The sequence below is a fragment of the Pinus tabuliformis genome, chromosome 8 (assembly GCF_031772625.1).
Source record: "Pinus tabuliformis cultivar Carrire ecotype Pingquan chromosome 8, CPIR1, whole genome shotgun sequence".
NCBI lineage: Eukaryota > Viridiplantae > Streptophyta > Pinopsida > Pinales > Pinaceae > Pinus > Pinus tabuliformis.
The window spans coordinates 1,651,125,845-1,651,270,023 of NC_142294.1; the positions used below are offsets into that span (position 1 = coordinate 1,651,125,845).

At 37.9% G+C, this 144,179-nt stretch overlaps 2 protein-coding genes across 8 annotated transcripts; one reads left to right on the plus strand and one right to left on the minus strand.

The window, feature by feature from the left end:
* Positions 1 to 10,188: 10,188 nt before the first annotated feature.
* On the minus strand, positions 10,189 to 90,298 carry LOC149242511 (uncharacterized). 2 transcript variants are annotated; one of them, XM_089367696.1, is made up of 3 exons: positions 87,668 to 90,298; positions 87,555 to 87,579; positions 10,189 to 10,568 (listed from the first exon to the last, which is right to left on the minus strand). In XM_089367696.1, exon 1 carries the CDS (start codon positions 90,088 to 90,090, stop codon positions 88,018 to 88,020), a length of 2,073 nt encoding a protein of 690 aa, XP_089223822.1. In that variant the 5' UTR covers positions 90,091 to 90,298; the 3' UTR covers positions 10,189 to 10,568; positions 87,555 to 87,579; positions 87,668 to 88,017. The 2 variants fall into 2 exon arrangements, with proteins under 2 accessions (XP_089223822.1, XP_089223821.1); XM_089367695.1 differs by having other exon boundaries at positions 87,475 to 87,579.
* A 1,876-nt stretch (positions 90,299 to 92,174) lies between these two features.
* Positions 92,175 to 95,756, plus strand: LOC149242512 (ENHANCER OF AG-4 protein 2-like). Of its 6 annotated transcripts, none has more exons than XR_016246641.1 (6): positions 92,175 to 93,187; positions 93,476 to 93,791; positions 93,906 to 94,053; positions 94,188 to 94,375; positions 95,390 to 95,524; positions 95,658 to 95,756. XR_016246641.1 is itself a non-coding variant. In XM_089374266.1 (4 exons), the coding sequence occupies exons 3-4, from the start codon at positions 94,016 to 94,018 to the stop codon at positions 94,312 to 94,314; spliced, it is 165 nt and encodes a 54-aa protein (XP_089230392.1). In that variant the 5' UTR covers positions 92,175 to 93,187; positions 93,476 to 93,791; positions 93,877 to 94,015; the 3' UTR covers positions 94,315 to 94,328. The 6 variants fall into 6 exon arrangements, 2 of the variants coding, with proteins under 2 accessions (XP_089230392.1, XP_089230391.1); XR_016246642.1 differs by having other exon boundaries at positions 93,476 to 93,571; positions 93,713 to 93,791; positions 95,390 to 95,751; XR_016246640.1 differs by having other exon boundaries at positions 92,175 to 93,791; positions 95,390 to 95,751.
* Positions 95,757 to 144,179: the final 48,423 nt, after the last annotated feature.

A 144,179-nucleotide genomic window follows, 5' to 3' on the forward strand; every position in this document is an offset into this window, starting at 1 on the left:
CAATTCAACGATAATATTGATGGAGTAGTGTATTTTGCTGATAAGTCTCAAATCAAACCATTGGGGATTGGTTCTATTCAGTTAAAAATTCATGGACTTTTTTATTATACTTCGAATGATGTTCTTTACATTCCTCAATTCCAAAGAAATTTATTATCTCGTGTACAAATAAGACAATAAGGACATTCCATCCACATATTTGATGGTAAAGTGGAAATTCAAAGACAGCCGACAATAAAACTGTAATGACTGGTGTAGAAGAAGATAAATTGTTGAAATTGAAAGGTGTGTCGTCTTTTACATTGAACACTAATTATTTGGTTCAGAAAAATGATACTTTGTCATCTTCTTTATTGTGGAATGCACGCTTTGGTCATATTAATTATGAAAATATTAGAATTATAAGATAGTAGGGGATTAAAGGACTTCCAACAGTTCCCAAAAAATTGACCCCATGTAATGCTTGCATATTGGGCAAGCATCACAAACAATCTTTTCAGAATTCTACTTCTCGAGCTACAAGAAAATTAAGTCTCATACACTCTGATTTATGTGGGCCTATGCCTATACCAACTGCAAATGACAATAAATACACACTGACTTTTATTGATGATTATTCAAGGATGTGTTGGGTTTATTTGCTTAAGGAAAAATTACAAGTTTTTGATATGTTTAAAAAATTTCATCTCTTGATTACAAATAAAGCTCAACTAAATATTGGTACTATAAGAACTGATAATGGAGGAGAATATACTTCACATGTCTTTGAAAATATTTGCAAGAGAATGGCATCAAACACCAGACCACAATACCATATAATCCATAACAAAACGGTGTTGCAGAACAAATGAACAGAACATTGCTTAAAATGGTAAGGTCAATGATGTTTTTTAAGAATGTAAAATTGATGTTCTGGGGAGACGCAGCGCTCTGCGCAACATATATTAGAAATCGGTGCCCATCCTTTGTCATTAACAACAAAACTCCTTACGAAATGTGTTAGAATTGTCTTCCTGTTGTTAAACATTTCGAAGTTTTCGGTTCTCAATGTTATGCTTTGATTCCTAGACAACAGAGGACTAAGTTGAGTGAACGGAGCAAAAAATGTATTTTTTAGGGTATTCAATGACTTTTAAGGCATAGCGATTATATGATGAAGAGAAAAAGAAATTTATTTTGTCAAGAGATGTAATTTTTCTTGAATCTGATAAAGATTCCCTCATTGTTGATAGACAACTTAATCAGATAGAAAAGTTTGTGCCTCAAGAGTTTTATTATGAATCAGATAATATACTTCCACATCCTGAAGGGGGGATACCTATATTAGATCAGTTTGTGGAGTTTCCTTCTCTCAATGATGATAATTCTACTATTGATGAGAAATTGGTTGATGCAAGTGTTTCTACAGACATGACAGGGAAAAAAACAGCAACAGAGTTGACAGGGACAGAAATGGCAAGAACTGAGACAAATGAAGAATATGAGAAACTTCCTACACAACCTTTGCGAAGATCATCTCGTATTCGAACATTTCTGAAGAAATATGATGGGTTTAAGACTGGAAGTTCCTTAGGTAACTATTTGCATTGTGAATTTAACTTTTTTGTGGATTGTGAACCTATTTGTTTTGAAGAAGCTAATAGTTATGATCAGTGGAAAGATGCAATGCAAAAGGAATATGATGCTCTCATAAAAAATGGAACATGGAGGCTGGTGGATCCTCTTGTTGGCATCCAACCTATTGGTTGCAAATGGATTTATAAAACTAAGTATAAAGCTGATGGTTCACTAGACAAACACAAGGCAAGACTTGTAGCAAAGGGATATGCATAGAAAGAGGGTATTGACTACACAGAGACATTTGCTCCTACGACTAAATGGGGCACTATTAGATCTTTGTTTGCTATTGCAGCTCAGAAAGAATGGAAAATTCATGATATGGATGTCAAAACTGCTTTTTTAAATGGAGATTTGAAAGAAGATGTTTACATGTTTCAGCGAGAAGGTTTTTCCATTAAAGGGAAAGAACAAAAGGTTTGCAAACTAATGAAGTCTTTGTATGGCTTGAAACAAGCGCCACGAGCATGGTATGAGAAACTAACTAAACATCTTCTAAAGTTAAATTATAAACATTTTGACCTAGATGATGCAACTCTTTTCATTAAGAAAGTTGGAAGATTAGTTGTATATCTAGTTGTATATGTTGATGATTTGATGATCACAGGAAACAATGATGAATATATACCATCTATTAAGAAGGAGTTGAAAAAGGTTTTTGATATGACAGATTTAGGTTTACTTCATTATTATCTTGGAATTGAAGTTGATCAAAAACCACAACATATTTTCATCTCTCAGAAGAAGTATGTTGGTAAGTTATTGAACAAATATAGTATGATGGATTGTAATCATGTTGCTACACCAATGGAGCAGAATTTGAAACTTACTTCAAAAGAAGGAAAATCATTTGAAGATCAAACAAAGTATAGGCAACTTGTTGGAAGTTTGATTTATTTATCTATTACTGTCCTGATATAACATTTGTTGTAGGAATACTTTCCAGATTTTATGCATCATCCTTGTGAGGGGCATTGGATAGCAGCAAAAAGAGTAATGAAATATTTAAAAGGAACCCAAACTTATGGCATCAAATATACCAAAGTTTTAGACTTCCATCTTGTTGGTTATTCAGATTCTGATTTTGATGGAGATAAAGAGAATGGAGTCTCTACTTTTGGCTATTTGATGAATCTTGGATCAACAGCCATCAGTTGGAGATCACGCAAGCAATTTGTTCCTGCTGATTCTACCACTGAAGCTGAATATGTTGTAGCAGCTCAAGCCACTAAGGAAATCATTTGGCTTCAAAAAATACTTGAAGATTTGCAGGAGAAACAAAAAGCTTCAACCCCTTTATTTGTTGAAAACTCTTCTACAATTCAATTGGCTAAGAATCCAAAGTTTCATGATCGAACCAAACATATCAACACCAAGTATCATTTGATTTGATATCATGTAGAGGCCAAAACAATTCATCTAACACATTGTCCAACATCATAACAAATTGCAGATATCTTTACTAAAGCATTGGGGCATGAAAAGTTCGATAAATTTAGATCTTTACTTGTTATGTCAGATGTCCCTTCAGATTAAGGGTGGAATGTTGTAATCCTTCAGGATTTATGTATAGTTATGGATTTAGTTATAAATTAGATATTTCTAGAACTGTTTCAGTTATATTTTTCAAGTATAAATGCAACTTTCATTGAATGAATTAATGCATAGATTCCAGCATTTGAATCAATGGAATTCTCCATACTTCTTATCAATTTGGGCATTAAATGGAGCACTGAAGACAATCATAACTAAAACTAGAACATTTTAATGTTGTCTCTTTAGGGCTCAAATTCCACAAAAAAATTGTACTAAATGGGGGCAATCAAGACACTCTTTGCTTGGATGCAACTAAGCAACATTTATGTCACCTCTTTTCCCCTTTTAACTCAGAAATATATAGCCTGGTCTACATGGAAAATTCAATTTTTAAATGGCCATCTTGACTATCCAAGTAATAAAAGGTGAAATATGTAAAGCACCTTCCAGAAAAATTGTTGAAAGAATCAACACATCAACAAGCCAGATGGGATGACGGTCTTGCTTGATTATTTCGCTGAGTGTTGCCATCGATTTTGTATTGAAACAATCGAAAAATTACTTCGACGAGAAGAATTTATGAAGGGGATGGGGATTTTGGTTCAATCTATCTGGAAAAAATTCCAGATGTTGTGGCGGTTAAGAAACTGTAACAACATAATTATAGAAAATCCAATCAGTGATGTGCATTGCATGGCATTTTGCCACATTTCTGTTGTATTTGTGTGCGTTGTGCAACATTTTTGTAGCATAATAATTTGATTGGTGGTGGTCCCCACAAGGCATAGCATGTTATATCCTTTGCATCTTCATTGTCATTGTGCGGAAGTTCAACTCATTGTGTGGAGGTTCAATTTATTTTGCAGAACCTGTGCACAATGAGTTAAACTTCCGCATAATAGTCCTTCACACAATGAACTTCCACACAATGGAAATGCGGATGCAAAGGACATAACCTCATATGTCTTGTGGGGACCACCACCAATCAAATTATTATGCCTTTGTCTCGCCCATCGATGTGCTTTAAAATATTTCCTTAAAGTATTATGCTTGGAACTATGAATTATCTCTAGAAACATTAATTTTTTTCATTAAATTGTTGTTGACTCCTCCATTGGTGCTTGTTTTACTTTTTGAGTTTATGATTATTGATTTCAATTTATTATTTTATTATCTAACCCCTTCAAAGATCTGAACTAAACTATTTTCATTGGTTTTACTACAACGACAATTTAATATGTACTAAAATTGACAAAACACTTAGTGACTTGATAACCCCTCAACTACTATGGGTAATACAAGAGGTGGCTTGTCGTGTCACTACTTCTATGTGGTAATTGAGTGAAGTAAATGGGCATGTTAGATGGGTGATATTGGAAAGGTTTATTATGGGCCAATATCACCATGAGTCAATAGACAAAGCAATCCAGTTCCTACCCCATCTAGTAAGATTTATGAGCAAAGTATAAATTAAATGCATAGAATTTTCCCACCATATTCTAATTAATATGGAATGTAAGTGGGAAATGTGTTGCAACACCTTCACAACCATGAAAGCACTTGTGGATTCTAGCCTAGAGTGTCTGCAGAGGACATTGTGTGGAGGTAGCGGTGCGGAGGTGGTTGTGCGGAGCAAGCATGTGCAGAGACGGAAATGCAGACACTGCTTAATTAGCGGTAGAGGCGGGGACTATGTTGCATCGCAACTATTCCCCTTGTTTAAATTTTAAATCTAAGTAATGTACTATGATGGTGAAAATAATATCAATGTGGTGTGAAGGAATGTGTGCACATATGAACACATGCACATTCCTAGTTCCTAATTCTACGGGTTCATTGCTCTTCAAACCTTCACACACACTTATCAACTCATATTTTTGAAAAATGTGTGCATGTTATGAAGTTGAGTGTGCATGCGCTCAAGGGATTGCATGTGTTCTGTGTAGAACCATGAACACACTTAAGAATGCAAATGTGTTCTTAAGTAGGTGCATGTGCATGTTCCATTACCAGGATCTTTCAATGCTTTACCCTTTATCTTTAGGTGAAATATAATGTCCAAGTTCATTCATACACGCATCTACTTTGAATAACTGGCTCTATGGGAGTCCTTGGAGTCAGTCTAAGCCCCACTAAGGGTAGCTAGCTGGAGCCCTTGGGCAATGATAAAGAATTACTTGTTACATGATTGTAACTTTTAAACCTTTGAAGTGACCAAAGAGAGGACTAAAAAGAACCCAAAGATTTTGGTCAGGAACTCTTGCCCAAAAACCATAGACATGTGGGGCCTAATTGCCCCCTCCTACATACATACAACATGTGGGACTAATTGTGCAAAGAATATAACACATACTCAACCCTATGACATATACCTTCTACTCAAAGCCACTAGTGGTGTTGATATTTTTCCTTTAATAATCCACATCACAGATAGTGGTCCTAATGATGACATTCAAGATTCTCCAATAGTTAGCTACCCAAAAAACCTTTAATATTATGATGAACACACTCATTTGATATGGTGCCTAACACACATCAAGCACATTTGTCCATTGCCTCATATTATGTGATAATACACAATGTATTTGAGATGAAAGTAGGGAACCTAGTTGAATTAGATAATAAATCATGATGCCTATAAGTTATGTCCTTTTCCTTGACTCACCTTGTGATCATCATTGATAATATCCTAGTCAAGGGTTGTCACTCTTGGGTAGAAGAGTACTACTATGGAACTTTGATAAGGCTAATGTGGCCATCTCCCTTTCCATATAACATTCCCCATATGTCCCTTCTTTGTAATGTTGAAAGAAGTTTTCATCGATGTGAAAGGTTGTCCAAATAAAAGAGAAGGTAATATTAAAATAACACAATTTGAAATATTGTTTTTGGATTTTTTATGTAACATTTTGAAGCTTTGGCATTATCAGTTGTGATTTTAACAAGTAATATTTTGATGAATGGTATAGGATAATTTTGTTTAAAGAAAAAGGATGAGAACTTTGTTGAACTAAAATATATGGCATTATTTTGGTATTTTATTCAGTCCTAATATTGACCTCAATATGGTCACCAAGTTACTCCATCATGTCTATGAAAGAGTTACTCCACTGCAATGAGTCCCCTAGGAGTGGGTTTTATCTTGACTTCATCACAATCTATGTACTCACACCCCTCTTCTTTGTAACCAACTTGGAAACCTGAGAACTCTTGCATGTTATTTATGAACCTTATTACTTGTTTGTCATCATTGAAAACATTCTAATGCTCCATGTTGTTAGGTAGCGATGGCCTAAATATTATTTCCATTTTTATCTTTTCTTTTGTCAAATCCTCTGTAAGCTTAAGTGTAGATGCAACAACTGCCAACTCATTTGTTTTACTATTTTTGTCTCTATGTAATGCTTCGATGTTCAAGGCATCAAAATATTCCCTGATGTCCCACATAACATTTATATACCTTTTAAGCCTTTCACTCTTACATGCAAATTGATTTTTCACTTGAATAATTAAATCAAAATCACCCTTAATGCTCAACAACTTAATCTTCAAGTCTTTAGCTATTTCTAAGCCCAATAATAGTGCCTCATATTCAGCCACATTATTTGTGGCATCAAACTCCAACCTATACGCAAACTTAAAAATGTGCCCAAGGGGAGACACAAGAAAAATTCCCGCACTTTTTTCCATACTTTGAATGGGTTCCATCAAAATGCATATGCCAAATTCCATTACCTTTATTCTCCTCAATTTTATATTCCATAGGGGCCATGAGTTAGATAACATTGCATAAATACCCTATTCATCTAACTCATAGACTATTTCATTGTTAGGCTCCTTGGGGTTTTCAACATGGTATTTCCTTTCCAATTCTCTATCAAGCCTAACCATGGTGTTATCAATGTTAGGAATGGTAGCATATGTTAAGTCCATTTGAATGCTACCACCCAAATCAACTGCCCATTTCCTTAATATAAGCACGTCCCATGCATTTGGCACATCTATCACAAAAATGTCCATGGTGATCATGATATCTGGGTAAGCTAACAAATGAACTTATGAGTCCTTGATTAACCCATACACTTCAATTTCCTTAGATTCCATAGCACATATGTTATGATAGGGCCTAGCAATTCTCAAATTCAGTTGCTCCATCACCTTCTTGGTCATAACATTTAACGATGCACATGACTCCAACATAAAATTATGCAAAAGATATCCATTTACCAATAAAGTATTGAAATTGGTTGATGTTGTTCATTTCCTTTTCCTATATCCATACTTCGTAGTACTATTGGGGCATCTTCATTCTTATCCTTAGAAAATTTCTCCACATCCTTCCCATGAGGAGCTTCAATGGCTTTCAACAACTTGGATTCCTAAGAAGGGATTTTGAGAAGTTATGTTACTGGAACCAAAACCTTTGCATTGTTAATCCATCCACCCAAGTTAACATTAAAATTTGAGGGGTAAAGACTCTAGGAGTACTTAGTTGCATTTTGCCTTTATCTTTGTTTCTTCTTCGATAGGTCACCCCTTTGTCCCTAACCATCTCAAGAATCTAATCTAGTGTAGGCTTCTCACCAAAAAGCTTGGTCACCAGCTTATCACTCTTATCAAAAGTATTATTTATATTATAATTAGATGATACACCTTTTTCATGTTGACTCTTCCCGATAGGCTCAATCCAATTTTCCATGGAAATATTGAGCATTTTTCTTACCACATTGATTTTCTCATTAGTTCCCGCCATGCCACTTTCAATAATCCTTCTAATGGGACAAGTGGATTCATCATCGAATTCATCACAAGGCCTACAATGAGTAGCTTGATCCACTAAGTTGGTAGACCTAAATGACGTTTAGGTGGCCTATGGTCTTGTGGAGAACCCTTCTTTTGCCACCTAATATTTGGCTTTGATTGAAATATTCCCGCTTGTGACCTCTCCATAGCCACCAATCTATTTTGGATAACATCCAATTGGTTGGCATGGTTGATCTCCATTGTCTTAATCAATTGAGAAAGCTATTTAATTGGGTCACTTGCTACCTATTTATCAAATTCCTTGCCTTTGGAAGGGTTTCCTCTTGTAAAACTATGAATATCTGACTTTCTTGAAGCTTATCTATACTTTTCTATCTTTTCAACCATACTTTGAGCCTCCCTTAAATTAGTAGGTTCATTTCCTCGTGACTCATATGAGATATCAATGTTAAATACATCAACATAAGATATGAGAATGGACTTTTGTGGAGGTTTAATATCCTGCAGCAAACTTTTGACTATATCATTAAACCTCGTGTTGAACTCTTCCATAATTTCATTTTCGTTTTGATTCCATTTAAAGCAGCGAAAAGGTGGTGATCTTCCTTCTTATCACCCCACATAGTGTTGAAGGCACTTATAATCTCTGAAAGGCTTGTGAAGTTGTTATAATTATACTCTAGGAACCAATCCAAGGTGTATTCTTATAAGAACAACACAAACAACTTCATTTTCATGTCTTCATGGTTGTGCTTGTTGCACCACTTGCTCACACAGAGGTTGAATTCCTTAAGTGGATCTTCACACTTATTGCATTGTTACCCTGAAAAGAGGGAAGCTTTTCTATGGTTTTCTCAAGAAACACATGAGGATATCCTTTGATGTTAGCAAAATTTATGGGTTTGTACAAATCCATCTCTCCTACTTGACTATTATCAACTTCAAAAAGGGAATGGGATCAGAAATTGCTTACTTTCTAAGATTAGAAAGAAGTTTACTAGAAGAGAGTTTGTTTAACCCCCTTCTATAAACCCTTTCAAGTTCAGGAATGAGATGAAGCAAACTACTTGTGTTTCTCCTATTATAATACTTACAATATTTTGAGAGGGTGGAGTCTCCACTTGGACACAAATCAACTTCTAATTACGAACCATGCATAAAACAAAGCATAAAAAAAGTCAAGAAAAAAGAAGTCATGTTTCGTATTTAAAATATTTATCCTCGGTAATGGCACCAAAAATGTTGCCACCAAAATCCACACCTGAGATATCGTGGAGAAAATATTTAACTCCACTTGGTGTGGACTTAGTGGCAAGTTTCGAGTTGAGTTGTTGCCACTCAAATATAAACTCCTTCGTCTAGGCTAGCTCTAAGTGAATCAAAGGGGGGGTGGACCCTATAAAAATAACTATAACCAAGATACATCCATTTTTCAACATATAAAGTGTAGCAAATGAATTCAAAGAATATACATCAATTCCATGGGCATAATGAGCATAATTATTTACAAGTAGAGATATTGCAACAATGAACATGATGAAGCAAATGGAAACCAGTGCCAAATGTAAAGTACTTGCAAATATAAATATTCCAAGTAAAAGAAATGACTTTGAAAATAAGTGCTTGGAGATAAATACTCAAAAGATAATTGCCCAAAAGGAAAATGCCTTAGAAGTAAAGATAAATACATGAATAACAAAGTACTTGACAAGAAAATGCCTTGGAAAGATAAATGATTAACTTTGGAAATAAAGGCAACTGATCAAGTGTAAGATTCCTAGAATAAAAATATGATGTTATGTGCTCTTGTTTCATTTTATGTTAAATTAGATTGCCACTTAAGATTAAGTTAATTAGTTGCAAGATTGAAACAAGTTTCAATTCAACTCCTTCCTCAGGCCTTATCCTCATCGGGGGCTTGATCTCATAATAAGAAGACTTAGGGGAAGAAAGGTCCCTAATTTACTACTTCAATAACAAACTCGGCGTTGATTACCTTATACAAAAATGAAACTAGCTAAATTACTTAATGAAATGAAAATGGAATTAGATGTATGAAATAATGGAACTAGCTTGCATAAGAAAACTAGATTTCCCAACAACTCTAATGTGATTTTTCTATTCTACTTTAGTTTAACAAGAAAATAGAATCATTCAAGCACACACAAGACACCTCCCCAAATGGGGAAGGGGGGATGCTTACGGGAAAAATCTCCTAACTCCCAAGAAAAATTATACTTCTTTATTAAATCTCTTATAGAGAGAGAGAGAGAGAGAGAGAGAGAGAGAGAGATGTTACAATGAATCCCTTTTTGCAAAAAATGGATTCGGAAAATGACTTGAAGACAGCTCACAATGAATTCCTTTGGTGAATCAAAGGGATGAAATGCTCTTTCCAAAAGTTACAAATTAAGAATAATTTGAGAAGTTATAATGGACCCTTTAGCAAACCAAAGGGTGAAGAGAATCTCTTTCGAAATTACAATAGGTCCCTTCGAAAAATCAAGGGAATAATTAGGCCTTCTTGGTGAAGTTACAATATCAAGGCCTGCTAATTTTTACAAGTAGTGGTTCAATAGTAGCCTTTTAGTTCTCTTATCTTCAGATATGGGCACAACCAACCACCATTCCTCCTTTGTACATCTATGGCCCTGCAATAAATTAAAAAACCAAGCAAAGTAAAATATGTCAATATCAACTTTGGAACATCCGCAACAGTTAGTACAAAAATCAGTCCAAAATATCTAAATGAAATATTGATTAATCAAAGGAATTTGCTACTCTAAAACAACCAAGAAGACCTAAGTTTAATAAAAATTTCTTGGTTGATTTGTGACTATTAGGACAACCACAAATATAATCCTTTAGCTTGTTAAATTCAACAATAATGCTCCAAAAGTAAACCTAAGAAATTTAGAGAGGTTTTTATGATATTTGAGCAAGGAGTGAGAGGTTTGTTGGAAAAGACTTCAAAAGTTTTGGAAGAAGAACTTGGCGAAAGTTGGGAACGCTCCTTATATGCTTGAAGATGGGCACTCCAACCAAGGAGGGACCGAAGTCCTCAAGCCTTGAGGAAACTACAAATTCTTGAAGATCTTGCCAATAGATTAGTTAAGATAGGTGAAGCTTGCACATGGAAATTGAAAGGCATGACATTCAACCAAGAAACACATGTGGATTTCAATTCCAAAGTACAAAATTACCAAAAAGACAAGCAAGCCAACATTATTTTCCTTTTCCTTTAGGCAACAATGCCCCTATCAAAGCCTATAATAACTAATTTAAAGCAATTCATAGAATCAATACAAAGTTATCTCATGAGAGATCAAAGAAACCACATAAGTCATACACCATCTAGCCTCCAAAGCCTTTTTATTAATGATATAACAAGTACATAATCTAGCAGTGGTTCCCTAAGCTCTCAAGCTTCAATATTGGAGAACAATCATCCCATGGGGTTTATTTATACAAGTTGAGGGAGAAAATCCCAATGAAAAACTAATAAACAAATGGCCAAGGGTGAAGATCCCAAGGTTGGGTAAAAATTCCAAGTGGCAATAGGATTGCCTATAGGTGCCCTTTGAACCATTTTGTGTACTCCTCTTTTGGCAGTGTACAACGTCCAAGTGTAAGAGCATATGGGATGGAGTGGACAAATCAAGAGAGGGTTGTGCATGGCCCTTCCATCTACCCAACCTAACTCAAACCAACTCCAAGCTACTTGGCCAGCAAACAAGTGTCTACAACTGTCACAAAATGTTGATGCGTGGTGTCTCCACTCTGGGCTTTCTGGGTCTGTTAACTAGGTAGCGTTGATCCCTTGTGAAGGCAAGTGTTAAGGAGAAGAATTTAAAGAGGAGTTGATCCTAAATTAACTGCCACATACTCTCAACTAAATCAATTCCATGCCCCAATATATTCCAACAATGGCCACATGTAGTCCGTGGTCCAATAGGTACATTCATAAGCATCTTACAAGAAATCAAAAATAAATAAATAAAGTGTTTTAAAATAAGTCTCAAGGTTTATAGTTGTGAAATTCAATCTCTAGTAATTCATTTTTCCACAAAAACAATTGTTATAAATCTTTATTTTGATTTCTACATTCTCGAGACACTTATTGTTAATAATCATCACATGCTTTCCTTTGATTCTACACACACACACACATATATTTGTTTCATGTTTGTATAATTTACCCACCAAAATATATAAATGTTCACAACTCTGAGGCTTATGAATGTATATAATAGGAAAAGGTTGCATCATATAATAACTGGTATGCCAAAGAACGTTTTTTCCATCTTTTACTTTGTATATTAACAAGGCTGCATAACAAGCATTCCCTGCCTCTTAATTTAGATATGGCTAAATTAAAGTAAAGAGAAAAAATAATGAAGAAAACCAAATTCATTTGATTCACTTTTTGCATGAAACCATTAAAAAATAGATAAATAAATAATTGTCAGAATCTTTTGGATGTGGATTGTGTAGAAAGATTTTGACAATATGAATAACTATGCAAATCTCCAGTCATAAATAAATAATGTTTTTAAATAAATCTTGACAACTAAAAAATAAATTGTTATTTTTATTGGATTATACAAATATATGTAGTAAATTTTAATTGTAGTTAATTTTTTTTATTGTATTGAATTTGAAAAAAAATCATTTAAAAAAAAAGTTGAAAATATAATTTAAATTTAAATTTTGGATTTTTCCACATACATTTTTAATTATTTTTATTTAAAATTTGATTAAAAAATTATCAAAATTGTAAATTTGGTGTTAGTCTTTATTTGTTGTATTGTTTAATAATATATTTATTTAAAAACATTATTTATTTATGAATGGAGATTGGCATAATTATTCATAATTATAAATTTGGTTTTATTTATAGCCCTACTTGTTCGTTCTTTTTTTTTTTCAATCAGAGGGGCTAATTCCCTTTAAAAACATTATAAGCTCTCTTTTTTTTACATATATAGAACAAATGCGTATTAGAATGACAACCATCACATCAAGACTATAATTACCACCACCATGACTAACATGCGCTGCAGCCAGCCTGCAGGACTCGAAACGGGCGGAGGGCGCACGACCGTCATAGTCCTACTTGTTCGTTAACATGAACTAAGATGTAAAAAGCAAAATGATCTCGATAATCCTTTCACCCTCTACAACAATAATGATCTCAATTTGACTGTTACCAATTTCAATTTATTACTCCCAGCCCTATTTGGAAGCATGGTGATGGAAAAGTGGCAAGTATATATTTGGCAGTTGGTAGCCTATCATTCTCCTTTCTCAAATCTACCTCCAACAATAATAACTGGTGGAATGTAATTTTCCTTTGTCAAAGGTACCTCAAACATGAACCGCTAAGCTCTGTGAGAAACAGTCACGATATTTTTAGTGGGCACAATAGTAATAAAGAGGTCTCACAGCGGTTTTCGAGAACAGCTTCCGCTCGTTTTCATTTCACTGCGACTCGGACATTCCGTTTTTATTCTAAAGCAGGGTTTTAATGTGGGGTCTTTACGATAGTTCTTGCGGATCCGTGCAAGGTTTTTATCCATTTTTTTATTTTTTATTAATATTAAAATAAAATAATATTAAATGGTTAGTTATACATTAAAATAGTTAAAACTTTTATGTAAATTCATGTCTTTTAACTCAATAATAGTATAATTAATTATTAATTTAATTATCATTTAAATTAACTTAATTTTTGAATTAAATATAGTTATGCTCCGGGTCTTGTTCAATTAACGGTTTCCCAGTTAAATTTAGCCGTTAGTCAATATAGTGGTTTCCTGGTTTAAAATTATAGCCGTTGGATGTTCTGTTTTGAGTATTTAAACATGCAACGCTGTATCTGATTCTTCAACTTGTCCTGACAATGAACCACACTAGTTGGTTCAAAAAGCGTCGACAAATGAAATATCATGTGATTTACGCCAAAAAATCTCTCATAAACTTGATATGGATCACAAAAGTCTCAATTCAACAAATTTAATTTCATAATGCTAAACTTTGAATAGATTTTAATTTTTTTTGGTCAAAAAAAATTAATAGCAAGTATAATAATCATACACGGATAATAATCAACACGTTTGTGAAACAACTCCTGAAAACAAACAGAATAACAAAAACATTAAATCATGATTTTAAAAATAACATTTACCAATTCTGAGAAAAGTTTTTCATTTTTAAAGCTCCAAGTGCAGAAAATTGCATGCATTTAAAATGGATATTTCAATGGATTCCTTTAAAGTTGAATTTTTTGAGTGTTTGATCTGGCTTTTAGTATAGACCTGCGAAGGAGAGAATATGGCAGTTGTCTTTAAAATAGAAATTGGTTCTGTTGTTTAATCCAATTCAGAGTTTCAAAAAATCCGTTGGAAAGAATATGAAAGCTGGTGTTTCACAGTTCTGGAAGACACATCATTCAAAAACCATAACTGATGTGTCACCAATTTTTCAAAGCCAGATTACTGATACATAAAAAAGCATGAAGACGTCAATGTTGGACAATACAAAGTTAAAAGATTGCCTTGCCCCATACAAAACATGAAGCTATTCAATGCATCAGTAAGTATGTTGATGTCAACAACTGGGTTGCATATTCAATGCTTCAGTAAGCATGTTGATGTCGACAACTGGGTTGCATTGACTAAAGACTTGAGCAATAGAACATGAGGACGTCAATGTTGGACAATACAAAGTTAAAAGATTGCCTTGCCCCATAGAAAACACGAAGCTATTCAATGCTTCAGTAAGTATGTTGATGTCAACAACTGGGTTGCATATTCAATGCTTCAGTAAGCATGTTGATGTCGACAACTGGGTTGCATTGACTAAAGACTTCAGCAATAGAACTTGAAAAATATAGGTATGAGCTAAGGGACTACATAAAATATTGCAGAAATTGAAAGGCAAGTCGAGCCCTAGTAATTTCAAGGTGCATTCGATAATGTATAATAAATAAAATAATAGCAATTAGATTATACATATTGATAGCTTAAAAGGATGTTGACAAGTAACTAGAGGTGAACTTACAAAGCTTGGGTACAAAATGGAATCTGTTGCAGGGTCATTGATGTCAATGTACAAAAATCAAAGTCCTAGAGTGCAACTAAAGGACAAAGTATAATCCCTAAAGGTTGGTTCAAATGGTTGAATAATCATTCACTCTATGCATGTTGTTAATAGGGAAGCCATTGGTTACAAGTTCAAATTCAGCAATGGTTGAATAATCATTCACTCTATGCATGTTGTTAATAGGGAAGCCATTGGTTACAAGTTCAAATTCAGTCAAGTCCCTTTGGGTTACAACCTGTTTTATTTTCAGAAGATAAAATACACTATCTTTTATATATAAAAAAGAGTACATATACATAGATCTTAGTCCTTTCTGATCATCTGGAGTCTTGCATAAAAACAGACCTTTCATCACTATCACTTGCAATGGCAAAATGGATCCAATAGCCAAAAAAATGCCTACCACTTACATTATGTCAAAATAGATCTATGCAAAAATATTAAGCAGTTTGTAGTCCTAAACAGTCCTTCAAAAAAGCATATTATCTCTCATATAGTCAAAATCTAAAATCAAAACAGTTAGGAAATGTGAAAAACGCCAGAATCAGCCTTGTAGTCTTGTTTGTATGAGGCATAGTGGATGACTCCAGGTGTTGCAATCACACCTCTTTTGGAAAGCAAATCTGCAATGATGTTTTACCACCTACTATTGTCACCGGCAGTTGAGCCACCTTCCATCTGGATATTTTAATTTTTAGGAAAGAGGGAGGGGATCCCATAGGTTTTCCTTGGAACAAAAAAATAAAGAACCTGTTGGCTGTTACCACAAAACCTCACACCCAACAATGAAAATTCCTAACACCAAGATGGAGACATGTGAAACTAGGTGGTCGGTCATTGTCACCTCGCCAACACTCCTCTATGCTACAGGCTAAGGCATACCTAATTCAAGGGGGACTTTCCTATGGTTGCTTGGCTCACTTCTTGTAATATGAGTAGGAGTAAAGGAAGCCTAACAACATGAACAAAAGAAATGCAAAAGTTTTAAAAGTTGTGGATGATGGATGAAAGGGATCTAGTGCCTTATTGGTTGAGATATGGATTCATAGATGCAACCTAAGAACTTAAGAAGGAATTCTTCTATAAATTAGCAAGCAAGGTATAACAAGATGAGAAGGGGAGAACATCACAATGAGAGATCCATAACCAAACTAAGATCTAAGAATGTATTCTACTAGGGATTAGCGCGAAGGGGATAGCAAGATGAAAAGGCAAGGACCTCACAATAAGAACTCCATAAACAAACTAAGTGTAAAAGTAGCCATGCATTCACTCACCATAGGATTTGAAGAGTTTTAAACATCTTTATCTCTTGGAAAACAAGGCAAGCTCTCACTCACAGTTCTCCTCTTCAAGACAGACACTCATAGACTTGGATTTGAGATTTTCAACCTTGCAGCGGTTGAGGGACCAGAGGATCGAACAGCTCTGATGCTAAATGGAATTGACAAACTCAGTGATTATCAGCAAGTTATATATTTTATTAATTAATGAATGAATTGATATTTTACAAACTGGGAGGCCCAAGCTTAAATACAGCCCTACGTGCCTCTTAGTGAATGGGCATGATCTTTGATCATGCCCTATGCCCTAATTAAACTAATAGTTTACAGAATAATTTTTATATAACATTCACAGAGTCTCAGTTTTTAGTTATTCTTTCTCTTTCACAAGCTATATGTCACAACAAGGTAACCTTATTGCATGTCGCAAACTTCGATTCTTTCCATACAGAGTAACATTCTTCAAGTTTGATACTTGCAACTTTGTTTTAATCCTTTCAATCATTTCTTCCAAAATTCAAGTCAGTTTCATTGGTGTTGGATAGACCTTATTCTATGTAGAGGAAGAGTAATACGACTGCTTTATTTGTGCCTTAGAGAAGTGCTCCAAAAACGGTCCTGCTACTGCTTCTTACATTAATCAGTCTGCTTTTTATAAGTTCTCGGTTTATAATTCTAGAGGTAATCTTCAACATATTTTAGCTCTTAGTATATGAGCCCTTCACTCAGTACTGTCTACTCCTCCTTTATTCCAGATTCTCCAATTCTTATGTATGTTATCATAAGGGTTACTGCTATATAAAGAGGTGACTGCATATATCATGGTGAATTCCATATAGATCATTGTCAAGTCAATCCATAGATCATTGTCATACTCGTAAGATAAGTCGTATCATTGTCATGACATGGAAAAATAACTTGCACAATTGTCATATCTTAGAAGAGAGTTAGTATTGTTGTCATGCCTTGGAGGAGAATTCATATCATTGTCATAACTCACATTACACTTCAGAAGGATATTCGCATTAGCCTTAGGAGGATACAGAAGAACATCGAAGATAACTCAAATCATTGTTGTATCTTTCTGGTATCATCGTATGAATCATGGTAAGAACTTGCTTAGAAGAAGTTTTGGATTTCTGTCAAATAATAGAGGAAACAGGTCGGACTACAGTCATGCATCACATACATAGAGTACATAACGCATATCACTGTAATGCCAAGAATTTCACATCACTATTCTATCACATCTTCACATTACTGTGGAACAAAATCGCATCAAATCACAAACTTCAAAATTCACCAAACCACAGAACTTTGCATCATTGGTATGACTTGGATCACAGTAGAATCATAGAGGGATAACCTCAAAAGGAGAGCTCGAACTTCAAAAAAAGAGAACCACAAAACTTGTATTATTTTCTTCAGAAACCATTACAAAAGGAACAATGAACTGCCTTAGAGAATTTCACATCACTATTCTATCACATCTTCACATCACTGTGGAACAAAATCACATCAAATCACAAATTTTGAATTTCACCAAACCACAGAACTTTGCATCATTGGTATGACTTGGATCACAGTAGAATCATAAAGGGATAACCTCAAAAGGAGAGCTCGAACTTCATCAGGATTCAGAAGAGAACCACAAAACTTGTATTATTTTCTTCAGAAACCATTACAAAAGGAACAACGAACTGCCTCAGAGATATGCCTACAAGAGTGATCTTCAAACCGTCTTTCCATCACCTTAGCTCTAATACCATGTTGAAAAATCAATGCTTTTGTATATTAGATAGATTTTTGTTTCATGATAATTGCTTGTGAATATTTGTTGGCTTCTTATTACTTTTTGTTATCTTCTTTTCATCAAACAGTTATCAAAAACATAAACATGAAGATCACAAAAAACAATGAACACAAGATATAGGCTCCAAGCCACGGCAAAACCCCACGAGGGGAAAACCCAACCAACTTCTCTTCTAATAGAATCAGATCAAAGTGAGACACCCAAGACCCAAGACCAAGACCAAGACCTCCACAAGTGCACCAAGTCATCCCTCCATTCACTGTCATGTTTTATCTTCAATATGATCGGCTTCATCTATCACAAGCTTGTCTTTTAGATTCCATGTCCCAGAGAGATACTCAACCTTCTTGTAGCTTGTATTATGCAGACCTTATAGCCCTCTTGTATCTTGCATATTACAATCATTATAGTGCTTCTCCGCATATCATCTTAGAAGTGGTTCCAGTAACTTGCATTATTATTACAAAAATCCTTCCTCGAGAACTCGCATAATTTCCAAGTCATATGTCACAGAAAATTCGCAACCTTTTCAAATTCTTATGCCACAGAAACCTTACATATTTTTCCACAAAAAACTCACACATCTTGCTTCAAGAAGCTCACATATCTTACTTCAGGAAGCTCGCATATCTTGCCTCACAGCAACAACGAATTGCATGTCAAAATGAAGGAGAACAGGTGCCAATATATAGTAGTTCGTCTATGCGAAGGGTCACATCCCTTGGGCAAGCCAACTTGTCCATCTAGAGGGCCAACTTGGTCTTGTGGGGACAGTTTGACTCTTTTGACTCAACAAAAAATTTATTTTCTTTTTCTTTCAAAGAGTCCAAATGGACTTTGAATCAAATACATTTTATTCTGACTCAAATGACCGTAAGAGCATGAAGAACATGCTTTGACTAGGATAATAATAATCAAGATAATAATATATTTTTCTTCTTTTGATTTTTACATAATGATACAAGAACAAGAACAATTATGAAAACCGAACCTAGTTACATTTTCTAACACTTTAATGAAGTGATGGGGCAACTATAGGCCTAAGGAACCAAGGTGATGGCCATAATGACAAGGGGCAGAGCTCATGCTCGGCTTTTGCACACGTGCGATTATTAATGTCTCAGCCATCTTTTACATTTTGTGATTCTCTTTTTCTTTTGTTTCTTGCTTGCAGCCATGATATGGTTTTAACTTTCTTTTAGCTGCATCAACCTCTAGGGCAACGTTTCCAGGCCTGAACCAAATATGTGGACAAGGGGAGAGGGGGCGGTGTGCCAGCGCCTTGTGGACTCGGAGAAGGGAAATAGTGAATAGGGCTCATAATGTGTGGGGGGAAGTGATAAATATGGAACAGGAAAATAGGACCATGCTACCAAAATCTAAGTTTCCTAAGTATTGCCCTTCCTAAAGCCATAGCCAATAGAGGAGATCCCACAAGACTAGGGTTGAAGATTAACCTGCCATTTAATGTGAGGGAACAAAACCATAGTCAAATCCCTTCCTTCTTCCAAGTCACCCTATAATCCATGACAAAATGCCCAAATGAAAAACAAGCATAAGCACCTGATTGTACAATGAAAAACATACCTTTTGGGTCGGATTGCCCACCTTCTAACATGTGCTCTTGACAAATGGGCGAGGAAACATACAACTGATGCAAGTGGTGGAGGTAAAGTGGCACATCACATCGACTACAAGGTGGTTGTCAAGGGTTGTTGGTCGTCGGCTGCAAGAAGATGAACATAAAAAATGCTCTCATAGGGGTACACACTTTTGGTGGGTAACATGCACAAATCCTATAGATGCCCTGTTTGAAAACATGAAAGACATTTGAAGGCCGCATTTTCATAATCTAAATTCTAGATCCATCGGAAAGATATATGATTCAACAAAACACAATCTGGTATACTGAAATCTATTTCCACACATCAACGAGCAAAAGTAAATAATCCTTATTATAAGCATTCACTATCCATATTTATGAACTTGCCCAAAGTATTCCCTATGTCTGCAATGAACTTTTGATACTAGAAAGAAAGAGGAAGATGTGGCAACCTAAGCCAAATTGGCATTTTTGTTACAATGATGTTAGAGGGATCAAACTCTAGAAACCGCAGAATGAGGAAGAGCCCCACTCTTCGTCAAAACCATGGCCCATCTGCTAGACATTTGTCATAATCTTCCTAGGAATCAAACTGTACAATGAAAAATCCTTTGGAACATAAATAAATATCACAATATTTTGTCCACGTTGTAAAGATCCATTGACGCAATGCTTCTAACTTTGGCCAGAATCCATTGACTCAGCAGATGACAACCCTGTTGAGAAATCTAGGGTAGTGATGATTAGGAGATTTATATTCTTGATAATTGCTTGTGATATGATTTTACTTCTTGTATTATAATCTTCTCTTCCTTATATTATCAATGTGTTCTTTTCAACAAGACAATTACCAAATAAACAATAGAAAACACGAGACAGGTATGTAGGCTTGTCGGCCAGGGCCAAAACCTCTCACTCTTTGAGAGGAAAACCCAATCAGAAATTATTCTTATATATCTTCAATTGACGAATACCAAGACCATGACAAAGACCCTTGACTCTAGAATCCTCCAAGACCGTTGTCACTAACCTTGATGTTCTTCCTCTTCCCTTACTCGGCTTCCTCCTTCTCTTGAACTGCTCTTCTTGGCTTCCTCTAGAGAATCTCAGTCTCTATTCTTCCACACTACTCTTCTTGACTCTCTCTAGATAATCTTGGTCTCTACTGCTCTTCTCGGCTTACCCAAAGAAACTCAGTCTCCTCGGTTAGCCCTAGATCAGAAACCCTAGAATAGAGTTTCTCCTTGGCTTCCTTATTGCAAGATCTATGCCCAAACAAGGTCCCAGTAACAAGCTCTACTTCGATCTACTCATGATGCCTTCGATCCTTCTTCGTTCACACATGGGAGAGTATATGACCCAAGACAAGAACCCCAAAAGAATATTCGTTATCCCTTCTTCGCACTTTTCTTCTAGGCTCTTCTTCGCACTTCTCTTGACCGAATTGCTTTCTCCTGAGTGAGGCCGAGTGTGGCTATGTATACACACTATCTCATGTCCCTTAGGCTGACATGATCATTAGGAGGAAGGTCGACATCATCTAGTAAGTTCTCCATCGGTTGTAGGCCGACTTGAAGAGGATAAGTGACAAGGTCTTGGAGGAATACATTTCATAGACAAATGTGACTCTATACAATGTGTAACATGACTTCATTACATGAAAATAACTATTTTATTCTTTTATGACTATATGACAATATTCATAAAGGCTCTCAATGGGAGCCTTGACTCAAAAATAAAATCTCTTGCTCATGAAACCCTTGATGCAAGCATTACAATATTTTATTTTTCTTCTTTACATCTCTTTACATAAAATCACAATCACATGTCATTATGAAGACCGAACCTAGTTAAACTTTTCAACAAAGCTTAGCTTGTAAGAATGTGAAGGGATGCTTTACCTCTGCATTGTTTATTTCCAAAGCAGGTGTTTCCTCCATCTTCTTTACAATGTACAGTCCTAGAAGAGCTTGAGACTGGACTATTGAGATGGGCTCTTTACCAAGCACAGCATCCTTGTATGAGGCTGAAGTACAACGCCCTTTGGAACCCATTGCTCCTTTGTGCAGTACCAAGGCTAAAAACATAAACGAAATCCCAGAAATGTTGTATTCACTAGTGTTGCACATATCGCGATTTTAAAGCCAAATTGTCCCACGTCGGAATTTATCATGATATTTTGCTTATTTTGAATATATCACAATAAGTACTAAAATTTTCGCGAGACAGTGAAATTATCGCCCTGTTGCTCATTTTTGTCATTTAAAGCGTCTGAGTCGGATTTTTTTGGTCATTTTGTGTTTTTATGTTGTTGAGATTGGGCTCTCAAAGGAGAAGCCAAGCTGTGACCATTTTTCAACTATCAAACAAGGGTAATTTCATAGTTTTATTTGCCATTAGCTGAGTATTTGTGGAGTGAAGTGCTGAAAATTGTAACTAGGTTCGGTCTTCATTTAATGTATTTGAGTCATCATGAAATGTACTTGTCAAAAGAATAAAGAAAAGAATTTTTATTATTGTAACAATGACTTATTAAAGCATGGGTTTCATGCTTGGGTCATCATTATATTAGTCAAAGTCCCCATTGTGGACTTCTAGGATTTATTCTAAGTTTATAGAGTCATTGTATATTCAAAGAGACCTTTCTTGGGCTTTTGAATCATGTAAAAAGGTTTAGCATTGACTCAAATATAATTTATGTATCCTCCACACCAAGTCGGCCTAAGGACATCAATTCGACATCCCTTGAAGCCTATAAATAGAAGCAAGTCGAATTCATTTGGAGCATCTCATCTCAAGCAAGTTCGATATCTCTAAGGAAGTCGGAGAAGTGCGAAGTGGGTCTAAGGAAGAAAAAGGAAGTGCGAGTTGGGTGGAGTCTAAAGAGAATAAGAAAAACGAAATTTTGGTGCCTCTCTCTCTGTTTCATGCCCTAGTTTGGGAGAACGAAGTTTTCAAAGTTTCGTTGATGCCGGAAGTTGCCTGATGTTGGAAATTGCTTGATGTCAGAAGTTGTCTGATGTCGGAAACTGCTTGATGCTGAAACCTGCCTGATGTCAGAAACTGCATGATGTCGGAAGTTGCTACATAGTCGAAGTTGCTGGAAAAGAGGTCGAAGATCTAGGAGGCTGACTTGGTGTGGAGGGAAGGTTTGGTCTTTCTCTAGGGTGAAGGGTCTCAAAGAATACTATTGAAAGGAAGAGAATTTTGACTGGGTTTTCCCCTTGAAGGGGTTTTTTCCCTGGCATAGTGCCTATATCTGGTGTCCATTGTTTTATGTGCTTTCGCTTTGATAATTGCTTAATGAAATTAAAAAAAGAAGATATAAAGAAAACTTAATAGGTCAAGAACATCACAAGTACTTATCAAGTATAAGAAAATCTTTTTGCCTTTCTAATTTTCTAACATGGAGATCTACTCCAATATACCATTTCCATATTTCCATGTATGTAAAAAAAATTGCCTTCTTTTCTTTGTTTTCAAATATTTAGCATAGGGTATCCAATGCTCATTAGATATACCTCTTTTTCTCTCTTTGAATGGAGGATTTAATACTTATGTAGCTAGGGTATTTTAATTGGAGCATTTTTCATGTTTTTTCAATTTTGTGGATTTGTATTCTATTTTAGAATTTCTAAGTTCCCCTCCTTTAAGTTTACAAATTGAATCAGTGCTCTAGACTCTAGAGTATGCACATTTCAAGAATCAAAATGCCAAAGCCATTAGATCCAATGTCGGAGTATGGTCTACCTTGAGGGTCATAATAGAATGAGGTTGAATTGCAAGTTATGTGGTATGGAAATGTTTGGTGGAATTAGTTGTTTGAAATACCACCTTGCCAAAATACCAAGGAATGAAGTGGATCTTTGCCTAGCATCCACCCCAAAAATTATCCATATTGCAAACCAATCCATTTTTCAAATGCATAAGAAGAGAGATAAAAAGAAAGAAGCATGGTTTGAGCTTGCAAATAGATCCACATGCTTCTTAGGAGTGGGGGAAAGCCAATCCTCAGGCTCACACTTTGCACTTTTTGGCCCCTCAACCTCCTCACCTTTCTTTTTGCCAAGATTTGTGCCTATGGGGCAACCTTTTATTCAGTGAATGGTGAAATCGAAGGAAAAGGAAGACACTGACAAAATTGTGGCGAAATGCTTTCTATGGAGTAACATACCATTCAACATTGCCAAGAACAACCCATTCTACCATTCCATGTTTGAAGTTGCTACCATAGTTGCTCTAAGCTACAAAGGCCTTCTTATAGTGACTTGAGAGGGCATCTCCTTCAAGGGGATGTTGACCACTAAAGTCACATTAAAAGACTCCATGATCAAAGTACACTTAGAGCATTCCAACATCACCAGATCATTGAAAATTCCAGACGTCATCAGGGCTTTTAAGCCCCTTTCTACTTCTTCTCATCATTATGTTTGCAAATTCCGCATCCCTATGGGGGCATTATAAAAATGATGCTAGTATGAAAAAAAGAGTCATGTAATAGGCCTAGGTAGCTCAGGACTTTACTAGCAAGTGAGTTCACTTTAGGGAGTTTTTTTCCTTGGCTAATTACTTTTGTTTTTAACACTGAATAATTAGTTGACTTTTTCTCCCAGATATACCCCAAAGTTGGAGTGTGGATTGATGGTAAAGTCTTAGGTGAATTCTAGTGTCTAGAGTTAATGTATATTATCATAATAGATCATCTCTAAAGTTTCACGGAATTTGGATAAGTCTAGGTGTCAATTTTTTAAAGATCTCGCATGATGGGATTTTTAATAAAAAAAATTATGTAAGATGTAATAAGTGTTGTTTACAGAAGTTTTAGGGGGTATGAGTACTCAAAATTAGACCTCTACACCTCAACTTTCTACTAAGACACAGTTTTAGGGTCAAAAAGTGACTGTTTAACTCTCAAAACCCATTTTTCCATGTTTTGGCAAAAACTAGCAAATAATTAACTGGAAAATAATAAGTGGGAGAAAATAAAATCTCTCCAAGTGAAGATGCTCAAAAATGAGGTGGAAATTCACAAAAATTAAAAGCCAAGTCAAAAAATGATGAAGATTCCATTTACCAAGGAAGCTACCCACTAAAGAAAAAATTCAATGGTCCAAGGCAACAGTTAATGTCGTAGCAAAATCACGTTTTTGAGGGAGTGGTCCAAAGTTTGTTGATTGGAATGGGATTTGATCGAGGAAAAATAAGGAGAATATTTCTAAAGTGGTCCAAACGACTCTAGCATTAACCCAATCTCCATTAACCGAAAACATCTCTCTCTCCTCAAGATTTGCACAGGGCTTTTCAAGGGTTTTGATTTGCTCGGACAAAATCTAGACGTTTCTCCTTGGGATCAAGCCGTCTAGCCTTGGGACATTGCCACTTGAACGTTAGAGATGAATTATATCATTGGGATCTACTCCAAATTTTTCTATAAAGTGGGCCTTTGAGCTCCTCATTGTAAGCATTCTGATGTAATGCTTAGATGTTACTGGGCTAGTGGCTCTATCAAATCTTGAAATCTATTTGCTCGTGATATAATAAAAATACTTTGGGGTTTATTCTATGCGGTGTTATCCTTCTTTTCAGGTATAATTGTTTCAAATTGTGCTTAATGCTCTTTTGGTGCTAATCGATTTTGTTAGTTCACTTGTCAAGTTATTGGATTAATTTATGCAAGTTATTTTGTATTAATTTTGGATTGGAGGACCACTCTAGGTCTAAGAGCACTAGTAGGTTTTTGGTTGAACCTCTAGCCTCCTTCTTCAATGTGTAGTCCAATCCCTTGTGAATCTAACAATTTTCTTTCAAGTGTGTAGAGATCTTTTTGTTTTGAACCAGACCTTGAGTGTGGAGTAAATTCTTGGCTAAACAAACCCACTCTCAAGGAAGCAAAAGGAGCAAGGACCCACATTGAGTTATTTCTTCAAAGATCTGATCTAAAGATTGAGAAGGGAGTCTCTACCCATATTTCTAAGATATTTCATTTTCTAAATTAAGATTTAATCATTTTATGCAATTTTTAGTGACAAATCTAGCTTTTAGAGCTTAGTTAGAGTGTTAATCCCTTATTACTTGCACAAGAGCGGAGATGTCCTCATAATCTTGTGTCTAGCACTTGTATTTTTTTATTGTACATGCTTATTATCTTGTGATCCGATTTCTCTTGCGCCGTAACTAATCATTCTCCTGGTGACTTGCGCAGTTCTTGAAAAAGGCTTCAGATTAGGGTTTTGAAGACGTTTCTTGAAAGATCCATATTTGGAGGCTTGAAGATCAAGGAATATATAAATTTTGAGACCTATTCCTTTTTAGATCCGTGGATAAACCCCCCTCTCTCTCTTGCGCAAGTTCTCCCTAAAGAATTTTGACGTTGGGCCTCAGAGCCAGATCTCTTCGTAGGATAAGCGAGTTCCTCATTAAGGAACTCTTTCATTGTAATTTTGTAAGAAAGCATTGTAAATATTTTTCATTTCCATCTTGAATTTTGAGGAAGGGTATTTTCTCTTTGAAACCCTTGATGTGAACTCTCCTCAAGAATTAAGACCCTGTCTTCTCTACAAGAGGGTTTCTCTTTAATTAATAAAATAAATTTTATTCTTGAGGGAGCTTGGGGTTTTTCCCTTGGCATCCCAATCTCCTCATTTGGAAGGAGGATTTTTGGGTGGTTAGTAACCAACTTTTTGCATCTGCTTTGCTAGATTAGTTTGTTGTTCATTTCATCATTCTAATTGTTCACTCACATTGCTAGATCTAATATTTAACTTGCATTTTTTCATTAGACTAGTTAGCACATTGAAGTATATTAATTTTCATAGCTGATTTACTAGCTTAGATTTGATTTATTTATTTCTGATATAGCTCATATTATTGTTGGTATAACCTTGGTTGATAGACTTCTAGGAAATCTTCCTTAACTGCCATTCAATCTCCCGAAATTTGTGTTTGGGGAAAGGTAAAACGCATGACCTCGCAATTCTCTTGTGTGGCTAAGTCCCTTGTAGGAACGAAGGCATGTGGGTTGTCTTGAAGAACTAAGTGGGTATCGTTAATGAAGCCTTGGCTTCCTCACTTAGCCTTCTTGCAACCACCTCAAGTCCTTACCAAGTTAAAGGAATTGAGAGTAAGCAACACCCTAGAATAGGCATTAATAAAATCAACCAAGATCACCTTACTTCACACACTCACCTACAACTTTGATTTATCTTGTATGTAATTGGTTATCATTTATGCTCTTTCTCAAATACATTCAAGTTCGATTTTAAGCATCTACATTTACTTTATGCACTTGTCCATTAACATGCTCGTATTAAATCTCATTTGATGTCATTGTATCATATTTGAGCAATCTCACTTTCAAGTACAAGCATTATTCACTTGCAAGCTCCATTTTCATTCGGTTGTTCATCTTTCAAAGCTGTACATAATTTTTTTTGTTATTGTGTTTCATCTTGACTAACACTTGTTTTGCAGCTTCCCCATTATATTTGTCATAACTTGAAATTATGTTTTATTGCAAGTATTGTGATTTCATTTTGAGCATATATTTCTTGCAAGTATATTATTATTGGCACTGGTCTACTCACAAATACTTTCCTTGCAGGATATATCTTGTTGAATCTAATTGATCTATCTACATTATTGATGTTTATATGCTCATAGTTATTTGTACTTACTAATCAATTTCACTTCAAGTTATCTCTCAAGCTATTTGAATGGTGAATGTTTAATTGGTCTACTATCTCCCTCCTAGAACTTGTTAGATTTGACCAGCTTTTCTTAGAAATATTCCATAGGGACCACCCCCTTGGCTTAATCTAGAAGAGAGCCTAATCAGAGAGAGTTGGGAATAGGTGACAACCCCTTCTCTAAGCGTTGCCACAAAGTACACACCTTGTGGAGTTGAGGATTTTTCCCACATTCTTAGGTGTGTAATCTGTGGACGACAAGGGAAAGGGTTGATTGCACAAGGAGATTGGATGAGCTAAAAGAATCATGGGAGATCATGAGATGCACTGCTATGTCAAATGGTTGGACAAATGGGAAGGACAGGTCCATTCTAAATTTCTTGGTTAATTGTCCCAAGGGGACAATGTTTATCAAATCTATTGATGCATCTGCATATGTTAAAGATGCACAGTTATTATGTGAGTTATTAGATAAATTCATCCAGGAGATAGGTCCGCAATATGTTATCCAGGTCATTATGGACTGTTCTGTTAACTATATTGATGTTGGCAAGTTGTCCATGGAGAGGTATCAAATCTTATATTGGACTCCTTCTGCCATCCATTGCATTGATTTGATGCTAGAGGACATGGGAAAAATTCCTTTGATCAAGGAAATTGTTGAGTCGGCTCGAAGTGTTACAAAATATATTTACAGTCATACAATTGTTCTAACACTCATGAGATAGTTCACAGGGAGCAAGGAGTTGGTTCATCTTACTATCACACGTTTTGCAACTAGCTTCATTTATCTTCAATCTCTTTGCAATTCAAGGTTGGAGTTGCAAAGGATGTTTCTCTTAAATGGGTGGAATGCTTGTGTCTATAGCACTAAAGTGAATGGGAAGGCCATAGCCCAACTTGTGAGACATAACCAGAGTTTTTGAAAGGGAGTGGAGGAGTTGTGTGCATCAATGAACCTTTATTAAAGGTTCTTTGCTTAGTTGATGGTGAAAAGCTCGCAATGGTTTACTTGTATGACGCCATGGATTGGGCCAAGGAAGTTATCCATCGATAGTATGACAAGGGGGAAGAGGGATTCACTAGGCGAGATGGGATATGGGGTGTGATTGATGAGCGGTGGAACAACACTCTCCATCATCTAATTCATGCAGTAGGGCTCTACCTCAACCCTGCATTCTCTTATGCATGCGGATTTAGGTTTGATGTAGAGGTTATGGATGGATTTTACCAATGTATTTAGAAGATGGTGTTGACTTCCATTAAACGCAAAGAGATTTCCAAACTTGAGGTATATAAGTTGAGTTCTGAGACAATTGGGTATGATATTGCAATCCAAGACAGGATGTCAATTTTAGTTAACAATGGCATGTTCTATGCTCAGCACAATTACTCCAATGTCCTTTTAGCAGCCCAATGACAATTTCCAATTTAGTTTTCCATTAGCAATCATATTGACAGTAACTATAGATAGAACATGAATAATAGGATGCAAAAAACAAGCCAAGACAAGAGAACACTAGATTTGGCGAATGCTAGGGAAAAACTCCAAGATGGTGAAAACCCTTTGATCAATTCTTCTTATAATTATATCAAATGGTCAGCAGAGAGACTACAAAAGTCAAAATTGACTTGCCACATCACAGTGAAAACAACCCTGTCAAATCTGCAGTCAACAAGAGTCAAATTGTGCCCTAACCAAAAAGTCAACATTGGTCAACGCAGCAGCAACCAATCCTTTATGCAACTCGATCAAACCCAGTCAAACTCGGCCTTCTTTGCTAGTCAAATTCATCCCAAAACAGTCATGAAAACAATGGTCAAACTTGGTCAAACTCTGCAGTTAGGCCTGTGATCAACCTAGTGATTGGTCTACGTCAAAGTCAACAGGATGCCTCGATTCCTGTGCCAATGAATGTGGTTTGCCAAAAACGAAATACTAACCCAAAAATCACAGTCAAATGTGGTCAAAACACCTTTGGTAAAACCTACAACAGACTCTGAAATTTCGGCCCTATAATTCGTCCTGCAATCAGTGTTTTTAAAACCGGAACCGGTGACCGGACCGGTCCACCTAATGAACCGGTTTACCGACCGGAACCGGTCTAACCGGGACTGGTTTGGTCTAAACGAACCGGTTTTTAAAAAATACATTAAATAATTAATTTTTAATGAAACAAAACTATTTTTAAGATGTAAAACCATGATTCCAAGCCAATAGAGACAAAATATGCAAAGTTTGCTCATTTATATACCATGCAAAGGTGAATATATCAAAATGGCACCGAGTGCAATACATATCATCGACCGAAGTGAAAAGCTTCAAATGATGCTAGCACTGTAACATATGAGAATATGGCAGTATTGTGCCATAAGTGTTTTACACCTTGCTACACAAAAGACTCAATGATCAACTTGATGTTAGTTCATGAATTATCACAAGAGTGTAGATAATTGCTTCAGGTTTTGTGTAGATCTGAGAAAAGGTTAACTATACCACACATAACTTTTTGTCAAGGATCAAATAGCTACATAAGTGAGCTTTTTCAACGATGCCAAGTATTGATGAACCTTAACCTCTAGATAGTGCTCAACATTGTTGCTTCTAGGTTTGTTAGGCTTTGAATTGACTTATATATTGCCTTATCAATGACTGCGAGTCGTTCTCAGGATTATTCAAGACCAATGCCACAACAATTAAGCTTCAGAGAATCTAGCAATCAAAAGACTCATAGATATGTCACAAAAACAATAAAACAGAGTCAACGAATCCCCTTCTGATTTACATTAAAAATCTTCAACTGACACTATCACTGCAAGAAATCCGAGCTCAAGACATTTCCTCAAGACGCCAAACACATGTCACAAAAATTGTCTTTCAACAAGCAAAATTTTCGAAGGTATGACAAGGGAATAGACTGTAATATGTGCTTCTTCAAGCCACCTGCGATACCCTTGTCAACCATTTTAAAAGAAAATAGCCCAATGCAAAATACAATCTCCAAGAAGATAGACGAGATCAAGGTTTGTTGAGATGTATGGTTATTGGAAACCCTAACTACAGTCACAGTTTAGTTTTGAATACGTCACAGGTCTTCACAAGATAGATGAATTGAGGTAACGTCCAAAAATTATTACAGTGAGCAATCTTGTTTTATGGTAAGGTTAACGTTCTTTTGAAGTGAGGCTGAGGAGACTTTGTGGATTAACTTCAGCTAAGCCCTAACCAAATCTCAGAGCCAAAGACAAAAAGAAACTCGCATCCACAGGAGACCATAAACCGGCGGGCTGTCCATAAACCAGCCAGTTTAGGACGGAACCGGCCGGTTTGCTACAAACCGACCGGTTCCGCCCTAAACCGGCCGGTTTTGACCGGTTAGGGCAGTTTTTTGGGCAAATGAGGTGGCTAACCAAGTTTTATAGGCCGGTTCGGACCGGCCAGGCATCCAACCAGCTGGTTAGACCGGTTACCGGTTTTTGTGGCCGGTTTTTAAAACTATGCCTGCAATTCATCCTTTTGCTGCCACACGTGTGAGGAAAAGAGATGCCTAATAAGCTATACGAACCATTCAAATGAGGAGAGAGAAGAGTGTGTGAGATGAGATGATGCCAAATGAGGTTGGAGGTCTCTCTTATTTATACAAATCGTTGAGGGTGAAGTGAAATGTCTCTTGGGATTCATGAGCCTACATGATGATGTTGTTGACCTTGACAATTTGCACAAGAGAGGGCATAAATTCAAAAACACATTTATGCTTATCCAAATTTGATGATCTTTGGGTCGATTTTGGTCCTCTCGAAAAGAGGAATTCAATGCAATAATCATCTCCATCAAATGAGTTGTCCAAAGTGGAATTTGGCCCTAGTTTCCAATTCTAACACTCGCTCTCAACTAAGGAGAATTCCACCTGCCAATCCATCATGCCATCATATACCATCTTCGCATCGCATTTCAACTCTGTTAAACAATGATGTAATAATGAAGAATAATTTATCGAGAGTGAGTCATAAGACCTTGCCACTCTCCACTGACAAAAGTCAGTCCAGGGGTAGAACCCCAATCGGATTTGATCCCAGATCAAGTTGTTGAACACCATGCATCCTAGACATAGGGAGTACGGCAGTACACGATGAGTCCATCCGCAGTGTTATGGTCCCTATCCTCTTTTCCCAACTCATTGGCCAGATGAGAGGTACATCCCATGAGTCTCAGACTACATGGGTAGGATCTATGCCGGGGGATCCGCAGGAAAAGGTGAACCACTCATCCTGCTCATATGCCATAGGAGAAGATGAACCACTCATCCTATGCATATATCATCAATCATAGGGGAATGTGAGCCACTCACCCTACACACACGTAAACCATCATGAGGTATCACAAGGGAAGGTGAACCACTCACCCTGTACACAACGTACTTATAGGGGAAAGTGAACGACTCACCCTATGGTTGTCGATAGCTCCAAGAAGTAACCCAAGCCCCCAGGAGCTCCCAAAGCTCAATGTCCAACTCAAGTGGGATGCTCATGGGAGGGTCTTTCCACGACTCCAAGTCTCTCTCGGAAGGTCAAGAATTTGACCTTCCCCAAGCGCTTCGTGAGGATGTCAGCAACCTGCTCATCAGTCTTGATGTGTGGGAGCCTTATTTCTCCTCATTGTACCATATCCCGAATAAAGTGGTACCTGATATCAATATGCTTGGAGCGGTCATGGAACATGGGGTTCTCTAAAAGGTGAATCCCACTCTAGTTGTCGCAATAGATCACGGTGGTATCCAACACGTGCTCAAATAGCTCACTAAAGAGCTTCCTCAGCTAGAAAGCTTCACAATAGGCCATACGAGCAGTAATATATTCGGCCTTGGCATTGCTTAAAGCAATCGCTTTCTGCTACCTCCTCATCCATGAAATTGTAGTAGACCCTAATGAGAAGCAACATCCTGTCGTGCTCTTTTTATCTACCACATTGCTAGCCCAGTCAGCATTTGAATATCCATGTATCCTCAATTTCCCAGCAGTGTGTCCCATCCCATAGTTGATTATGCCACGGAGATATTTCAAGAGATTCTTAGCAGCAATACAATAAACATGATGAGGCTCAACCATAAACTAACTCAAATTATTCACAGCGAAGCATATGTCAGGTGAGGAGTTTACCAAGAACATGAGGGCCCCCACAAGTTGTTGATACTCGAAAGGGTTTGCCAATTCGAGCCCAGCAACACTTCCACATAGTTTCTTGAAATTGAGTTCCGTCACAGTAGACATAGACTTGCAATCCACTATCCCACATCTCTCTAGCAGCTTCACAATGTATTTTCCTTGAGAAAGTAAAATCTCGCCTGACTTTTGCCAGACCTCCAGGCCTAGGAAGCAATGCATCAGACCTAGGTCTTTCATCTCAAACACAAAAGTCAACTCGCTCTTGCATTGATAAATGAGAGGGTTTGCACCTGTCAGAAAGAGATCATCGCCATAACGGACTAAAATAAGAGAGATGTCCTTTTCAACCTTGAAGTATAGGTTACGATCAACACAGCTCCTTGTAAATCCTATCTTCACGAGATAACTGTCAATATTTTCGTACCAAGCCCTAGGAGCTTGCTTCAACCCATAGAGAGCTTTCTTCAACTTGCATACGTGTGTCCTTTGATCTTGTACTTTGAACCCCTGAGGTTGTTCCAAGTAGACTTCCTCCTTAAGCTAGCCATGCAAGAAAGCAGTCTTGACATCCATTTGATGTAAGCTCCATCCTTGGTTGGAAAGGGGAGCAATAATAGATCGGATAGGGTATATCGAGAAACCGCTGCAAATATCTCGTCATACTCCACTCCTTCCTTTTGAGAGAAGCCTCAAGAAATGAACCTGGCCTTATATTTTTCAGCACTCTAATCAACTCCATGTTTGATTTTGTAAAGCCATTTGGAGGTGACCACAAACTTGTCCTTGGGTCTAGGCACCATATCCCAGACATCATTCTTCATGATAGATTCATATTTCTCATTCATCGCATCCTTCCATACTTGTTGTTTTACAGCTTCTTTGAGTGTACATGATTCAACTTGAACAATAGTACTCATGGCAACCAAGTACCCTTGATACCTGTTTGGCTTCTTACTTTCGTGAAACATCCCTCTTGGAGCAGTATGTCTTTCAGCATCTTCAAGAGTATCTTTGAGCCATAGTGGTCTCTTCCTAGAGAAAGAGGGATCGTCGAGAGGTGGATCAATATGATCCATTGGACCATCAACATCGGGCATAGGCTCATCTGTCGAAATTTCATCACATTTTTTGGCAGTGTTGACCACTGAAGTGTACCCAAAGATATTTTGAAGATTCCATGCCCAAGGATGTATCAAAAGCTTCATGCATCATCAGAGTTCACTATATCATCTTCAACTCTACTACTCTACTTCTTCTCATCTTCTTATGTTGTACTCAAATTCCACAAGCCCTGCGGGGACGATGTCAAAGTGATACTAGTATAATGAGTCGAGTCATGTAACAGGCGTGGGTGGCCTAAGACATTGCCATCAAGTGAGTTTACTCTGGGAGGTTTTTTTCACTTGGTTAATTATCATTTTCTTCCAAAAATTTAATAATTAATTGAGGTTTTTCCTCCAAGCATAACCCCAAATCCGGAGTGCGGCTTGATGGTGAGGCCTTAGGTGAGTCCTACGGTCTAGGGTCATTGTATATTACCATATTAGATTACACAAAAAATTACGTGGAACTTGATTAGGTCTAGGGGTCATTTTTTAAATTATTAAAATTTCTGACTAGAAATTTTTTTATAAAAATTGTAACAAGTGATGTCTAGAGAATTTGTTGGTGGTCTGAGTGGTCAAAATTGGACCTCTCCTCCTCAAATTTCTACTAAGACACACTTTGAGGGGTGAAAAACCATTTATAGACCCTCAAAACCCATTTTTTCATAAGTTTAGTGGGAAAATGAAAAATAAATAACCCAAAAAGAAAAAAATTGGAGAAAAATAATAAAAACCCACATGCCAAAATGATGTGGAAATGACTTGGAAATTAATCTCAAGTCAAAGATGAGTCAAAGGGCCAAGTGTGAGAGTGAGTTGGCACATGAATTAATGCACATCGGGAAAATGAATTTGTGGGCCAAATTTGGGGCTCGATATTCCTATGTTGCAAATTCAATTCAATGCATGAATGAGTTAAGAAGATTTGGGAAACATTTGGTGGAGAAACTTTAAGGAATATGTCTCCAAAATTTACACTTGTATGTGCACCTCTACTTCACATGCACAGCTAGTTCAACATTAACACACAACACTTCCTAGCAGATAACGCAGGGAAGATTTGAGTTTGATTTGTGGAAGGTGTCATCACAGGAGTTTATGGCAGTTGTTGGCTTGGGAAATTCGTGGGATTTCTTCCCCTTTCCACCTACATTAACCCACACATGGCACAGCAAGAGAGAAACTCGAATTTTGACACACAGACAAGGAGAAAACGATGTCTACAGTCTAGATTTCGACCTCTACACTTGGCAATCTGTCTCTACACTAGCAAATTCGAATTTTCCTTATGATCTCCCTCTCACCACTTGGCATTTAGCTCCCACATTGGGATTTTCTCCATTATTGTATAAATTGAGCAATTGGGCTCTCATTTGGTAATCATTCTTACGAGCTATTGTGCTTGGGAAAGCTCTGCTCTTACGTACACTCGTTCTCAATTGCAATAAAAGAATTTGGGGTTCATTCATGAGTTGTTGTTCCATGAGAGTACAATGATTAGCTCACTATTGGTATAATCCCCTTTTCTCACGCTTTGATTCATTTTTATTTCCATATGCTCTTGTAGATTTGTTAATGTAAAGCTATCTTGCATTGGCAATTGATTTAGGAGTATGCTTTACGTGTGGAAATCTCTAGTTATTTTCCAATAAATTTCTAGAGTTTTCTTATCATTGCTATTTTGCTAAATCTATATGGGATTAATGTTTGATTGAAGTTTTGTAGAGGAAAATCTTATCGGATCAAAAATAAAGCGTGAGGGGAAGTGAGAGAACAACCCACTCTTGACACATTCTCCAAGAAGCTCTCATTGGTTCTTTGAATTCCATAGTTCATCTTACAAAGTGATTTTTTGTAGGGAATTTCTTTGACATAGCTTGTATACAAGTAAATACTTCATACTTTAAATCTCTTTAAAAAATTATGCTTTCATTGATATATTTATCTATTTAAGAGCATTGATTTGGTTTTATATGTTATTTTGTATCATACTTACATGCTCTTTTACACTAATTTTGTCTTAGTTTTGCAGCCCATAGTTGGAGTTTTGACACAAGTGCTTTGAGAATAGATTATTGAACTCTAACTAGTTTTCTTATAAGACCTCTCAAGCATCCAAGATTTGTTTCAAAGAGGTTGTGGACACTAGAAGGAGTTGCAAATAAGGATAAGTTGTGGGCCTTTGTGGAGATTGTAATTTTCAGATTTTAGCAAGTCTTCATGGCCCTTGAGGTTGCTATTGTTGGAGGGATATTATAGCTATTTGCCTATTTCTAGCTTCAAACTTTGTACTATTTCCCTTCATCTTTTGGGCAGCCTTCTAAGAGGCTTTAACTCCATTGTAATATCATAATAATAAATCTTTTTTTCTTGTAGGAGTTTGGGTTTACCCAAGGCATCCTTTCTCCTCTTTTAAAAGGAGGATTTTGTGTGGATGGATTAATTTTACATTTTTTCTAACTTTCATTTTTAGCTCATTTTAGATATTTTAAAATTCACACAACCTCAGGATCACATTTCAATTTCTAAGTTAAATTTTGCTACAAGTTTCACTTGATTCTTTTCATTTCATTCTTGCTTTGAAGTACAAGTTGATATTTTGTTTTAGAGCAACTCATTTCTTACATGCAAGTATTTGGAGTTATGTGGCAAGTTTAATTTAGTTTCTTATCAATTTTCTTTCTTTGGGATACAATTGCCTCACTATATGCTCATTTGTTATTTTGCTCACTTACTTTCCAAGCATACTTTACATGCAAGCATTGTAGTCTTGACTCCATATCATTTAAATATTGCTTAAGTTTATTGTTTATTGGCATATCATTCACTTGGAGCAATTTACAATTTCATTTTCTTATGAAGCTTATGTTTATGTGTCTTGAACAATTTTGAAGTTATATCATTGTGAGCATCTCCCATTTACTTGAGGCAATTCCTCTTTTGCAAAGCAATCTTACTTGCATCACTTTAATTCATTTTCAAGCTGATTTCATTTTCCAATTGAAGTTACATTTTCAATTTACTTTGAGCACTATCTCATTTACATTATATTCAAGCATTGCAAATCTCTCTTGGGAAATTACTTGCATAGCATTTAAGCATTTTAGCATAGTTTGCATTTTGACTTAATTAACCTCCAAGCATAAGCTTGGTTTATAGGTATCACAGGGAAAAGACTTTCTTGGAAAATTCTTTCAATTGGTACGAAGTAAAGTAAAGAGTGTGTGACCCTGCAGTTATGAAGGTGGCATGTCCCCTTGTAAGAACGAAGACACACACTGGCTCGTAAGACTGAGGGGAAGGGTATCGTTAACGACACCTCAGTGTCCTCAGCCCCTCCTTCTTATAGTCACCCCAATTTTTACCCTTTGGCAAGAGTTCAAAAGGAATATCTCTCACTTAGAGTAGACATTTAACTTAAAATTAACCCATATAATTGCATCTAACCTTACTCAAGTGCATTTCATTTTAATTCACTTTACTTTTCAAATTATTTTACTTGCAATTTACTTATATGCTTGTCATGGTGAAAATGCCTTGAATTGATTATTTTGTAATATCTCATTGGGAAAGTACCATGTCTTTGTTGATTTCTAGTCTCAAATTTTGCAGGGAGGCTTAGACACATGTATTCCAAAAAACCCAGAAATCATTTTGGGAAATCCACCCAGAAACAATTGTATTAAAATAATTAATTATTTTTAATGGGACCCTAAGTCTAAACTTAGGAAAATAAAATAAGGGTATTAATATAAATTGTAGGTGTAACTTCTAAAAGAACACGAGGATCAAGTAGAAATGATCTTAGTCATTGATTAATTTCTAATTTGAGTCGTTGAATGTCAATGAGGAGATTATTTAAGGAGGCTTGAGGGTCACTTGGAAAAACACAGAGAGAGTTCAGAGAATCGATTTTCTGAAGCAGAGCAGAGGAGTTGTCGGGAGAATTTCGATAGTGAATTGTTGCAATGAGGGGCAGGGATAGTTGGATTGGAGTATCTTCTCCAGGACCCAGGATACGCAGCAGAGAGAGGCAGAGAGACACCAAAAGGGTTGACGCTACGCCAGAAGGGCCCACACAGAGCTTGGCATTGAGCCAAAAGGGCTCACGCAGAGACAGTGTAGTCATCCAGAGCAGAAGTCCGAGTTTTGCAGAGGAGCTGACATTTCTTAACCGGGAAGGCTGGAAACTGCTCCAAAAGGAAAGACGTTTCCCAGTTGAGCTGACGCAGAGCCTTTTTAGGTTGACGTAGGGCCAACGCAGAGATGGCCGGCGACAGTTGGTTCAGTTGCCCAAACAGTCGGAAATTGCCGGGTAGAGTGAGGTAACCTCACTAAGTTTTTCTGCCAATTTATTTTCTTTGTAACTGGATTGTCAGAAGGGCATCCAAAGTTGTATTCAGAAACTACTACTTAATAATATAAAACCCTCAGTGTTGTTGCACCGGTTTTCCCGCATTGGGTTTTTCCAGGGACATTTGACCAAAACATATTGTCACTTGTGTGGATTTTTCTCTATTGTTTTATTCTTGTTTTGGGCAAATTAATTAAGTGAAGGTTGCAGTTGTATTAGCTTTGATATTTGTTGTAGGAAAGAATAAATAATTTGTTTCAATAATTAACAAATGGGAGAAGTTTAATCAGATGTTGCAGTAGTAGATTCAGGTAGGATTCTTGAATTTTCACATGGTATCAGAGCTGCAGGTGGAACAAGAAGAGCAGTGTCAGAGAACCCAACAATGAGCAAAAGAGGGAGATCGAAAAGTTGCAGGAGGCAGCAGTTCGAAACCCCAGAGGGTTTGCGCAGTTCTAGCCGGAGGGTTGAAATTTAGAGGCAGCCTTTCTCCGAGTGAGTCGACGAAGAGAAGGGCTTCTAGATCGAGTTTTTACCGTGGCTGAAGGAGCAACACTAAAACCTCAGCGTGAGGAGAAGCTGGTGGGATGCAGTCCTTTCTGCAGGCCATTTTGCTAGGTAGAAAGACATCAGAAGAGAAGGAAGAATCATAGAGAGGGAATTCTTCCTCAGTAGACTTCCCGCCAAGAAGCTTGTTTCCTCATTGGCTGAGCAGCAACAATGAGAAGCAGAGAGGAGGCTATTCGACATTTGGATTGGCAGAGATGGAAACCACATCTCCAGGAGGGAAGTGGGGAGATTTAGAGTTGTAGTTTGATAGAGCTACAGATGGGTAGGATCCTTGAGGAGCCCACCTCTTAAATCAATACCTTGCTACAGGAGCCTAGTTTTGTGGGAGCAGGATGGACTAGTGTCGGATGATGCCAAGGAGTGTCAGAGAGACAGTTACAGTGGCTAGGAGCGTCAGAGACTGCACAACGCCGAGCAAAGTTGGCAGCAGTGTAGATGGCATAGAGCAGAGGTCAGCAACAGCACAGTAGATTTAGAGGGTCAGCGCAAAGACTAGTAGCATTCATGTGGCGTCATACTGAACAAGGTTAGTTTAGTAATTTGGTATGTTTTTCTGTTGTTGATGTAGTAGCAGCAACAGTTTGCAGTGTAGTGGCAGTTGGTAGTGGCAATGCCAATAGTAGCATGGGTGCAGAATTTCAGAGGGAGATGCAATACGAATGCAGTGTTGATAGTGGTAGGGTCAGCAGAAGTACAGATGCAGCATTTGCGCAGAGGTTACATCAGTAGAGCCAAGGGAAATGTTACAGAACAGTGTGATGCTTCAGTTGGAGGCATTACTAGAGCACATTCCTCGCTAAGAGGGAGTGTTGATTTCTAGTAGCATCAGACGTGCTCTAAGTCTCAAATTTTGCGGGGAGGCTTAAACACATGTATTCCAAAGAACCCAGAAATCATTTTGGGAAATTTAACCCAAAAACAGTTGTATTAAAATAATTAATTATTTTTAATGAAACCCTAAGTCTAAACATAGGAAAATAAAATAATTAAAGCGTATTAATATAAACTATGGGTGTAACTTCTAGAAGAAGACGAGGATCAAACATAAATGATCTTAGCCATTGATTAGCTTCTAATCTAAGTGGTTGAATGTCAATGAGGAGATTATTTAAGGAGGCTTGAGAGTCACTTGGAAAAACACAAAGAGAGAGTTCAGAGAATTGATTTTCTGAAGCAGAGCAAAGGAGCTGCCAGGATAAATTCGATAATGAGTTTTTGTAGTGAGGGGCAGGAATAGTTGGGTTGGAGTATCTTCTCCAAGACCCAGGATACGCAGCAGAGAGAGGCAGAGAGACACCATAAGGGTTGATGTTGGGTCAGAGGGACCAACGCAAAGCTTAACGCTAAGCCAGAAGGGCTCACGCAGAAATAACGCAGTCATCCAAAGCAGAAGTCCAAGTTTTGTAGAGGAGCTGACATTTCTAAGCCAAGAGGGTTGGAAACTGCTCTAAAAGGAAAGATGTTTCCCAGTTGAGATGACGCTAAGCCTTTTTAGGCTGACGTAGGGCCAGCATGGAGATAGACGAGGACAATTGGTTCAGCTGGAATTACCAGGTAGAGTGAGGTAATCTCACTAATTTTTTTTGCGAGTTTATTTTCTTTGTAACTGGATTGTCGAAAAGGCATCCAGAGTTGTATTTAGCAGTGTTGTTAAAATCGCGATAAAATCGCGATTTTATCGGAAAATCGCGATTTTTTCGCAAATCCGATTTTATCGCGATTTTTATCGATAAAAATCGGCACTTTTTTTTATAGGCGATTTTTTCGAAAAAATCGCGAGTTTTTCAAAAAATCGCGATTTTTTCGAAAAAATCGCGATTTTTACCGAAAAAATCGCCAGAGGCGCGGGCAGCGGGGGTTTTATATGGAAAATCGATTTTTATTTTAATTCATTGAGCAGTCCGCGCGGAGGAGGAGGAGGAGGAGGAGAAGAAGTGAGGGAGAGGGTTGCCGTCGGATTTGGGAGCGAATCCAAGCGATTTTAGGAGGAATCCAAGCCAAGATCACCAATTTGTCCATAAACCAGGTATGTAGATTAATTTTTTTTTGTTTTGCTTCTATAAAAACTTTGTTTTTCATTGTTTTTAAAGAATTTTTGGAAATTTTTCATTGATTTGGGATGGGTTATTTGTTATGACTATGAGAACCAATTTTTTATTTTTATTTTCTCATTTTCTTTAAACATTGTTTATTTTTTTTTATTTTTCATTGTTTTTTTGCATTTGCCATTGGCATTTGGTTGGGTAACTTGGGTTTAGAAATTGGGATTTTGGAAATAATTAACTTGTAATTTTGCAAATGCTAAATTGTAATTTGTATTATGTAATCCTAAATTCCTATTTCCTAATCCTTATTTTTAATTTTTTCCATAGGTTTGCAAATTCAAAATTCAAAAACAAACATGCCAAGGAAATTGGATCCTTTCTGGGAATATGGTGACCCTAAAACTCCGAATGATAGACAAAACTTGTATTGCAAGTTGTGTGGAAAGGAGATATTCGGGGGGGTGTACAGGTTGAAGTTCCACCTTGCAAAAATCCCTGGACGTGATGTGGTGCCCTGTCCTAATACAAATGCTGAAATTATCCGAAAAGCCATGAGAGCATTGGGAGAATTAGAGCACTCTAAAGAGGCCAAAGAAGAACTCAAAAGGCAACTAAAAAGGTCAGCTGAAGGAAGTGGGCCAAGTGGCACTGGTTCTACTGCAGCGTCAGTCAATCCGGTAGCTGCATCATCATTTTTTGTTCCTCGAACCACACCTGGTGCACAACCAACTATCAGTTCAATGATGAAAAGAACTGAAAAAGAACAAGCTGACAAGTTGATGACAAAATTTCTCCTCTGGAGTGATATTCCTTTCAGCATTGTAAGGAATAATCCATTTTTCCAACCTACTGTTGATGCTATTGCCAGTGTTGGCTCGGGGTACAAAATCCCTTCTCTTCATGATTTCAGAGGCCGTCTTCTTCAAGATGAAAAGCGTGACTGCACCCAAAGATTGGAGGATTTTAGGGAATCCTGGGCACAAACAGGATGCACTGTTATGTCAGATGGTTGGACTGACCAAAAGGGGAGAACCCTTATAAACTTCTTGGTTAGTTGTCCCAGGGGGACTATGTTTATCAAATCTATTGATGCAACTCATCAAATCAAAGATGCAAAAAATTTATGTGATTTGCTGGATGTGTTTATTTTGGAGGTGGGTGCAGAAAATGTTGTCCAAGTCATAACGGACAACGCTGCAAATTATGTTGCTGCTGGTAGAATGCTTATGGACAGGCATCCTACTTTATTTTGGACACCTTGTGCTGCCCATTGTATTGATTTGATGTTAGAGGACATAGGGAAAATTCCCTTTGTCAAAGAGACTGTTGACTCATCAAAAACCATCACAAAATTTATTTACAATCACACATCTGTGCTTAGCTTGATGAGAAAATGCACCAACAACAAAGAGTTGGTGCGCCCCGCCATTACACGGTTTGCGACGAGTTTCATATCTCTTCAATCCCTCTTGAAATCTATGTGGGATTTGAAGAGAATGTTTGTTTCAGAGGAGTGGCGTTCTTTGCCAATGAGCCGCAAACCAGAAGGAGAGGCCGTCTGCAGACTTGTTTCATACCAAGAAGACTTCTGGGCGGGAGTGCAGGAGGTGTGCGCTGTCACTGAACCTTTGGTAAAGGTTCTTCGGTTGGTAGATGGTGAGAAGCCCGCAATGGGCTATTTGTATGAAGCCATGGATAGGGCCAAAGAAGCCATTCGGTCCTACTATGATGACAAGGGAGATGATGGGTTCCAGAGACAACTCCTTCTATGGAACGTCATTGATGAGCGATGGAACAACACACTCCATCGTCCCATTCATGCTGCTGGACTTTTCCTGAACCCTGCATTTTCTTATGCATGTGGGTTTGATTTTGATGCTGAAATCATGGATGGATTATTAACCTGTGTCCAGAAGATGGTGAGAACTCCAGAACAACGTATGGAGATCTCTAAACAAATTGAGACGTATAAGATGTCAGGTGGCACATTTGGCTTTGATATGGCTATCTTTGATAGGACGGCCAAAATGCCAGGTATTTTTTAGTTTGTAACTTTGTTTCAAATTTCATTGTCTCTTCAAATTCCATTTTTTTCTTATGTTTATTTGTAATTTTGTTGTAGCCGCATGGTGGAAGATGTATGGTGGCAGAGTACCCCTTTTGCAAAAGCTTGCCATACGCATCCTCAGCCAAACATGCAGCTCCTCGGGATGTGAGCGCAATTGGAGTGTATTTGAAAAAATACACAACAAGAAGCGCAATAGGTTAACAACTTAACACTTAAACATTTAAAATATTGCAAATTTCCAAATAAATTTTTGAATTCATTAAACAATATTTTTTTTTATAATATTAATTATTAATTATTATTTCATGAACTTTGTACAGGTTGGAGTCCCGTAGACTTAATGACATGGTCTATGTCTACTACAATCTTCGATTGTGGGTGAGGCAACTAGACAAGACACCTGATATGGAAGCCATCTCATTGGATGAGATTGACACCACTGCTGAATGGAGGGTTGAGACCGAGAGGCCTCTCATGGATCCCACTGAGGATTGGTTAGTGCAGGATGAGGGGGAGGGGGAGGAGGAGGAGCAGGAGCAGGAGCAGGAGCAGGAGGAGGAGGAGTTGGAGGAGCAGGAGGAGGAGGTGACACCGCCTACCCGGGCTACCACTAGAGGACGTGGTCTCTGTCTACCTACAGTAGCTGCTACTTCTACAGCTACTTCTTCAGCTTCTAGAGCACGTCAGACTCCACTGCCATTTCCACCACCACAGGCACCAGCATCTTCATCTAGGGGGAAAGAGAAAGCTGTGCCATATTCTCGCAAGAGGGGCAGAGGAAATCAATAGGATCAGACTTTCATTTTATTGTATATGACATTATGACATGATGAGATACATTATCATATTTTTTGTTGATATTTTGAGGCTGAGTTGGACTTGGGACTCAGGACTTACTATTCAGGACATGATTCAATGTTATGTGTGATTTTAGCGCTAGAAATGATATTAAACATCTTATATATTAGTTTTTTTATCATATTTATGTGTCAATGTATTTATTTTATGTTGTAGATGGTTTAGATATTAAAAAAATTGAAAAAAAATGAAAAAAAATGAATATTTTTGTGCCAAACGATTTTTTCCCGATTTTTCCGATTTTTTCCCGATTTTAACGATTTTTTCCGCTTTTTTCCCGGCGCCGATTAAATCCCGATCGCGCTTTTAACAACATTGGTATTTAGAAACTACTGCTTAATAATATAAAACCCTCAAAATTGTTGCAGTGGTTTTCCCGCATTGGGTTTTTCTGGGGACATTTGTCCAAAAAATATTGCGTCACTTGTGTGGATTTTTCTTTATTGTTCTGTTGACCACTACGTGTCAATGACCCACAGCAATACACCCCTTTTTTTACAAAAGGGATAGTGCCTAATCGATGTGTTTGTGTCGTCCAGTTATCATCATCAGCTTGATCATCATCCTATAATGTAAACCCAGTTTGCATGTGTATAATGTAAATAATCTCAGCAGATTCGTGTCGTGTATGTAATTACCTAGGTAAACCTACTTTTCTAGTGACAATCTATATTTCGAGAGGTTTTTTGTCTCACCGATCCATTCTCAGATGGTCGGCAGAGTTTTCCTTCAACCTTACCCCAAAGTCGGAATGGATTTTGTCATTGGGATCTTAGGGAAGTCCTAGTGTTCTAGATTGAGTCTATGTAAAAGCGATTTGGGAATAATCCTAACTATTTCGTTAGGTTATTTTATTACAAATTGCTTGGTCTGCAAGATTATATTTGTGTCGCAGAACTGGGTAGTCTGTGAGGGTCTTTCGCAAATAGGTTTTCCCCCTTGAAATAGAAAAAATGTAAAAATCATGATGTAAAATGTCATGAGCGTTAGAAAAATAATTTATCCCCTTATAGATTAATTAATTAAATTTTCTGGCCAAAATTAATTAAAATCCTAGGCCAAAATTTTGATTAATTCTAGGTCCTAAATAAATTTAAATTCTCCAAAGGCAAAATTCGTTGGTCCTTAAAAAATTAAAGTTTAAGAGATCCAAGGACTAAGGTAAATTAATTATTTTGCTAAATTTTAAGCCTTTAGTCCTTGGGGTTAAGTCAAAGTCAAAATGTTGAGGAAATTAATTCAAAAAAATAATTTTTGAATTAATTAAAATGCATTTAATTGAAAATTTCGAATTTCCTCAATAATTTAAAATTTCGACAGATAAGATTAAAAGAAATTTTAATCTTCATCAACGGTCGAGATTGCTTTGACAATGATCACTCAAACTAGCTGTTGAAAGATTTATCTTTAAATAAGAGGTCATTTGTCAGTCAATTCATCTGATCTCTGGATTGTGTACTAAGCTCTCAAACTCTCTTGTATACTTTTTTGAATTAATGCAAAAGTCTTTGGGGTTTCAACATGCTGTCATGTATTTATGGTAACATTGTTTTAATTTCTGCTTATTATTATGTGAAAACTATCAATCAATAGCTCTCTTAAAATAATCCGAATACAAGTATCTTATTCAGTTTGTTGGATCTAAGGTAGCAATTTTAATTTTAATTCAAGTAGCAGGTATCTCTATTTCTTCATAATTTTATTGTTGTTCTATTTCTCTACTTGATTTGATGGTTGATCTAGTGTTTGCAGAAGATCTCTCAAGTTCTCATTGAGCGTTAGAGGATAGTCATCGATTGGACCAGCCAACTCAACACATTTTCTGAAGAGCCTACTTCATATAAGCCTCAAGATTTATCTAACGATAAATTTTTTTGTGCAGGGTGTACCTCTCTAAAATTTCAAAAAAATTTAAATATTTTGTGGAAATTTTGATAGATCTGGCTATTAAGAGCCTTAAATTATCAGATCTAGGAGCGGAGTTGGACTCATGCTCCTCAGATCTGATAGATCTGTAAATTGTTTGTATAGCTCTGTATTTCATTTGTATAGTTCTGTTATTTACTTGTGTAGATCTGAAATTTTTGTAACATAATTTTGAATTTTAACACTTGGGTTTTTGGGATTTTCTCATTTTTGTATATATTGAGTATTAGGTTTTTCTCTTTTCACTTGTGCATGAATAAATCTGAGAAATCAGCCAAGAAAATTTTCAGATCTAAGCTAGATCTAGACCCTGGAGGGCAAGATTTGGGCTCAAAGATTGTTTGCAGGAATAAATATGAGAAATCAGCGAAGAAAATCTTCAGATCTGAGCTAAATCTAGATCCTAAAGGGCAAGATTTGGGCTCAAAGATTGTTTGCAAGAATAGATCTGAGAAGTCAGCTAAGTAAATCTTCAGATCTAAGATTTTTTCAAGCAGATTTTGAGGTTTTGAGACAGATCTAAGCCCTGGAGGGCAATATCTTATCCCAAATATTTTTGCAAGGCCAGCCATTAAAGATATTGCAATAAATCTGAAGATCTTAAGCAAAATATTTTTTCAGAACAAGGGTTTCAAGTTTTGGGGCTCCTAAGCCCAAATATGCCTTCTCCTAGCCCAACACTAGTTCTACTGGGCCTAGTGCTAGCTCTCATTGGCCCTAGATTCCCCTTGCTCCATTTCTTAGTTGAATATTTGATTTTTTGAAGCTAATCATTAGTGGGTTTTTGCAGAAAATTTTGTAAAAATTTGTGTTTCAGGTATTGAAATTTTTTTGGCAACTTGGGCAAGTGATCTTCAAGGCCTAGGGCCTAAAGGTTTGATATCTAAACCATATTTTTCCTCACTCTTTGCTACAGAATTCATATATTTTTCTGATAGTGGGGAAAAACACATCTAAATGGCTTGAAATTAGCTAAAAAATTTGTTAAATACATTAATAAGTCATTTATGTTTGATGTGTATCAAAAATTTGGCCTAGATCTATATTTTGGATGACCGTTATCTCTGAATAATTCTTTTTCTGAAGTCTGAAATATAACAGTGGCAAAATTTCATGTGGGTTAGCCTAAAATCAGTTCCTAAGTTGTCTAATACATTAAGGAATTAATTTTTTGAGTTGGGCATTCATCATTAGGCTTATTTCATGTTTTAATTGTTGGCCGTAATAAGTATATCAGATATGATATAATTCTGGAAATCACATCTTAGCAAGCTGAATTTTTTTGATAATTCATGTGGGCAAGTTTGGAAAAATTTCGGTAAATTTTTGGCATAAATATATCATTGATAGCTTACTGTTTTCATTGTCATATTGCTGCTATTATAAAGTTTTTATTACTGCTGTCCTAAAAACTAATTTCTAAAAATTAAGTACTTTTTCATGGAATTGTGATAAAATGCATATCTTTTGTTTCATAAACTGAGTATTTTTTTAGCATCTGTTGACATTGATTGCAAAGAAGTTTTTGTTCTCTTTGAGCTATAATTGTATCCAAAAAAATATTTTGAAATAAGCTTGTGGTTTAATTGTGATATTTTCAGAAGTTTATTTTTTAAGTCTTCATCCATAAAGCAAACATTTCATTTGGGTAATTGAGGGTCTTTGCGACACAAGTGTTTTCCCTTCCTCAATTCTAACTTCATTCCATCATCTAATGCATTCGCATATAAGTTAACTTTGCATAAATAAAATTCACTTCCAAGCATAATCTTGGTCGATAGACAGATAGATATCCATCAGTCTTTTCCTAAGAAGCATGTTTTAATAATACTTAAAACGGTGACCTTACAGTCATCAAAGCCACAGCTCTCTGCAGCGCCGAAGGCACTGGGTATGTTAGAAGTTCAGGAGAGGTATCGTTAATCACACCTTAGTGTGCTTCTCCTTATCTTCTCTCTGCCAATTACTACGAAATCAAGCTCAACACAGAAAGGGTTGAAGGATTCACAATTTAAGTAGGCATTTAACTAAAATTAACCAATATTCTTGCATCTCACATTAGTTTTTAGGATCTACATTTTATATAAGATAGTCACTCATCTAAGCAGCAGTTGTTAATCGATTACTTGGTCTTCATTTCCCTAGCAAGATCGTTGACTCCATAAGACACTGTTATCAATCGTTTAAAATCTAATCAAATCCTAAGTCTTGCTAAATCTTAATCAAGTACTTGATCGCCTCACTGTGTCCCCCGAACTGGTTGGTTCCTAACTAGTTCTTCTTCATTCCATTTTTTCATAGGGTCTACCCCCCTTAGCCTACTGTAGGGAGACAACTTAAATGGAGAGATTGGAGATCAGGGTGTCAGCCCCCGATTTGAGTGTTGTCGCGGTGCCTAGACACTCTATTCGACAACATTTTTTGGCGTCGTTGCTGGGGATATTTTATTCTCGGCGTTTCAACGACATTCGTCGTCATCCTTCTCGTTTCTCATCTTTTCATTTGAACCGTCAACGACAACATTTTTTGGCGTTGTTGCCGGGGATATTTTATTCTCGACGTTTCAACAACATTCCCTCATCATTCTTTCATCTTTCTATCATTCATTTTAGTCAGCAACGCCAACATTTTTTGGCGTCGTAGTCGGGGATAGATTTTTTTCTATCCTTGGTTTCTTCGACATCGTTTTAATCATCTCATATTTTCTGTCATTCATTAGCCGATCAAGCAACACAACATTTCCTAGCGTCATTTGATATTTTCATCGCCCTATCTTTCGTCATCCCATTAATCGTTTCATCTACACCTTTAGCACCTCGACATTTCGGTTTGTTTCTTGTTTGGGTGGCGACTCCACTTCTTCCCTTTATTATTTCTCATACAAGAAGCCCTCCCTTATATCTGGTTGGTTGTTGTCTTTTGGATCCTAGAGTTAGATTCATGTTCAAGTGGCGACTCCACTTGTTTCATTTCTTACAATAATTTCTACTAGAAGCTCGCTTCTTTTGGATTTCTTGATTTTCTTAAGAAGGGGTCTCTCTCTATCATCCATTTGATCCCTCATTATTCCTTCAAGCAATTCATCATGGATGATTCGTTTACCTCGTGTCATTTTACTGATTTTCTCCATAATATTCCAAAAGTGGCCATTCATAAATTGCCTTTGTTCTCGGGTGGTGATTCAGTGGTTGTTAGAAAGCATCTATGCAGGTTTACTCATACAATACTCAGATATTGTAGTTTTCCCCAATATTATCATGAAGATGTTAAAATGCGTCTATTTGCCTTTTCTTTAGAGGGTGATGCTTTGAATTGGTTTAATAATTGTCATAAAGATTCTTTTGCTGCTTTACAAGACATCGTCAATGCTTTTACAGATAGATATGGTTATCAAGGTAGCTCGCCTTGTGCCCCTAAAATTATGCAGCAGAATGAAAGTGATCTTGTAAAGGATCCAACTGTCAATGAAAGATTTCAAGACAATTCTCCATATTAGAATGTGCCATCCACTTGTACCATTGCAAGACAAATCCATGAAAGTGGAAAAGCAGGAACAAGTTATCAAATCAGTGTCGACAATGAAAAGGAAAATGATAAGAAAATTATTGAAGAACTAAAGCAGTTGGTTAAAGACATGCAATTCAATCAAACGCAGCTGGTAAAAAATATGGAACTTAATCAAGAGAAATTTGTGACTAATTACGTCAAAGATATGAGAACGTTATACACTCAACTGGAAAAACGTGATGAGGAGATGGAAATCATGAAAATTAAACACTTCGATCACGTAACCACCGTAGTAGAAAAGTGTGCTCAGAATATGGAGGATATGAGGACAGACATGCAGAAGGAAATGGAAACCATGAAAGCTAATCATGGCAAAGAAATTAATACTATGCAAAGCAAGTTACTAACTATGGATGAAGAAATGACCATCGAGAGATTCGATTATAATAATCAGTTAGCTACCATACAAGCAAATCATAAGAAAGATAAACTATATGCAAAATTGTTTCATGGACATGAAAGCAAAGAATGAAAAAGTAATAAAAGATGTGGATGCTGGTCAGATATGTCTTCAGAATAAGTTATTGACCATGGAGGAAAACCATGCCAAGGAAGTCAATGCTATGAAGGTTGAACACTCTAGCCAAATGGATGCCATAACAATACAGGTACAGAAATTTCAACACCGGTCAGAGAATGAAAGAAACAAGGAGATGTCAACAGATCAGAAGCCTCCTTATCTGCTGCAACAAGCTCCATCTTATTATGAGGAGGTCATTTGTTCCATTGAAAAGTGGTTAATTGAAGGTGACCTGGATAAAATTGAAATTGATAAGAATCAGGTTGACGCTCACATGGTTAATTCAGTAGTCATAGAAGATCAAGTTATAACTCATGACACCTGTGACACTAACCCATCATTCTTGACAGAGCAGATGCGGAATGAAGAAAGACATGTCACGCATATCTTACATACTTCATCTGAGAGATTTGAAGCAGAATGTTCCACGTCATCAGTAATACAACCTGCCACAAAGAAAAGACGCAAGAGAAAGAGAATGAGAAAGCGATTTGATGCATCAGATGGCCGTGAGCAGCGTGATTTTCAGATAGGAAAAGGTCCTACTGTATGCAGGATTGGACATGGCACATCCGAGAAACAGCTGACAAATTTGCCTGAAAACAGGCAAATGCTCAGTATGCACTATATTGAATGCATCTGATGCCATGGGGCATCTTTGTATTGTATTTCTAATCTTATGCCCTGTTATTTCAGTATTTCATTTTGTAGTTAGATTTGCGTTTTCATGTTGTTAGACTAGTTAATAAATGAAGAACTTATATTTTTCCTGTGCTTAATGTTACATGATGATTTTTGGTTGGACGCTACTTATGTTATGTTGTGTGGATGCAAAATCTGGATTCTCACATTCTTCCAATGCAACAACATGTCCCCAAATAAAGCCGGATGTTGACCACTACGTGTCAACGACCCATAGTAGTACACCCCCTTTTTTCACAAAAGGTATAGTGTCTGACCAATGTGTTCGTGTCTTCCAACTATCATCATCAACTTGATCATCATCTTATAATGTAAACTCAGTCTGCATGTGTATAATGTAAATAATCTCAGCAAATCCGTGTCGTGTATGTAATTACCTAGGTAAACCTACTTTTCTGGTGTCGATCTACATTCCGGGAGGTTTTTTGTCTCACCGATCCATTATTGAATAGTCGGAACAGTTTTCCTTCAACCTTACCCCAAAGCCGAAATGGATTTTGTCATTGGGATCTTAGGAAAGTCCTAGTGTTCTAGATCGAGTCTATGTAAAAGCGATTTGAGAATAATCCTAACTTTTGATTAGGTTATTTTATTACAAATTGTTTGGTCTGCTAGATTATATTTGTGTCGCAGAACTAGGTAGTCTGTGAGGGTCTTTCGCAAATAGGTTTTCCCCCTTGAAATATAAAAAAATGTAAAAATTATGATGTAAAGTGTCTTGAGGGTTAGAAAAATAATTTATTCCCTCATAGGTTAATTAATTAAATTTTCTGACCAAAATTAATTAAAATCCTAAGCCAGAAATTTGATTAATTCTAGGTCCTAGGTAAATTTAAATTCTCCAAAGGCAAAATCGTTGGTCCTTAAAAATTTAAAGTTTAAGAGGTCCAGGGACTAAAGTAAATTAATTATTTTGCTAAATTTTAAGCCTTTGGTCTCTGGGGTTGAGTCAAAATCAATATTTTGAGGAAATTAATTCAAAAATTTAGTTTTTGAATTAATTAAAATAGATTTAATTGAAAATTTCGAATTTCCTCAATAATTTAAAATTTCGACGAATGAGATTAAAAGAAATTTTAATCCTCATCAACGGTCAAGATTGCTTTGACGAGGATCACTCGAACTAGCCGTTGGAAGATTTATCTTTAAATAGGAGGTTATTTGTTAGTCAGTTCATCCGATCTCTGGATCATGTACTAAGCTCTCTTGTATACTTTTTTGAATTAATGCAAAAGTCTTTGGAGTTTCAACACACTATAGTGGTCCTTTTCATGAATTTATGGTAACATTGTTTTAATTTCTGTTTATTATTATGTGAAAACTATCAATCAATAGCTCTCTTAGAATAATCTAAATACAGGTACCTTATTCAGTTTGTTGGATCTAGGGTAACATTTTTATTTTGATTGAAGTAGCAAGTATCTCTATTTCTTCATAATTTTATTGTTGTTCTATTTCTCTACTTGATTTGATGGTTGATATAGTGTTTGCAGAGGATCTCTCAAGTTCTCATTGAGCGTTTGGGGATAGTCCTCGGTTGGACCAGCGAACTTTCAACACATATTTTTTGAAGAGCCTACTTCATATAAGACTCGGGATTTATCTAACGATAATTTTTTTTCTGCAGGGTGTTTTTGGGCTAGTACCTCTCTAAAATTTAAAAAACTTTTAAATATTTTGTGGAAATTTTGATAGATCTGGCTATTAAGAGCCTTAGATTATCAGATTTAGGAGCGGAGTTGGACTCATACTTCTCAGATCTGATTGATTTGTAAATTATTTGTATAGATCTGTATTTTATTTGTATAGATCTGTTATTTACTTATGTAGATCTCAAAAATTTTGTAACATAATTTTGAATTTTAACACTTGAGATTTTGGAATTTCTCTATATTTGTACATATTGGGTATTGGGTTTTTCTCTTTTCACTTGTGCAAGAATAGATCTGAGAAATCAGCCAAGAAAATTTTCAAATCTGAGTTAGATCTAGACCCTGGAAAACAAGATCTAGACTCAAAGATTGTTTGCAGGAATAGAACTAAGAAGTCAGCGAAGTGAATCTTCAGATCTGAGATTTTTTCAAGCAAATTTGGGGGTTTTGAGACAGATCTAGGCCCTTGAAGGCAATATCTTATCCCAAATATTTTTGCAAGGCCATCCATTAAAGATTTTGCAATAAATCTGAAGATCTGAAGCAAAATAAATATTTTTCAGAACAAGGGTTTCAAGTGTTGGGGCTCCTAAGCCCATATCTGCCTTCTCCTAGCCCAACACTAGCTCTATTGAGCCCAGTGCTAGCTCTCATTGGCCCTAGATTTACCTTGCTCCATTTCTAATTTGAATATTTGATTTTCTGAAGCTAATCATTGGTGGGTTTTTGCAGAAAATTTGGTAAAAATTTGTGTTTCATGTATTGAAATTTTTGTTGACATCTTGAGCAAGTGGTCTTTAAGGCCTAGGGCCTAAGGGTTTGATATCTAAACCATCTTTTTCCTCACTCTTTGCTATAGAAGTCATATACCTTTCTTATAGTGGTGAAAAACACATCTAAATGTCTTGAAATTAATTTAAAAAAATTGCTAAATACATTAATAAGTCATTTATGTTTGATGTGTATCAAAAATTTGGCCTAGATTTACATTTTGGTTGACTGTTATCTCTGAATAATTCTATTTCTGAAGTCTGAAATATAACAGTGGCAAAATTTCATGTGGGTTAGCCTAAAACCAGTTCCTAAGTTGTCTAATACATTAAAGAATTAATTTCTTGAGTTGGACATTCATCATTAGACTTATTTCATGTTTTAATTGTTGATTGTAATAAGTATATCAGATCTGATATAATTCTGGAAATCACATCATAACATGCTGAAATTTTTTGACAATTCATGCGGGCAAGTTTAGATAAATTTCGGTAAATTTTTGGCATAAAGATATCATTGATAGCTTACTGTTTTCATTGTCATATTGCTTTTGTCATAAAGTTTTTCTTACTACTGTCCTAAAAACTAATTTCTGAAAATTAAGTACTTTGTCATGGAATGGTGATAAAATGCATATCTTTTGTTTCATAAACTGAGTATTTTTTTAGCCTCTGTTGACATTGATTGCAAAGAAGCTTTTGTTCTCTTGGAGCTATAATTGTATCAAAAAAAGATTTGAAATAAGCTTGTGGTTTAATTGTGATATTTTCAGAAGTTTATTTTTTAAGTCTTCATCCATAAATCAAACATTTCATTTGGGTAATTGAGCGTTTTTGCGATACAAGTGTCTTCCCTTCCTCATGTCTAAGTTCATTCCATCATCTAATGCATTCGTATATAAGTTAACTTTGCATAAATAAAATTCACTTCCAAACATAATCTTGGTAGATAGACAAATAGATATCCATCCGTCTTTTCTTGAGAACCCTGTTTTAATAATACTTAAAACAATGACCTTGCAGTCATCAAAGCCACAGCTTTCTGCAGTGCCGGAGGCACTAGGTATGTTAGAAATTCATGAGAGGTATCGTTAATCACACCTTAGTGTGCTTCTCCTTATCTTCTCTCTGCCAATTACTACGAAATCAGCCTCAACACAGAAAGGGTTGTAGGATTCACAATTTAAGTAGGCATTTAACTACAATTAACCAAGATTCCTGCATTTCACATTAGTTTTTAGGATCTACATTTCATATAAGATAGTCACTCATCTAAGCAGCAGTTGCTAATCGATTATTTGATCTTCATTTCCCTAGCAAGATCATTGACTCCATAAGGCCCTGGTATCAATCGTTTAAAATCTAATCAAATCCTAAGTCTTGCTAAATCTTAATCAACTACTTGATCGCCTCACTGTGTCTCCCGAACTGGTTGGTTCCCAACTAGTTATTTTTCATTCCATTTTTACGTAGGGTCTACCCCCCTTAGCCTGTTGTAGGGAGACAGCTTAAACGGAGAGATTGGGGATCAAGGTGTCAGCCCCCGATCTAAGCATTGTCGCGGTGCCTAGACACTCTGTGAGAGAACATGTTCTATTCTTATTTTGAGCAAATTAATTAATTAAGTGAGGGTTGCAGTTGTATTAGCTTCAATATTTTCTGTAGGAAACAGTAAATAATTTGTTTCATTAATTAATAGATAGGAGAATTTTAATCAATTGTTGCAGTAGTATATTCGGGTGGGATTCTCGAGCTTTCAGAGTCTTTCATTTTGCAATTGTAAGTAAAGTTTTAGCTTATTTCATTTTTGCAAGTTATTTTATGTTGCTTCTTTGCATGCTTTAGAATCGTGAATGGTTATATTTTGAAAGCATTTTCTTTAAGAGAAATTTTATATGTTGCAAGTTGATATCCTTTTTCTAACATCCATTTGATTTGTAGGATTACTTGGTGTTTCACTTTGAAACATTTCATTTTTCAAAGAGAGAGTTATTTATTTTGAAGCAATATTGAAAGCACTGGTTTTATATGCTTATCTTTGATTTATGTGTTGATGGTTATTGAGAATATATTTCATTTTATATTGCTTATCATATTGAATCTTGCTCATAATCTCAAAGTAATCTAATTGACTTTAATATCTCCTAGAAACCTCATATTATTTTTCACTTAGATTTTCACGTAGGGACCACCCCCCTTAGCTTACCTAGGAGAGAGCATAGATGGAGAGAGTTGGGAATAGGTGACAACCCCATCTCTTGATTTTGCCACCAACCACACCTTGTGGGGTTGAGGGATTTTCTCACTGACTTAAGTGTGTGTGTGTAAAGCGGCAACAACATCATCGTCCTTCGTTGGGATAGGGACATCTTTGGTTTTCCCAAGGGCAATATCTTCATCAAAGGTGACATCACAAGTTGCAACTTACTTCCACATCTCTTTGACCAGGCACATAGATTCTATATTCTTTCGAATTTTCACTATAGCCAACGAATATACCTTTCTTCCCAGATGCTTCCAATTTGATTCTTTTCTCTTTAGGCACATGAAAGTATACGAGACAACCAAAAATTCTAAAATGATAAACATCAGGTTTCTTACCAGTGAAAACTTCCTCAGGTTTCTTGAAATCCAATGTTTGATGCAGGCTCCTATTTTGAACATATATGGTAGTGTTGGCAGCTTCTCCCCATAAGAACTTTGGTAGACTTCGATCATGGAGCATGGCACAAGTGGCTTCCATGATTGTTTGATTCCCTCTTTCAGCAATGTCATTATGCTCAGGAGTGTATGAAACAGTTGTCTCCCTCTTAATGCCAGCCTCTCTGCAAAAGTCATTGAATTCATTTAATTCATATTCGGTTCCATTGTTAATCCTCAATATCTTGATCTTTTTCCCTGTTTGACTTTCCACCAATGCTTTGGAAGAATGGAACCATTTGAACACTTCATCCTTCATTTTCAAGAAATAAATCCATGTTTTATGAGATTAATCATCCACAAAGATTGCATAATATGAATATCCTCCCAACGATGTTACGAGCAACATACCAAACAAGTCAGAATGGACCAATTGAAAAATATCGGTTGTCTTGCTCTCATTAGAAGGGAATGATCCCTTTGTAAGTTTTCCATCTGCACAACCCTCGCAAACACCTTCATGATTCATGTTGAACTCGGGCATACATGTGACCATCTTCCTTACCAATGTAAGTGGACAAGTCTCCGGTGCCATATCTCAGATTGAAGTGAAATATCACTTGCCAAAGCTCCCAAAGGACTTCCATCAACTTGATAGAGAACATCAACCCTAAATCCAAGAGTAAATGCATCCTTAGAGTTTCTTTGTCAAATATGTACCTTTCCATCCACACATGTTACCTTAAGGCCTTTATCTTCCATTGCAGAAATGGTCACCTGGTTCTTCTTCAAATTGGGCACATACAATACTTCTTGTAGATGAATGTGTCAGGCCAAGAGGTAACTCCTCAAATGAATTATGTTTATTCATTAAGATTACTCGTGGTTATATACATGAGGGAATGACTCTTGGGCTTCACCTCCCGATGACTCTTCATTTTCCATTTTTACTATTTACATTATTTACAAGTGTTCACCCAATCCCAATGATTAGGTGTCAACATTCCCCCCCTTAAGCTAAAGGGATGTTGGTGAGTCCAAACATCATTCTGAATCTTTCAAGCTTTTCTCTTCCAAGAGCTTTGGTGAACATGTCTGCAATCTCCTCATTAATGGAACAATGGCATAGATGGATTGTCTTGACTTCAACATGATGGCGAATCAGATGGTATTTTGTATTGATGTGCTTCGTTCGATCATGGAACTTTGGTTTCTTGGCCAAATTCATTGCAAAGGTGCTGTCAATCATGAGTGGAGTTGAATGTACTTGATTTAACTGCAAATCTTCCAAGATTTTCCTGAGCCACACAATTTCTTTTTTTGCCTCAGCTACTGTGTGATCTCCAGGACACAGCTCCTGATCCAAGACTCATAGCATAACCTGAAGTAGATACCCTAATTTCTTTGTCTCCATCGAAGTCTAAGTCAGAGTATCCAATCAAGCTGAAGTCGCCCACTTGTGTATACTTGAGTCCAAGGTCTTGGGTTCCCTGCAAGTACTTTAGAACTCTTTTTGCAACAAACCAATGTCCCTCACAAGGTTTTTGGATAAACCTGGAGAGGATTCCAATAGCAAACGAAATGTCTGGTCTGGTAGTAGTCAGATAGTTGAGACTTCCTACAAGTTGTCTATACTTTGTTGCATCCTCAAATTATTTTCCTTCAATGGATGTGAGCTTTAAGTTTTGTTCCATTGGAGTAGTCAGAGGATTGCACTCAGCCATGCCAAAAATGTTCAACAGATCTCCAATGTACTTCTTTTGAGAGAGGAATATAGACTTCGGATGTTGAGTTACTTCAATACCAAGATAGTAGTGAACATAGCCCAAGTCAGTCATTTCAAAACCTTTCTTCAATTCCTTCTTTATGAATGTAATGTAGCTCTCATTGTTCCCTGTCATCAAAAGATTAACTACATATACCACAAGATATACAATTGTTTTGCCAGCTTTCTTGACAAACAAAGTTGCATCATCAAGATCATAATGTTTGAAGTTGAGTTTCAAAAGATGCTCTGTTAACTTTTCATACCAGGCTCACAGTGCTTGTTTGAGGCCATACAAGGATTTCACAAGTTTGCATACTTTATGTTCATTTCCCTTCACAACAAATCCTTCTGGCTGGGACATAAAAACATTTTCTTTCAAATCTCCATTCAAGAAAGCAATTTTTACGTCCATTTAATGGACTTTCCAGTCGTTCTAAGTTACCAAGGCAAAGAGTGTATGGATGGTAGCCCATTTTGTTGTGGGGGCAAAAGTCTCCTCATAATCGACCCCTTCCTTCTGTGCAAAACCTTTTGCCACAAGCCTGGCTTTGTGCCTGTCAAGTGAGCCATCATCTTTATACTTGTTCTTGTAGACCCACTTGCAGCCAATTGGTTTGGGTCCCAATGGAGGATCAACCAGCTTCCAACTGCCATTCTTTATCAAGGCATCATACTGCTTTGCATCGCTTCTTTCCATCCATCATGAGAAGTGGCTTCTTTGAATGAAGTTGGTTCAAAACCTGTAGACAAATTCAATTCACAATCATAAGAAACATCCATATCAACAAGTGAATCAAAATCCTCTACATCACCTCCATTTTGCCTAGTTGAATTTTTTGTTCCTGTCTTTCCAACCTCATCAGGATGAACACTTTCAAGAGTCTTTGTCAGCCACTTTGGGGGACCTTTCTGAGATGGTCCAAGTTGCTCAGTTGATTGAATTGGGACTGAATCAAAATTAAGTCTCCCAATTCTGTCAATCACATCACTCAAAGTATCATCAGTGGTTGGAGTTTCATGTGGGGGAGAGAGTGCTTCAAAAGAAGATTCCACAGATTGATCCAATATAGGAATCCCCCCTTCAAGACGTGGAATCTGATTATCAAATTCTTGAAATGACTTTGCATGCCCGAATCTATCCAAACGATCAAGTTGTCGCTCAATAACATTGTCAGCTTTGGAAGATTCAAGAAAGATTACATCTCTAGATACAACAAACTTTTTATTAACTTCATCATAGAGACGGTATGTTTTGGAGGTATTTGAATACCCCGAGAAGATACACTTACGACTCCTTGCACCAAGTTTGTTTCTATGTACCTTTGGTATCAAGGCATAACAGGTGGAACCAAAGACCCTAAGATGCTTTACCGAAGGAATGTGGCCATACCACATTTCATAAGGAGTCTTGTTTCTAATAGCATTAGATGGACATGAATTGCATTAGCCCAAAACATCAATTTTACATTCTTGAAAAACATCATTGAACGTACCATATTTAAGATTGTTCTATTCATTCTTTAAGTTACTCCGTTCTGTTGGGGATTATAAGGCACAGTTGATTGATGTTTGATCCCATGCTAGTAAAGATAGTTTTCAAATTCTGTTGAAGTGTATTCTTTTCCATTATCAGTGCGAATAGAGCCAATATGCGATTGTGCATAATTTTCAATCCATGTATGAAAGTTCTTGAATGTTTGAAAAGCATCAGATATGTTCTTCAATAAATAAACCCAACACATTCTGGTGTAGTCATCAATAAATGTCATCGTATATTTATTTCCATTTGTAGAAGGAACAGGCATTGGACCGCATAAATCTGAATGAATGAGTTCAAGTTTTCTATGTGCTCTGGGATGTGAATCGTTAAAAACTGTTTGCTATGCTTTCCTAGAATGCAAGCATCACATTGCTTAAGTTTCCTAGGAATTGTAGGCAAACCAGTAACACCATTTTTCTTCAACAAGCGAAGGTGGTCACAGTTCAAGTGTCCAAATCTAGCATGCCATAATAGACTTGATGGAAATGTACCTTCATCATAATGAGAATTGTATGAGAAATTTTGTGCACGAGCAAAAGTACCTTGCAACTTGAGAAGTCTTTCTTTTTCTATCCCCGTCATGACAAGTGAGTGATCTGATCCTTTTCTCACCTCAACCTTGCCATCAAACATATGAATGGAGTGTCCTTGCTAGCGGATGTGGACCAAGGACAGCAAGTTTCTCCTCAGTTATGGGAGATATAAAACATCATGCAGAAGAAAGTCTGAAAGACCAGGCAATTTGAGCCTGATTGTGCCAGGCCTTGATGGCTTGAGTTTTGATTTGTCTGCAAAGTATACTGCTCCATTAACATTGTCATTAAATTCTTCAAAAAAATATTTTCTAAAAGTCATGTGGCAAGTTGCTCCTAAATCAAGCAACCAATCAATTTTCCAAGACACAAGTGAAGCATTAAACAAGTCTTCAATTACTCTAATATTACAATGTGCCACAACATAGTGAGCGGATTCAGGTGCTTTGTCTTTCTCTTTGTCATTGGTTTTACCTTTGGCTTGATTTCTTTCCCACTCAATTTTGTCCCAAGCCAACTTGCATGTGGATGTATCATGTGATCCATCTCTATTGCAACGTATGCAATGAACATCAGGTTTTCTCCTTGAGAGTGTCTGCCCCCTCTCCCTCTGAAATTTCTTCTTCCTCTTCCTCTTCGACCACCTCTTCCTCTGGAAAAATCTTGAGCATGATTCTTCCCTCTATGTGCAAGACACACAGCTTCTTCAAAAAACTAAGGAATTGTCTTTTTCCCAAAAGCTTTCTCTCTCTCAGCAAATTTATTCACAAGGGAGTCAAAGGTGATTTCTTTGAGGTTTCCATTTGCTTGCAATGACTCAAGATAATTTGAATAAGTGGGATAAAGTGCCTTGACAAAAGCTATCAGAGGAATGTCTAGTTCAACATTAGTGACTTTGATATCATGCATAATAGATTTTACTTCTGATGCTAGAGCAAGAGGATCATCATTTTGTAATTCAAGACTGAACAATTTAATCATCAATTGGACAACTTCAAGCGCAAAGTGTGAGTCATAGAGTTCCTTCAACTTCTGTAAGGCTTCAAAAGCATTTGAAAATGGTGAAATATGGCGACTCACCTCTTCATTTACAAATGTTGCAATCAAGGCATATGCCTTGTTGTTCTTGTTTTCCCAAATGGTGAATTCCTTGTCTGAGGTAGGCTTTGCAGGTTCATTATCTCCTTCTCCTACACAAACTCCTTTCCACAGCTCATTGAAAATGAGAGTGTGTTTGATCTTCTGAGACCATTCAAGATAGTTCTCCTTCCCGGTGAGAACCACTCCCACAATAGATATTAATGAATGCATTTTAAAGACTGTGTACTGTGTAAAAAATATACTCTGCTACCAATATATAAAAAAATTGCACTCCTAGGGAAAAAAATCAATTCTGGTGTAAAATAATAAAAAATCACTCTGATATGTAGAACAGAGGTAATACTTGGGGAAGGTTGATGTGGGGAGGGTATTATATGGGGGAAGATACCAAGGAAGCGATGGGAGCGAATAATATACGAGTCCAGCGGTATGGTGGTATTTTGGTATGAAAATGTATGGAATAAACTCTATGAATCTTCAAACTGGAACACCAACATTGTTTCACTCTATCAAGTTTACATTCAGTCTCAAAATATGATTGTCGATCCCTGTTGAACATGCAACGCCGAAAATGGATAAAAAATTGCACTAGTTTAAAAAGACTTGAAAGAATAATTCACACTTCTTCTGCATCTTATAGGTCGTGAACTGTCAAACCTGGAGGCAGAAACCGGGCGTTATATGATACATAACCGAGCGGAGTATGGGAGAAATTGATGGTGTGTGTGAAGTATACTGCAACACGACCAACGTTCAATGTAATATGAAACCAATGGCAGGTGGAGCATATTACCCTGCGTATTACGAGCGTATTGGAGCGTATTACCCAGCGTATGGCAGGTGGAGGTGGGGTCGCGTATGCATAGGGGAGTCGACTAGTTTAGGAGGAATTGTGCATAGGAGGATACGATGGGAACCACGATGGTATGGATGAGTGGTTGCGCAGTGGGGAGGGGTGTGAGGAGCCGAACGCATGAGCGTGGAGTGTATTAGCATATGGAGCTGAACGCGAGACTGTGGACTAGAGCGGTGGCCCAAACGCAAGACTGTGGAGAGATTGGGAATCAGTTGTTTGGAGTGATTAGAGTGGAGCATACAACGTTTGCAACGGAGTGTTGGATACCAATGGTGTTATGAATATGGTGAACCGGGAGCACGATGTATGGGGTGTTATGCCTGGGGGAAACGGTTGGTATGAGTGGCAACATACCAGTCGAAGGAGCATCCAGAGAGCAAAGTATTGGGACCAACAGGCCAACTGTGCGTAGGGAGCCACCAATCAAAAAACACCTGAATTATTAACGACACCATTCAATAAAACTAACGCAGAGGACAGAGAGCATAGGAATGAAGAATATGGCAGACTGCAAAAATGGGGAAGACTGCAGAAATGGCAGAAGGGAGTTAAAGGGCAGGAAAGCTAAAAGTAGAGTTGGTTCTAATACCATGTCAAGCCAAGAGGTAACTCCTCAAATATATTATGTTTATTCATTAAGATTACTCATGGTTATATACATGAGGAAGTGACTCTTGCGCTTCACCTCCCGATGACTCTTCATTTTCCATTATTTACTATTTACATTATTTACAAGTGTTCACCCAATCCCAATGATTAGGTGTCAACAGAGTGGTTTGACCTTGATTCAAGTGAAGAGTGGCAATACCTATTCCTTTCACGAGGAAGGTGGCATTATCTCCAAGTATGATCTTTAGATTAGTCTTCTTTTCAACCAATTTTGAGAGGGTCTCCTTGTACCAACAAAGTGCCTTGAGGCTCCACTATCAATAAACCAATGATCCAACGTATCTAGAGGAGAGGCAATAGATAGAGTGGAAATAAGATCAAACTTATCTTGTTTTTCTACAACAGTACTTTCATCATACCTAGCATTCATTTTCCTTTTGAGAGGCCGACCATTTCCATTTCAAGTAGCGGGAGCATTCCTCTTGTCTTTGTTGTTGAACCTAATGTTTCTTTGATTGCCATTGCCTTTGAAATTGTTGTTGTTGTTGTTGTCATCATTCCTTGGAGTATTCTTCTTGTGAGGACACTCTCTAGCATAGTGGTCAAACCTATTGCAATTGTAGCACCTTCCTTTTCTTCCTTCCTTCCTTAAATCCCTTCTTGAATCTTTGACCCTGTCTCCTTGGACTAACATTATTCTTCCTTTTTGCATGAGCAAAGAAGGCAATAGGTTCATTTCCATTGGAAGGCTTGTCTCTCTCCATCATCCTTGTCTCCTCTTGAGTGCATCTAGCAAATAACTGATCAAAACCAAGTATCCTATCATTGTTGAGAATAGTGGTGACAAATATATCCCAAGGTCTTGAAAGACCTCCAAGAGAAATGAGAGTGATCTCCCTATCAGCAACAACTTCTCTAATAGATAGTAGGTCATTCTTGATTTGTGTTATTCTCATGAAGTAGGATTGGATAGACTCCCCTTTATCCATATTGATATCCTTCAACTTGTTTTTGAGAAAGAGGATTTGATTTGCATTGTTCAATTTGAACATCCCAACCAGCTTATCATACATCGCCTTAGATGTTCCCCAAGTTATAAATATAGGCAACCAAATGCTTTTGAATGGAGTCAATGATAATTTTTTAGGTTTGACCTCACCTTTCTTATAGAACAGTCGGTGCATTTGAAGGAGGCTCTGCCACTTTCCCCTGCACATAGTCCATTGCATCATGCTCTTCCAGAATCCAAAGTCATCCCCCATGCATGATAGTCAAATTTGTCATTGAGCTTGTCCTCGGTCTTAAAGTAGGATGTAGAAGCCATGGAGACTTATCCAATAGTAGATCCCTCTTAGTGATTGTTTTTCTTTCCCTTGCTTGGGCTTTGTCTTCACCTGGGCTCTGATACCATGTCAATTTTAGTTAACAATGGTATATGTTCTATGCTTAGCGCAATTACTTCAATGTCTTTTTAGCAGCCCAATGACAATTTCCAATTTAGTTTTCCATTAGCAATCACATTAACCATAAATTACATTGACAATAACTGTAGACCTGGGCTCTGATACCATCTCAATTTTAGTTAACAATGGTATATGTTCTATGCTTAGCACAATTACTTCAATGTCTTTTTAGCAGCCCAATGACAATTTCCAATTTAGTTTTCCATTAGCAATCACATTAACCATAAATTACATTGACAGTAATTGTAGATAAAACATGAACAATAGAATGCAAAAGACAATCCAAGACAAGAGAACACCAAATTTGGCGAATGCCAGGGAAAAACCCCAAGATGGGGAAAACCCTTTAATCAATTCTTCTTATTATTAATATATTATCTCAAATGGTCAGCGGAGAGAGAGAGTACAAAAGTCAAAATTGACTTGCCAAATCACAGTCAAAACAACCCTGTCAAATCTGCAGTCAACAGCAATCAAATTGTGCCCTAACCAGAAAGTCAACATTGGTCAATGCAGCAACAAACAGTGCTCTATGTAGCTTGGTCAAACCTAGTCAAACTCGGCCTTCCTTGTTGGTCAAAGTCAACACAAACAGTCATGAAAACGGTGGTCAAACTTGGTCAAACTTTGTGGTCAGGTCTGCGGTCAACCTTGCAATTGGTTTGCGATCAAAGTCAACCGAATACCTCAGTTCCTCTACCAATAAATGTTGCCTACCAAAAACGAAATTTTGACCCAAAAATCACAGTCAAATGTGGTCAAAACACCCCTAGTCAAACCTACAATAGACTCTGAATATTTGGCCCTATAATTCGTCCTTTTGTTGCCACACGTGTGAGGAAAAGAGATGCCCAATAAGTTGTATGAACCAATCAGATGAGGAGAAAGAAGAATGTGTGAGATGAGATGATGTCAAATGAGGTTGGAGGTCTCCCTTATTTATACAAATCGTTGAGGATGAAGTGACATGTCTCTTGGGCTTCATGAGCCTACATGATGATGTGGTTGACCTTGATAATTTGCACACGAGGGGGCATAAATTCAAAAACACATTTATGCCTATCCAAATTTAATGATCGTTAGGTCAATTTTGGTCCTCTCAAAAAGAGGAATTCAATGCAATAATCATCTCCATCAAATGAGTTGTCCAAAGTGGAATTTGACCCTGGTTGCCAATTTTAACACGACCATCAGGATGCCAGGTAAGCTAAAAGTAAAATTTATTTCAATTTTCAAACTTTCAAATTTCAATGTGTTTCTTGTCTTAACACGACCATTAGGATGCTAGGTAAGCTAAAAGTAAAATTTATTTCAATTTTCAAACTTTCAAATTTCAATGTGTTTCTTGTCTATGACTATCTTTGATTCTATTTGAATTTTTGACATTTGTTACTTAATGGAAAATTGAAATATAAGTCATTCTTTTTCCTTGGAAATTCGAATCCTTTCCATTTATTTGTTGTAGATGTTTAGCAGGCAAGCTATGGTAGAAGAGTCCCAAAGTTGCAAAAACTTGCCATTTGAGTATTAAGTCAAACTTGCAGCTCTTCAAGGTGTGAGCGCAATTGGAGTTGCTTTGGAAATATACACTCCAAGAAGCACAATAGTCATAGATTAGAAATTTTTAAATTTAAATTTGAATTTTTATAAGTTCATTAATTTAATTTATGGCATATGCCCGTGGGAAATCATCTTGATTCCTCTAATGATTAAGCACAAAATGCCCCTCATGCAGGTTACATGTCCATCGCCTCAATGACATAGTCTATGTCTACTATAATCTCAGGTTACAGGTCATGCAAATAAACAAAGTACCTGATACAGATGCCATTTCATTGGAGGCACTTGACACCATGAGTCCATGGAGGGTGGAGACCGAGAAGCCTATCATGGAGGAGGCACCTAAGTGGTTGGAGCAAGAGGTTGAGGAGGAGGAGGATGCTCCACTTGTAGGAGAGACGAATTTGGAGCAATGGGAGGATATTGAGAGTGTGCCATAGCCAATGCTACCACAACCACCTCCACCAAGACTGCCAATTAGGGGAAGAGGCAAAAGACATCCCACTTCATCTTCCACATTATCCCCAAGAGTTTCACCCTTCCACCTAAGGTTCAGGCTCAGCACCTCCACCTACTACTTCTAAAGGAAGAATGACATCGATGACCTTTGCTCGTAAAATGGGTAGAGGGAATCGTTGAAACTTGATATTTTAGTGCATCATGATTAGCCTTATAGGTTTGTCGTATCTAGATGCCTCATGAGATACACTTTTTTGTTTTGATGTGATTTTATTTTATCTTATTAAGACTTGTGACTCAGGGGAGTCAAGGAAAATATCATATTTCAATATCGAGGGTTTGATGTACCACTTGACATCTTATACATTTTATATAGTATTTTTACCTTCATATTTATGTGACAATATGTTTGATGTCTATGTTGCTTTAGAGGTTTAAAATTTGAAAAAAAAAATATTATTTTTGTATTTTTTTAAGTTTCCCAATAATTTCCCCGATGTTGCCAATAATTAAAATTTTGGACCCCCATCAATAAATTGTCGATAAGAATAAATGTAACATTGGTTTTCACTTAGTTGGCAAGAGTCCAACAGTTGTTTTCCTTGATAGATAAGCCATTGAAGACTATAGGAATTCCAATATGATGTTCTAAAATTTGTTTTAAATCCTTCACCTTGACTTCTACATGAACCCAAAACGGTATAGATTCCACTAAGGGTTTCAACAAAAATTTGAAACCCTTGCATGGATTTCGAGCTTTTTGTGCCATCCATCGCCCCCATGGAAAGGGGGTTTGAAGGGATCTTCTGCAAATCTACTTCTTTTGGGTGGATCTACATATAATGAGGAGACATGACTTTGTAGGAAAAAGAAAAGCTCATAGATCTACACATATGAGCCTAAAAATCCAAAGAGAGGGAGATGGGCCCTCAAAAACCCAACCAAAGGCTCAAAATAATAAAAGGCATGCTTTTCCACAAAATTCCCGAAAATCACCCAGATTTGACCAGATCTTGTAATGGGCCTCAAACACAAAAAGGATCGTTCAACCTCCTTGCCTCCAACAAGAACCAAATTGAGAAAACAGTTGCTTGAGGGGGGCATATCACGTAACCATGCATAACTCAGGCCAACCCAAGAAAGCCCTTCAAAGAGAAACAATTTTTTCCTACAACCTAATGCCGACCTTAAAAGATGAAGGGGCTCACGCCTGAGACCCAAATCACTCCGACCAAACCTTGCATCGAGGGCCAAATAGCCACAAGGCGTCTCCACAATAACCCTAGCTCCAGTCTCCACCATCTTTTTTCAGATTTGTGTCCTCACATACACACACACACATATAACTTCGTTTGCTAAAATTACTTCTAGGCTCCACAATATCAGCGCACCTTTTTTTAGATTATGTTTTATTATATTCTCCTTTCTCTTCTAGGGGTAACAGAGGATTTCCAATATTGTCACTATCCATACTTCTTATGCCCTATTCACATTGCAATTGAAAATCACACTGGGAAACGCTTTGGCCTTGTCCAAGGTAAGCTAGCTTGCTATCCATCCAAAGATAAAACTCCCACAAACAAATTGTTGAACAGGAGACATTCACACATCATGTAGACTAAATAACCCAGGCACCTAAAAAGCAAGTCTTCTCACAGCTTCTGAAATTGCAAGTTGGGAAACAAGGTTGCAACTATCTTTCAGTGGTTCTATTGTTCTGCAATCAATCAAAAGTTTACTCCCCTTGATTGCTTGTTCAATCTCTTTCATACTCTTAACAAGGCAAGCCTTCAGTGAGTTTTGATGGTTGATAAGAACAAATCAAAGGAAGACTTTCATTTTCACCCTCACTAGTCAAGAGAAATTGAACATTTGAAAAAAGTAATTTGTGATTGCCATACTCAAAGGAAGTTGCCCATTGGCTTTGTTGGACTCCCTAGTAAGGATATGAAATATTGTCTCAAGTTGTGGATAGCAAATCACATTGCCCAAATATGGTGCAATTATTTCACTTACTATGTGTGTTGTTGAAAAATTGAAAGCACAAAGCCTTGACAAGACTCGCACACTTGAATTTGAAAAGAAAGGATGTAAAGGAGGAGCAAGCAATGGAATCAATGGATCATGAGAAACACTAGGGGTAAAAGCCACAAGCAAATCATTGTTTTCCTTTTTCTTGGTATGAATTGTTGAAACAGCTAAATGAAACAATGATGAGTTGAAAGGAAAGGAAACAAGCTGGCCCACAACTAAAGCAACATCTGAAGTGCAAATGTGCCAAATTCCTGTAATGATAAAGCCCGGAATGAATTAATAAAACAATCATACTTCTCAAAGGATTGATTACATATTGCCTCAGAGCTCAAGAACTCCTCCTAATACCACCTCAACAAGCAACATTGCCTCATGCAGATGACCACCTTGTCCTCTACACAATGTAAGTCAGTAACATCTGTTGAAATTTGTTTGCAAACTATAATTTTGGATCATGATAATTACTTGTGACTGTTATATATGTTTTCATTTATCATTACTTCATTCAATTAGGCCATCAAGAAATTATACAAGTACAATACACGAAATGGACATGAAACACCAGAAATTAGGCCACTGACCAGGACAAAACCCTCAAGGGGAAAACCTAGCAATCCTTTCCTTATAGAATCTTTAGTCAATAGGAGAAATCCAAGTCATAAACGAACTAACCAATAGACCAAATACCAAGTCAGCCCTCTCAATACGTCATAATGCTTTTCCTTTAGTGTTGAAAATAGCAACAAGAAATGTTGTAAATAGCATTGCTATAGATAGCATTTCAAGTACCAGTGTTGAAAATAGCGACAAGGAATGCTAAAAATAAAAATGTTAAAAATAGCATTGCAATAGATAGCATTTCAGGATATATTCCAATTTTAATTTGTCCTTGAATTAAAATTGAGAATTAAAATTCGAATTTAGTCTCACTAGTTGTTTGAGAAATAATTAATTAATTCGTCTTGAGTTAATTAGTTGGAGAAATTCAAACATGAAGTCTTTGTGAAGACATGCAACAACTATCCCTTTGATTGAGGAAGTTATCCCTTAATTAAGGAGATAAGGATAAGTTGTATTTGAGTTGTAATTATTTAGCTCAGTTAGTTGAGTTAAATCCAATTAAATTAGTTCCAAACAGTTGGAGGAACTAATTGTGAGTTCAGTGAGTTAATGCATGCACGCATGCAACTAGTGTTCTCCAGATAACTGAATATTCTCTCATAAATAACCAATGCATGTCAGTTCAGACAAAGGCCCAGTTGAGATTAAAGGCAGGGACAATGTACTATCAGTTGCAAGAATTTTCCTATAAGAAAATCTCTTGCATGCAGAAGGAATTCATTCCTTCAGGATTGCGCAGTTACTACAGAGGTCAGAGCAGTGTGTGAGGTGAGAATCACACAGGTTACAACTGGAGGACCCAGGAGAAACTGCGCAAGGAAATAGGAGGCTTGGAGGGCAGAGGAGAAGGCATATGTGTTGTCTATTCTGTCTATGAGCAATAGTGAGGGATTGTACTGAGAGCTGGATAGCTTGAGAGCTAAAGCTTTGTGTAATCCTGGGATATTTCCACTTGTATGATAATACAGATAGCGAGGTTTTTAGCTGAGACTTTCCCCAAAGTATTCTTTTGTGTTTCATGTGTATTGATTCTTCTTCTGGTTATATGTGTCCAGCTCTGATTCAGCTCGATCTTTAAGCTTCCACAAGTTTGATGGTAGAAGTAGATTATAGTATTTTGCTTTGGTATATTGTATTATCGAGTTAATCTACAGTCAGATTTTCTACATAGATCTCAGAGGTAGACTTGTAGAGAATTTGCAGGAAATTCTACATTTAGAACTTTGTCATCTACAAAAAAGCCTCAAAACTTTGCATAAGAGTTTCAAACCTTGAACTTCGACCTGCCTCATAAACCTGTTCCAAACTAAATATGATGGATGTATGCCCAGATAGTCTCCATTTTTTGGCCTCCAAGAACCCATCTTCTTCTTCGTTTTGGATTAGATATGATTGTGTGTGATCATGTCCAATTAAGAGATGTGAATGGGCTATATATATAGTCTTCTCCATAAGCGAATGGGTGCCACATGTAGCTGAGCCGACTTGAGGGGTCAGAGGGCTCACTTGGCATCTTGGTGAGACAAATGACACTTGACAAATTTCAAAATTTATTACTTTTACAAAGGTCACAAAGAACATGTCATTTTACATTTACTTTTGACCAAAATAAAACATGAAGAACATGTTAGAAAATAATAATAATTTTTTCTTCTTGTGTTTTTACATAAAATACATATTGATACGAATACAATAACAATTATGAAGACCAAACCTTCTTGCAATTTCAACAACATCTAGCTCCAAGTTGGGGACATGACCTCCCCACAGGATTGCACAAGAATCCCAGAATCTCGTCTACAAACACAATGTCCGTATTCATGGGTATTTTCCTTCCTTTATGCTTAATGACCATAGAAAACAAAGCTATATCAAATTCAAGCAGTGTTGCGGGGGAGCGCTCCCCCCCCCCTCGCTCTCGCTCCCAATCCGCGCTCCGGGCGGGAGCGGGTCGGGAGCGTGCTCCCGATAAAAAAATTTGCGCTCCCTGCCAATTTAGGGATCGACATCGAGAGCGTCGCTCCCGGAGCGAATATTTAACACTCGGGAGCGATCACTCCCGATCGTTCCCGGAGCGAATATTTAACACTCGGGAGCGATCACTCCCGAGCATTAAATATTCACTCCGGGAGCGAATCGACGGGCGCCGGGAGCGATTCGGGCAAAAAAAAGGCCGCGGACGCGAAAAAAAAAAAAAAAAAAAAAAAAAGTTTTAAAAGCCCAATGGGGCAAACAAAAATTTCATTATCACTTAAATGAGAGCAAGAGCAAAGGAGCGAGGAGAAGCGAGGAGCAAGTACCGAGGAGTAAGGAGCAAGCCTGCAGAGAGGTAAGTAACTTAGTAATTTAGTTAGTTTAGTTAGTTTAATTTAGTTAGGTAGTAATTTAGGTAGTTTAATTTAGTTTATTAACTAGATTTAGTAAAAAAATTATGAATCTAAATTAAATTAATAGATTAAAATTAGTAAATTAATTAATTTAAATAAATTAAAGTAATTTGCAGATTCAAAAGCCTACAAATATCAAACATCATGGACCTGGCTATATTTCTTGGGATTTTCCTCTTCTTGGTCCCTTTTATGGTTATTATGGTGCTGGAGAGTAGGAAACGGAGAGGCCAAAATGAAGAGGGGGATGAAGAAGCTAGAGAAAGTGGATTTGATGAAAATCCCAGTGAGGAGGAGCTAGAGGAGGGTGAACATGACTCTCAAAAAACTAAACAAGACCAAAACCCATTGTGGAAATATGTTAACAGGCCTGAAGCAGGGAAAGGGGGTGGAACCACTAAATTTCATTGCCCCCATTGCAACAATGATTACACAGGTTCATACACCCGTGCCAGAAAACACCTCTGCGAGAAAAGGCCATGGGATGGAGACAAACAAATAGGAATCAAAACTTGTCCAGCGGTGTCAGCAGTGGATAGAGCCAAATACATAAGGGAAGAGGAGGAAGCCCAATACAAATCAAAAGAATCAAGGGGTTTCTTTGAACCAAGCTCACAATCACAAGCACAAAGAACTCCTTCAGCATCCCCCCCAAGGTAGTGGATATGGAGGCACAGGGTCATCAGGTTTAAGGTGTAGAACCATATCAGATTTCCTTGATGAGGGGTGTAGGAATGATGTGGATTCAAAGGTTTACAGGTTTCTCTATGCATGTGGGATACCATTCAATGTTCTTCGCTCACCTTATTGGCACGAAATGGTTTCTGCCATAAATGATGCCCCTAAAGGATACAAGAGCCCTGGGCATGACAAGGCAAGAACCGTTGGACTTGATCATGAAAAAGCAAAAATATCACATTCTTTGAATAGAATGACAAGTTCTTGGACTGACCATGGGGTGTCCATTGTATTTGATGGATGGACAAATGTAAAAGGCAAGCCATTGATAAGTGTTCTTGCTGTGTCTGTTAGTGGTGCCATCTTTCTAACTGCACATGATTACTCAGACAAGTTCAGGACCGGCATCAACATTGCAGAATCATTACTTGAAACAATTGACCGTATTGGGCCATACAATGTCATCCAAGTCATCACTAATAATGCTCCTAATTGTAAGGCAGCGGGAACAATTATTGAGGATAAATACCCCAACATATTTTGGTCTGGATGTTTGGTTCACACATTGAACCTTCTGATGCATGATGTTGTCAAGAACAAAAATGCACAATACCAATGGATTGGTGATTTGTACAAGAAAGGCAAACAAATGATAAAATTTATTACAAATCATAGCAATACACATGGCCTTTTCCGCAATCACTCGAGATTGGAGTTGTTGAAGATTGTGAAGACCAGATTTGGTAGCTATTACCTCACCTTCAGGCGCCTTTTGAAGGTAAGAGAGTCATTGGCTAGCATGGTATCAAGTCCACATTGGCAGGTATTAAAGGAAAGGGCTACAAATGCAACTGACAAGCAAGGTTTTGAACTGGTGGAGGAGGCCGCTCTTGATGGTCAGTTTTGGACAAGTGTGAGGCAAGTGTTGGATTTCACCAAGCCCATTTATCAGATGATTCCGTTTGCAGATACAAACAAACCAGTGATTGGCGAGGTGCATGAGCATATGGATACCATGTTGGGGCAAATAAAAGATATTGTTCATAACAGAGATCCCGACTTGTACAAAATGATTCACAATTTTGTGTGTGTATGGTGGAATAAACTTAATCTTCCACTACATTGCTTGGTGTATATCCTTACGCCAAAATACTACTCTACATCTTGGTTGGGCCAACCTGCACCAGGGGGTGGGATTAGGACCAAACCCCATTTAAATGCAGAGGTAACTAGTGGATATTTGCAAGCATTGGAAAAGTTGATACCTGATAGGGAGGAATATGCAGTTGTGCGCCTTGAAATAGGCAAATACTTCAATGGCACTGGTTTGTTTGGTACCTTCCATGCAATGGAAGACAAAGACAGATTTGATGCTCTCACATGGTGGGAAACATATGGCGGCCATGGACTTTTGCCAAAATTGGCAAAAAAAGTTCTATCACGGGTTGTGAATACTTCTTCTGCAGAGAGGTGTTGGAGCACCTACAGCTTCATACACAATGTGAAAAGAAACAGACTCAATGAAAACCGAGCAGAAAGCTTGGTTTATGTGCACTACAACTTGAGGTTGTTGATTCATTACTGTGATCGGGCTTATGAGGATCCCACATATAGAATTTGGGATAATCACCCAGAGGGTGACAATTTGGAGGATGGTATAGTGCATCTTGAAGAACTGGAAGAGGAACTTATAAGGGATGAAGATGAAGCAGCTGCAGCTGCAGCAGCCATGCCACCTCCACCTCCACCATCCAGTAGCAGTGCTCAAGGTCCGAGTCTTGTTCCTTTGCTGTCGCCACCTCCATCTACACCCTCACGTGGAGGGCATGTGCCTTCTAGTTCTGGTCGTCGGTCTGTGCGGGAGACTCCTAGAAGACCACCACAACCTGCTTATACTCCTGGAGACTCTCGTGGCAAGGGCCACATGTAGATTTACAGTTTACTTGTCTTTTCTAGTTTCTATTAGTTTTCATAACTGTTGAGTCTTGAGTCCTTGACTCTTGACTCTTGACTCTTTCATATCATAATGATATTTTTTGTAAATAATATATGACTGTGACAATGAAACTTTGAAGTTTGAAGTTGGCAATTATAACTCATTGGTAATGATTGTGAATTATGAATATGATGCTTCGTGAAAGACTAAAGTTGTTTCATTTCATTTCATATTCATGTTTCATTTTATAACATTTTATTTCATGTTAACAGTTAGAAGTTAGGACTTAGAAATATCTAAGATATTACTTCTTGTAATGGTTAAACTTAGCTTACAAGTACAACTTTGGTGATCAATGATGATAAATGTTATATATTGAATTTTCAATTTTGAAAGCTTGAAGTTGAAACTTTAAGATTGAATTTGATGAATCATGATTCACGAGACTCAATATGTTGCAGTTGTAATATGTATTTTACTAACTTGTGGACATGGTTGATGAAGATTATAATTTCTAGATGATTGATGTGATATGGTTCAATGATCAATCTATGTTTTTTTATGTTTTTTATATCTAATTCATCATTCTACATGTTTTTGTTGACATATATATATATATCAAAAATTAAAAAATATATATATATATTTTTAAAAAATCGCTCCCGGATTCGCTCCCAAACCAGGAGCTTCTGAAAATGGTCGCTCCCACTCCCGTTTTCGCTCCTGCTCCCGCTCCCAAGTAACACTGAATTCAAGGTACTTATACACTGAGACTCCCATCATTCTTAAATTGTCCATTCTCTCTTCAGTGATGCATTCATGGTGTATGCAATTGTAAATTTGTAACCACTGTGGTCAAAAACAAAACCACCAACTCCACAAGTCTGATGTTTTGGATTAGTGCCATTTGCAAAATGAGAGGCATATTCAGCACTCATGGTGTTTTCTATAAAAATGCTACAATCCAAATGGTGCAACATTTTGCATTGCTTTGCCATGATTTGCCTATTAGTGGTATGCATGGAAAAACTTTTAGTCTATACTGCATAAAGCAGATCGTTCACCACAACCAAGTTATCAAACATTAGTAATTCACCAAAGCATAACATGCAGGGTCTTCCCTGGGTTTTATCATGATGCGGTTTTGTTGAGAAACTGTAGCTTCAGTCGGTATTTTCATCAATAAAATCAAAGAAGATAAATTTGAATTCATATTTTTGGTTTATGACCCCATAAGTGTTCAAGTCTGCCCCTCCAAGATCAAGTTGGCCTGCCCCAAGGGAAACACCCCTTCGCGTGGACAAACAACTATATATTGAGCCGATTTGCTCTCCTTCAAGGCAAATTTTTGGATCATCTTGTCTGAGGCTAATACGAGCTGTCTGAAGCTAATACAAGCTGTCTGAGGCTCCTAATATCTGTGGAACATATGCAAAATCTGAGGAATATTATCTGTGGAACATATGCGAAGTCTGAGGCAGATTGTCCATGGAACCAGTGCAGAGTTGTGGCATTATAGCCCTGTGGAGTAGTGCAGGTTTGTGGAATTATAGCTTTGTGGAACAGTGCAGATCTGTGGCATTATAGCACTGTGAAACAGTTCGGACCAAAGGCACTATATTTCTATGGAACCATGCAAACCTATGGCTCATTATCTTTGTAACATATGCGAGGCTTGTGGCACGTATCTCTGTGGATATGCAAAGGTTGTTAGAGTGTTGACTTGGCACATGTGGGTGGTCATCTTGATGGTCAGTACTTGTCTATGTAATCTTGTCAAAGATATGTTATTTTGATGTACAAATTGGATTGAATTGGACATTCTCTCATAAGGAAAGCTTGTTGGGTTTTCCCCCTTGGAGTGGGATTTTCCCAGGGTAATTTTTGGTGTCTCTTGTTCATTGTCTCACCATGATCTTTACTACTCTATGGATCTTAATGTTAATGGTTGAAATTTTCATGTATAACTGCTTAATGATTGAAATGTTTGAAAAAAAAATCAAATTGTATCATTGGAAGTAGTTATCAGTTTGAAAATTGCTCTAGTGTCGTACGCTACTAGAAAAATCAACATAGTATCAGACCTAAGGTGAAAAGAGAAGCCCTAGTTCAAGAAACACTGCATATGAAGTGGAGTTATCCCCCTGCTCCCCCCCACTCTGTTCAGGCTGAAGGTTTATTGTCACAGTTAAACTCTGAAGCCCTAAAATCTCAGAACCTCAGAGATCAAGAAGATTGCAAAAGGTCGGAATACTATGAGGTCAAACATCATCTTAGGAGATCTGTTATAGAAGTTTTATCTATGACTCAAGTCTTAAAGCTTCGAGCCACAAGACCTCTACAATGATTGAGTAGCATGAGGAGATTCAAAGAGCTCAAGACCGTATCCAAAAAGTCTGCCCTGAATTCTTGTTTTGGTCACTGTTTTTAAAGGCAATTTTGAGGACATAAAAATATGTGCAAGCCTCTGTGGCTAGAATAAAAAATCTTAGAAATGTTATACCTCAGATTGACCTTTGTATAAGGGACCAAGATATCCATAGCCAGCTCGATTTGATTGTTGTGGTTATCAAAAGGACAGAATCATTAAAGAACACAGATTGGTAAGTTCTGAACGTAGAAAGTGCTTTTTCCAAGGACGAATGATCTTGAAGTGACCGAGGCTGTGCATCTAGAGACTCTCTTATCTTTAATGATCTCTCCTTGTTATGTCTAATAAAAGACCAACCAATTAGAAGATGTTAATACTCATTACCAAGGAAGAACTCTTCTCAGAAACCGAAGTTACTTGGTCTACTAGAAGAATGAAAAAGTCTTAAGTGGAAAGGAATCAATTGTTTCAGTCATAAACAAAGCCAGCGAAGTTTGATTGCACTCCCAGATCTCTAAGTTTGAAAAATCTACAAGTCATCTTGAGACATGTGATTCAGCTTCGATAAGCAAGGTTGATGATGTAAAGGAAGCAAAATTACTTGATGGTCCTGAATATTCCTTTACTAGGGTGTGTAAATATTCTGGGCTTACAGTGAAGAAAAGGGTCGAAACCCTAATCCAAGATCGAAGATTCTCTCCTCATTGCATTTATGAAAAGGATCAAAAATTGATATTGAAGATGGACTTTGAACAAACCACAGAACATGTGATCCAAATCTTAATATGTTTCAGATCTGATAGGCTGAAAATCTCAGAATTTAGAGGCCAAAATACCTCAGGCAGACACTTGATGAAATAAATTGAGAAACCTCAATCTTATGACAAAGGTCGAGCATCATTTGTCCTGAGGTATATCTCTGAAATGAAAGCCGAGACTTCTGAGGCACATTCCTATGACAAGGTCTGAGTTCCCTTGTGATGAAAAGTCTAGTGATCTAACACGAATTCTAGATGAAAGTTTGTCTTCAAGTTAGAGATGCATTTTGATCTTGCAGACACTAACCAATATGTTACAAGTGGACTTATTGTGGACAAGTGAAAGGAACCCTGATGAGAAGCTTAAGAAGTGATTTTTCTTCCTCAGCTGAAGAATTTGAATCATACCTCGAAGAAAAATGATATAGCTGAAGTCTTTTGAGAAGTTCATCTATTGTAACCATGGAGCTAGCAGCCAAAGGAGGATGAGCTTATTTGTATATTTGATTTGTCTTTGTGACATACACAAGTCTCGTCAACAAGCAGATGAGTCAGAGAAGTCTTCCAATAGGCCACAAGTCTCTTAATTGTCTCCCTGGACTAAATATCTTGATCTCAGAATTTGTCTTCCGAAGGAGTTGAATTCTTAAATCAATTCAGAAGTTTGATTTCAGTTTAAAGGGGCATCTGTTCTATTCATAAAAGGACAAAATGCTTTGCCAGGAGCCGACCTGATATCCCTCTGAATATTTCGAAAGGCCAGAAGTCCAAGTTGCAAATCTAAAGTTTGACATATGAGGTATGTATTGTCATAATTCTTTTGGAAGCTTTGTCTTGACATATCTGATGTAGGACTCCTTGAGGACAGACATGAAAAAGTCCATCCTTTGAGAAATTGATATGGCAAGGTAAAATGACATTATTGTTGTAGTCACACAAGTAAAATATGAGACCTGTATGATGATGTTGTAAAGCATGTTCAGAAGCATCATATGAAATTATTTAAAAGGGTCAAGTCCTCCTTCAAGTTTTGAAGGCAAAAAGGCATTCTCAAGAAGATGAGCTTGTTAAGATTTGAAGAAAGCTTGTATGCAAGAATCGAATCTTTGAAGATCTGAAGTGACAAGTATCAAATTTTTGGAAAACTTTCCTTGGAAATTGTCACAAAGTATTCTTTGCACTGGAAAGATACATTTCATGTACAATTGCATGAAGATGCCATGTCCTCTTTCAAAGTTAAGCACTAAAAGATCTCTCAAGAGAGACGTGCAATTGGCAGAACTTATTTGTTTAAGTTGAAAGGCTTGAATTCAGTAATGCTGAAGCAATACTCGAGTATTTGAATATTGGGATGATGAAATTTACTGCTACAATGGTTTTGAAAAAGTCAAGCTCTTTTGACAAAAGATGATTGATGACAAAATGTTAGATTGAAAGTTTGTAAACCCTAGTATGCAAATGGGTTTGAAGTTCAAAGTGTTCAGGGAGTTTGTGACCGAGCTCCCTGATTTCAATACAGATCAACATGATGTGTGTAAGAGGTGTACCATGGGCAAGTATACCAAGACCGTGTTTCCCAACAATGACAACAGGAACAAGGGGATCTTGGACTTGATCCATTCAAATATATGTGCGCCCATGTCAGTCGTGTTTATTGGAGGGTTCAACTACTACATGACCTTTATAGATGACCATTCCAGAAAAACCTAGATCTATTTTATGAAGACCAAGTGCGAGGTCTTCAATTGATTCCAAGAGTTTAAAACTCTTGTGGAGACCCAGACAGTGAGAAAGATCAAGGTGCTTAGATCTAACAATGGAGGTGAGTATAGTTTGAATGCCTTCAAGGAGTTTTGTGCAGATTCTGGAATTACGAGGGAGCTGATAGTTCCATTTAACCCACAATAGAATGGAGTATTGAGGAGGAATAATAGAGCCATTGTTGGGGGAGTGAAATGTTGAATGATCAGGATTTGTCTATGTTCTTATGGGGAGAAGCATGTAACACGGCAATGTATTTACAAAACAGGCATCCCCATAAGGTGTTGGGGAGGATGACCCCTGAAGAGGCATTCACAAGGAAGAAACCATAGGTTGGGCATCTTCACATTTTTGGGTGCTTGGTTTATTTCCATGTTCCATCAAAGAAGAGGACAAAGCTCGAGCCTATTGCAAAGAAGGGTATCTTCGTTGGATACAGCGAGACCTCAAAGGCTTACAGAGTCTACATTCTTGCACTCAGGAAGACAATGGTGCAAAGGGATGTGAAATTTGAGGAGGACAGGGCTTTCAAAAAGTCTTGTGGCTCAATGCATGCTATAACAAAGGTTCAAGAGCAGGAAGCACCAAAGGAAGAAGGGAGACAACCATTATATATTGTAGGACCCCAGACTTGTGTGCAGGTCGAGCAACATAAGAATGAGGAGGAGGATGCTCCATTTACCCAGGTCGAGACTTCCAGGATGAAGAGGCCAAAATGGGCAGAGCATAACTTAAGGGAAGCTCAGGAATAGGTAGATGCTTCTAGGACTTCAGTTGGGGAGAGCGGGCCGCCACAAAGATTTTCCAGTTACATGGCTCTTATGAGTGTATTGATTGAGGCTGAGCCTTCCAGTTTTCAGGAGGCATCTGAGCAACAAGTGTGGGGGATGCCATGGTGGAAGAGTACTCTTCCATCATGAAGAATTATGTATGGGGGGTTGTGCCACTGCCACAACCTGAAGGGAAATCAATGGTGGGATCTAAGTGGAAATATAAGATCAAACATGCTATTGATGGTTGTGTTGAGAAGGTCAAAGCCAAGTTCGTGGCTAAGGGGTTCTCTCAAAGAGAGTGATCCAGGAGGATCTTGTCAGATCAGTTACACATGTTCAGTGTTGTCGCCAGCAATTCATTACGATATCGTTCAGTTTCTACAGTGTTGTTTATGGCTCAAGTTGTTCAGGTGATGCCAATGGTTTTCATGATGATATGGTTTTGTACCTAGCTCTCGACATATGGTTGTCGTCAGTTCCGCCAAGATTTGGTCGTCCACATGTGTTTGTCGTCCGCCTCACAGGATTTGAGTTGTCGACATGTGGTTGTCGTCCACTTTGCAGGATTTGGTTGTCGACGAGTTTGTCATCTTGTGACGTTTGTTGCTAATGTCGTTTTGTGACATTTAGTTGTAAAGGGGTTTTTCTTATTTGATGTAATGAGCTAATACAAACCTAATCCTAAACCTAGTCCTAAAAAGCTATGGTGAAAGACCATGTAACAAAACCATAACTAAGACCTAAAACCCTAAAACTACATATAAAAACCTCAAACCATGCATCAAAATACATGAAACCTACACTAAGACCTAAACCCTAACCTTATTCCAACACTATGTATTAAAACAATTAAAAAAAAATACATAAACCCTACTTCTAAACCCTCTCGACCCTTGTTATAAACATTACACATTAATAAACATTATAAATATTATAACAGCCCTAGACCATGGGCCTTTACTGCGCGGGGAGATCACTATGGTAGTGATCATGTGAACAGGGCAAACAATAACCGGTAGGGGTCATGTAGACCGCAGCAATTGTTAACCGGGCGGGCACATGTGACCGAATGTGACTAGCCGTCGGGGTTTGTAAAACTATCTAGCCTGACCGCAGCAAAAATGTTTGAACTAACCATGTGGCATGTGAACAGCGCTTCGTCAGAACCGCCAGGATCATCGCATCATAACCGTAACCGTTAGGGGTAAGCACAGAGGTGGCAGCATACAGCTGGTCACATGTAACGGTTGCCCTCCTCTGCCCGGTCAGCGAACCGTTTACAGTTTTGCTTTAATATAAAGTTTATTTTGGGTTTTGTTGGAGTTTTGGGTGCAAAACTAATAACAAGACCATGTAACCTTATCCCTAAGATGGCAAAACATGGTTAGACCAAAACCAACAAACCCTAAAATCAGCCAATTCATTCCTAAACTAAGAAGAAGGAGTTCGAATGCACCTAGTAGGTTATAAAGGCAGTTTTGTTCATGAAGAGGAGGAGAGTGGTTTTGGGTTTTTGTATGCAAGTTCTGGAGGTTATAGTCGATTTTGTTTTCAGTGTAACAGGAGCATCCGGAGTTAGAATTGGGAACCGTGACAAGCGTTGGAAAGCTGGTTCAGAGAGCTATCTTATGACAGTGACCAGAAGTGCTTGCGAGCACATTCAGTTTGGTCAAATTTTCTGTGTAATTCGACTTCTTCGGTTTCAATCCTAATAAAGCGGTCGCCCATCTTGAAAGCGGACCCAGAGACGTAGTCCATCAGGGACGAACTCCGTAATCAATCTTGTTGTCTGGTATCGCTGTGTTTTTGTTGTTTTCACTTCTGTTTTGCATCTTGCTTATGTTTTATCATCTATCGTAAAGTCTTCTTCTCAAGCAGTTCTCACGATTTCAACACTTTCAGTTAACATTCTATTCATTAATGGCATAATCAATTCTACATCATTTTTAACATATGATCATTTCAAATCATATAATTTGGTATCAAAGCAAGTTGCGTTTGTAGAATTTGCCATTGAATGTTAACCAAGTCAAAGTCGCAACGTGGAGAAGGAATCCTCGAGCAGATTGATCCAGAGATTGGAAAGCGAAGAGTCGTTCATAAGTCGACCATGACAGGATCTAATGCAGGTGAAAATCCAGAAACTAAGATGAGTGATGAACAGTTTCAGCAAGCATTCTTGACTATGCAGCAGATGTTGGGAGAACTCTACGAAGATAAGAAGGCGAGAGATGCAGCTTCTTCTTCAAAGACATCGAAGAAGGACAAAGGTAAAGGCAAGGCTGATAAACCACCTTCACCTCCATCATCTCCATCATCATCATCTTCTTCTTCTTCTAGTGCAGAATCTGAAACAGAAAAGAAACCTAAGAAAACATCTCTGTTAAAACTTGATGTAAAAGTTGAATTACCTATTTATGATGGCGAAATGAATCTTGAAAAGCTAGATAATTGGATTAAGCAGTTAGAAGTGTATTGTCGTATTCAGAACATTTCTGATGATAAAACGAAAATTAAGTTAGCTACACTTAGAATGGGGGAACAACTTTAATCTGGTGGGAAAGTAAAACTCAAATAGATATAAAGCGAAAAGGAAAAATCATCTCTTCATGGTCTAAGTTTTTAAAAGCTCTTAGGAAACAATTATATCCTTTAGGATACATGTAGCAAGTTGTTATTGATTGGCAGCATTTGAGGCAAGGTAAAGGGCAGGGTGTTCAGGAGTTTACTCAGGAGTTCAGAAAGAAAGCATTGGCGCTTGGTATTTCATTGAATACACGTGAAACATTATTAAAATACATCGGCAGTTTACATTCATATTTGCAGCATACATCATTGATGTTTAATCCTGATGATTTTGATGAAATGTGTGTTCAAGCCATACATATTGAATCAGGTGGCAGACCATTCAAGTTTTCATCGCAATCATCCAAAGAGTTGGAAATCAAAGATTCCAATGACAATAAAGGGAAGAATAATTCGAAGAGAAAGAAATCAGCGATAGCTCAGAAGGAAAGACGTACTTGTTCTCCTTGCCGGAAAATTGGTCATGATGAATCAAAGTGTTGGAAACTTTATCCAGAACTTAAGCCCAAAAGGTTCCTTAAGGAGAAGGATGAAAAGAAGGCAATTGCAGCAGTCCAGCAAGATCTAGGTTCAGATTCAGGTGATGAAAGGAGGATAACTGCTATGGTTACAACAAGTAAAACTTTTGACACTGGTTCAAGTTCGAATACTATTGAATCTTCATCAAACATAAATCCATCAAATGAGGATAAAAGAGTTGAATTGTTTAACATAAGGATAACTTCTAAGCACACAAAGATAGATACAATGTTTAACAGTGGATCACAGGCCAATTTAACATTTGAATATTTAGTTAAGAATTTGGGTTTGGAAACACGGAATCATCCAAGACCTTACCCATTAGGATGGCTAAATAAATCCACTCAGATAAAAGTCTCAAAACAGTGTCGATTAAGATTTGCCATTACAGCTAATTACATTGATGAAGTGGAATTAGATGTGGTTCCAGTAGACATATGTGGAGTTGTCTTAGGAAGTCCTTATCTTTATGATCGTGGTGCGTATTTTACAAGAGAGAACACACATATCACCTTAAGAAAGATGGGGTTGAATTTATTGTCAGGGCACATCAAAACAAAAATCACTTGAATTAGTTCTTGCTAATCAGATGAAGCATTTAATAAGTTCAAATAAAATATTTGTAATCATGTGTGTAAAGGAACAACATAAGAATCAACAGGATGTTTGTTCAAGTTATGAGTCTCAGCTTCAAGATAGTTTGATCAAAGAGGTAGAAACCTTTCCAGTTCTATTTAAAGAAACCAAACATCTTACTCATAAGCAGGGAATACAACATGAATTACAGATGATGCCTAAATCTCCTCTTCCTAATGTCAGAATGAATTATTTCAGTCCAATTTTGGAAGTTAACAGTTACAGGGATGCAGGTCAGTATTGGGGAAAGTCAGTATTAAATTCCTCTTGTATTGTGTCACCATTTCATGTTTCAAACAATTTGGAAGCCTCTTTTCAAGTGGAGAGGAAGCCTATTTGTTTTCACATCAAAGCCTTTTCTAAAGCAGTGTCAAAGTATTTAAGGGAAACTTATGCATCAGGGGAAAGTGCTAATCAATGGAAACATCATTTAATAAATGACAAAACAATGATTCAAACCAGTGTGGAAAAAGTCTGCAAAAAATCGAGATTAAATCTTAAAATTGCGATTTTTTCAACAAACGATTTAATCCTCCGATTTTTTGTAGCCTTTTTCAGAAACGAAAAAATCACAATTTATTCGTTATATGCCCGATTTTATCGGGAGTTGACCCAAAAAGTCTGCTATCTTGAGAGTTGAGACTCAAGATCAGGAGTTGATTCACTATTTTGATATGTGATGTCTACATATACATATTATATATTAGCTTTCTTTACATGTTTATGTGGAAATGCATTTATTTGATGTTGTGGATACTCTAGATGTTAAAAATAAATAAAAATAAAAATGAATATTTTTGTGTTTTTTTAATTTTGCCGACTTTTTCAAAAAACTCCCGACTTTAACGAGTTTTTCAACTTTGGACCCTTGTCAAATTAATCCTGACTTCGACTTTTTCCACATTGATTCAAACAAATCAACAGCGAATTCAATACTTTCAAAATAAAACTAAGTTGCAACAATTTCCATATTTCAGATTGATGGGTTTATTGCAGCAAGTTCACTTAGTAATCAGGAATCAGGAAAGTATTACAAGTCAAGTAGCTGGTTTGATGTCAAGAATATCTTTGATTGTCTCTGTTATTCCGCAATATAGATTGTTAATACATGTCAATGGTATTGAACAATATGCTGTAGAGACTGTTTTCCAAGATGATTATGAATCACTAACTCATGGTATTTCGTGGAGAGAAATCAATTACCATGTTCATAACAGGGTGTTTGACTATCGTCACAAGTTGTACATATTGCAAATAGATGGAACAGGTCACCGATTCAAAATGTGCCATGGTCAACATCATCAGGGTCATCATTTGTAGGTGATTGATAGAATGTATTGGTACATCATCGGGGCAAGGTGGAGAGTGAGGGAGCTCTACCCTCATTTATTATCTGTCTAGTCAAACTTTTGTGATCCAAGATCTTTCAAGTGGAGAGGATTGATCCAGGAGGATCTCGTCAGTCAGTTAAACAGGTTCAGTGTCGTCGTCAGCAATTCAGTCCGATGTCGTTCAATTTCGACAGTGTTGTTTATGGTTCAGGTTGTTCAGGTGATGCCAATGGTTTTCATGATGATATGGGTTTGTACCTAGCTCTCGACATATGGTTGTCGTCAGTTCCGCTAGGATTTGGTCGCCGACATGTGTTTGTCAACCGCCTCCAGGATTTGGGTTGTCGACATGTGGTTGTCTTCCACTTTGCAGGATTTGGTTGTCGACGGGTTTGTCGTCATGTGACGTTTGTTGCTAATGTCGTTTTGTGACATTTAGTTGTAAAGGGTCTTTCTTATTTGATGTAAAGACCTAATACAAACCTAATCCTAAACCTAGCCCTAAAAAGCTATGGTGAAAGACCATGTAACAAAACCCTAACTAAGACCTAAAACCCTAAAACTACATATAAAAACCTCAAACCATGCATCAAAATACATAAAACCTACACTAAGAACTAAACCCCAACCTTATTCCAACACTATGTATTAAAACAATTCAAAAAAAATTCATAAACCCTACTTCTAAACCCTCTCGACCCTGGTTATAAACATTACACATTAATAAACATTATAAATATTATAACAGTCCTAGACCACGGGCCTTGACCGTGCGGGGAGATGACTGTGGTAGTGATCATGTGAACAAGGCAAACAATAACCGGGCGAAGTCACGTAGACCGCAGCAATTGTTAACCAGGCAGGCGCATGTGACCTAATGTGACTAGCCTGTCGGGGTTTGTAAAACTATCCGACCTGACCGCAGCAGAAATGTTTGATCTAACCGTGTGGCATGTGAACAACTCTCCGTCGGAACCGCCAGGATCACCGCATCATAACCGTAACCGTCAGGGGTAAGCGCGGAGGTGGCAGCCTACAGCTGGTCACATGTAACGGCCGCCCTCCTCCGCCCGGTCAGCAAACCGTTTACGGTTTTGCTTTAATATAAAGTTTATTTTGGGTTTTGTTGGAGTTTTGGGTGCAAAACTAATAACAAGACCATGTAACCTTATCCCTGAGGTGGCAAAACATGGTTAGACCAAAACCAACAAACCCTAAAATCAGCCAATTCATTCCTAAACTAAGAAGAAGGAGTTCGAATGCACCTAGTAGGTTATAAAGGAAGTTTTGTTCATGAAGAGGAGGAGAGTGGTTTTGGGTTTTTGTATGCAAGTTCTGGAGGTTATAGTCGATTTTGTTTTCAATGTAACAGGAGCATCCGGAGTCAGAATTGGGAACCGTGACAGGCGTTGGAAAGCTGGTTTAGAGAGCTATCTTATGACAGTGACCAGAAGTGCCTGCGTGCACATTCAGTTTGGTCAAATTTTCTGTGTAATTCGACCTCTTCGGTTTCAATCCTAATAAAGCAGTCGCCCATCTTGAAAGCGGACCCGGAGACGTAGTCCATCAGGGACGAACTCCATAATCAATCTTGTTGTCTAGTATCACTGTGTTTTTGCTATTTTCACTTTTTTTTTGCATCTTGCTTATGTTTTATCATATTTCGTAAAGTCTACTTCTCAAGCAGTTCTCACGCTTTCAGCACTTTCACTTAACAATCTATTCATTAAAGGCATAATCAATTCTACATCAGTTTTAACATATGATCATTTCAGATCACAGAGGAAGTTGACTATGATGAGACATTCGCCCCTATAGCTAGTTACACCTCCATCAGGGTTGTGATTTCCATTGCTACAAAGATGTGTTGGAAGATCCATCAGATGAACGTCAAGACAGCATTTCTTAATGGTGTGATTGAGGAGGAGGTCTATATAGAGCAATCGAGAAGCTTTGAGGTCCATGGGATGGATTCCCATGTTTGCAGGTTGAAGACAGCATTGTACAGACTCAAGCAAGCACCACATGCATAGTATTCCAAGATAGACAACTATTTGTTGGGAATGAGATTCACTAAGAGTGATGTTGACTCAAACATGTACTACATATTGGACAGGGGAGAACCACTTTTTCTTGTGTTATATGTAGATGACTTGTTTCTTACAGGGTCAGAGAAGCTCATTGCAGATTGGAATAAGTATCTTGCTTTGGAGTTCGAGATGAAGGATATGGGGTTGATGCACTACTTTTTGGGCTAGAGGTGTGGCGGAGAGATGGGCAGGTCTTTCCTTAGACAGGGAAGGTGCATTGCGGTGAAACTAAAGTGATTTAGATGCAGGACTACAGGCCTGTGACTTGTCAATGGTGACCAATTGGAAAAAAAATTGATGCTTCCAAGTCAGAGGTAGTGGACCCCACTTTATACAGGCAATTGATTGGCTCTCTTATGTATCTGGTCAACACCAAACCAGATATATGTTTTGTTATCAATACACTCAGTCAATTTATGGTTGAGCCAAAGTGAGTGCACTAGGTGGCAGCGAAACACATACTCAAGTATCTGTGTGGTACAGTGGAGTATGGGTTGAGTTATGTCCAGGGAGATGGAGTGAAGCTAGTGGGTTATTCGGATGTTAACTGTGCAATAAGCGCCACTGACAAGAAAAGTACTTCAGGTTGTTGTTTCAACTTGGGGTCTGGAACTGTTTTTTGGTTCAACAAGAAACAAAAGTCAGTTGCACAGAGTTCTACTAAGGTTAAGTACATAGCAGCAAGTTTGGCATCATGTGAGGCCATTTGGCTTCAGAAGTTACTCATGGAGCTATTTAATTAGGATTTGGAGCCAACTGTGATACATTGTGACAATTAGAGCTGCATCAAACTCTTCGAAAATCCAGTGTTTCATGACAGGTCAAAATACATAGAGATCAAGTACCACTTCGTCCGAAAAGGTGTACAGAAAGGCAAAGTGAAACTGCAATATGCACTTACAAATGAGCAAGTTGTAGACATCCTCACAAAGCCCTTGATGAAAGGCAAGTTTGTATTATTCAAGGACAAGTAAGGGATGGTGCAAAATACCTTCCTCACTACGAGGGAGTGTTAAAATCGTAGTTCATATAAGTGTCTCTACATAGGCCTTATGTTCAAGTATGCAAAAGATATCTTGAAATTTTACTTATTTCAGCATTATTTAATTTTGGAGAACTATCTAATTTCGTTGAAGTGTCTGACATTTCGAGTGAACACTTCACCCATCTTCAAGGATAGTAAGCTTAGAATGATGATACAAAGAGTGCTAGACCACAAAAAAATAAAGCACGGGTATGACCATTAGGGTTATAACGTTTATATTATATTAATAATTTGTTATTATTAATTCTAGAAAGATGTGACCATTAGGTTAAAAGGGAACGTTAATGATTAAATGAAAATAAGAAGTTACATTAGTGAAATTAATTAGGTTTAAATAAATGAATAGAATGATTGCAAGGATAGAGGGTAGGTTAGGGGCAAAAGTTTGAATTGGGTTGAGGGAAAATTTATGAGAGAAATATTAAATAAAAGGATTAAATAAAAGTACAATAAGACACAAGAAGATAAAATATGAAGAACAAAACATGAAAGAAAACTAGAACTTATATCTTTCTCCAGTGGCATTCTCACAATGAAAGCAAGATATAAGAAAACCCTCGATCAAAATATTTCTTTAAACTTTGTATATATATTGTAAGTGTAAGAGACCGTATTAGGATATAAATTATATGTTGTTCAAACAATTATTTTTCTATAAATTTCTCCAAACAAAAATTAAATATTTTTGAGAAGAACAGTATAATGCAATATACCAGTGTAGGTTTTCATTTTCAATGAAGTCAGTAAATCAGTGCTCGGCATTCAGGTTGACCTATTCTTTCAGGAAACTCACCTTTATTTCTTTCAGCCGCTGCAGCCTGCCATTCCACATTAAGCAAACCAAAAAAATCAGAATTTTTAATTTTATCCCAAACAATCTTATAAATAAATAAGGAGCTAATTTACCTACAGCACTTCATCCATTGCAAGCTGCAACATATTAACTGCCAGGCCAAACCCCGTCTTAGACTGAATAACCAGCGCATTTAATCAAGTGGGAAACCCACTCTAGACTAAACCAAATGAGTTCTCATATCAAAAACCCAGTGCACACTCATGCGAATTCCACTCAGATCACTTCATCATGCTCAGTCACCAAACCTGTTTCCGATAGATTGCTTAGAGCGTTTTTACTAAAGTCGCCTCTGCACTTCATCAATTGCAATTCACTCACTACACTGAATCTTCCCAGATGCATTTGAACAATATCTTCATAGAGGATGTTGGTAATTGCAGAATACGTCACAGTCTTGGTGTCAAGCCTTTTTTAGGATCTCATGTAATAGTACATTGGCCTCTTGGGGTGTACCTTCCTTGCATAGTTTATCCATGATGATGTTATATGTAATCATATCAGGGGCATGACCACTACATTTCATCTGATTAAATAATTTTATTGCCTCCACTTTGCAGAGTCCATCCATCAATATGCTGTATGTAACAACATCAGGGCTCAAACCCTGTTTTGGCATCTCATAAAAGAGTTGTTGAGCCTCCTCTATCCTGTGATGCTTGCATAGTCCATCTATTAATGTATTATAACTAAATAGGTCAGGCCTGCAATTTTTCTCCGGCATCTGTTGAAGTAGCTTCTTGGCCTTCTCCAGATTACCCACCTTGCAAAACCCATTTATAAGTGTATTGTATGTGATTTCATCGGGTTGATGTTCTATTTGCACCATAACATCTAACAAGCAAATAGCTTCTTGAAGCTTTCCTTCTTTGCAGAGTCCATCTATAAGAGCATTGAATGTGATAACATCCGGATTGAACCCCTTATCCAGCATCTCATGAAGCACTCTGGTGGCTTCCTGCCATTGCCCTTTCTTACAGAAACCGCCAATAAGTGTATTGCATGTGAAAACGTTCGGGTATATGTTTTTACTGGGCATTTTATAGAAGAGCTTCCTAGCCTCGTCCAACTTGCCTTGCTTGCATAGACCATCAATAAACGTATTGTATGTGACAATATCATGGTGTATGTTTTTTGTAGGTATTTCATAGAAGAGCTTCCTAGCCTCATTCAACTTGCCTTCCTTACATAAACCATCAATAAGCACATTGTATGTGACCACATCAGGGAATATGTTTTGGTTAGGCATTTCACCGAAGAGCTCCCAGGCCTTGTCCAACTTCCCTTCTTTACAGAAACTATCCATAAGTACATTGTATGTGACCACACTAGGGCATACGTTTTTGCTGGGCATTTCATAGAAGAGCTTTCTAGCCTCATCCAACTTGCCCTCCTTACAGAAACCATTGATAAGCGCATTGTATGTGACAACATCGGGGCATACATTTTTGTTGGCCATTTCATTAAATAGCTTCTTCGCCTCATTCAACTTACCTTCTTTACAAAGGCCATCAACAAGGGCATTGTATGTCACAACATCGGGGCATATGTGTGTGTTCTGCATTTTATAGAAGAGCTCCCTAGCCTCGTCCAACTTGCCTTCCTTACACAAACCATCAATAAGTGCACTGTATGCGACGAGATCAGGCCGTATATTTTTGTTGTACATTTGATAGAAGAGCTGCATGCCCTCATCCAATTTGCCTTCTTTGCAAAGACCATCAATCAGAGTAGTAAACGTAATAACATTAGGGTTATACCCTCCTTTTAAGATCTGATACATAAGTTTCTTGGCATCTTGAAGCTTACCTTCTTTGCATAGACGATCCATGAGGCTCGTGAACGTGATTGTGTTAGGCTCATGACCCTTTTGCAGCATAACAGCCAACAACCCGAACGCCTCACGGGTTTTCCCTGTCTTGCAGAGACCATCTATCAGGGTACTATATGTAAAAAGATCGGGAAACTGTCGACTACCCATCATTTGTTTGAAAAGTTTGACAGCGTCCTCCATCCTGCCCTCCCTGCAAAGCCCTTTCATGAGGGTATTGAATGTTATGACACTTGGAATATAGCCATGTGCTTCCATTCCTTCAAACACTTTGAATGCAGAATCCATTCTACCTGTTTCACAATGACAATTGATGACGATATTCATAGTTATCAAATCCGGAACAATGGCTGCTTCAGTCATAAGTCTGTAAACAGACAACGCTGATTCATGCCGTTTCCCTCGGACTAGGCTGCTCAATAAAATATTACAGGTGACGAGAGTCGGATTAGATTTCGATTTAGATGAAAGCAGATGCTTGAAGATCTCCACTGCCTCTTGAAGCCTGTTGGTCCGACAGAATGTTTCGATGCGCATTTCTGTAGTGCCATTCGAAGCGTGGAATGAGCACCGAGGAACGATGCAAGCAACTGAATTATTTTTGCATATGGAAAGCATTGCGTTCCTCGCTGTAGTGGGCACCATGGTAATGTGTTGAGTGAGTATAGTGACAGTCAGATTGAGAAATTGGTAGGTATAACACCCGCACGTTATAACTCTGGACGTTGCTGCATTTTTGTGAAAACTCAGTACTAATTCATTTCACTGTGATCCCAGCTCTGGGCTTCCATTTCCCGGTACTCGCATGGTCAACCACAGAAATATAAATACAACCTTTTCGGCCTGTGCTTAATCAATCTACTCGAAGAGAAGAAAATATATATAATAAAGTAAACTGAAAATTTGGTTAACTTTTCTTTTAATTAATAAAGAAAGCTCAACATATGATAAATGGAAGAAAAAATATATGTGAATATGAGATAATATTTACATTTGATCTATTTTAAATAGGAGTTGTCTATAATCAGATTTTTTTGGAAGTTTTTGCGGTTTAACCTCAATTTCTTTCGCATTATAGGAGTTGTCTATAATGAGATTTTTTGGAAATTTTTTGGTGGATTTTTCCGGTCAAAATCCGGCAGCAATTTATTGGAATCGCAAGTTTGATAGCTAGTTTCTGCACAATCAAGGCGTCCAAGGGGTTTTTCAGGGTGCTGAATCCAAATATGCAGTTAAAAAACCATTTTAACTGCAACAAATAGGGATTTAACCTCAATTTCTTTCGCCAGATTCCGTCACCGGAATCTCCAAAAAGTCGCATTATAGACAACTCCTTTTAAATATACAAAGGATTTATAATATTTTATTTTTTTGTTCATTTTTAGGTGGGTAGGTGTTCTTCTTCCGGGTTCAACCAGGCAGACTAAGCCAATGACAGAGGTGTGTTTTCGTTCTCTTCTAAATAAGATATATGTTTATGTCCAATTAATGACGATAAAGTAAGTCAAAGAGACGGTTGAGTACACTTATGTATATACAAAATAGAAGAACCAAACTGTCTCCTATAAAAAATACAATGCATGAAGTAAAGATATCTAGGACTTAATAGGTCTATAGGTCTGAGGATGAGACACATCTCTCCTAACATTTGAGGTTGAATGAATAAGGTTGAAGAAACTCAACAATGTCTATTGGCCTCATGAAGAGTCGATGGCAAGTGCAGATTCTCCACTAAATCATGTCTTGGGGATCCACACGCTGCTAATCATGTCCTTGGGATCCACACGCTGCTTAACGTTGGAAGACCTAGTCTGCCTCCCACGAACGGATCTGAGACGGAACTGCTGCTGAGATCTAGTGTAACAGGGTGAGGTCTCACGGATTCTCACTGCTCTGGAGTCTGGATACGTAATGGTATCAATCGATCTCTTAGTGCCCCTATCAGAAGGTAGTACCCTGAAAAATGTGGTGATCCTCTGTGTGGGCTCTGCTCTGATAGGACGCTAAAGAATATGTGCTCGGAACCTAAGAGCCTTCTGCATATATAGGGTCAAACATCTCATCCCACGGATCCTCACTAATCTGGAGTCTGGATACGTAATGGTATCAATCGATCTCTTGGTGCCCCTATTTGAAGGTAGTACCTTGAAAAATGTGGTGATCCTCTGTGTGAGGTCTGCTCTGATGGGAGGCTGAAGAATATGTGCTTGGAACCTAAGAGCATTCTGCATATATAGGGTCAAACATCTCTGATCGGGATACCTGAAAAAGTCAGCGAGGGTCCGAGAATCTCTGAACAAGCAATGAAACCTTCCTCTTATCTCATAGTAGACATGGCATCCAAAAATGAAGTGCACCTCGGTCTCCACTTCCACTTCCTGTAAATAACATACCTCGCAGAGTCTGTTTAGTCTATCCACCTGGTGGTCTGTCTCTACCCAAAGTCTATGAGAACCTACTCTGAACTAGCCGAGAGAAATGCGAAAAGCATGCATCGAGCGGTGAAACGCATACTAGCATCGAACAATGAGCCCCTCACTCAACTCCAAAAAATGCTAAGTGTACACTTGGCATCGAACAATGAACCCTTCACTCAACTCCAAAAAATGCTCCGTATACACTTGGCATCAAACAATGAGCCCCTCACTCATATCCAAGAAGTGGCCCCTCACTCATATCCAAGAAGTGCTCAGTGTAAAAGGCCATCTCCCATTATGTTGCCCCCACCATTGGCGATACCCGTTAGGGCCTTGGACATAGTAGGGTCGCAACCCCAACTCCTTCAGAGAAACCCATCGACATCGATTCTTTTGTCCACAATTTACACCTGCTTCGGACTCCAACCAAGAAAACTGAAATGGCACCTTCAATGTCGAGGACATTCATGCAAACAACATTTTAAGGATTTGTGATGCAAGTGTTTGCTAGCAGCAGCAACAGGTGACGATTTTGAAACCCCGTAAGTCCAATTGGGGGAGGATTCATGCGGTGAACTAGAGGACGACAGCGATGGCGAGAGCGGAGGCGGTGAACGGGCATGCCCAACAAGAGTTTATGTAGGGGATGAGATTTGAAGCTGCGACATGCAGGAAAAATTTGACTTGCCACATAAGTATCCCCAGGGAGAAGAACCGCGGGTCTGGGAAACATTGAAGTAGCCTCTCTATTACTGAAATGGTTCACAGGACTCAAACTCCCATCGTCGTAAGCAGCAACAACAAGCGCCCACTCGAAAGAAACAGCATGACGAAGATTTGAACCCTCGTGATTCTTTGACTTGAAGCCATTCCTCGAACCAACTGAGGCTTCTGCCAAAAGACGCAGTTGTTCAGGTGTATGAGCAAAGAACCAAACCCTGCGACAGCATTGCAACCGTCCTTGCAAGGCTGGGTTCGGTAGCAGAGCGGATGAAGCCAAAATTCAAAAACCTCGTGAGCAAATTCACAGGCATCCCCACGCCTCCAGCTTCCTTTTTATAAAATCTAGACAAGCAGTTCCAAAACAATGAAACCACCTTGGCTCTCTTCGCCTCTCTCTGCCTGGGGATGGTGCCTTCGTAATTCGAAAGCCTTCATCGGTAGAGGCCTGAAGGCGGGTGCCTGCGTAATTCGAAAGCCTTCATCGGTAGAGGCCTGAAGGCGGGCCGAATTGACCACAGTTGGCGATCTATTGACTCCCCAACCTTCCAAGAGATGGAATTATACTAGAGGAAAGTGTTTCAACAAATTTTAGTTCATACCAGGTTGAGATTTCTAATTGTTTTAGTCAGAGTCATAGGATGTTCGCTAACTGGTTATTAATCCTTTAAATGTCCAGGTTTTGGAAGCTAATTTGACAACCGGTCATTCTTTTTATGAGATGTTTTAGTAATGGAAACACAGTTTATTATAATTTTTACATTACAAGTGGAGATCTAGACAATTCTCTAAACATTTTATCATAGGCTTCTTCAATATTTATGAGTTTGAATGTCAAGAGACATGATATATTATTCGATATATGATGTTCTGGTGTTTGGTGCAACTTGCAGAGCTTATTATTCGCAGGCTGAAAAATGAAACGAGTTTCCCTCTAAGGATAGACTTGTTCTTTGATTCAATAATTTACTGTTCACACGCCCAGACAGGTGCTGACATTGTAAATGAAGTTGTATTAGTTTTTCATTATGAATATCATATACCTATGAGGAAAACATTATTAAGGTTTTATATGTGTGAGGATCTGACTATGGGAAGTATTGTGTTATGTAATGCTAATTGGTGGCAAGTATTGTTGGAGCTACATAGCTTGAGAGTGCTCTTCCACAAGGTAGTAATGCACGTGAGAATAGCCGTCAGTGTCTTGAGGTAAGAATCTCTCATCTTCAAAATGCTTTGCATCTTTGCTTTTTTATGTGCAGTATTTTCACTTGGTGATTGTGTCGGTTTTGAGGCTTTGGCTTAAACGAAGAATTCTTCCAGAACTTGTTCGGCATCGTTACATGAATGAGATTAGATCTTCAAATGATGATAGAGTGGGTGTTATCTCATTAAGGCGTCCCTCTAGAGTATAGTGTGTTGCTAATGACCCAATGAGGGAAATTGAAGGGATGTTTGATGAATATGGCAGGTAATCATGTCATATTTATCTTTAACATAATTAACTCTCATTGTTTTATGCTTAGAGTCCATTCTAATATAAATTGTTTTGTTCTTTCAGTAATACAACCTTGGACTCTAATATAAATTGTTTTGTTCTTTCAGTAATACAACCTTTCATTTACCAGGTTTCTTGATGCCACATATATTTGAAGATGGCGAGGAACCAAGTGCAAATGACTTGAAGGATGAGAATAATTCACCTGTTGAAGTTATTAAAGTGCAAGAATAGCCAACAGAGAGTTATGTTGATCCTATGGAAATACATCGGCACATCTAGGAAGATATTGATGGTGAGCTTGAAATGGAAGATGTCTCCCCTATAGAGATCATTATATGCCACCAATGATAGCACAAGAGATTGCTCATTTCTCCTTACCTCTAGAGCAGAGTATCATTTGCCCTCCTCCCCCATTACCCAACGATCCACCTCCGTCCCCTCCACCCTTGCCTACATCCCCGTGTCCTCCACCACCCAAACCCAATTCTCCCCCCTTCTTTGCCAACTTCTCCCATTATTTGCCCACCGCCTTTGCCCTAGTGATATGCTACACCTTTAAATATAAGTGTTTGCTTTGCTCATGCATTTTATGCTAAGTTCATGAAGTATGAAATTAAGTGCTTTTGTAATTTGTATTTCATAGAAGATATAATGGTTGCTTGTGGTTGTGAACAGGACTCTCAACTTCATCTCTTATCTGGAAATACTTAGCAGTCTGGACAGGTTGTCAATAATGTAGTAGTGTTTGATTCTTATAGTTCTATAGGCTTTCCATCATCTTAGATACATCCTGGCCAAAATATTGCATCTTTCAATTCTACAAGGCCTTTTAAGTTTTTATAGAGTGACATTCCCGGGGTCCCTCATGGTGCACCTCTAGTCCAACATTTGCAAATAAGTAATATTAATGTCTCTTATATTCAACAGCCATACTATACACTGCCTCCTACCCTAGCAGCATCTAATTAGTTGTCATATATAAGGGTTGAAAGTCGACATCCCTTGCAACAAGTTTGGTTAGATTCTTCTCCATCTCCTATTCCTGAATGTGAGAAAATATATGCTCAAGATGAACAATAGAGATTTCTCCAAAGTGATAGAAGCATAAGTCTAGAGGATCATTTGTTGAACCAATAGGCATAAGGTTGCAAAACATTATGTACAAGTTCAACATTTAGGCAAGAAGGTAATTAATAACATAAATTAAAGCTCTAGCATTTGTGAAACAAATGACCTGAAAATAATTGAATAGTTTGTGTATTTATTGCTTGGTTCTAACTATATCTATTCTGAATTTTTCCTACAGTCAACCCTGGAATGCCTTGGCCAGCTGGAGGAACACAATATTCTTGTGGGTTGTAGCTACCAACACAGAACCAAATGACCATAACATCTGGAATTCCACAACCAAATATGGATATGACATTTAACACTTACTCAGGTAGGCTGTAGGGTTAGCAGCCAACTTGGTTGTCGGTGTTGTATATTTTCTTGAGCCTCAATAAATTTGTTGAGGGGATCTTAATTTCCATATGTTAGACTAAAAGTAAAAACTTGCTTCTCTGTGAATGTAGCTCCGATGAATCACATTTTGATCCATATGTCTAGATATGGTATTTCTTCTGCAAATTCTTGGAGGCATACTTGATGCAACATATAGGAAATGAAAGGTGTGAAATCTTTTTGAGATTTAATATTCTATTTTTTGCTTTGCTTATAGGTTTATGATGCATGTATTGTATGCTTTTTTATATGAAGTTTTTGTCAATGTTTTAAATTCCCTTGTTATGCATTTTAATAGATGTCCCTACTTTAAGTGGAAGCAACTAAGTTATGCAATGTGCAAGTTTGTTCCTCAAAAGAACCGGTGAGAGAAGATTCGTTATTCTCGAGAAATTGTAGATTTGATGTATGTTGTTAACTTCCTTAGGCTTTGGATATTGTCAGAAAATGGGTTGATGTTAACTGTATATACTATAACTTGCATCATTATCTGCATTTTGCATATGCATATAAAATTGTGCTTCTCTCATTCTTTCTGATAGCAAGTTTCCCAAACCTCAATGAATGAGTCATATGTAACATTAAGTGATTGAATCACATATCGTAATTTGAGTCTTGTCTTGGCATGATGTTGGATTATAATCTTCTAATCAGAGCATATTGTACATCTCCCTCAAGGATATTCAATATACATAATAAATATAAAAATCTCTTCCAACAGTTTGCCTTCTAAAGGAAAGAAGTTTTGGAATTTGTTGGAAAAAGCAAGAAATGTTAAAAATAGCATCAAGAAAAATCCTAATTTAATTTGTCCTTGAATTAAATTGGGAATAAAATTGTAACTCCACATCTCATGACAACTTGTAATAGTTAACTGAGTTAATTTGACTTAGTTAGCTCAGTTCGTTCAAGTTGAGGGTCTAACTAGAGTCATGTAGAGTGTCTTCTGCAATTAGGAGCACTAGTTGAGTTTATTTTCAGTTGTAATTATTTAATTCAATCTAACAAAGTTAAAGTCAGTTAAACTAGTTCCAATTGATGGAGGAATTAGTGGGAGGTCTAGTAGTGGGGTGCAGCCTGCAATAGTGGGGTGTTGTCTGTCGAACAGTGGGGTGCTCCCTAAAGTGCAATGTTGTGTTGCCTGCAGTGATCAACCAGTAAACTGAAGATTCACTCATAATTAACTCATACATGTTAGATCAGAGAAAGACCCAATTGAGATTGGAGTTCAGGGACAGTGTACTATCAGTGGTAAAATCATCTAAATTAAACTGATGGTGTATGCAATCAAAGGAAGGCCTACGAGGATTGCACAATTCATAATTGTGGAATTTCCCAATTAAATAGAGGCTAATTCCCAAGGGAACAACGCAAGGAAATAGGGACTTGAGCAAGCAAGAATTTGGCTAAGTATTGGTTTGAGCTTGTCTGGGAATCAGTGAGATAGATAGAGATAGTGCAGAGGTTGTTGGGGCTTGAGCAAAGCATTGTAATCTTCTCATATTTTCTGATTAATTGAATATACAGATAGCAAGGGTTTTTAGCTGTGGCTTTCCCCATAAAATCATTGTGTTCTGTGTGATTGAATTTTTTCTCTTGTATGCTTCATGATTTCTCGATTGTTTTATTGTTTCAATTGATGAGTAGAGTAGATTCAAGTCAATTGTTTTAGCATATTACAATTAGAAATTTCCACAACATATTTCTTAGTAAAAAAATGGCAATATTGAGTTTAATCTGTGGGTTGGAAGCATTAGCGGTGGGGGATGAGGTTCTTTTTTCCAAAGGGATCATTGACATTTTCATGTAAGGATGGCATCCTTTATTTACTTGAACAACATTGATGGGTAAATAAGATATTCCAACACATATAAGAACGTAAAATTTCGCTCCATAAGCAAATATGTGTAAAATTAGGAACTGCTAAATATTGATTTTATCAAAGGCTAGCTCTAGAAATTAAGAACATTCCACTACATTGAAAAAACATTATTTGCATATTTACCGGTATGTGATGTGTCAATTGTTATGGCATATTGATTCTCACATCTCAGCAGGGATTACTTAGTAGACATGATATCATGTTCGATGTTACTGGTAGAAAACACACATGAATGATTGTTGAAACTTGAATGGTCTTCTATGTAGTTTGGCCTAATGACTTCCATTGGAATAATCTCAATAATGAAATTTGTGTAAATAATGATTTGTACCATAGTATGTGATTTGGACTTGACCTATTATGTTGTCGCAAAAATTATGAATAAATATTTTGCGGTTTAAAGTCATTTTATATTTTGATCATCTAGCATTTAACATATTTAATTGGAGAGTTTTTTATGCAAACGAGCGCTTGGGGAAAGTGGAGATGCGCTTGGTGAAAGTGGAGATGAAGTTCTTTACTTTTCACACTGCAAAGGTTTAGAGCATATAGCCGCATGAAAGGTAATCTTTTTGATCTAAAATTTATGGTTCTACTTAATACCAGTTCTTTGATGGTAATCAATAGTGGAGTGTTAGTTGGGAAAAGTTGAGGAATGCAATGTATTTTTCATTTTTATCATATACCCAAAATGACATTGTGACATGCCTAAAATTGTTATATTGTGAGTACAACAATATTGATTTAGCTATCTCAGGAGACAATTTAGAAGTAGTGTTTATCTCTAGACAATAAATATACATCAAAGATTGTTCATTGAAGATGTTTCTTCTAGGAAAACAGATGCCTATAATTACTTTAGTTGGAAAAAGTTTGGGTGAAGTGGAGTGAAAATGTAGAAAACAAGCACAAACTACATCAAATGGTTGAATGAAGTTAGAATAGTTATTTTCTATTATATTACAACAGTAATGCCATGAAATAGCCAGAGTATCAATAAGACGAGCAAAGGAGCCTTACAATGTAGGAAGGAACCTTGATGAGAATACAAATAGGACTCTTTGTTGTTTGTATCTTCTCTTTTCTCTTTTGATCCAAGTTGGAATCTTCGCCAGAAATTAGAGAAAAATGTTTATTGTGAGCCTTGTTTAAGGGCTTTCTTTGTTCTTGTTGTTGAACAACTGAAGACATGAATGAAGGGCACTTGAACTTAATATGCATTGGTACATGACTGTAATAAGTAGACTCAAATAGGATAAAGACAACTTACGAACCTTGCCCATGAGGCGTAAGGCTAAGATGATATAATTTTTTATTTCAAGCGTGGAATATAAAATATAAAGTTTTTTTTCTTAGAAAAAGGAATTTACAAAACCCATTTTCAATTGAGTTGTTTTTACAACTCCGACAGAGTCTTTGACGCACTGTAGGAATTACAGGGTTTGATGGAAATAAATCCCTAAGAATTATTATACAACGTCAAAATATGCAAAATTGCATTATTGATGGTCAAAATCATGGTTTTTCATAGCCGTATTCTCTCAAGGTCCTGCACCGAGCTTTGTACATTTGCAAAGTTTCACGCAAGTCCCTATCACTTAAAAGTGTCAACGCTAAAAATTCTTACTTGTAGGTTGCACTGTATTTTCCAACACGACTCAAACATAATTAGTGAAAATAAGGTATGTGTTGAAGAGTATTCAAAAGCAAATACCTCTGAAAAGATTTTGTATGTAAATAAAAATATTAAGCTATTAGGATTTAGGAGAAATCACTATAAAATGTCAGGAATGAAGGCTTACAAAATACACAAAAGACTTTTAGGAATCCAAAAAACCACAATTTTGAAAAAAAATATATGTGTGTGTGTGTGTGTGTGTGTGTAATGTCTCCTAGCTCCTTTAAATCTTGGAGCACTGATCAGGTGCTCAAGTTTATGCTCTAAAATCAAAGTTCGTAGAATGGAATGGAAATTATATGGTTAGATATACCTCAGTGATCTGAATCCAATGCAACTCATTTCATCGAAAACAGAGTTCGGATACTCCCAAAAATGAGTTATGATCAATTTGCTAAATAGGCAAAATAAGTGCACAGTCAGCGAGTTCAAGTCTCTTCAACCAATTAGGAGGCACAAAGTGTCACTCTATCGTTGGTCCCACAAATCGGCCCATCGCATCGCATCGCATCGGCATAAGTATTCTATTAAAAATCGGCCCCTGGTCCCACTAAGATGCGATATGTGATATCACATGGATCGCATCGCAAAACTGCATTGCAGGAGGAAGTCTTGTTAAGAATCACCCTGCCTGCGCCAATAGTGAAAAATTGATATATACCGGACACAAAATTGCTATGAACCGTGGTGCATAAATCTTTATGTTCGTCATCGCAATTTTTTTTAAAGGAGTTGTTCCATCCGTCTCTTTGCCCCGCCAATTGTGATTGCGATTTCCGAACCGATGGGAAGTATGGCTTCGATGGCCGAAATGTGGCAAATTTGGCGGATTTTACGCCGAATTTGATGGTTAGTAGCCGGAAAAGGGGAATTTGTTGAGCAAATTGTGAGAGAACAGGGAGAGGTCATAACTTCTTCAGTTCTTATCCAAATTAGGTGAACAAAGTGTCAATTCTAGCAGTTTTGGCTATTCTGAACTCATTGAGACAGGTTTGAGAGGCATTTGAGCATTGTAAACACAGTTTTGTTGTAATCTAGAGCATAATAGAGAGGCCCAAACATTGGAAGCTGGACCAAGGAGACATAGCCCAGGAGGGGTGAACTCTTCATCAAATCTTTGTGTTGTGTGTTGTATTTTAATGTTATTTATTGTTATTTTGTTGGTGTTCATCATATGTTTTATGTTTAATTGTTTATAACATTTACATAATAAAATCTCATGGGAATCAGTTAATTAAGCAAAAATGGTGAATCCTTAAGCACTTGATAAGTAAATGATAATCATCTTGGGTTTTATTCTGAATGGGGAACTAACACAACATTACTAATCTGCTCCATTTCAGATCAAGTTGGTATCAGAGCACTGATTTTTGTTTACTAGATTTGCTTGTGCAAAGGAGTATTGTTTGCTAGTTTTGTGTCATGTTAACAAGGTTAAAAAAAAAAAGGAGAAGGGAAGTTGGTTGAAAGCCCTATAGTTAGCTCAAGTGGAAGAAGATCAAGGTTACCAAAGTCTTCTACACCAGTACATCCTCAAGTTGCAGAAGTTGCAATTGACTCTTCAGATACCATGTCTCATGAAGGAGAACCTACCATGACCGATGATGAAAGAGCATTCAAAAAGGCGTTTTTTAATATGACTGGAATGGTTAAGGTCCTCTGTGAAGAGAGGAATGGCAGATTACAAGGAGAAAGTTCCATTCCTCCCAATGGAGAAGGTTCTTAAGGAGGAGGTAATGGAAAAGGAGGTAATGGGAATGGAGACAAACCTCCACCCTCTCCACCATCTTCTTTGTCTTCTTCTTCACAAGAATCTTCACACTCTTCCACTAATACAACCCTTACTCATACTCATCATCATTCTTCAAAAGGAACTAGTAAATCACCTTTTCTAAAACTTGATATTAAATTCGAGTTGCCCATGTATAATGGTGAAGTGAATGCAAAGAAGTTTGATAATTTGATTCGTCAATTGGAAGTCTATTGTAGGATTCAGAACCTTCAAGAGGATGATATCAAAATTCAGTGGGTTTCATTGAGAATGGAGGGTGCAACACCCATTTGGTGGGAAGCAATGAACCAAGACGAGATCAAAAAACATGGTAAGATCTATATTACTTGGTTTGATTTCATTGCTACTATAAAAAGACAATTCTACCCTTTAGCTCATATGCAAAAAGCTATCATGAATTGGCAAAATTTCAAACAGTTAAAAGGTCAAAATGTGCAAGAGTATACTGAGGAGTTTAGGAGAAGAGCTCTTATGCTAGGAGGAGACTTGTAGTCACACGATACTTTGCTAAAATACATAGGAGGTTTGCATAGCTATCTTCGACACACCATTATTATGTTTAATCCAACGAATCTTGATGAAGTTTGTGTTCAAGCTACACACCTCGAAGTAAGAGGGAACAAGGTACAAGAAAAAGGTAAGAAAACGTCATTCCAGAGTGGTGAAAAAGGAAAGAAATCTAAAGGAAAGCAGAAGAAAAATGCTTATGTTAAGAGAGAAGAGGAGAAACCTGTGTGCAAGAATTATTTCAAAGAGGGCCATGATGAAGTGCATTGCTGGAAGCTTCATCCTGAACTAAGACCGAAGAACTTTAACAATAAAGGGAAACAGAAGACAAACGTTGTTGTACAACAAGACTTGGGTTCTGACTCAAGTGATGAAACAAATATTACAGCCACAATCACTAAAGGAAAAGTCGTGGAAAAAATAAGCAAAGAGGAAGTCGTGGCAAGCACCAGCGCAACAAATAATTCCAACAACGGTTCAAATGAAGAAAACGGAATTGAGTTGTTCTATATTAGAGTTATTCCAAACACACCAAGATTAATACGATGTTTGACAGTGGATCCTAGGCAAATTTAATTTCTACAGATTTGGTGAAAAAGTTAAATCTGGAAACCATGCCTCGTCATAAACCGTATCCGTTGGGCTAGATAACCAAGGATGCAAATCTTCAGGTCACAAGGAATTTAGATGATATTTTGATATTCAGCAAATCACGAGAAGAGCATGTCAAGCATGTGAGGAAAGTGTTGGATGTCTTGAAAAAAGAACAATTATTTCTGAATATGTCTAAATGTGAATTCGGGAAAACTTCCTTAGTGTATTTAGGCCACATAGTTGGAGGAGGTGAGATGAAGATTAACCCCTCTAATGTTTCGATTATTGTGAATTTGGCCAATACCCAAACCAGTCACAAAAGTAAGGAGTTTTCTGGGAGTAGCGGAGTACTGAAGGAAGTTCATTACCAATTTCTCTTCCATAGCAGCTCCACTACATGCTTTGAACAACGTGAATGTTGTCTTCCAGTGGGGAGGCAAACAACAAAAAGCATTCGATGCTTTAAAACAAAAGATCATTTTAGCCCCAGTTATAGCATTGCCGGATTTGAAACAACCATTTGAAATACAAACATATGCAAGTGACTACGCCAAGGATGCAGTTCTTTTACAACATGGTAGGCCCATTTCATTCATTCTTAGATTTGTAATGGTGTTGTTATTAACTATCCTACATATGATAAAGAGATTTATGCATTGGTGCAAAGTGTGAAGAAATGGAAGCATTACTTAATGGGAAAATAAACCATTATTCACACCGATCGTCGACCTTTGCAACATCTGCAATCTCAAACAAAATTGCAGCAATCAATTCACTTTCGTTGGATGGGATTCTTATATCAATTACACTTGGTAATCAGGTACAAGAAAGGTATTTATAGCAAAGTTGTTGATATGCTTTCTAGACCGGTTGTTAATGTAGCCATTTTACTCAAGAATCATTATGTTTTGCTTGAAAGCTATGTTGAACAATACACACATCATGCTGACTTCCAAGAGGTATATTCAAACTTGAGTCAAGGCCACCAAGTTGAGGAATTAGACTACCATGTACATGATAATATGTTGTATCATTTGGGAAAACTTTGTGTTCCACAGGGAGAGAGAGCAAATGTCACAAGGGAAGCGCACACTTATCTTATTGCTAGACATTTTGGTGTAAGTAAAACAGTGGAAAATCTACAGAGGTATTTTTACTGCCCTCATATGCTTGAAAGTGTGTCACGTTTTATCATAGGTTGTTCATTGTGTGCAGTCAGTACGCCTAGTAATAGGAAACTAGGATTGTACGTGCCACTTTCAGTGTCTTCACATCCATGGAAAAGTGTTTCTATGGATTTTGTAGGAGGTCTTCCTTTATCAAGAAAAGTTAATGATTATTTGTACGTAGTTGTGGATAGGTTCAACAATATGTGCATATTAATGCCTTGTAAAAAACAAATTACAGTTGAACAAACAACTCAACTTTTCTTTCAAAATGTATGGGTTCATTTTGGATTACCTACTTCTATTGTAAGTGATCGTGATTCCCTATTTGTTGGGAATTTTTCGTCAAATTTATGGAACTTGATGGACACCAAGTTGAAGAAAAGTACAACATTTCATCCACAAACAAATGGTCAAACTGAAGTGGTTAATAGGAAAGTAACATTTACTAACAGGATATTGCAGCAGATATCCTAAGTTGTGGGATGAACATTTGAATTATATTCAGCATGCTTACAACCGAGCAAAACACTCTTCTACTCTAACTTTGCCTTTTGAGGTATGTCTTGGTTATTTGCCTAAATCGCCTTTGGATTTCATCTTTGAGAAAGTTGTAGTTGTAGATGGATATAGCGACATAGACATAGCAAAGAAATTCATTGAGAAAATTCAGTTGATTCACCAAACAGTTCAAGAACAACTAGAAAATAGTCAAGGCAAGTATAAGGCAAGGCATGATAAGCATCGTGTTGATCATCAGTTTCAAGTAGTGATGAAGTTTTGCTTTACATTAGCAAGGAAAGGCTTCAAGGTGAAGGTAAAAAGATGAAACCAATTCGTTATGGTCCATTTAAAATTATGGAAAAAATTGGTAATAATGCTTTCAAGCTTGATTTGCCTTCATATATGAAAATTTATTCCATTGTTAATGTTGAAAATTTGAGATTGTATGAGCCTCCTTTGATTGAAGATCAAGGAGACGCTTCCAACAATTGAAGATTTTTCTCCAGAATTTCTTGATGAGCTTCAACAAGACACCATACTTGATAGAAGAACGAGGTCATCAAAGAGGGGAAATGTTGATTATCTTCGAGTGTGTCTCAAAGGTACAAATCCATCTAAGGCCAAATGGATTGAAGATGGGAAGGTGAGGGAACAATACCCTCGTCTGTCCAATAACTGAATATAATATTTTTGGGTCCAAAAGCTTCCAGTGGGGAGGAGTGATCAGGTGCTCAAGTTTATGCTCAAAAATCAAAGTTCATATAATGGAATGGAAACTCTATGGTTGGATAGATCTTGGCGATCTAAATCCAACACAACTCTTTTCATCGAAAACAGAGTTCAGATGCTCCCAGAAATGAGTTTTGATCAGTTTGCTAAACATGCAAAATAAGTGCATAGTTAGCAAGTTCAAGTCTCTTCATCAAATTGGGAGGCGCCAAGTGTCACTTTGCAGTTGGTCCCGCAAATCGGCCCATCGCATCGACATAATTTTTCTATTAAAAATCGACCCCTAGACCCACCGAGATGTGATATCGCATGGATCGCATTGCAGCATGAAGTTTTGTTAAGAATCACCCTGCCCGCACTGATAGCGAAAAACCGATATATACTGGACGTTAAATTGTTATGAACCGTGTTGCATAAATCGTTAAGTCTGTCATTGCAAATCGCTCATCACATTTTTTTTAAAGGAGTTGTTTCGTCCATCTCTCCGCCAACGCTGATTGCGATTTCCGAACCTGTCGTGAAGTATGGCTCAGATGGCCGAAATGTGGCAAATTTAGTAGATTTCAAGCAGAATTTGATGGTTAGTGGCTGGAAAAAGGGAATTTGTTGAGAAAATTGTGGGAGAATTGGGAGACGTCATAACTTCTTCAATTCTAATCCAAATTAGGTGAAAAAAGAGTCAATTCTAGCAGTTTTCGCTATTCTGAACTCATTGAGATGGGTTTCAAAGGTATTTGAGTATTGTAAACATGTTTTTGTTGTAATTTGGAGCATAATAGAGAGGCTTGCGCATTAGAAGCTGGACCAAGGAGACTTAGCCTAGGAGGAGTGAACTCCTTATCAAATCTTTGTGTTGTGTGTTGTATTTTGATGTTCTTTATTGTTATTTTGTTGTTGTTCAGCATATGTTTTATGTTAAATTGTTTATAACATTTACATAAGAAAATCTCATGGGAATCAGTTAATTAAGCACAAATGGTGAATCCTTAAGCATTTGATAAGCAAATGATAATCATCTTGGGTTTTATTCTGAATGAGGAATTAGCACAGCATTACTAATCTTCTCCATTTTAGATCACGCACAAGTTAACGTGGAATAGATGAGGTAAGTAGCCTCTCTAGAAGATCAAGCATTAGATTGGCTTATGAATTTAAATTGAGGGACACGAGAGTAAGAATATATTCAACAACAACGTTGTTTCCTTTTCGAAATAGAGTATTACCCTCATCAAATAGGTCGACTACTATTCTTGTAGCATCTAAGGCCTTTCTTGAAGACATCTCATAGTGAACATTGCTAGTTCTTGTATTGAGATGACACAAAATGGGCAGGTTATGAGCAAGTATTGTGGAAAAGTTAAAAAAAAAAAATAATGATAGTAATAATAATAATAATTGACATTGTTATTTTATGTTGCAACACCATCAAAGGATCCAACCTGTGATTCAATGTGGCCAAGGGACCAAATTCCACACAATACAAATATATGCAAGTTGGTTAGGACTTTGCAAATAGGAAAAATTGAGGATGGAGTGAGGCTGGAAGGGCTCTATCCAACTCCTGAATGATTATGTCAACATTCTTAAAAAAATTGGTCTGGGTAAACCAAGGTTTCACAAAATGTCCTTGTAAAAATATTAAAATTTGAAAGGTGATGATACCATCCCTTTTGTCAACTCTAGAATCAAACTTGTAGGTGCAAGGATGCTTTTTAATGTCTTCAATATGATGACAGGAGATTCCTTCCTTGGAATGAGTTATGTCTTCATATTATAAGAGTCATGAATAGCTTAGTAGCTCTATGCCCTACTAGCTAGTCATATTTTTTGTGAGTACATATTATACGAGTCATGTTCTAATTGTTCAATTTAGCTTTTTCATCACGTATCTATCAGACTAATCCTTAATTCCAATTACAAGAATTTTCTTGCTCTGTTGAATGCTAAACAAACAAAGGGGCCTCATAATGAATTGGCAAGAAGTGCTCAGTCTTTGCTTGCAAGAAAATGAAGCCATGTTTAGTAGAGAAACTTGTTTCCACCATTGTTTCAATTTGAATTCTACTCACTTGTCTTTTGTTTGTGTGACCTTCCTCTTTAAAAACGTATAAAGCTTTCAGCTATAGTATGGCGTGTTTGGCCTAATTTTCAAGTGATTTATGCTTGTTATGAATTTTTTTCCAGTTTAACAATCCTATTGGCATACCTTTGCACCTTTTTGGGGCAATTGCTAGTAACTAGGAAATAAATCTCCCTATAAGACAAGATCAGAAATCCAAGTTACAGTAGGCACAATGTTTATGAAGTTTGGAAGGTTGTTCTAGAAAATTTTTTAGTGATTAGTCAAGATTGGTATGGAAGGTAGGCAAAGGGGATCGTCTGAGAATCAGACAAGACCTGTGGATTGGATGCGGTGGCATGTTTTAGTTACCTCTCAAGCTAATTGAATTTTTGAGATCCCAAGGTAGATGCTCTTTGAATCAAGTTGTTGATCCATATTCCATGACTATATGGGCTCAGGGTTGGAAGAGTCCTCATGTTTGAAATCTTCTGGAAGCATGGCACTTGAGGTGCTCTAACAATACTATGACCTTAAATTCTTTCCATGTGAGACTTTCGTACATTTCAGACAAGCCATAATGGATTCATTTGGCCACAGGGGGAATATCGCCATAAGGAACGCTACCTTTTCATCATTGCAATTAAAGACCCTGAGGTCTCAAATTGGTGGTGTAACCCGATCTGGAAACTAAAATGGCCAACAAAGGGCATATTCTTTCTCTGGAGTCTGGTAGAAAACAAAATTCCCTCAAGAGAAAACCTAAAGAAAATGAATTTATGATCCTAGTTGGTATCTGTTATGTAGAGAGGCAAAAGAATTGGTAGATCATCTTTTCATATCCTGCCCTTATGTTATTCAAGTATGGAATGAGGTATGTATATATCTTTCTTTATCTTGGCAGTGGTAAGGAGCCTCTTTTCTAGATGCCTAGTAGAGATGGTGGAGTTTATTTTAATCCTACAAAACTTTGAAATCTCCTTGCGTTGATCTGTTGGGTGTCTGGTTCAACATAAACTACAAAATATTTAAAGACAAAGGCATTCATCAAGGTAAGATTGTTGCACATGTACTAGTTATATATGGTCTCATTCCAAATGATGTTCAAAAATCTAAATCTCGCCAAATATCTGAAGAAAGAATTGACCATTCCTGCACCTAGGCCTATTTTGTTGGTTCCTCTCAGGAAGGCAGATTTGGAGGGGCAATTTTACACATAAATGAACAACATTATTTTCACTTAAAAATTGGCTTAAGCAGAGGCACAAATAATTTTGCAGAACTTATGAGTCTCAAACTTCTTTTTCTTTTTTCTATTGAGAAGAGATGTCGACAGATTCAGATTTTTGGTGATTCCCGCATCTTGGTCAACTGGTTCAATGAATCCTCTATATGTCACATGCACACACTTAGACCTTTACTAACAAAAGTTGTGACGCTTAAACAAAATTTTGACTATATCACTTTTCATATTATCTTTAAGGAAAGAAACACGGTTGTTGATGGACTATCTAAGGAGGGTAAGCACTAGGTATGGGGAACTTGGTAGATATCAGAGTACAAGGAAGGTGAACACTTCAAGTTCTATCACAAACCCTTCATAAATAGAACTCACATGAGAGATGATCAGAACTTAGACTAAACTCTCATTTTTGTTTCATGACTGGTGGTTGGTTTTCTATAAATTTTATAGTAACAGTATGATTGGAACTATGCAGACTGATACAGTGATTTATTAGAAACATGGTGAAGTATTTGTGGCATAAAGATGGTGAAGTATTTGTGTCTCAAGGCAAGTATGCCAATAAGATACTCAGGCACTTTCACATGGATAAGTTCAAGCCCATGCAAGCTCCTCTAGTTGGGAACTGGAGGAAGGAGGATGCTAGTTCAGGTGAGGTAGTAGTTGCTACTGTTTAGCGGTAGCTGGTGGGTTCACTTATGTATCTGGTGAACACACGACCCAACTTATGCTTTGCGATTAACCAGCTGAGTCAAGCTATGGTTCAACCTACCAAGTTGTTTTGGAGAGCAGCGAAGCATGTGCTGAGATACCTCAGAGGCACATCGAAGTTCAGATTGTGGTACAGACGGACAGAGGGAGTGAAGCTTCAGGGCTTCACAGATGCGGATTGGTCAAGGAGTCCATCAGACCGGAAGAGCACTTCTAGAGGAATCTTCAACCTTGGTTCAGCTGCAGTTTCCTGGTATAGTAGGAAACAGAGGTTAGTTGCACTTAGCTCAGTAGAGGTTAAATACATGGCTGCTAGTCCGGCTGCATGTGAGGCCATTTGGATGCGGAAGATTCTAGTGGGATTGTTTGGTCAGAGGATGGATCCAACCATGATATACTGCGATAATCAGAGTTGTATCAAACTCTCTGAGAATCCAGTTTTTCATGACAGGTCCAAGCACATTGATATCTAGTATCACCATCTTCGAGACCGTGGGGTCAAGAGGATCATGTTGTTGTTGTATGTTTTGACCAAGGAACAGGATGTAGATATTTTGATGAAGGCATTGTCAAAATGCAAGTTTGAGTTCCATAGAGATAGGATTGGGGTCACTGATAATCCCTTTCTTGTTGAGAGGGAGTGTTGAAAATAGCAATAAGAAATGCTAAATATAGAAGTGCTAAATTTAGCACTGCTATAAATAGAATTTTAGGATACCTTCCTATTTTAGTTAGTCCCTGAACTAAAATAGAGAAGTAAAAATTTGAATTTGATCTTAGCAGTTGTTTGTAAAATAATTAATTAATTCATCTTGAGTTAATTAGTTGTCGAAAATCAAACATGAAGTCTATGTGGGGACATGCAACAGTTTCTCCATTGATTAAGCAATTTATCCATCAGTTAAAGAGATAAGGATGAGTTGTAATATTGAGTTGTAATTAGTTAGCTCAGTTAACTAAGTCAAGTCCAGTTAGATTAATTCAAATAGTTTGTTGAATTAATTGTGAGTTCAGTGAGTTAATGCATGCATGCATGTAACTGCTGCACTTCAGATAACTAAATATTCTCTCATAAATAACTCATGCATGTCAGTTCAGACAACGACCCAGTTGAGATCAGATGGAGGGATAATGTACTATCAGTTGCAGGAATATTCCATTATGAATATCTCTTGCATGTAGAAGGAATTCATTCCTTGGAGATTGCACAATTACTTCTTCAGTTTAGTGAGTGTGATGAGGCCAATTCACACATGTGACATCATTGGACCCCAAGAAAAACTACACAAGGAAATAGGAGGCTTGGAGGGTTGAGGGAAGGCATATCTTGTGTCTACTCAGTTTGTGAGTTGTATTGTTTGATTGCAGAGAGAGTGAGATAGCTTGAGAGCTGATTCTTTTTGTAACTTGAACATATTTCCACTTGTATGATAATACAGAGATTGGGGTTTTAGGCTGAGGCTTTCCCCAGGTTATTTCTTCTATGTTATGTGTGATTGATTTCTCATTCTCAGTTATATGTGTTCTCATTGATCTTGCTCATATTCGATTAAGCTTCCGAAAAGTTTGTTGTAGAAGTAGATCTTGTATTTTTCTTTAGTATATTGCATAATCTGTTGATCTACAATGGGAATTTCTACAATCCATCCTTGTTGCAATGGCTACAATGATTATTTCTCCTCCAAACTTTATGGATCGTCTTGGAACGCTTATTCCTGGTATGCCTCTGATAAGTGCCCGCGGAAACCTCACTATCACTGGAATGTGATGAGGTGCTTCCATCATGCTCCGTTGGTAGGTCACTAGTTGTCTTGTAGCATTCTCCAACCTCTTTTATGACATAACCAAGTCAATAGGTCCATCTTCTATAATCCCTAGAGCTGCAATATCCATCTCATCACCTGAGTCAGATCTAAGGTCAATTAGTCCAACACCTACAAACCCTGCAGTGGTGATCTTCTCCTGATCTTTTGATTCAAATTCTTGGTCTTGTTGCATGGTTACAACCATCTTCTGCTTCCCCTTCTTGAATTTCCTCTTTGGCCTCAATTCCAGATGCAGTTTCCAACAATGTTCCTCATCATGCCCTTCTTTCTCACAATGAGTACAAGAGGGCTTTGCTTCCTTTCTCTTAGTTGTTGTTGTCCTCTTTGGGCAGTCTTCTTGCTCATGTTTCCCCTTGCTTTCAAGATGTACAACCTTCACACTAGCTTCATCAAGAGTTTTAGGTTCAAATAATAACAATGAATGACACAAATAACTATGCAAAGAGCCAATATATTTCATCAACGTCTCAGGAGTGTCTAGTGGAACATTCAATGCTAATGCTTGTTTCCTAAACTCCTTTGTAAAATTATGAAAATTTTGACCTTTACTTTGTTTCAAATGTTTCCATTCCATCATGGCCTTATGTCTATAACCTAATGGGTAAAATTGTCCTCTTAAAGTAGAAACAAACTCAGACCAAGATGAAAGAATTTTACGACTACTCTTACCACCTTTCTGCAGTTTGCCTTCCCACCAGATGAGAGCAGTGGCACTCAATCAAAAGGATGCTAGTTGGACCTTGGCTTCATCCTCTTTGATTTGTTGTATGTGACAATATACTTCAACCTGTGTGATCCATTTTTCTAGCTTTTCTGCATTAGATTCTCCACTAAACACAGGCAAATCAAAATTGACATTCAGCTTGAAAAAGGGATTTCTATGAGTTTTTCTACCTCTAGAATGCTGAGGAGAGAAAAAAAAACTTTCGCTGGAAGATGGAGAGAGAGGTTCATGAGGCTCTTTTCCTCCTTCATGATTCACCGAGGCATGATCATCTGGTCCTTCCTTATTCTCTGGCTTCGCCGTTGTCTTCTCATATTCTGCAAACAATTTGTCCACCTTTTTTTCCATGGCATAGAAGGCCTTGTGATAATTTCGCTCTTCCTCCAACTAAGCATCTTCATCTGACATTTTCTTTCTTCGTGCTGCAAACCCCGCTTCTAGACCAAAGGAATTAAGTTTTCCTTCACCTCTTTGGAGCTTTTCCCCAATTATCATACACTTGTAATTCACATCAACAAAAGAATCGCTCTAATACCAAACTTGAACTGAATATTTTCACATCAAAGATGCATACAAAATTACTTTTAAAATGGCATGTAACCTTAAGATGCATACACATAAATGAAGCATAAATAAATGACAACAATAAGAAACAAAGGCACAAACAAAGTTGATAACGTAGTTTAACGAGTGTGGGTTACGTCTCTGGACCCTGCTCAATGTGGGGAGGCCTCTTTCATTAATCTTCAGCAAAATCAAATTATATGCATGTAAAAAAGGCACCTTATACCTCCACTTCTGGGGATGGCCTGAAAATGCACAACTCTGCTGAAGAAATGGACTGCACCGGTGAATTCCTAATGAAAAATCATGAAAAATAATTGTAAACTCGACCCCTTTCTACTTCGGTCAAAATTTGGTTCCCTGGGAATCTCAAAGGTTCCCCAAATATTCCTTCTCACGGGTTGACTAGAATTAGGTTGCTCAAATGAAGGATCTGATCACACCATTACATTCCTTGCAAAAAACTGAGAAGAATGAGTATAAAGTCGACCTAGTTTTGAAACTGTTAATTTCGCTCCTAGGGAATCTCAAAGATTCCTCAAGATTCTATAAAGATTCTATTATGCAGGCTGATTGAAATTTCTCTTCTCAAATCATAAAACCAATCACGTCATCAGAATATTGGTGAAATTCTGGTTCGTTTGAGTATAAATTCTACATGAATCTGACACTGTGAAATTTTGGTCCCAAGGGAATCTTTTAGATTCTTGGCATATTCCCTTGTGTCAGGGTTCTGCTCCTTGTTCTGTGTGCCCACTCAGGGTTCTGTGCTCGGAGGCTTCGCTCTGTTGGTCGAATGGTAAAAATATGAGTTTTAAATATATTTTGGTGGCGGGTTTTCTAAAGCCACATGGGTTGGCGAATTGGTAAATAATAGCAAATTTTTGGAGGGTGGTCTGGGTTCCGACCCCACAGCCCACCAGTCGCTTTTAAAAAATAGCACATCATTTTATCAGTGGTTAAATGGTTGTTTGGCTTATGTGATGCACGGTTATGAGGTCGGTGGCGGCAGGCTAGCCCACAGGCGGGCGTGGGTTCGACATTTGCCGACCCCACGTAATATGATATGTTTGGCATCATTTATGGTGTAACGACTATGGCGTGTTGGTTGGCGGGTCTGCCAATGGTGCCCTGCCCCCATATGTCTATATAATAATATGTGGGCGGACTGGGGTGGTGGGGTGGGTGGCCCGCCACCCCTTATATATATATATATATATATATATTAAACGAAATTAGTAAAAACCAATCAACCATTTTTTGGGGTAACAGACAATTTTAAGTAAGCGAAAAATTCGCCAGTTCCGGCCACCGGTACCCGTCGCTGCAAAGTTTCAATTTATTGCCTCGTTAATTTTTGCCAAATTTAGTGGCTCCGTTAGATTTATCCAGGCTCCAAATTTAGTTGGTGCTCTACTAACTTCAGCAGGGGGCCTAATCTGACCAAAAATTTGACTGGCCATAACTTTCACATATGATGTCGGATTGAGGTGTCGTTTGCGTCATTTGAAATTTTGCGATGAGATGTTCAATATGAAATTGATTTCACTATAATCTAACAATTTTGATTTTTAAGCTTTTCCTGAGCCCTCTTTGATTTATGTGCCTCTCTAGAGCCACCTGGATCACAAAACTAGAGGACTAATAAGAGGACAGGTTCAAAAGACCTTATGGTAGTTTATTATGTGGCGGGTTGCAGATCACCGACTTCTGATGACTTGTCATGGATTGTTGGGACTAATCAAGGGATGCTTTAGCATGAACGAATTAGCTGTATGTGATGGACGAGATGATAGCAGGCTAGTATCTTCATTGGGTCATGAAGGTGCACATCTGAGATTTGTGTCATGTATGTGCGAGCTATTTGATCCAAGAGGACAAGATCACTTGATAAGTTGAGTTGCAGTGGTCTAGATGAGGCCTAGTGTTCGACCATAGTGTTGTCACCTTCTGAAGACATAGTTCTAGTTGTACAAAGAATACCAAATAACATAGAATTTTGTAGCAATCTTCTAAGCCACAAAAACTCTCAAAGCTAAATAGGACCCTCTCCATCAGATAGTGTTCGAAATAAGCTTTCCAATGTTAGGTGGAAGTCCAAAAACGAACTATTGGATCAGAAGTTAGAGCAGATTAAATATACCCTTTCAAGGCTACAAAACAAAGGAGAAATGGCTAAGGGTCGAGCTCATCGCAAATCGCAAATTGGGGCATACTGAAGCAGTGAAAAAGAGGAAGACATCGAAAGTTGCGATTGGCCAATCACCGATATCGTAAAGTCGCATATCGGTGGGTCTAGTCTAGCAGCTTATCAGTGGTAGGGGTCACAGGCACAATCATGCGGCTTATTAAAAATCGGAGGTCTCGCAATATCGGCAATCGCCGAGTCCAGACGGGACTGGGGTTAAAAATAATGTGAAAGGGAAAATCCACGATATAGTGTAAATCATCGGGAGGGGTCAAATACCATTTAACAAAGGATTGCAACGAAAACCAAGGTCGGGCGGGCCCTTTTCTTTCTCCTCCAAGGGGACTCGTGGCGGAATACCATTGGTCTGTATGAATCCACATGGAAGCTGACGTCAGGATGACATGGTGGTACGGAGATGACATGGTGGTATAAGGTGACATGTGCCACGTTGAAATGGAATTTTCAGGTTCCTAAGGGGGCATTTCTGGGGGACACGTGTCAGCACTCACAAGGTGACACGTGGCAGTGAGGACGTCACCCATTGCAAATTAGAGATTGCAAGGTCCCTCCTCCTTCAAAGTCCCTTCCAAATTGCGATTGTGATATGTGAGAACCCCCCCCCCCCAAGATGCGATACTTTATGTGATGCACTCTCTATACCATCACGTCCGAACAATCGGCTGGCTCCAGGGAATATGATAGGAAGGCCCTCTTCTATGCTGCGATTGGGATACCCTGGGTGGGCCCAATCCAACATATAGGTGATCACAAGGTTCAAGGGGAGATATCAAAGGCGATCATTATAAGCCACTGATGTGTGGTATTCTTTGTAACAATGGAAAAAGACACTTGGATATTAGTCCAAAGGCCCTGGTGCCTAATAACTAAGCACTTGATCATGGCCCTCGGTCACATGAAGAAAAGGGGGCTAGAGTGGATCTGGAGGTCCTGTCTTGTAAAGGATTTTCAATGAGAAATCTCGACATGAGAACTCCGCGACCAGGTAGTGCAGATCCCTAAAGACAGAATGGGTCAGCATTTGTGGTATTTAATAAAAGAGATGGAGCATTCAACTCGGCATGGGCTGATCCAGAAAATCCCTTTGCGACATGGAACCAAGGTCGACGCTGACAGAATTAAACAAGGACTTAGAAGCTCGAGAGGACTTGACTATTCAGCATGGTGCTCCCATGCAGAGGGGAGACGAGGTACCACTCAGGGATCCTCTATTTTAGTACTACGGCATAAAAATGATAGCACCCATTCCCATCTTTAAAGGAGGGATGATTCAAGCAGTAAATTTTGAAGTGACAATAGTCAGCTAAGTAACATATGAGGCCAGACCGTGAGCACAATTCAACTTGAAGCAGTGATGATCACAAAGATGGGTGCAAAGATATTTCTTAATGTGTTCATCTGATTTGTGACTGATTGGTTCTCCTGTAATGTGCTGCCCTTAATGAGGAATTTAATATGTTGCAATGTTTTTGGGCCACATATCCATCCCTAGCCGACAAGTGAAACTTTCCAAAGGTTCAAAAATTCTAAAGAAAAATCTACATGTTATTTTAGACTGTATAGATTTATATTAAAAATCTTTTATAATGTCAAGTAAATGGTGGTGATTCCCCCTTCGAGTATTACAATACGTTATCCCTTTGTTAAAACCCATTATGTTCATGTTTCTTCTCTGAATTCATGCAATCATAGTTGCTAGAAATATTTCATACTTCCTTTCAAATTCACTTGTATTGATTTGTTAATGCATGTGCCTGTATGAATTGTTGAAACTATATCTTTAAAACTACGCTACATGAAACATACACCCAGTCTTTCTTTTGTCCATTATATCTACCAGCAACTCAAATAAGTGTAGAAATTCTTATTGCTTCAAGCTCTATGCGTTAAATATAGAATTCTTGATGTTTTAGGCTCTGTGTGATGAGTTTCTCTTGCCTCATATTCTCTCTCATTTGCTCTATAAAAGCTTATTAGACTGTAAGTCCTTGAACTACTCAGCCTCCACTATTTTATGCACATATTTATGTGAACTGCATATGCGAAGAAGTACCAAAAATACATGACTTTTACCTTTGGATGAATGAACCAACCCATTCATTTTTATAATTATATATATAATATATGTGATGTCTCGAGTTTCCCGAGAATCATTTGAGACACACAAAATCTAGATGTGCCCAAGCACTGGTCTTGTAAGAAATCCAAGGTTGTCTCTAGGAGTGACAACATCTTCTGGCGCTGTTGCCGAGGAACGTATTGAAGGATTTTCCCCCTGGGATATGAAAAGTTGAGAACTCTTTGTGTAGGTGAGAAAAGATTTTTTGAATGCATCCACGTCACCTTGGCGACTCCACAAACTCCATTATCATTTATCATCCTGGATCATAAAAAGACTCACACTCGCACAGATACCTCTCAGCAAAAAGCCCCATTTGTATCTGACCTAGAGAAATTAATTTTCAGGAAAATCTGGAAGGAGAAAACTCCTACCACCTATGTTATCGTCCTATCAGTCTTTGAAGATTCCTGATCCATCTCTCAACCCGTTGTTACTCACTATTCATGATTTACTCCTAAAACCCTTACATACCCTGATTTCGGTCTAGCCACTCCTACCACTATGCTTTTGGCCTAGGTTCCTCAGGAAAATTTCAATCCCCCTCCATTAATTCAAATGGTTGTTCCAGGTTTTTTGTTGAATAAATATGCCCCTCTTAATTTACCCTGACCCCTAAGTGTTATGCCATAGGGCTACCTAAAGCTTCTACCTAGGTTCAATGGGGAGGATGAAAACACTGCACAGAGACACATTGAAGCCTTCTATGCTTTTGCTCATAATCCAAACGTAGAACAGTTGGATGTGGTCCTGAGAATTTTTGTACAATCCCTTGATGGAGAAGCCAGAAAATTGTTTAAAGCCCTACCCAATGCCTCCATCACTATCTGGGAGGAACTTGAAAACTCTTTCACACAAAAATGGGGTGAAAAGATAAATCACGAGTACCTCCTCACAGATTTTAATGCTGAAAGGAAGAACCCGAAAAAGGATACTTCATAATTTATAAGAAGGTTCAATAAGCAATATAATAACCTACAAGGTGAGATAAAGCCTCCTCCAACTGCTACTCGAGTAGCTTTTTTGGGAGCCTTTGAATCCAACTTTGGTTTTACTCTAAGGGAAAGGAAGGCCCTCACTTTAGATCAACTCCAAATTGATGCGCTTGAGGTGCAAGCAAATTTCACCTCGACCGGGAAGTTAAGAGAAAAGCAGGAACATATAGAGAATAAAAGAGGGAAAGAAGAGGCATCCTCCTCTAGTCAAGCTAAAGAATCACCAAACCTGAAGTGGGATGAACTGGATAAACTCATCAGGATTTTATCACATAAGGTTGGAAATTTTGAACTTGAGAACAAGAGTCTCTCCAAACAGAATGCTAAAGTCAACAACCGGGGTTATAACCCATAGTATAGAAGCTCCATTACAAATACTTCCAAGGGAAAGAAAGGAACAACTCGATCAGATCCGCCATCCTCTATATTTAGAAGATGATCCCGATGAACAATCATTGTTAGGGTCCAACCCTAACCCCCTTATTTATGTAATAGGATCGAGTCATAGTTATAGTTAAGTAAAGAGTCAATAAAGCCCATATTAATAATTGTAAGTGGTTGACCCACATTTAAAGAAGGGACCACAGTTAGTTGCAAATGGGCCATGGTATTAGATAGATGGTTAATAAGAACCATGGTGTTGCATGTAAGAATCCTATATAAAGGATAAAGACTCCCCTCGAGGAGCATCGTGTCTTATTCTGTACTTGAGCTCAGCTCTACTGGAGGTTGCCCCCTTGAAGAGGCAAGTGAACATTGATTTCCTTTTCTGAATAATAAAATATTTGTTGTCATTTCTTATTGTTCTGTGTTCTTGGTATATTTCTTCGCATATTTGGTATTCTGGTATCTTCTCACAGGTCAAGAGCATAACAAGTGGTATCAGAGCACTTTCTAGGGCCGGTGGGATCTCCATTTTTTAGCAAATTTTTTTTTGGCTAGCGACGTGTTCCGGCGTCTTAAAACCACAGGATCTGTCGTTGAGCGCATAAACCTGCGGATTTGGGGAGGCATGCATGTAGGAAATACAAGAGGTGGTCACGCTTGTTGGACTCCCTTGTAACCCCTGTGGGTACCCCTTCAAGTAGTAGCGCATTAGACAAAACCGCGCACAGACTGTCTTCCAAGTACCCTTTGGGTATATCGAAAACCCCTTAGGTTCTCTTGAAACCTCGCCATAGATAAATCGTCGGTTGTCTTGCTGCTACAATACACCGAGAACAACACTCGGGGAGATTACTTGCGCGTACAATAGGGCAGTTGGGTTGTACAGCTAAGGGTACAGTTTATCCTCCTTGGTTAGTGCCCTGAAAGATTGGGCCAAGTACTACTGCTAGACCCTTATGTATATTGCGATCTGTAGCACCTGACACTCCTTGAGACCATAGTTCCCTTGTCTCTCGCTGGATCAAGCATCATCTTCGCCAGAATCAGATCTAGCAGAGGGGGTTTTATCGCCGCAGCAACAATCAATTCCGCCATTCAGATCTATCAGATCCGCCAATCAGATCTATCAAATCCGCCATCCAGATCTAGCAGTTTGGGTTCTGTAACAGTCACAACAATCAGATTTGCCATCTAGATCTAGCAGTAGGGGTTCACCGATAGATCTGACTATTTGTGTGGGCTCCTATACCTAGGCGTGATTCTTGCAGGACATTGGGCAGAATTGACTTTTCTGGGATTCGGCTACTGCAGTATTCCTAAGCGAGGAGTAAAACTCCTTGCGGAGTAAAAAGAAAAATAAAAGGACTTAGCCCATAAGAATCAGGTTGATGAGCTAAGCAAGGTGGTACCATTCAATTGTTAGCGTAAAAAATTTCAGGCGGTCCCAAATTTCAAGTGCACCGGATCGGTGCATGGTACAAACGAGAGTGCAAGCTATGGCCAATGAGAAGATCAACACCCTTGAAACAAAGTTGGACGCAGTACTGTCGTTGCTCAAGACCTTAGCTGACACACTCGCAAAGGGCAAGTCGGAGGAACACGTGGAGGCATATGTTTTCAATGAAAACATTGAGGGTGAGTCTAGCCATTTTCTTCACCTCTTTGGCAACCACCAACAGTCCCAGACGCGACCACCCAAGATGGACATGTATAAATTTGATGGCTCTCATCCGGCCACATGGCTAGCACAAATGGAGCAATATTTCACACTGAATCACATCAGAGATGATGCAACTCAGCTTAGTGTGGGTAGCATGTACTTGGACAATGAAAGATGGCAATGGTGGCAGTGGCATCAATGTTGCTATGGAAGGCCCCTGACTTGGCAGACATTCGTAAAAGCTCTTACAGATCGCTTTGACCAGGAATCTAACTTTTTGGGTCATCTCATTAAGCTCCAATAGACAAGAACAGTGAACGAATATATTACAACCTTTGAAGCTTTAGCCTTCGTATAGGAGGTCTACATGATCAGTTCTACTTGGAATGTTTTGTCAATGGTCTCAAAGAAGCCATACAAGCCCACATCCGGCTGCAACACCCAACCTCATGGCTGCATGCTTGCACGATAACTCGTGAAGTAGAACATGCATTAGCGGCCCAGTCCAATCGCCCAAATGTCATAGCCAAGGGTCACCCCACCCAGGCTCAAAGCACTACCCAAACACTCAAGGTTCAAAAGGTGTCACCAGCGGAAATGGTAGAAAGAAGAAAGCAAGGATTGTGTTACTACTGTGATGAGAAATACTCCCCCAGGCATAAATGCAAGGAGCCCAAATTCTTTCAAATTGATGCTACTGATCACAGTTCATCAGAGGAAGCCCCACCACTTGAGGAACCAGAGGAGGAAGATGAGGACAACCAGTCGGACAATGTATCTAAAGAACCAGTTATCTCGCTTCATGCTTTGGCAGGGATTTCTTCTCCCCAAACTCTCAAAATCAGAGGTTTTATTAAGCATCGCCCTATAGTAGTCTTGATTGATAGTGGCAGTACGCATAACTTTATCCATCAAAGAGTCGTGGAAGCAGTGCATTGTTTTGTCATAGCAGTCTCTAACTTCCAGGTCCAAATTGCTGATGGGGGGACAATGAAATGTGAAGGCCGTTGTGAAAATGTCAAACTTCAAATGGGGGATTATCAATTAAAGACCCACATGTTTGCCATACACATGGGAGGGTGTGACATTGTCTTGGGTGTTGAATGGCTCCGCACACTTGGCCCAATCACAATGGATTTCCAGGAGTTATATATGAGCTTTAAGCAGAACAACCACACACATACCCTCCGCGGACTCCAGGCGGGTGATCCCTCTATCATCAGCTCACATAGGATGGAAAAATTGTTAAAAAAGGGCCACCATGGAGTTATAGCCCAATTTAATGCCATCCAGGCCTTCGAACCCACTTCTCTTCATATTCATCCTGAGATGCAACAGATCTTAAACAACCATCTGCCAGTCTTTGACAAGCCTCATGAGCTTCCACCCTCGAGAGGGGAACATGATCATAGCATTACTTTGGTCCCAGGGGCCCAACCACCAAATGTGCACCCATATAGATATCCATTCGCCCAAAAGAATGAAATTGAAAAAATCATCAAGGAACTCTTGGAAGCAGGGGTCATTCGTCCTAGAATTAGTCCTTATTCATCGCCTGTGATCATGGTGCTCAAGAAATATGGGGAATGGTGTATGTGTCCAGACTTCAAGGCCCTCAACAAGTTGAAGGTCAAAGATAAATTTCCCATCCCAGTTGTCGATGACTTGCTGGATGAACTAAATGGGGCTCAATTCTTTACTAAGCTCGACCTTCGCTCAGGCTATCACCAAATTCGCATGAAAGAAGTAGACATTCCAAAGACTGCTTTCCGAACTCATGAAGGCCATTATGAGTTCCTGGTCATGCCATTTGGTCTTTGTATTGCCCCATCCACTTTTCAGAGCCTTATGAACCACCTGCTCAAACCATATCTCAGAAAATTTATCCTTGTTTTCTTTGATGGCATCCTCATCTACAGCGCACCTGGGCCACACATCTTCAGCATGTAGATCTGCTCTTGCAACTGCTCCGAAAGAATAAATTATTTTTCAAGATGTCCAAGTGATCTTTTGGCGTGGAAGAAGTTGAGTATTTGGGCCACATTGTGGGGCGTGAAGGTGTCAGGGTGGACCCCAAAAAATATCAAGGCAATGCAAGATCGGCCTCAACCAAATACCTTGAAGAGATTGAGAGGATGTTTGGGTCTCATGGGCTCCTATCGCAAATTTGTCTGCAATTATGGTCGCATTGCTAGACCCCTAACTCACCTCCTCAAGTAAAATTCATTTCTCTGGAATGATGAAGCTGAACGGGAATTTATAGCTCTCAAACATGTCATGTGTTCCACTCTCGTATTAGCACTACCCAACTTCACCAAATCTTTTATGATTGAATATGATGCTTCAGGTACGGGTATTGGGGCGGTCTTAATGCAAGAAGGTCGACCCTTGACCTTCACTAGCCAACAACTAAGTGGGACAAATCTAGGACAATCTACCTCTGAGAAGGAGATGATGACCATCTTACATGCAGTAGATACCTGGCGACCATACTTATTAGGGCAACGTTTCCAATTCCGCACAGACCATCAAAGTCTTAAATATTTTTTGGAGCAACGCCTATCCTCGCCACAACAAAATAAATGGCTCGCCAAAATGCTGGGATATGATTATGAGATAATTTACAAGAAAGGGCGCAAAACTGTTGTAGTAGATGCATTATCACACCAATTTGAGGAGGAAAGCACCCTACTCGCAATCTCCCTTCCCATTCCAGAATGGATTGAAGAGGCTCACAAGGAATGGTTTTCACACCCCTTGCTCTCCCAACTCATTAATCAATTGCAGGCGGATCCAAATTCCACAACAGGTTACTCTTGGCAAGATGAGATTCTTCGCTACAAGGAAAAATTCGTGATATCACCAACATCCACCCTCAAAAGCCACATTTTGGCAAAGTTGCACTCATCTCGCACTACAGGCCATTCAGGATTTCAGAAGACTTATGCTCTCACTCGACATTCATTCTTTTGGACAGGCATGAAAAAAGACATTCTTACTTTTGTAGCTGAGTGCGACGTATGTCAGCGCCACAAAGGAGAAACAATCAAATCCCTAGGCACATTACGGCCATTGCCCATCCCGGCCTCAATCTGGACAGAGGTTTCTATGGATTTCATTACGGGTCTTCTGAAGTCAGGAAACAAGTCAGTCATCCTGGTGGTTGTAGATAGACTTTCTAAGTATGCTCATTTTTGCGCCCTACCCCACCCTTTTACACCGACTTTGGTCGCTCAATCTTTCATGGACCAGATATTCAAATTGCATGGCACGCCCACTTCCATTGTGTCTGATCATGACCCGATCTTCACCAATAACTTTTTGCAAGAACTCTTCAAGCTACAAGGTACCCAACTACAACTTAGCACTTCCTATCATCCCCAAATTGATGGTCAAACTGAAGCAGTCAACAAATGTCTGGAGACCTACCTTAGGTGTTTCACTTCAGAAGAGAAACATCTATGGGTACAGTGGTTACCTCTAGCCAAATGATGGTATAACACCAACTATCATTCCACCACCAAAATGACCCCATATGAAGCAGTTTATGGTCAACTCTTGCCTTCACCTACTTCTTATATCAAGGGATGCTCAAAGGTACAATCAGTGGATCAACTCCTACAGAACCGCACAACCATGTTGGCTCACCTCAGAGAGAATCTCCATCAAGCTCAAAACCGCATGAAGCAATAGGCAGATCAACATCGTTCAGAACGCCAATTTCAAGAAGGGGATCAGGTATTTTTGAGGCTGCAACCATATAAGAAAACATCACTCAAAGACAAGGGTTGTTAGAAATTATCTCCAAAATTCTACAGCCTGTATCAAGTACTTCAGCACATTGGAGAAGTCGCCTACAAGCTAGATTTGCCACCCACTGCAAAAATCCATCCAGTCTTCCATGTCTCATGCCTCAAGAAAGTCATTGGGAACCATTGCTGAATTCAAACCAGTCTACCTGAATTGGATTACTAGCTCCAACCTGAAAAAGTTCTTGACACACAAGAATGGCACCTGCGTGGCCGCATAATCAAGGAAGTCCTCGTCAAGTGGAAAGACACCTCTCCGGAAGATGCGACCTGGGAACCAGCCGCTATCCTTCAGTAGTTTCCACAGCTTCAGCCTTGACGACAAGGCTATTCTTATGGGGGAGGGCATGTTAGGGTCCAACCCTAACCCCCTTATTTATGTAATAGGATCAAGTCATAGTTATAGTTAAGTAAAGAGTCAATAAAGCCCATATTAATAATTGTAAGTGGTTGACACGCATTTAAAGAAGGGACCACAGTTAGTTGCAAATGGGCCATGGTATTAGATAGATGGTATTATTAAGAACCATGGTATTGCATGTATGAATCCTAAATAAAGGATAGGGACTCCCCTCGAGGAGCATCGTGTCTTATTTTGTACTTGAGCTCAACTCTATTGGAGGTTGCCCCCTCGAAGAGGTAAGTGAACATTGCTTTCCTTTTCTGAATAATAAAATACTTGCTATTATTTCTTATTGTTCTGTGTTCTGGTATATTTCTTCACATATTTGGTATTCTGGTATCTTCTCGCAGGTCAAGAGCATAACAATCGTCGAATACACATGAGATGCAGGGAAACTCGTATTCCGCTTTCTCTAAATAAGAACATGAAAATATGGTTCCCCGGGAGACCAGTCATGATAGAGACGCTGCAACAAATGAGGAGGATGTAGATTATTATTGTAAACAGTTTGCAGATTTCATGCAAACACAACCACACCGAAAGTATGATCTAAGATCTTTAAAGAAGAGGTTAAGGGAACCAGAACAACAAGAGGGAACTTCTCCTCAAGTTATTCCCCAGTACCGGATAAAGGGAAAGCATGGAAAATTTTAGGGGTGAATTTTCGCCCTTGGGCTAAATTAAGGGGTTTTAGATTTTTATTGGGAAAATATTTTGTATTATAGTACATTGTTACAAATCGCCTCAAATTTATTTTATGAAAAAATTAGGTATGGAGGTTAGCCCACCTTATTTTAAGGGAGAGGGTAAAAAAGGTAAATTTAGCCCTTGAAATTAGGAGTTACAATCTTCCATTCGCCCTCATTTTCAAGAAAATGTATGTCTCATAGTTATAAATAAAAATATAAATACAGTGGAGGTATGGTAAATAAATAAAACATTTTTTATATTTACTCCATAAGCCACCTTATATTTACCAACACTAAAAAAATGTGTTATATTTAGGTGAAGCCTATGGGCCAAATGCCAGGGGCCAAATTATTATTAATACCATACAAAAAAACATTATTAACCCTAATATTAGTATTAATAAAAATAAAGATGGCACATGGTATGGTATTCACATGGAATGCCCCCTATTTAAAGTGGGGAATTAAACTAGCATAGATCCATCTTTACTTTGGATCAAATATTGTGATATGCAAACTAACATAGAGTGAAAAAATATTTGATACCTCTCGAGGCTTGGTAGATCAAGCGTAAAAATGGATCTTGTAATTTAATGTCACTTAAACATTTTAACTTGGTTAAAAAAAATAAAAATAAAAAATCAATTATTAATTTTATTAATTTTTATAAATTACTAATAGTAGTTTTTAAGCTCCAAGTTTATGATAACCCATGGTATTGACCCATGGTAATACCATGGTATTCATGTGAGCATAGACTATTTAAAGGGGAAATTCTATATTCCGGGTCTACCAAGTGCTCGGAGGGATAAATAGATTTCATCCCTCTAAGAGTGGTAGATGTGGAGTTAAAATGGATATAGGTTGGTTTTTATGATAATGAAGATATTAAATAGACTTAGGAAATTATATTGTAAAAAAATTCCTAAGGTGAATGGTTAAAGCTATATTTAGTCGCTTCACAAAATTTAGTAAAAAATACGGATATCTACATTAATATTGGTTTTTCTGATTTAACAAAAAAAATTCAAAACAATGAAATCTTAACTCTTTCTGCATCACCTTCGCAGAAGAGAGATAGTCGCTGCCCAGATTTCCCACCATTTTTCAAACATTCTCAATATGATATCTTCATGAAAAAGTTAAGGCACTGATCTTGGATTAGTTGTTTGAAAAATATGCTCGTATGTACAACCTTTCATCTTCTCTGGTGTTCTTAGTTTGTCATAATGATCTGTAGGGGTTGGGTCACTGCACCATATTGTCCTAAAAGGCAGAGATTGTGCACCAAAAAGGAAACTAATCCACATGTTACAATGCTATTAAAAATGGTATTAAATTTTATTATTTAATTGAAGATTTCCAATTAAAATAATAATAAATCTACATTTATATATTTATATATTGATTGGAAGGCTTCGGTCACTTCTTTCCATTAGATCCCCTTCAGGCCTTTGGGATACCTACTACTTCATTATATTATATAGTTGGGGCTCGCTACTTGTTCGCGTGTTGGGGTAAACAAACTTGATGTGTTTTTTTATCTCGCAGTTGGAGTCTATGAAATAAGAAAGAAATTTGATAGCTTGGCAAAAGTGGTAGCTTGACAAAAGTGATAGAGAAAACATTAATCTCTCCTACCATGACAAACGTGGCCACTAAAACTTGCAACATTGTTTGTAGGAAGTGAAAATTATGTTTTTTTTTTCCAAACATGTATGTTAGTATATTACAGTTTAATGAATATGTTTTATTATTATCATATATGGTCTTATACTTTAACAAAACATTCGCCAAGACTTCACAATGTTTTATTATTCAGTGAAAGATTTTCCAAGATCTTACAAGATTTTATAATTCAATGAAAGATTTGCCATGAACTTACAAGATAATATAATCTGCTAAGAGGTTCGCCATATATATATATATATATATATATATATATATATATATATATATATATATTAGTGATAAAATCGCCTCCCATTTTTCCTATGTATCATGGGGATTCGCCCATTTATTATACATATAAATTTAGGGTGGTTCTTAAAATTTTCCCTGAGGGAAAGATAAGTTGGACCCTAACTCTTCCAAGATAAAAGTCTCCACAAATAAGGAAAGCAATAATTTCGAGAGACACGCAGAAAAGGAGGCACCGGTTCTGCAAAAAACTACCAATGGTAAGGAAGGAGAAGCAGAGCCAGGAGGTATAGAAAAGGCCCAACCTACATTCAATCTTCAGAAGGAGCTTGAAAAGGTAAAGATTCTTTCTCCTCTAATTGAGCTTCTAAAGCAGCCTATTTATAAAGCTCAAGTCTCCCAATTCATGCATCCATCCGCCTCATAACTAACCCATGACAGTTTAAACCTCCAAGAGGAGAGGCCAATGGTTGTTTTTGGGTCACATGTGGAAGAACTTGATCCTTCTACTGCACCTTTCTACATGACCCTAGTAATCCATGACCTCTTATTGCATAATTGCAAGTTGGATTCCAGATCCTCGCACAACCTCATGCCCCTAACAGTGATGGAACAACTGGGCTTGCAGATCACCATGCCCAACAAGGACTTATACTCCTTTGAATCTAAGAGGGTCAAATGCTTAGGAATGATAAAGGGTGGCAGACATTCCCCCTCAATTCGACATGCTCCTATCTAGATCTTTGGGGTCCAAGGTGGGGGGCTCTATCAAGTTAGATCTAATTTATGCCATTATTCCCACTTTTGGAGGCAACCAAAGGAGATTGTACAGAGAGCCAAGCTTGTAAAACCTGTGACCCTAGCTAAAGACTCAAAAAACTTCCTAGTGCATGGGAAAGAAAGCGACCTCTCCTGCTTGTTCCTAGAAGAAGATGAGACCATCTTAGAGGAAACATTAGTACACCTAACAGGGCAGTTAGAACACCAACATGCAAATGAAAACAAAGTATGGAAAATATACTTTGACGGAGCAAATTCCAAAGAGGGAAATGGAGTAGGAGTGTTGTTGGTATCTCATGAGGGCAACCTGATACCCCTCTCGTTCAAGCTAGAGTTTGAGGCAACCAATAATGTGGCGGAGTATGAAGCACTTCTCCTTGGGTTACAAACGGAAAAAAAATATGAATATCGAATGCCTAACGGTCTATGGAGGCTCTAAGTTGGTCGTAAGGCATATCAGAAATTAGTGTTAGGCCAAACACCCTAGACTGAGGACTTACCAGAATGAAGTGTGGAATATAATTGATAACTTCTTCCTAGCCTTCAATATCCAATTTCTACCCAGAGAAGGAAACATAATGGCTGACTCCCTTGCTGTAGTGGCAAGCAGTTTCAGGCCCCTTCAAAATCTGCTCCTCAGGTATGAAGTAGAATTCAGATATAAACCCTCTATACCTGATAATATCAAGCACTGGGAGGTATTCGAGGATGACGAGCAGGTGAAATGATCCATAGAAGTCATTGGGGAGTTCGCTAACTCCACCATCGATCAAGAAACCACTTCGTGGGAAGACACAATGGCTGGGCGCAAAATTCTGCAACTAAAAGGGAATACCATCCCTCGTGGACTAGTCCCATTGCAAAGGCCTTTTAATAAGGATGACGTATCCTCCAAACCAATGGCTCTGAAGATACACGATCAAGTAGAAGATTGAAATATCGGCTAAGAGGAGGAACCCCAAATGATGAGGCTATCAAAAGGAATCCCCTTGAAATACAAACAAAGGTATTTAAATCTATTCAAAATATACAAAGATGCTTTTGCTTAGTCTTATGAGGATTTGAAAGCATTTGATACTAACATCATTCATCATAAGATTCCTTTGAAGAGTGGCATAAAACCATGCAATCAGAAACTTGGGCAGATAAATCCACTCTTACTCCCCTCCATCAAAAAAAAAGTAAGGAAGCTGCTACAGACAAAGATCATAATGCCTTTAAGGTACTTTGAGTGGGTGGCCAACTTAGTCCCTGTCTGGAAAAAGAATGGAGAAATAAGGCTATGTGTATATTTTCGAAATATAAACAAGGCATCATTGAAAGACAACTACCCACTGCCAAAGATGGATATTATATTGCACAATGTGGTTGGCTTAGTCAAAATTTCCATGATGGATGGGTTCTCTGGTTACAACCAAGTGGCAGTCCACCCCGATGATCAAGAAAAGATTGCTTTCACCACCCCATGGGGAACATTCATGTATGCTCCCATGCCTTTCGAGCTTATTAATGTAGGGGCCACATTTCAGAGAGTATGGATATAGCTTTCGTAAGAGAGAAAAACAAGTTTGTGGTGGTTTATCAAACGACATCACAATCTTTTCTAAGACCGATGAAGAGCACATCCTCCATTTGAAGCTCACCTTTGAGAAATGTAGGAGGTATGGTCTTTCTTTGAATCCTAAGAAATATCAGTTCGCCCTAAATGAGGGGAAGCTACTAGGACACATAGTAGCACAGGAAGGATTAAAGATCGACCTTGAACGAGTCAAAGGCATCAATCATATTCCCCTGCCCAGAAATAAGAAAGAGTCCAAGCCTTTTTGTGGAGAATAAATTTCTTGAGGAGGTTCATACCCAACTATGCAGAACTAGTTAAGGGTATTACAGACATGCTTAAGAAGGAAAATGAAGTCAAGTGGAGCCTTTCCCCCCGAGATTCTTTCATTAGAATTAAAGAAGCATTGGATGAAGCCCCAGTACTAGTCAGCCCTGACTATTTAGCGCCTTTCTATATCTTCTCTTTTCCTTCTCTACATACTATTTTCGGAGTTCGCTACAGAGGAATAAAGATGGTTATGAACAGTCCATCTCCTTCTTTAGCCCAGTTCCGAGGGAAGCCGAGCTGAAATATAATATCTTGGAGAAATAAGCCTATGCACTAGTCAAGGCTTTGAAGGCATTTCGTATGTATGTGCTACAATCAGAAATCACAACATTTGTCCCAACAATAGCAGTCAAGGAAATCTCGGTGCAAGGAGACAACGAAGGAAAAAGGGGTAGGTGGATATCAAAGATACAAGAGTATGAGTTGGACATAAAGTCTACTAAACTCATAAAAGGTCAGGGGTTGGCCAAGGTTTTATCCGACTCTAATTGCCAAGCTTTAGGGATAAACCTGATAACATAGGAAGGTAGACCAGAGGTTCAATAGAATTGGATTAAAACATCATAGCAGAAGATAAATGCTAAATATGAGGGATCACCTTGGTATAAGAATATTTTTCATTATCTCTTATTCCTGAGGTGCTTTCTGGGGCTAGATAAATCCAAATACTGAACTATGAGACGCAAGCACAAAAATATATCATATCCAACGATCAACTCTATTAGAAGGACCTGGTGGGAGTTTTGTTGCTATGTTTGGTAGAGAGTGAAACCCATAAAGTGATTGAGGAATTCCATGGAGGAGTCTGTGGAGGGCATTACAGCTGGAAGACCATAGCACACAAAATCCTCAAGGCATGATTCTGTTGGCCTACGCTGTTCGGAAATCTTCATTCCTAGGTCAGGTCGTGCCAGAAATGCCAAGTGTTCGTTGAGAGACAAAATATTTCTCCTCTCCCCCTGATTCCAGTGCATGTGGAAGAAACTTTTAGACAGTGGGGACTAGACTTCATAGGAGAAATAGACCCATCGTCCAGTCCCCAACACAAGTGGATATTGATAGCCACTGACTATTTCACCAAGTGGGTAGAGGCCATCCCAGCCAGAAACGCTACAACTCAGTGGTAATTAAGTTTATGGAGGATAATATATTATCTCGCTTTCATTGTCTAATCAAAATTATCACTAACAATGCTCAGGTTTTTAAATCTGCCAAATTCACCAGCTTCTTCCAAAAATTCAATATCATCATTGGGCACTCCCCTACCTACTATCCTCAAGGTAATGGCTTGGATGAGTCCTCAAACAAAACTGTGGTGAGGGTGCTGAAGAAGAACATCACCGAGAATCAGAGGAACTGGGACTCCCAGCTGAAGTTTTCCCTATGGGACAATCGAGTAACTCCTAAATGATCCACTGGAAAATTTCCTTTTGAGCGAGCTAATGTATGGTAAGGTTGCGGTCTTCCCGATCCAATTAGCGATGTCGGTGGCGAAGTTACTACAAGAAGCCGAGGAAGAGCCAAGTTTCTTGACACGAAGAATAAATCAGTTGGTCGAGCTTCATGAAAATAGAGAACAGGTGGGGGCCAAATTGTTAAATGACCAACAAAAGATGAAATCCTTGTTTGACAAGAAGGCCAAGGATCAACCTCTTCAGCAAGGATATTTAGTTCTCTGATGGGACGTTCGACAGGAAGAGAAAGGCAAACACAGAAGATTCGATTTGCTATAGTTCGACCCCTTCGAGATTGCGGAAGAGAGAGGAAATAACACGTACCTTCTTGAAAACCTAGATGTCAAATCATTGGGACTGTCAGTAAATGGTCAGTTCCTCAAACTTTATTTCCAAAACTAGAGGTACATGTCTTGCACTCATTGCAAATATTGGTGTTTGTGTGTTGTAATTGTTATATGAAATTTCTAGTTTATGTTGAAATCTCCACTTTCACAAAATTATCGTTTGTTTAGAAGAGACTCCATGCCCAAAGGAGAAGTTCATAGTTTACAGGTTCTCAGCACCTTGCTAGCAAGGCACTTTCCCCAGGTGGAGCCAATGGTGTCACCTTCTGAAAATAGAGTTCCAGATGTACAAAGAGTACCAAAGAACATATAAGTTTGCAGCCATCTTCCAAGCCATAGAATCTCTCAAAGTTAAATCAGACCCTCTCCACGGAATAGTGTTCGAAATAAGCTTTACAATGTTAGGTGGAAATCCAAAAACGAACTCTTGGATTAGAAGTTAGAGCAGATTAAAGATACCCTTTCAAGGCCACAAAACAAAGGAGAAAAGGCTAAGGTTCGGGCTCATCGCAAATCGCAAATCGGGGCTTATTGAAGTAGCGACAAAGAGGAATACGTAGAAGTTTGTGATCGGTCGATCGCTGATATTGCAAAGTCGCATATCGGCAGGTCTATTCTAGCGACTTATCGGCGGCAGGGGTCCCAGGCACAGTCTTGCGGCTTATTAGCAATCGAAGGTCCTGCGATATTGGCAATTGGCGAGTTCGGATGGTACTGGGGTTAAAAATAATGCAAAAGGGAAAAGCCCTGATATAGTGTAAATCGACGGGAGGGGCCAAAAACCATTTAACAAAGGATTTCAGCAAAAAACCAAGGTCAGACAGGCCCTTTTCTCTCTCCTCCAGGGGCCTCATGGTGGAATGCCATTGGTTCATATGAATCCACATGGCAGCTGGCGTCAGGATGACGTGGTGGTATAGCGATGAGGTGGCGGTACAAGTTGACACGTGGCACGCTGATATGTCATTTTCAGGGTCCTAAGGGGGGGTTTCCGGGTGACACATGTCACCACTCACAAGGTGACATGTGGTAGTGAGGACGTCACCCATCGCAAATTGGCAATCAGCGATCGCAGAAGGCAATGTCCCTCCTCAGCTGAAGTCCCTTCTGACTTGTGATTGCGATATGCGAGAACCCCCCAGGATGGGATACTTTATGCAATACATTTTATAGACCATTGCGTCCGGACAATCGGCTAGCTCCAGGGAATATGATAGCAAGACCCTCTTCTATGTTGCAATTGTGATACCCCAGGTGGGCCCAATCTTGTAGATTGGTGATTGCAAGGTTCAAGAGGAGATATCAAAGGCGATCATTATAAGCTACCAGCGTGCGGGATTCTCTGTAACAAAGGAAAAAGACCCTCGAATATTAGTCCAAAGGCCCTAAGGCTTGATAACTAAGCACTTGATCATGGCCCTCGGTCACATGAAGAAAAGGGGGCTAGAGTGGATCTTGAGATCCCATCCTGTAAATGCTTTTCAATGAGAAATCTTGACATGAGAACTCTGCAACCAGGTAGTGCAGAGCCTTAAAGACGGGATGGGTCGGCAGTTGTGGTATTTAATAAAAGAGTGGAGCATTCAACTCAACATGGGTTGATCCAGAAAATCCCTTTGCGACACAGAACCAGGGTCGACATTGATAGAATTAAACAAGGACTTAGAAGCTCGGGAGGACTTGAATATCCGGCATGGTGCTCCCATGCAGAGGGGAGGCGAGGTACCACCCAGGGGGTCCTCTACTTTAGTACTGCGACATGAAACTGATAGCACCTGCCCCTATCTTTAAAGGAGGGATGATTCAAGCAGTAAAGGCTGAAGTGTTGGGAGTCAGCTGAATAACATAGGAGGCCAACCCGTGATCATAATTCAAGCTGAAGCATTGGCGATCACAGAGATGGGTGCGGAGATATTTTCTTAACGTATTCATCTGATTTTTTACTAATCAGTTCCCCTGTAATGTGCTGCCCTTAATGAGGCATTTAATATGTTGCAATGTTTTTGGGCCACAGAGCCATCCTTGGTCGAGACAGCTAGTCAATCTGGCAACTGAGACTTGGAAAAAGATATTTTGTGTGATGAATGCTCAAACGCTCCCCTCTACAGATAAATAGGGTGAAGCGACACTTTACAAAGGTTCATAAATTCTAAATAAAAAGATACATGTTATTTGAGACCGTATAAATTTATATTACATATCTTTCAGAATATCAAGTAAATGGTGGTCATTCCCCCTTCGAGCATTACAGTATGTTATCCCTTTGTTAAAACCCATGATGTTCATGTTTCTTCTCTGAATTCATACGATCATAGCTATTAGAAATATTTCATGCTTCCTTTCATATTCACTTGTATTGATTTGTTAATGCATGTGCCTGTATGAATTGCTGAAATTATATCTTTAAAACTACGCTACATGAATCATAGCACCCAGTCTCTCTTTTGTCCATTATATCTACCAGCAACTCAAATAAGTGTAGAAATTCTTATTGCTTCAATCTCTATGTGTTAAATATAGAATTCTTGATGTTTTAGGCTCTATGTGATGAGTTATTATTTCCCCATATCCTCCCTCATTTGCTCTATAAAATCTTATTTGGCTGTAAGTCCTTGAACTATTTGGCCTCCACTATTTTATGCACATATTTTTGTGAACTGCATATGTGAAGAAGTACCAGAAATACATGACTTATACCTTTGGATGAATGAACCAAACCATTCCTTTTTATATTTATATATATAATATATGTGATGTCTCCAGTTTCCCGAGAATCATTTGAGGCACAAAAAATATAGATGTGCCTAGAAACTGGTCTTGTAAGCAATCCAAGGTTGTATATGGGAGTGACAACACATACCTTAGACTGACCTTGGAAGGACACAAGTTTAGTAGAAATGTGAGCCAGTGTAGGTTATGTAAACTCAAGGGGAGTTTCACTATGGAGGTTTGAATCTTCAGGTTCTTACGAGATTGAGGTAGAGACACTATTGAGATGAGTGTGGTTCATTCTACAAGGTATATTGTAGTGGTGAATACCAAATATTGGGCTAGTGTTGCCAACAATGACGAGATACTTATGAGCGGTGGAAGTACCTCCCTCGCTAAAAGGGAGTATTGATTTGTATAGCTTGTGAGGTACTCCTACAACCCCTCAGGTACTGGGTTTGTGAGTATTTGATCCATAAAAGGGCTTTGTGGGTGATGTACCCAAGCAATGGGTTATGTACCCAAAGTTGTGGGCACAAAACCAAGTGAATAAATTGATTATTTATTCATGAATGCATGAGGGGCATTGTTGATGGCTAAGGGGCACATAGGGAATCATGATTTGGCAAATGGAGAATGAAATGGAATATATTTTTAATGTTAGTGAGGTTTTTGTAGTTTAGTTCAAGTTGGCTTGATCAATAAGATACGACCCTTATTGGAGGAGAAGACCACCTATGATCACTATAAATAAAGATCAATTCAATTTAATTCTCACCATCCATAAGTGCATTTTCTTCTAAAAAAAGACAAAGCCAAAGGAGTTGCATACCTTCAAGAGTCGAGTTGGATAAGGAGCAAAAGGATGTGGTTTGGATTTGTTTTATCTCATTTTCCGGTACATGTCAGAGCAGGGAGGTTGGCTGAGATTTAGTGATGGTTTTGTGATCAATTTAGTGCATCCGAGCTAGTAAGTATCATCGTTATTAGGGTTCGAACTCTCATGCTTCAATCTATGATTAGTCAAAGTTATCTCTAGCTACAAAGAGAGGGTCGAGACTCCCTTAAGTTATGTGCATAAGGACAAGAGGGCTTATGTGTTGTAGAAGGGGCTTAATAAATCATAACAGTTGAGTGAAGGAGATAAAGGGACAAATGAAGATGTTTTTGAAGCAATGGCTAGTAGAATTTAAGGTTGAGTTTCCTAAGGTGATGCACTAAGGTGGGACTATGTTTGTTCATCACAGGACGGAGATCCTTGAGGTTGAGTAGAGGCTACAAGGATTATATCAGGGTTGTGTCTTTGTGGAGAAGGATTTTTATGGTGGAGGGTTGTTCCAAGGGTTTTGGACAGTATGTAAATGTGCTCTAAGGACATGTCAAAATATTTTTATGAGGGTTGTTTTATGTGTGTCATAAGTACAATACTTGGTGTGACAAATTAGTGTTGTTGGGTTGGTTGTTTGTAGACCTAAGTTGAGCAGATGCGAGGAGGGATATCGTTGATGTTTGGGATCAAGTGCAAGTCCTAAGTTCAACATATGCAAGGAGAAATATCTTTGATGTGTGGGCTAGTAGTTCATGCCCTGTGTTTAGTCATCTAAGGGCCAAAACTAGAGACTAATAAGAGGGAAGGTTTAGAAGACCTTATGACATTCATCTCTGAGGCAGCAAAGTGACTGTGTGAAGGCAGTTGAAGGAGCCCTAAGTTGTGTGACAAAGGAGCAGCAGTCTTGTCACTGTGTAAGGGCAGCCTTAGGGGAACCCTAGAATAGTCATTCTCGAAGGAGTAAAGGCATTGTAAGTGGGCAGCTTGGAAGACCTTAAGAGTTGCAAATATTGGAAGAGAAAGTGAGCATCTAGAGGGGTTCTACAGGGTAGGCTTGTATGAACCTATATTTAGCCATCTAGGAGCGACAAGGTGGATTGATAGCGATAGATTGATTAATTGGTGATGTATGCATTTTTTAAGTTGTACGAGTCTTGTGAGCAACATAAGAGGTGGCAAAGGACCTGCCAGATGTGTTCAAGGTACATGGAACAAAAGGGATTGGTTGAGTGCTCCTTCAACAAGTAAGTCGAGTGTACTTTGTTCATAGAAATGTTGGTAGCCATAAGATGTTGACTCCAAGCCCTAATTGTTCTTATATCAGGGCTAATTGTAAGGGCCATTATCCCTGGTACGAAAGTCCTATGTCTATTGTATTAAACTTTTCAATATAGCAATATTTGGGTTAAAAATGGTCTTGTGCATTGAGCTAATTCATTGTTGTATGTTTTCCATTGTGTGAAGTGCTAGCATTGTGGTATTTAAGTGTGCTTATGATCGTGATTTTAGACATAGACCTATAGCTAAAGTGTTGTAGAAAAATCAATGGGTTGTGAACGCTGAGGAACGTGAGCCTTAGGTCTTTGGTGACCATCTATGGGCCTTGCACAATGTCCTAAGACAACACTATCGGGACCACGAAGACACCAACATATGGTTGGAAGTAAATGTCCTGGACCTAGAATGCTAGTTAAACCATGCAAAATTTGCATATTGTCGAATTGCCTGACTTTTGGGCATGGAGCTTCAGGGGTACAAATCACCCTCAACAGACGTAGTAGATGATTTTGTTAGTTTTTCTAGCATCAGATGTGTTCTAGCCATAAAATTTTGTTGAGAGGCTATAATACATGAAATCTCCAAAACCCATAAATTGTTTATGGAAATTCCGCCTAGAAATGACTTAATTAGATTACTAGCTAGTTTTTAAATATTTCCTAAGTCTAAACTTAGGGAATATGGTTAATTAATCAGAATTAATTAAGTCAAGGTGTGAATGTTCTAAAGACTCACATGGATCAACTTCAAGTTAATCCTATCCATCGATTAAGATTTAATCTTGGTCGTTGGGGTTCCAACAGAGGATTATAAGAGGAGTTCCATATGGTGATGGAAAATACACTTGAGCAACATTTCCTTGTGCAGATCGAGCTAGTAGCAGTAGAGTTCAAGCGAGAGAGGGATGCAGTGTTAGTGAGGGGAAGGGATAGTGATTCGGAGAAATATTTCCAAATCCAGAGAGGCAACAACAAGAGGCTAAGTTATTATCAATACATGAATGTGAGTGTAGGAACGTGCAATTGCATGAACGCGCGAGTGTAGGAATGTGAGTGCAGGAACACGCAAGTGCAAGAACATGCGAGTGGAGGAACACGAGTGCAGGAATGCACAAGTGAAGGAACGCACGATTGCAGGAACGCGAGTGCAGGCAGCACAAGTGCAGGAAGTGCGAGTGTCGAGATTGCTTAGGGAATATCTCTGCCATATTTTCTTGTTGTTTGGATTGCCAGTTGGGCATCCATACATGTACTCAGATCTCATTGCTACATATTGAAATAAAACCTTCACTATTGCATCGATTTTCCCAAGCTGGCTTTTTCCAGGGATATTTTTCCAAAAATAACTGTGTTATTCTATGTGTGTGTGCTAGCATTTCTTCCAATGTTTATTCTTCCACAGTTTTATTTGTGTAGGTTGCAGTATGAGTTGTTCAGTATTTGTTGTAGGAATCAGTAAATAAATTGTTAAATTTAATTAACAATTAGGAGAATAATTTCTAGTTGTTGTAATATGATTCATGTTTCTGATTTTTCACATGATATCAGAGCGCAGTTGATCGACCAGAGTGCTCAATAGCGCAGAAAGAAGGAGTTTCGCTATTCAATGTGCGCAGTAGATCGAAACCCTAGAGGGCAGCACAGTCACTTTGCCAAGAGCCCGAATTTATTGAGGAGTTTTGATTTTTTCTGAGAGAGGGACAAAAAAATTCAATCTCTCCAGATCGAGGGATTCTAGAGGTAGAGGGTGCAACCCAATATTTTCACAGAGAAAATCTCTAGATGGACGCAAAGGGTTTTGTAGGAGTTCACTAGAGTAGAGCCAGCATTGGATGGAAGAGAGAGAAGCACACAGAACAGAGAGAAAAATTCTCTAAGGGGATCTTGAGATTTAGAGATCTAATTTTTCCAGTTGTAGATTGGCAGTAGTTGTGAGAGGATCTTCTCACTCCATAAGGGAGTGCGAGTAGCAGATCCAACAGTCAAGCAACGGGAAAGGGAGATTTTCGGGTTTATTTTCTCCAATTTTGAGTTTCCAAATTTTGTAGCTATGTAGGGATGGTCGTAAGAGATTACCAGAGAAGGACGTAAGAATTAGCCACAATGCGGATCTAGGCAGCAAATTGACTTCCAGTTTTCGGAGTCAGGTGTCAGAGGAAGTGTGAGTTGTCTAGTGCGAGTTGCAAAGAAAGGAAGGGTCCCAGCTAGGGACTAGGCTTGATAGGAAATAGTGGGGCACCAAATCCAGGTGGAGGAGGAGTATGAGACTCAAACATGTTAGATGGGTAGAATTCAATGCAGTGGCATCAAGGAGATCATTCATATCAGTTCCACAATGTTGTAGCAAGACCATCACCTCGCTACAAGGGCCCACAATATTCAGTAGCAGGATGGATCAGTGGCAGTAGATACATTTAGATGCCAAAGTGATAGATGCAGAGTCTAGTAGTAGTTAGATGATTAGGAACGTAGTGCAGAGTTAGCAGCTGTGCAGGTGGCATAGTGCAGAGTCAGCAACAACGTAGATTCCTCAGTGATAGCGCAAATACTAGCAGTAGTCAGAGACTCATGATACATATGCATCATACTCATCACAAATGATTCAATATTTAAGATGCTTTTCAGTTGCATATGTTACAGTTGCAACAACAACAAATGAGAGGGATTTGCAGTGTAGACGCAATTTTGGTAGCAGTATGGCAGTGTCGGAAGTAACATAGATGCAACATTTATCAAAGTTGCGTAGTGGTTGGTGGGCAGTATGGCCAGACATCAACAATGTGAGAGGAAATGATGTAGAGATAGGAATTTGTCACAGGATGTGCGATAGAGCACTAGAACACATTCCTCGCTAAGATGGAGTGTTAATTTTTCTAGCATTAGATGTGTTCTAGCCATGAAATTTTGTGGTGAGGCAAGAATACGTGAGATCTCCAAAACCCATAAATCCTTTTTGGGAATTCCACCTACAAAAGACTTAATTAGATCATTAGTCAATTTTTAAATATTTCCTAAGTCTAAACTTAGGGAATATGGTTAATTAATCAAAATTAATTAAGTCAAGGTGTGAATGTTCTAGAAACTCACACGAATCAACTTCAAGTTAATCCTAGCCATCGATTAAGATTTAATCTTGGTTCTTGGTGCTCCAACAGAGGATTATAAGAGGAGTTCGATGTGGTGGTGTAGAATACACTTGAGTAGTAGTTCCTTATGCAAATCAAGCTAGCGGCAGTAAAGCTCGAGCGAGACAGGGCCACAATGTCAGTGAGGGGCAGGGAGCCAGATCCAGAGAGGAAATATCAAGAGACCGAGTTATTCCCAGTGCAGGAACATGCAAGTGCAGAAACACGAGTTCAAGAATGCGCAAGTGCAGGAACGTGAGAGTGCAAGAAATCGAGTGCAGGAACGCAAGTGTGGGAATGCACGAGTGCATGAACAAGAGTGCAGGTAGCACGAGTGCATGAAGTGCGAGTGTCAGGGTTGCTTAGGGAATATATCTACCAGATTTTCTTGTTGTTTGGATTGTCATTTAGGCATCCATAAATGTACTCAGATTTCACTGCTGCATAATAAAATAAAACCTTCACTTTTGCACTAGTTTTCCCAAGTTGGGTTTTTTCAGGGACATTTGTCCAAAAATAAGTGTGTTATTTAATGTGTCTATGCTATCGTTTCTTCTAATGTTTATTCTTCCACATTTTTATTTGTGTAGGTTGCAGTGTGAGTTGTTCAATATTTGTTGTAGGAAATAGTAAATAAATTGTTAAATTTAATTAATCAGAAGAATAATTTCCAATTTCTACAATAAGATTCGTGTTTCCAAATTTTCACAGATTCCTCACTCTCCCCAGTGCTAATAGATGCTACCCATGTCAAGTCTCATAGCCCCTCACTGTGACGTCGCCAGTCATGGGGTGAGTCAACTCCTGACTATGTTGGTTCAGGTCCCTCCTTTGGCAAAGGTGGCAGTCGCAACAATCAAGTATATTATCAAGGTGACCATGTCGACAGTTCTCTTCAAAGACTCTCTGATTTTCCAGCCTCTTCTAACCATCCAACCTCTTAAGGGCTGATTTTTCTAGACAACCCAAACTACTACAATCCATGCCCTGTGGTCCAAAAGGATCCCCTTGAACGGTAGCTAGAGTTGGCGACTTTTCAAGGTAGCATTCTTAGATGTCTTGCCCTATGTTTTGCATTGTTGGTCATATATGTTGTGTTGTCTTGATAGTCATGGTTTTACACATTTTATTGGAATGTAACTGCATGGAGGCTCTTTGGTTTCTCCATCTTGAGCAAAGACCTCCCCACATGTGCATCCAACTTTTGTTTGCTTACTCTCAAGCCCATGTTCATGGTCTTACATTGTTGAGTTCTAATGCTATAATGAATGTGATTTGTGTAACTCTACTATAATATAAAGTTGATTTACCTACAAAAAAATGAGTGGCTAGGTTTAGAAATTGTGTAAACTATTTTCTTCTTCAAATAATTATAATAGATTTGAAGCGTTAGGAACTCTTACAGAAATTTTTTGAGAAAGAAAACTACACATATTTATTGATAACATTGTTATAGTTAATTAGTGCAGGGGTTTATTATGCAAATTATTTTGATGGTAGGATTTCTTATGGAGTATTTTTCTAAAATAAATTAATATCTATTATTATTTCATCACATCTCCATTTTCTATATATATTAAAATAAGATCTTGAATAACATTTTGAAGAAATTTAATGTGAAATTGTTTGTTTGTTTTGAATATTAATAAATATATCTTTTTATTCTAATAAATATTTTGAATATATTGTTATGTGTAGGGTTTTGTATTGATTAAATTTTGGGTCAAGATTAAGAAAAAATAATTTTCTATCCAAGATTTATCCATTCTCGTAGAATTTCATCTTGGGAATTTTATTATATTATATTTGCAAAAGATTAATTTATTTAATGCACTGTTCTGTAGCTCATGTATAAAACTGTAAAATTTTCAAGTTTATGTCAAAAAGTTGGGGTCCTCATCAAACTGTTGTTTAATGATGTTTGTTACTTTCATAGAGGTTGTTTTGAATAAGTCATTTTGTAACATAGTAGGAGGTTTAGACCTTTTGTTAGATTGTGGTTCGACCATGAACACCATGAACAACTCCTTTTTTTAGATTAATTTCAGTGTAGATTTTTTATGAAGAAGATATTTTGCAAGTTTCTAAGTTTTAACTTCAAACAATTGACATTTTGAATTAAAAAATAATATCTAAATGATGGAAAACTTGAAATAGGCCGAATAAACTAAATTAAATTGTAAAGATAAAAATACTCGTGATTTCATGATAATGGAGTGGATGGTTCTTTTTACAAGATTAATTGAAGTAATAAAAGATCTTTTATGATCTCCAACTTGGTCATATTGATCACTTGCACACAACCAAAACCATCTCTGTTTGGCCTATTGGCTCCATCTCATGACCTAAGGATTTCAAAATTTTTATAGATTGCTCTAAGATTAATTATATTTCTTATTCTTATATGTTTTTTTTGTTTTATTAGAGCTTTTTAAAACTATTTTTTTAAAACATGTGTGTCAACTCCACATTGAGCACAAACGAAATTACGCATCGCTCTCATACTGGGTTATAGAATGCACCTATCGGTGCAATAAGAAAGGCATAATGTACTTTCCTTTTGTTCTTTAGCCAATTAACTTGACTTCTTTTCAAAACCATGCAAATTTTCATATTTTAAGCATGTTTATGTATTTACAAAACATAAATGAAAGACTTATGTATTTATACATTTTCCTCCAAACAACTAATTGAGGTAGAGTGATTTTCCACACAAATGTGGGCTCTATTACACATCAATCTCTCGATAAAGAGCCACCCCTTAGACAGGCCACGATACCACAAGGGTGAAATTTGTAATATCAAGGAATTTCATGGGTCACAATGCTAAAAAGGAGGTAGGGGCCTGATCGTTGTCATGGAACCACTAGTTAATTCAACACATGTAAGCAATAATATCCAGCATCTCGACCGAAACCACGCCATTGTTGAAAATGTAGCAAGAAATTCCTAATTTAATTAGGAGAAAATCGAAATTCCACATCAACAAACAACTTGAATGAGTTAATTGAGTTATTATCACTTAGTTAGCTTATTTAATTTGAGTTGGAGGGAGAACTTGAGTTGTGTATAGTGATTCTTAAATAAGATTCTTGGTTGAGTTAATTCCAGTTGTAGCAATTTAATTCAGTTAATTGAGTTATGGTCAGTTAAACTAGTTCCAACTGTTGGAGGAACTAGTTTGAGGTCTAGCAATGGGGTGAAACTTCAGCGTTTAACCAGTTAACTAATCAATCAACCTAAATTAACTCATGCATGCACAAAATTCAAGTTACATAGTTGAGATTGGAGTTCAAGGGCAGTGTAATATTAGTTGTAAACTAATTCAAGTTGTACAAATGGTGCATGCAGACAGAGAATTGACCTAAAGGAATTGTGAAATCCAATGGAGGAAATTTCCTATTAAATAGGGGCCTAATTCCCAAGGAAACAACGCAAGGAAATAAGATCCTGGATGCTTGGAAATTTGGCTAAGTATTGGCCAAAGGAAATCAGTGAAACAGAGGATAGAAAATACTTGTGCAGGTTGAGATCAAGGTTGAGCAAAGCATATTGTATTCATCCATTCTTTGATTAATGCAATACAAATAGTAAGGGGTTCTGAGAAGTTTCTTTCCCCAAGATATATCTTTGAGCATGTGTATTGAATCTTGTCTCATGTTTATGTTGTGATTTCTCGATCGATTAATTGCTTTCTGCTGATGAGTAGAGTATATTCAAGTCTTTTATTTTAGAAAATTACATAAGAAGTTTGAATCTACAAGGAATTTCTACATGGTATCAAAGCTGGAATCACTATAAAGCAGGTTTCATAATAGAGCAGATATTTTGAACTTGTTATTACAGGAGGATCTAACTTATAGGATCATTTCTTCAGAGCTAGTAGGATGGCTTTCTATGGACTAAGACTCGAGTATGCCCTTGAGGGTAGCTTGAATTATGTTGCTTGGAAGGACCACGTCGAGGCAGTGCTGGAAGATAATGGGTTGAAGGAATTCATTGATAACGATATCCGGGAACCGGCAGCAGCTGATGCTCAGAATCTAGCAGATTAGAAGAAGTGTGTAGCTAGAGCTAGGAGGATCATCATGGAGGGTGTGAGAGACCACATAGTCTTGAAACTACATGGAAAAGAGACTCCCTTTTTTATGTGGAAGAATCTCAATGAGCTATTTAGAAATAGTAATGAAGCTAAGAAACATGAACTGAGGAAGTAATTGAGGATTGAAGATAAAGGGTATGAGGTTGTCTTTAGAGATGGGATGGCCTACCTCAAGCATATTTCTTCATGTCAAATCAAGCAATTTGGTGTTAGGATCGAGAGCCTCTACACATTAGAGGAAGATTCATGCATAGCCTTGAGGATCAAGGTAGGGATTAGAGATGTTGTGGTTGAGAGGGATCATGATTTAGCTCTCAAGAGGAAGCCTCAGCCTGTTGGCAGTTGGGCTGACCAGGAGTATGATGATGAAGAGGACCAGTTAGATACCTCCAGTAGTAGGAGAGTTTGATCCAAGTGGGAAGAGGGAGAACATGCAACTAAACCTCCAGGAGTGAGGTGGAGCAATGTAGATCCTTAGTCCAAGATTTGAAAAAATTTGGGCAGGGCCATGGAGGTGTGTTTATCTCATGGATAATTACCCTTGCTAAAGGGGCCCACAGTATTAAGTACCAGGGGGATCAATGTTAGTCAGATACTGAGGAGTGCAGAGGAGTGTTGAAAACAGAGCAGGAGGATCAGTGGTAGAGTCAGCAACAAAACAATTTTCCCAGTAGACAGTTGCATACACAATTGATTCAGTTTGGTTTTTCGGATGTTTTTTAGTTGCAGATATTGTAGTAGAAACAACAACATTGAGAAGTGTTACATGCAGTGCATTCCAAAGGTGTTGGATCGGGGTATATGTGAATCTCTTTCTTGTTGAGATGGAGTGTTGAAAATGCAACAATAAATTCCTAATTTAATTTTGTCCTTAATTAAATTAGGAGAAAATCGAAACTCCACATTAGCAGACAACTTGAATGAGTTAACTGAGTTATTATTGCTCAATTAGGTTAGTTAATTCGAGTTGGAGGGAGAACTTGAGTTGTGTATAGTGATGCCTAAACTTTAGGATCCTAGGTTGAGTTAATTTCAATTGTAGCAATTTAATTCAGTTAAATTGAATTGAGGTCAGTTAAACTAGTTCCAACTATTGGAGGTACTAGTTGGAGGTCTAGAATTGGGGTGCAACTTGAACGTTTAACCAGTTAAATGATCAATAAACCTAAATTAACTCATGCATGCACAAAATTCGAGTTACCCAGTTGAGATTGGATTTCAAGGGTAGTGTACTATTAGTTGTAAACTAGTTCAAGTTGTACAGATGGTTAATGTAGTTAGAGAATTGACCTAAAGGAATTACATAATCTAATGGAGGAAAATTCCTATTAAATATGGGCCTAATTCCCAAGGAAATAGGAGATTGGAGGCTTGGAATTTTGTCTAATTATTTCCTAAAGACAGTTAGTGAGGCAGAGGATAGAAAATACTTATGCAGGTTGAGTTCAATGTTGAGCAGAGCATATTGTATTCATCCAAATTCTTTGATTAATTCAATACTGATAGTAAGGTGTTTTGAGAAGTTTCTTTCCCCTAGATATATCTCTCAGTATGTGTGTTTAATATTATCTCATGTTCATGTTGTGATTTCTTGATCGATTAGTTGTTTTCCGTTGATGAGCAAAGTAGATTCAAGTCTTTTGTTTTAATAAATTACATAAGCAGTTTAAATCTACAAGGAATTTCTAAAACCATGCGAAGGATGCAGACCACTGCAATTCTATATCTCTTGCACATGGTGATGATCTCATATGCGTTGAAAAAAATTATGAAGAGTTGTGTTAATTATATATTGAGTTCATGTTGATATTTATGTTTGAAAATTACTTGGTGGGTGAATTAGTAATTTTAAAACTTCAATTTTTTCTCAAATTAAATTTCTTCTTATGCAAATAATGATTTAAGTATATAC

Bases quoted from the DNA above. Each gene is read 5' to 3' on its own strand.
- LOC149242512 (XM_089374266.1), top strand. From the start codon at position 94,016: ATGAGGGAAATTGAAGGGATGTTTGATGAATATGGCAG. The intron at 94,054-94,187 runs GTAATCATGTCA...TTGTTCTTTCAG, and splicing joins ATGTTTGATGAATATGGCAG to TAATACAACCTTTCATTTAC.
- LOC149242511 (XM_089367696.1), bottom strand. From the start codon at position 90,090: ATGGTGCCCACTACAGCGAGGAACGCAATGCTTTCCATATGCAAAAAT.